Raw genomic sequence first — 144179 nt, forward strand, 5'->3', positions numbered from 1 at the left:
ATAGTCTTAGAAATATTGAGAAATGAGAAGTTGTATGCCAAGTTTTCAAAATCCGAGTTTTGGCTGAAAGAAGTACCGTTCTTAGGACATTTAGTAAGTAGTGAAGAAGTGTTAATCGAACCCGCGAAAATAGAGGCAGTGTCCAATTGGGAAAAACTGACTACCCCGACAGAGGTTAGAAGTTTTGTGGGCTTAGCAGGGTATCACCGAAGGTTTGTGCAAGATTTTTCTAAGATAGCTGGCCCATTGACTAGACTCACCCATAAAACTGAGAAATTTACGTGGATAGAAAAATGCGAAGAAAGTTTTCAAGAATTTAAAAAGAGGCTGGTGTCAGCACTAGTGTTCGCTTTCCCCGATGGGAAGAGAGAGTTTATGATTTACGATGATGCCTCACATAGGGGATTTGGGTATATGCTCATGCAGCACGGGAAGGTAATTATGTACGCCTCTCGAAAATTAAAGGAATATGAGATAAGGTACCCTACGCACGACCTCGAACTAGCGAAAATAGTCTTTTCCTTGAAACTTTGGAGGCACTATTTGTATGGATAAAAGTTTGAGATATACACAGACCTTAAGAGCCTTAATTATATTTTTACCCAGAAAGAGCCAAACATAAGACATAGGAGATGGCTTGATTAATCAAGGATTATGACTGCAAAATTCTGTACCCCCGAGTAAGGTTAATGTGGCGGCCGATGCCTTCAACAGGAAATAAAGGCTTAAAATGTTAACAACCTCTGAGAAGTTAGTTAAGGAATTCGAAATGATGAAGATTGAGATCAGAATAACCGATAAAGGATCTGAAAGATTATTTGAGATTAAGTTACTACCGGAATTGGCCGAAAAGATACGATTCTTTCAGGAAAAGAAGATGAACGAGGAACAAAAACCATTGACAGGAGAGGAGATCAAATGTGAGGCGAAAGGGATCATGAGATATGCATCCCGAAATGGATTCCAAATGTTCAAGAACTTAAAGACAAATTGTTACATGAAGGATATAACTCCAGATATTCAATTCACCAAGGGAGTACCAAGATGTATCGTGACCTAAAAGAATATTATTGGTGGCCTAACATGAAAAGAGATATAGCACAGTGGGTCAACAAGTGCTTGACCTGTCAGAGAGTGAAAGCTGAACATCAGCGATCGAGTTGACTATTTCATCCCCTAGAAATTCTAAAATGGAAATGGGAGCATAAATCCGTGGATTTTATGAAAGGCCTACCTAGTACTAAATCAAACCACGATGCCATTTGGGTCATTATAGATTGACTGACCAAGTCCGCACATTTTCTCCCGATCAACGAAAGGTACACAATGGAAAAACTAGTGGAAATTTATCTAGGAAATTGTGGCGAGACACGGAGTTCCCATTTCCATAGTGTCAGATAGAGATCCAAGGTTATTATTCCCTAAGAATACAACAAGAATTACAGAAGGGGGGTTGAATGTAATTCTGGCTACTTTTTCAAGATTTTAAAACAATTCTTACTTGATAATATTTAAGTGTATGATTTGCAGAGTATGGAATGAATGATTTATATGAATCAAAACACAACGTAATAAAAACACAAGCTTTTAAAACTTTCTGGTGGATTTTAAAAGTATCCACCAGATATATATATATATACATATATATATATCGAATGAGAACCCTGTGAAGCTTGAATAGCTCACAGTTGCTTACAAGTAGAACAACTAAACTTACAGAGAAATGTTACAGAATACAGCTTGAAAATGTTTATCTGAAAATGTGTGTGCTTAGTTCTTAATTGTTCTACTAGCTACACTTGGTTTATATATCACCAAGTTTACATGACAATAAGATAAAATAATAAAATAAAACATATCTTGTCTAACTCCATGCTGCTTCACTACTCTATTCCAGCATCTTTGAATATCTTCAAAATAGCATGGAAATGGTAATGCTTCTTCATTCTCAAATTCCTGCTTAACAGGCTGCCATATTCCTTTTGCAAACACCCAATGTATGTGACTGTGTTGTCACTGTCAACAGTTATTTGAATTTGATCATCCGTCGGGTACATGCTTGTCATCCGTCGGGTAGCTTTGTTGATCATCCGCCGGGTAGCTATTTGTCACTTAACTCCATTTCATTTATACAGAATTACAAGACATCTTATATTTACAGTTAATAAACTATTCTTCATATCCACTAGTAGTCAACATGACTCATATGCTCCTACAGATTCTACACAAAGTTGTTTACAGGAATGTGCTACAATACTTATTTCTTACATAAGCTACTCACCCGGTGGATGTCAAATCATCATCCGTCGGGACTATATTGAATCATCCATCGGGACTATATTTGATCATCCTTCGAGTGCTACAAAATTCACTAAGTTAAATCTACTAACATGTTTTGTTTAATTTATCATCAAGTTCACAACATATTCCTAAAAATCTCCCCCAATTTATATCTATTGGAATTATAGGCATAAATTAAGAGATACTTGATGATAATAAAACATCCAAAAGATACAGAATAAAAATAGTAGATAAAATTGATAAGTGCTACAATATTTACTGAAAATTGAACAAAGCAAAGTATACAAAGAAGTTGCTCACAATCATTATCAAGGTGCTCCTCTAGTCTGAGCATATAAGTCTATTTCCTTGATTTTCTGGATTTCTTCCCAAGCCTCCTATTGTTCTCTTCTATCTGATTTTGGAGTTGTCTGTGGAACTCAAGTTCATCAGCTTCTGAGAGATCTAGCATTTCTTGCATTTCCAGTAGAGTCTCATTGCTAGAGATACTCAACTGGTCCTCCAATCTGAAGAATCTTTTTACTCCCTTTTCATCCCTGAATTCCATTAGCCAATAGGGCCTCAAATGCACTATCTTTCCTATGAAGGGAATTGACAGAGTTTTTGGTAGTGCATCTTTAGCTCTATTACTCCTCAGCTCCTCAATCTTCTTTAGAACTAATCTCCTTGCAGTCACATTGAATCCAAAGTTCTTTTTGAAAGATGAGTAGATCTTTATTAGAACAGATTGGCTGTCTAGAAGAATCCTGTAAAGTGGCCATATTATCTCTTTTCCTCCCTTATATTTAAACACCAGCCTTTTAGGAAGATGTCTGTGAGTATGAATCCCTTTTACTTCTTCAAATTCATCTAAGTAGAGGTTTATGTCAAAGAACTCCTTGATGTCATAGATGTATAACAAATCTCCCTTGTTGACTATAGATTGAGTTTTGGTTAGGGTCTTGGATCTGAGAGTCACAAGCTTCACTTTCTTGCTTTCTCAAGTCTTTGTCTTCTTTGGTTGGTTGAAGATAGGAAAATTTAGCTCAGGAATTGGCAAACTATCCCAGTCTACTGGCTCATCCTTAGGAATAATGGGCTCACCATGAATGTTCCTAGTTGGATCCACCACCTTGAATTCTTCAAATACCACTGAGGGTTTTAATGTCTGAGTTTCTTAGCATCCAGAGCAGCTTGCTTCTTTTCTTGCCTGATTCTTTCCTTCTCTTCCTTTTTAGCTTCCACAAACATAGGGTGTCCACCCACCACACAAATATCCTTACCATTTCTGTAAATCTTGGCTAATTTTCTTTTGAGTGCTGAATCTGTTGGATCTTTGTAAAATGCAATTGACCTAACCAATAGCCTCTTCTCATCTGGCCTAGGTGTCTCATACACAATATCCATTAGGATTTTTTTCTGAGAACTTTGAGTAGTTCCTTTTAGGCTTCATGATCAGATTTGCCTTTGGAGATTTGATACAAGATGTTTGGCCTTTTTCCAGATAATTCATACTCATTTCATTCACAGAAATTTTGATAAATTGAGAGTGATGAATGAATGTTTTGTCTGGCTTCTGATGTAATATCCTATATTTTCAATTATTATTATTATTATTTGGAATTATTTATGTGATTTTATTTGAATTTTGGGTGAATTATCTGATAATTGGAATTGATGTTTGGGTGTTTATATGTGACATTATTGGAATATTTAAATTTTTATATGTCCAGAATAAAATATAGATAATTAAGGTATTTTTCTGGTAAATTTTAGAGTGTTATATGATTTTATAATAATTTATGAATTATTAATTATTTTATGAATAATTACAAAATTATTTTATAAAGCCGGGAATCGTCCAACTTCAACTATTTTTACGTTTTTACAACCCGAAACTCTTTCGAAAACACCTTCCTAACCTAATCTGGTAATTCCGGACATTTTCTGTATTTTAACTTTTTCGATCCGGATTACGGTTTGACCGGTGCGCGGCCCAGCGCAATATTTTCGGTACGATAACCATTTCGATAAATCAACAAAACCCGTATTCTTGAAAGACAGGATATTTTTATATTATTTTCTCATAGAGTATTGTATAAGAAGCCCGATTTTGGTAATTATCCAAATCTTGTATTAGATTGTATCGTTATATAGTTACTTAGCGGCTAAGTAATCTATTTTCGGATCCGATATATGCATGTGATTATCGAATTATAAAATGGATAAAATATGCGATGGTTCTGTCAGCTATATGTTGCTATATTATTAATTGTGTTTGATTGGTTGGGTGCGAAGATTAATTGCATAATTATTTATCGAGTTGTATGAATTTAATTTGCTTTTAAAGTGATTTTAATGAATATTTATTCTTACAAATGCTAAAATTATTTCTAAAATTATATTGGTTGCTTTATAATTTTATGTAGTATTTTTAGGAGTTTATACAATTTAGAAATCAACATTTTATCGATTATTTATCGTTAAATGATTTTAAAAATCAGTAATTAATTCTAGAATTCTTTAAAAATTTTGAAATTTATATTTTATTAAGTTTGGAATATTCCGAGAATTTTAAAATTATTTTGGCAATTTTTGGGATTTTACCCGCGCGTCGATTCGTTAAATTGATAGTGACGGGTATAAAGTCCGTTTTAGAGATTATTTTAAAACTTAAGAAATTTTTATTTGGTTAGTTTTATTTGATTCAAAAATTTTGAAGTCTAATTGAGAGTTATTTCAATTTATAAATAACCGTGTATAGTATCGTTAAAATTAATGTGTGGGTCGGATAATATTTTGTTGAGGGGTTTATAAACGAAAAAAAGGGGGGGTTTTTAATCGGGTATAACTCGTTTCACTTCTTCCCAGTCCAATCCCTAATTTCCCTCTCCTCTTCCCTGTTCTTCTTCGATTGCCACCTCTGATAAATTCGACGATCTCTCTCTTTTATATCTGCAGCTCTCTCTTTCTCTCTCTCCACCTCTCCTCTCTTTTAATCTCTTCTCTCCATTCTTTTTCTTTTCTGCTTCCCTGTTCCGCCACTGGTCTGCTTTCCGGCTGTTTGTTCAGGTTGCCGCCTCGGTCCTTTTTTTCCGGTTTGTTACCGGTTTTACCCCGACATGTCTTCCTGTTGTTTTTCATATGTATATATACATCGTGTATATATGTGTGTGTAGTGTGTGTGCTATGTGTGAGTGTGTGTGTGTGAAGCAGTGTGTGTGTGTGTGTGTTGGTTAGTGGTGGCGCATTGCGCGCGTGTGTGGTCGTGTTTTTGTGATTCTATGGCCTGCGATTGTGACTCTGTTATGGATGAAATTAATTTTTATTATTTTTCAGGTTTTATTTGATTAATATTCATGATATAAAAAAAATTGTTTCGTGCGAGGAAATTACTAATTTAATCGATAGAATCCGTAATGAAACCCGAAATTTATCGAGTACCGACGAATTTTACCGCCGTCGGCGGTGAGCCTCGGCGAGCCGACGGTGGATTATGATGATTCGATCTGAGTCCTACAATTTAAAATACAAAATACGAATAAAAATTGTAAAATATGGCTTAAAATATAAAAATACGGATGATAATGATTAATAATTGTATTAATTGGTATTGGTGAATTTGCGAGTTGACAGTGTTGACTGAAGTGGGTGATTGGATTTTTGGATTGTGATTGATTGCGATTGTGATTGATTTGATGTCGGGATGTTCGACGGGTAGGCCGATAAATAAAGGAGACGCTGCCCGATTTTCGGGAAATTAATTCTGAAAATACGGGAACGTAACCTATAATTATCGGAGAAGTCGAACGAGGATATATAATTAAATTTTTTTTTACCAAACCTATTATGTGTTGGGACAAGATATTTTTATAAATAAATCCTTCGTCCGTTTAATATAAAACGAACGCCTCTAGACTCAGAAAAATATTACACTTTCAATAAAAATACTTTCGAGACCCAAATTCTTTTATTTCGAAAGGTCGCTTGTTTTGCAAGTCATTTTAAGTCAATTTTTGAGTGATAAATCATATTTTTGACCCGATTTCAGTTTTAAAACGTACCGAGTAGAACCTTTTGGCAAACTAAGTCATATGTGATATGAATTATGTGATACGTGGCTTATATGATTATGTGTTATGTGAAATACATGTGTACATGGGTCAAGAGTCCTGTGTTTAACTGTTTTCTTTATGTGTGGGCTATCGTATGGGTAGACGATAGGGTTTTGACGCGTAAACCATCGAGTAATTATTTTTAGACGAATAAAGTTGTATCTTTTAATTATAGATGCGGATTGTTCGAGTTGATCGGGGCAAGACGTTGGATAAAGAGTGAAATGGAATAGTGTTGGCTATCTGGCTTCTAGCAATCGCAGGAGCAGCATAGCAGTGAAGTGTTGAAAAGAAGGAGAGTGATGTTTCGAGACCAAATGTCAGAATAGATGCATCATTGCGAGTGTGACTAACTGCTAAAACCCAAAGGCAAGTATCCCTATCATCACTTATTGTTCAAGTGATATTTATTTTAAATCTTATCATGCAAGTATTGCTCTCCCTATTCAGTTCGTACTAGATAAATGTTTTACATATCGCTGAATTAAATAATTCTGTTTATGCAAATATTATTCTGCTATTCTATGTTCAGAATAGTCAAGGGATTTTACTTATCCAATTATCGGATTTATAAATGTTTTGGATTTTGAGAAAAGTGATTTGGTTGCGAATATTCCTACCCAAGAATTGGGGGAATAAAATTATTACGGGTGTCGATTACTATGACCCCATTTCAATAAAATGTTTTAAGATTGGATCATAATTGCGTAAGTGACCGGGATGGACGGTCCAGCGGAGGGCTATTTCTAAGTGCCATAAGGAATATTATGACACAACTTTTGCCACAGGCAGGTATATTGCCTTTTTGTTTGAGTACTCGTGTTTTTGGGGTCACATTTCTATGAATCATGACCTTGTGTTATCACACGGGCTGATCAGCATGTGATAGTACGTCCATCAGAGGATGATCCCAGTCTAAATTATCATATCATTTTTGATATTCATAGAATAAATGGTTTATCAACTATTTCTGTTTTGGAATAATGGTAAAATGAAATTTTGATTCAGATTCTGATTTATGCTGATACTTATGTTATTGTTAAATATCAAAGGTGATATTAGTATAGATGATTGATTTTGACTTCAGTATGGAATATTGTGAGCATCAAAGTTCGTATTGATATCTAATTTGATATGACATCAAAACAAGTTTTAATTTCAAGAGTTCGGTTTTGAGTAAAGGTTATGACTCAATCCATAATCATTGGTTCATGTTATTGTGGTTTACGATATTTCCGTAAACATTGTTTTACTAGTTTTATTCTCGTCAAGATTCAAAGTATTGCTGAAGCATTTCGCTCAAAAATATCAAAAAGGATTTTGAATACTGAGGAGGAATCAATTCTGGGATTCCTTAACTAAAATTTTCTGTTTCAGCAATTATGATTTTAAAATGTTCTGCGCTATTGCAGATGTTGGTTTTATATCAAAACGACACTATATTCGCTATAATGATCTTGTTGAGCATTTCTTTCGCTCATACTTGCTTGTTTTTAAATTTAACCTCCAGTGAGGATTTGCTTGCTGTTTAGCCGCGTAATTCGAGGAAGCAAAGAAGAAGCTTTTGGAAGATGGTTGGTCCAGGGTTTGCGGACTAGTGTAAGTTTTATTGTATAAAGTTATTTATATTATATTATATTATATTATAGTTGTGTATTTTAATTGGGCCTAGTATACTTCTTTTCGAAGTTATACTAGCGGGTTAGTTTAAAATTGGCAATTTATTGAACATAGTTTCAAAAGAAAGTGAAAAATTTATTTGTGGAATTTGGATATCTTGTTTCTAGAACTATAACCTTAAAAGATCTTGGATTAGTTTGGGGTCATTTATGATAAATATCTTCCGCTGGCATTTGTTTATTAATTAAACAGGTTAATTTGGATTGAAGTTTTATAGTGACGACCAAATCCTCTGACCCCGGATTTGGGGGCGTTACAGGTTGGTATCAGAGCTGAGGTTATAGTAAACTAGAAACGAGAGTGTGTAGGAGTGTGTATAGCTATGTGAGGACGTTTGAGCTCATATTGAGTTCCTGTTGGACTATTGGATATAGTACCAACGAATAAGCTAAGATTGATGTATTCGTTTGAGATGGTTGTGTTGAGCCGGATAGAACTCCTGTCAGCTGCAAACTTCTATTGTGGAATATTCCGAGACTATGATTTGAAGACAATGAAGAGTATCGATATCCGCAAAACATGAAGAAGTGTGTAGAATTGGACGACGAGTCAACAGAAGAGATCAAATAGAAGATAAGTATTAAGACTTTGGCAATAACTTCTCTTTCTTTAACTTCTTTTGTCATCTCTCAAAAAGAGGTATCTTTTAGAGGATATATTCCCCAACAATCATTTTCAATCCTATCTGTGTTTTAAATGTGCCAGAGGCTGTCATGGAGCCTATTTTTCAGGTTTTGATAGCTCTATCAAGTTATGATAATTAATTCCACTTTTCTTATTTGGTAGATAGTTTCTTGGTGATGTGACACCATTTGTTCATTTGGTACCATAATTTTGTTCTCTGGATTTCATTTCCTTCAGAAATATCATCTTTGAAATCTTTTCAGTTTTGTTCATTTGATTTTGAATTCCTTTGATATTCTTATATGCTAACTGAGATGAACAACCCAAACTATAGGGGACACAAGGTATGCCTGTCTGTGTGATAGGAGTTGGATGGGACGCCATCACTTGTGTGTGTTGTGACTACAAGAAGGTTAACAACCTTTAGTAGTGTCTTAATTTGGACATGCAATACTAAGTTCATTTTATCATATTGATCTCTCAATTATTCTTTTATTTCAATAATACTTTCTCTCAAATTCAGATTTTGGTCCTGTTATGGCATCAAATTCTTTTCTTTTTGAAATTCCATGATTTTATCATTCCAAATATTCGAAGGTATGCCAATCAAGTTAATCTGAGTTATCCTGATCCAGTCGAAGCATGATTATGTGATGGGATTATCAAGAGCAACAGTGGACTGCGATGCGATTATAATATCAATGGCATATACCAAAATCAATCTGTTTCTTTATTTCTCTCTTTATCTCTCTTTCTTTTCTTCTCTCTATCTTTCTCTCTATTCTTCTTTCTCGCAATCGGTAAAAGAAATTCCATTGAAGAGTTGGTCAAAAGAGGTGGATGCAACAGTGGTGCACAGCGAAGCTCCTGTAAAAGTTTTATTATACAAGGAATACAAGATTTATTTGAGATTATGGAAAATTGAGTTTATTTGGAAATGGAAAGTTGGCCAGAAAACCCTTAGTGCTTTCTTCTGCTGATTTCGAGGACGGAATCCTTATAAGGGGGGTAGATTGTAATATCCCATATTTTCAAATATTATTATTATTATTATTTGGAATTATTTATGTGATTTTATGTGAATTTTGGGTGAATTACCTGATAATTGGAATTGATGTTTGGGTGTTTATATGTGACATTATTTGAATATTTGAATTTTTATATGTCCAGAATAAAATATAGATAATTAAGGTATTTTTCTAGTAATTTTTGGAGTGTTATATGATTTTATAACGATTTATGAATTATTAATTATTTTCTGAATAATTACAAAATTATTTTATAAACCCGAGAATCGTCCAACTTCAACTGTTTTTACATTTTTACAACCCGAAACTCTCTCGAAAACTCCTTCCTAACCTAATATGGTAATTCTGGACATTTTCCGTGTTTTAACTTTTTCGATCGGGATTACGGTTTGACCCGTGCGCGGCCCGGCGCAATATTTTCGGTACGATAACCATTTCAATAAATCAACAAAACCCGTATTCTTGAAAGATGGGATATTTTTATATTATTTTCTCATATAGTATTGTATAAGAAGCCCGATTTGGGTAATTATCCAAATCTAGTATTAGATTGTATCGTTATATAGTTACTTAGCGGCTAAGTAATCTATTTTCGGACCCGATATGTGCATGTGATCATCAAATTATTAAATGGATAAAATATGTGATGGTTCTGTTAGCTATATGTTGCTATATTATTAATTGTGTTTGATTTGTTGGGTGCGAAGATTAATTGTATAATTAATTATCGAGCTATATGAATTTAATTTGCTTTTAAAGTGATTTTAATGAATATTTATTCTTACAAATGCTAAAATTATTTCTAAAATTATTTTTGTTGCTTTATAATTTTATGTAGTAATTTTAGGAGTTTATACAATTTAGAAATCAATATTTTATTTATTATTTATCGTTAAATGATTTTCTGATTTTATTTAATTGTAAAATCAGTAATTAATTCTAGAATTCTTCAAAAATTTCGAAATTTATATTTTATTAAGTTTGGAATATTCCGAGAATTTTAAAATTATTTTGGCAATTTTTGGGATTAATTTCACCCGCGCGTCGATTCGTTAAATTGATAGTGACGGGTATAAAGTCCGTTTTAGAGATTATTTTAAAACTTAAGAAAATTTTATTTGGTTAGTTTTATTTGATTCGGAAATTTTGAAGTCTAATTGAGAGTTATTTCAATTTATATTTAACCGTGTATAGTATCGTTAAAATTAATGTGCGGGTCAGATAATATTTTGTTGCAGGGTTTATAAACGAAAAAAGGGGGGGTTTTTAATCGGGTATAACCCGTTTCACTTCTTCCCAGTCCAATCCCTAATTTCCCTCTCCTCTTCCCTGTTCTTCTTCGATTGCCACCTCTGATAAATTCGGCAATCTCTCTCTTTTATATCTGTAGCTCTCTCTCTCTCTCTCTCTCCGCCTCTCCTCTCTTTTAATCTCTTCTCTCCATTCTTTTTCTTTTCTACTTCCCTGTTCCGCCACCGGTCTGCTTTCCGGCTGTTTGTTCAGGTTGCCGCCTTGGTCCTTGTTTTCTGGTTTATTCCCGGTTTTACCCCGGCCTGTAATCCTGTTGTTTTTCGTATGTATATATATACACCGTGTGTATATATGTGTGTGTAGTGTGTGTGCTATGTGTGAGTGTGTGTGTGTGTGTGTGAAGTAGTGTGTGTGTGTGTGTTGGTTAGTGGTGGCGCGTTGCGTGCGTGTGTGGTTGTGTTTTTGTGATTCTATGTCCTGCGATTGTGACTCTGTTATGGCTGAAATTTATTTTTATTATTTTGCAGGTTTTATTTGATTAATATTCATGACATAAAAAAAATTGTTTCATGCGAGGAAATTACTATTATAATCGGTAGAATCCGTATGGAAACCCAAAATTTATCGGGTACCGACGAATTTTACCGCCGTCGGCTATGAGCCCCGGCGAGCCTACGGTGGACTATGATGATTCGATCTGAGTCCTACAATTTAAAATACAAAATACGAATACAAATTGTAAAATATGGCTTAAAATATAAAAATACGGATGATAACGATTAATAATTGTACTAAATGGTATTGGTGAATTTGCGAGTTGACAGTGTTGACTGAAGTGGGTGATTGGATTTTTGGATTGTGATTGATTGCAATTGTGATTGATTTGACGTCGGGATGTTCGACGGGTAGGCCGATAAACAAAGGAGACGTTGCCCGATTTTCGGGAAATTAATTCCGAAAATACGGGAACGTAACCTATAATTATCGGAGAAGTCGAACGAGAATATATATAATTAATTTTTTTTTACGAAACCTAATTACGTGTTGGGACAAGATATTTTTATAAATACACGTTCGTCCGTTAAATATGAAACGAACGCCTCCAGACTCAGAAAAATATTATGATTTCAATAAAAATACTTTCGAGATCCAAATTCTTTTGTTTCGAAAGGTCGCATGTTTTGCAAGTCATTCTGAGTCAATTTTTGAGCGATAAATCATATTTTGACCCGATTTCAGTTTTAAAACGTACCGAGTCGAACCTTTTGGCGAACTGAGTCATATGTGATATGAATTATGTGATACGTGGCTTATATGATTATGTGTTATGTGAAATACGTGTGTACATGGGTCAAGGGTCCTATGTTTAACTGTTTTCTTTATGTGTGGGCTATCGTATGGGTAGACAATAGGGTTTTGACGCGTAAACCGTCGAGTAATTATCGTTTAGACGATTAAAGTTATATCTTTTAATTATATATGTGGATTGTTCGAGTTGATCGGGTCAAGACGTTGGATAAAGAGTGAAATGGAATATTGTTGGCTATCTGGCTTCTAGCAATCGCAGGAGCAGCATAGCAGTGAAGTGTTGAAAAGAAGGACAGTGATGTTTTGAGACAGAATGTCAGAATAGATGCGTCATTGCGAGTGTGACTAACTGCTAAAATCCAAAGACAAGTATCCCTATCATCACTTATTGTTCAAGTGATATTTATTTTAAATCTTATCATGCAAGTATTGCTCTCCCTATTCAGTTCGTACTAGATAACTGTTTTACATATCGCTGAATTAAATAATTCTGTTTATGCAAATATTCTTCTGCTATTCTATGTTCAGAATAGTCAAGGGATTTTACTTATCCAATTATCAGATTTATAAATGTTTTGGCTTTTGAGAAAAGTAATTTGGTTGCGAATATTCCTACCCAAGAATTGGGTGAATAAAATTATTACAGGTGTTGATTATTATGACCCCATTTCATTAAAATGTTTTAAGATGGGATCATAATTACGTAAGTGACCGGGACGGACGGTCCAGCGGAGGGCTATTTCTAAGTGCCATATGGAATATTATGACACAACTTTTGCCACAGGCAGGTATATTGCCTTTTTGTTTGAGTACTCGTGTTTTTGGGATCACGTTTCTATGAATCATGACCTTATGCTATCACACGGGCTGATCAGCTTGTGATAGTACGTCCGTCGGGGGATGATCCCAGTCTAAATTATCATATCATTTTTGATATTCATAGAATAAATGATTTATCAACTGTTTCTATTTTGGAAAATGGTAAAATGCAGTTTTGATTCAGATTCTGATTTATGCTGATACTTACGTTGTTAAATATCAAATGTGGTATTAGTATAGATGATTGATGTTGACTTCAGTATGGAATGTTGTGAGCATCAAAGTTCTTATTGATATCTAATTTGATATGACAGCAAAATAAGTATTAATTTCAAGAGTTCGGTTTTAAGTAAAGTTTATGACTCAATCCATAATCATTGGTTCATGTTATTGTGGTTTACGATATTTCCGTAAACACTGTTTTACCAGTTTTATTCTCGTCAAGATTTAAAGTATTGCTGAAGCATTTCGCTCAAAAATATCAAAAAGGATTTTATATACTGAGGAGGAATCAATTCTGGGATTCCTTAACTAAAATTTTCTGTTTCAGCAATTATGATTTTAAAATGTTCTGCGCTATTGCAGATGTTGGTTTTATATCAAAACGACCCTATATTCGCTATAATGATCTTGCTGAGCATTTCTTTCACTCATACTTGCCTGTTTTTAAATTTAACCTCCAGTGAGGATTAGCTTGCTATTTAGCCGCGTAATTCGAGGAAGCAAAGAAGAAGCTTTTAGAAGATGGTTGGTCCAGAGTTTTCGGACTAGTGTAAGTTTTATTGTATAAAGTTATTTATATTATATTATATTATATTATATTATAGTTGTGTATTTTAATTGGGCCTAGTATACTTCTTTTCGAAGTTATACTAGCGGGTTAGTTTAAAATTGGCAATTTATTGAACATAGTTTCAAAAGAAAGTGAAAAATTTATTTGTGGAATTTGGATATCTTGTTTCTAGAACTATAACCTTAAAAGATCTTGGATTAGTTTGGGGTCATTTATGATAAATATCTTCCTCTAGCATTTGTTTATTAATTAAACAGGTTAATTTGGATTGAAGTTTTATAGTGAGGACCAAATCCTCTGACCCCGGATTTGGGGGCATTACATTTGAATTGGCCCAAACTTTTGTTGAATTTCTGCATCTATCTTTTTCCATTTATCATCTAGTTCCTTCTCCACAGCTGCAACATCAAGCATCTTAGGAATTGACTTTGACTCAAGTTTAGCAGCTGCTATGTGGATCAGATCAATGTTGTCCAATACTGGTGGCTTTGGCAGAGTAATTTCTGGAACAATTACTTGGCTAATTTGTACATTTACTGCTTTCTCCCCCTCATTAGATGGCTCTGCTTGACTGACTAGAGATAATGATTTCTCCCCCTTTTTGTTATCATCAAGTAGAGTGGAGAAAGAAGATTGTGCAGCCACCAGTTGTTGCAGCAGTTGAGTTTGATGTCCTTGATGTAGATGTATAGCTGTGAGAGAAGCTTCCATAGCAGTCATCCTTTTGTCCAGGGACTCCACCTTTGTGGCAAGATCAGAGTTCTTCCTTAGTTATCTCTTAATATAAATCATTGTTGCTTCTGGAAGTTTAGCATCCAATCTTGCAGAAATGTCCTTCTTCATTTGATCAACTTCATTTTGATAGAAGTGACATTCTGACTGTGTTGAAAGCCTTGGATTTGTTGTAACTGAAGAGAAGCAAGGTGTGCTTGTAGGAGCTTCTTGGTGCTGGCATTTATTGTTGATTTAAGAGCAGATTGTGTCTTACTGATGTGTTGAATGAGGGTGGTCTTGAAATAATGTTCATCATATTTCTTTGAAAATGCCCAAGTTGGCATACCAGATCTGGAACTAGGGCCTACTTCTCCCCTATGTCCAATGACTCCTCTTCACTATCATCATCCTCATTACCAAAGAATTCTTCTGACCCACCAGCCTCATAATCTATGTCATCACCAGCTATAGAAGGCATAGCTGTGATGGCATCCTTTGCTCTTTGCATGGATTGAGTGGTGTGCACCAAATTTAGCATCCTTTCTGCATTTTCATTGCCCTGTCTAGCCAAAGGTTGATATACTTGAACAAGATGAGTAATTGTCTCAGCATCCAAAGAGGTGGAATCTATAACAGCTTGATTATGCTGAGATAGTTCCTCTCTGTCTGCTTCATTGACATTCATTGACTCACTAACAATGATGTCCACCCTTATTTCTCTTGTACCTGCATTTCTCTCATGATCTCTCTGTTCTTACATCAAGGGCTCCCCTTGGCTTCCCACCCTCACACCCTCACCTTCACCGTCTAAGGTAGGACTCCTCTCACTCACTTTTTCCAGACTTGAAGAAATGGTCTGCATTTGATCACTCATTTTCTCTCCTTTTCCCTGGGAGCAACCCAGACTCTCACTCAATTCACTCCCTTCCCTCAGTCCTAAGAGTGATTGCACTACCACTAAGTCTTCTGCACTTGTAAGTATTGAAGAAATTTGAAGTTGTGCAGAGACACCCCACGGATGATGAATATTCATCGGGACAGTAGTATGGCTGTTCGACGGATGCCTGCTGTTAGGCTTATCCGTCGGGATACAATCACTACTCGACTGATGATGAATATCCATCAGGATACAAGAAATGAAAGAGTTTAGAGTGGAGACTATTGTAGACTCTGTGCAGATTGATGAAAATTTAGGCACAAATGTCTCAGCAGACTCAGAGAGAAATGGCAAGTGAGCCAACAAATTATCTAAAAGATGATGCTCACTTGCTTGGATTTTTGGCTTCTCCAAGAGAGTTAAAGATGGAGAATTTGGAAGTGATGTATTGATCATGTCAACATCTAGTGAGTGTGTGGGTGAATTTGGTGTTTCAGGTGCTTCAATAGTTAAATATTTTGGATATGACTCCACACATATTAGAGTCACATCAATATGATATTGAGAAGGTGCAGTAACTGGGTCTTTAGCACCAATTTGTACTGTGTGTGTTCCCTGTGCATCCCCAAGGGTTTTTGATCTTTTCTTTCTATCATAAGTTTGTTGTGAACTTGTGTCCCTACCCCTCTTGGTCTGTGCTCCTGGTTGGGAGCTTGTTTCAATAGTAACATCCTTTTGGGAGGATGAAACTAGAAATGAGCTTATTTCCTTATTAACAACCACAGTTTGTTGGGAAACTGTGGTGTGGCTAGGTTTGGGTACACTCATCTCACCAGCCTTATCCTTAGGGTTTCTTTGATTTTCACCCTGTCCCTCACCTTGCTTACTCACCTTCACACTCCCCTCTTTGTGTTTAGTGGATTTTGCAACTGATTTATTTTGAAAGAAATCAGAGGGGGCTTTCTTAGTTTTGGATTTAGAAGTTGTTGTTTTGGTAGCTTGGGTAGGCATCTGTTGGGTCAATGACACAGATGACATTGTTACACTTGAAGGCAAAGAAATATGTGAGGTTGGAAGAGTGGAAACAGTGGTGCTTACCTCACTTACTTGAGGTCCCTCCATGATTGGAAAATAATGGAGAGGCACCTCTTTGTGGTGATTTGTCCTATTGAGATCTGCAATAATCCTCCTTTCTTGAACCCAACAATTCAGTTTATTGGTTGGGTTCTCAATTTCAATGTTCTCAATGAGGTGGTTAGCAAGCATCATAAAAAATCTAGCATAGTAGACACTTTTACCTCTCTTATTCAGTTCTCCTAACTTATAGCCTAACTCAAACAAGACCAAGTCACTGAAATTAAAGTACTTATCAGTAACTAGCATGTAAAGCATGTTAAGCATATAAATGTTAACAGAATCAAAGTTACTAATCTTACCAGAAAATACCTTAGTTACCATATCACACAGAAAGCTCCATTCCTTTCTAAGACCTAGCCTCCTAATTTCACTTAACTTAAAAGTGGAAAGTGCATAGCCCATGGAATTTAGCATGTTAACTATATCTGTGTCTGTGTGTGGAACAATAACAGTATTATCAGGAATTCTAAAGCATGCTTTGACAATGTCACCATTAATGCAAAACTATTTACCTTTGAGAGTAAAAGTGATGGTCTTGTCAGTAGAGTTGTACACTGCAGTTGTCCATATCTCCTCTACAACCTCACAGTAGATTGTGGGAGATTCCAGCATCGCATAGTTGAGTTTACAGCTTTTCACAAAGTCCATCATTTTGTGAAACTCTCCGGACTTGTTAGGTCCCAATGTGTTTGTAGAAGGGGGTTGAATACAAACAATACCAAATAATCGAATAAATGCAGAATAAAAAATGTGAAACAAAATTCAAGATAAATAAGAATATTATTAAACTTGAAAGGTGTTACAACAACTGTATCGATTACAAGGAATTAATCTCAAATTAATTATAATAAATCTAGAATAAATTCGACATGAACTTTTTCTATTTTTGTAATAAAAAGATTCAAATGCTAAACGCAATTTGAGATTAAGTTCTAGGGATTTTGATTTGCTAGATAGTTACACAAGAACAAGATAAAGATTTCTAGTGGTTTGGATTTAACTTTACAAACTAGAAATTATGTCTTGAAATTAGCAGAGAAGATGAAATATTTGTTCTGCTTCTTTTTCTTCTTGTTCTCGGGTTCTGTTGTGTTGTGTCTTGTTGTTGAATGGCTGCTTCTTTCTTTTTAATCAATCAACAGAATGGAATGAACTGGAATGACAATCCTGAGCTCGGCAAGACAATCCCAACAGCTAGCAAGACTTTCGGTAGGACTATCAAATAAACTAGCAAGACTATCAGAATGAACTAGCAAGACTATCATCCTCCCAGTATAACTTTCGGCAAGACAATTATTTATACTAGCATGACTTTCGGTATGACTATCAATTGTCATACCGATTGTCATATTAGTACAATCAGATTGTCTGGTTGAATTTAAATAGATTTTAATCTAATTTAAATTCTGAAAATCCTTAATATTAATTAATTAATCAATTAATTCAATTAATCAATAAATTAATCTTTGCAGATATAATTTATTTTCTTAATTAAATTATATGACTGAATTAATTAATAGAGAATTAATACTAATCTTGAGCAGCAACCATTCTTCTGAAAATCTTCTGAAAATCACTGTCAATTATGAATCAATTCCACCACTTCAATGTTGACACTCGATGTACTGTCTGGTTAATGAGTGACTAACTTCCGTGACGTTTCTTCATGTCTTGACTTTGACAACTTGATTTTCTTCAGATTAAATCCTTGTAATTCTCTGATACCCTGGCGAGATCTCTGTCACTTGATTAAATCCACAATCTTGATTTGTATCACTGAGGCTTGATCAATTTCTTGAGCTTATTCCAGTGAATTAATTCCTCAAGTCTGTAGATGAACCTTGTTTCTGAATCCTTTGACATATGTTACTTTGCGAGATCTCTTTGACGGTAGATCCACTCTTTACTTATTACATTCTTATTTGAGTTGAGTTAAATCCTCGAATATACAAATAGACTATGACATATGCCTTACAATCTCCCCCTATTTGTTTGTTAGACAATAACACACAAATACCTAGAGGATAACTCAACTAACAAATAAGAAAAAGATATAAACAGAAATGCAAAGTAAATAGCAGAAAAGTTCTGGATAACATTTAACCTTTTCCAGATTCCAAGTAGATGTTCCTCTAGATTGAACATATCTTCAAGTAGTTTCATCTTCACTTGTACAACCACATTTCCTGTTGAGAAGCACATATCTCTCTTGCTTCTCCCCCTATGAGAATCAACTGATTAAAGAAGATCACCTTCGTTTACCACCTCTCCCGTACAATAGGATCCGCAGATAAAAATCAATTGTACTCCCCTTTTAGAAAACAGCTTCTTCCCTTACTAGAAAATCACCTTGTGTTTACCACCTCTCCCGTACAATAGGATCCGTAGTTACAAACAACAATGGTGTGGTGTAGTGTACATGTAGGATCTTTTTCTTCCTCTCTGCTATTTCTCCCCCTTAGTTGAGGAATCCTCCAAACTATTACTTAAGCTTTTATCTCCCCCTTAGTGAAGGAATGTATGCCGTCGTCTGAAGGAATTCTCATGTTTCACTTGGTTGGAAAAGAAATAACAAGTAGTTTCTCTTTCTTTCTCACTGTGAGTGTGTGATTCTGTTTAGTGTACCTCACATGTATTTCACTCTTCTCTCCACTCATGTTTACACTCATTCTCACAAGTGTATCACTCCACTCATAGCTCCAAAAATCAGCTGTACCTGCAAGGAAACTCACCTTAGCCATCCTTAAGGAGGTCACAGGTGGTGCAATGGGAGTTCGCAAATCCCCATCCTTGTTAAACTCGTCAGATGAATCTGAGTCATAATCTACAAGTTGCTAGTTTCCCTTTTAGGGTTCCAGATTAGAATTCTGGGAAGGTAAACAATGATCCAACGAATTTAGCATAAAGATCAAGGTTCCCTTCTAATGTCTGTGAAGACATTTCCTTGTGACTCATCAGGTTATATCTGAATCATTGTCAACAAGTTGTCGATCTGCACCTATGTCAGATCCACTATCCGCAGATGCATCCAGGGGATTTAAGCCTGGGGAGGTAGACACTGACCACTGACATATGGCTTTTGGATCAGTATCCTCTCCTAACACCTGTAAAGGCAATTGGTCTATTAACGAACCTTGAACAATCGAATTTGACCTTAAAATGGTCGAAACTCTTGTTTCCGTCAACTCATCCTTTGTGTGTGTAACCTCTCCTTGTGCATCAAGAATTATTTATGTTTGAAGTGGTGACACTACATCGGATGCCTTGGCCGACAGGCAAATTTCAATAGACGCACCCTGTTGAGAGAATGAATCTAGTAACTATTTTTGTGCCTTTTCAGCCATTACATCTTTTTGAGAAGATGTATGGGGGCTAGCAGTTGTCTCAGTTTATATACTACTCAACTATTTAGGAGACAGAGCTACCGGGTTGACTACAGAACCTTTCTTATGTGGTGCACTAAGGCACTATCTCCCTCACGCTCATTCATACTACATTTAGTGGTAAGAGAGTGTTGGTTGGTTCTGTTTCTGTGTTTGTCTTTACAGTCTGGGATAGACGTTGTGGGTTTTCAACCTCATGACTGTCAATGAAAGAAAGCCATTGGAGACTGAACCTGTATCACAGAACATAGGGCAATATAGAGAGATAATATGTACTTAAGATCTATAATGAATGAAAATTATACATTTAATCTTTTGAGAGTAATGATGTACAATAGTGATTTCAAAAGATTTTACATGAAATAAGAAATCACTAATGTAGAAAGAAGTTTGATTTACTCCTAAAACTTACTGCACATATAAAACAATATGATTGTGCCTAGTGATTAGAGAGTTATAAATATGACGATTGCTTGAGCAGTACACTAGTTCATACCAACCTGAAGTGAGATTGTGAAGAAGAGATTGCATAGTCCAATAGATCTGCAACTGCAAAGTCCATGAACCGAGGTGCATTGACTTCCTCTTTTGACTCACCAACCAGGAGTACACTTGTACACATCTTACTAGAGTCCAATTCCAAGTGTAATGTACATCAGGTGCCTGATATGTCGTAATATTCTCAAGTCTCGTCACTAGTGCTATATGTTAGATACTGCTTCCTGATAATAACCTAGCACAATATACAAAATTTCACTGATAACATATCCAGCTTGCAAACAGCCATATCCCTCAGATAAACCTTTGCTGTTATCTCCAAAGGTAATCAGGGGGCTAGCTTTCTCAACCACATTTGATAGCAGGGCTCTATCTCCGGTCATATGTCTTTGACGATCCACTGTCAAGAATCCACACTACTAGTTACACCTGTTTAATGCCCTGCACTACAAATGGATTAGACCTTCTTCGGAACCCAAACTTGATTGGGCCCGGCATACTTGTAGAATTTTCCTTTGTCAGGCAAAACAACATTTTTAACTTTAATGGTCTCAACTTTCTCAATGAGTGAACATTTGACCTTATAAACAGCCTTAACAAATTTCTGTTTAGGCTTAGGCACAAATGTGTCCTTTCTAGCCTTAGAAGGACTAGCAGTCTTAGACCTATCATTCTTCTTATTATTCACATGCTGACGAGGAGTAGTCTTATCATTAGAAACATGCTTACAATTAAAATAAGCATACATCAAATTGAAAGCACAAGACATACAATTAGCAACACCACATGCTTTATGAGAGTGATTAACATCAGGCAATTTATTCATGGTAGACATGGCATTTTTTGTAATAACCCCAATTTTTGAGAAATTTTGAAACCCTTATGAATAGTGTTTTTGCTGATCGAGAAAACTTTTCATGCCACACTATGTAGGGGTTCTGTTATGGATATTCTGAGATTTTATTAGTACTCTATATGGTATATAAGTGTATGTAAAGATCGTCAGAATCCAATTCCGAACACTTTGATTTTTCCCGAAAATCCACTAGATACGGAAAGAATTGAGTATAAGGTAACATGATTAAAAGGATTTAAATTCAAGGATTATAAGAGAGGATCATAAAAGGAATATAATGTATTGAGAAAGGTTAAGGGAACCCAAGTAATAAGATCCCGGGTATGATCCCTCAAACGATAAACGAGAACGAAAGTTAAGTGAACCATATAACAGATCAGCGGTCATTAGCCAAGTAATTAAGAGCTAATCAAAGAGGTTAGTGATGATGATGTCACCACACCAACAAGAAGATGACAAGTGTGGGAAGATGACATAGGAGGATGACATAAGCATGACCAAAGGGAAGGTATTGTTGGTTGATTTCAAGCCACACAAATTTTACCATGGTTAAAAGGTAATTAACAAAACAAAAGGATATCAACCAAGCTTTTTATGCACAAAGATCAAGAAAACAAAGCAAGCTTCTCTCTCCCCCCTTTTCATCTTCTTCATTTCGAATTTTTCACCAAAATGGTGAATTAGAAATTCAAAACACAAGCTATACTCCATGGAAAATTATAAGGTTTGTTTCTTTGGATCCTATATTTCATAACTAAGAAGAGCAAGTAGTTTGAGTGCTTGAATCAAAGGTTTTCTATCTCAAACAAATCATTTTAGTTTAGGGTGAATAGTAACTTTCAAGAACAAATTTGTGATTCTTGATTTTATTTGCAAGGTCAAGGTAGCTTAAGCATATATTAAGGCTTCCATGGACATTCCAAGGATCTTTCATGGATTAAAAGCTTCAAGGAAGGTATAATCTCTTAACCAAGATTTGTTATTGAATGTTAAGAGCATAATATGAGTAATATAGTTCATGAGAGGCTTGATGGTTGTGTATGTAGAGATTAGTTGGTTTTGGGTTGTTTTTGGAGTTGTAAATCTTGGTTGTTGATTAATGAACTTAAGTGTAGTTTAAATTCATGATAAAGAATAGTATAAATTGTTAATGTTGAGTTGTTGGGGCTGTTATGATAAAGTATGGATGGAGTTTTGATTGGGTTGTGAATTGGGATTGATTGGTGGTTGAATTGGTTGGTAAAATTTTGGGAAATCGCGTAAACATAGCCGTCGTAATGTCCGATTTTCTTTGGACTGTTTTTGTGCATAACATTAGGACCCGAGAACCCCCTTCTAGATTATGACCACTGCCATGTTTAGATAGCTCATGTTACGAGCTTCGTTTTGATATGTAGTTCGTTTGATTCCGATGTACGGTTTAGGAAAAACGACCGTTTTAAGTAACGGCGTTTCGTGAACGAAACATTTCCCCTCGCCTTACTTTGAAACCTTGGTTAAAGACCTTAAAGGACTAATTGGAGTATGAAACAATTATGTAAGGTGGATTAGGTAGTTGGTAAGGTACTCGCGAAAGAATCTCCATAAAACCCTTAATGGTTAATTTATTAAAAATGGTGGAGCCGAGAGTACTCGAGCGACTTAAGTAAACCGTTAAGCGCGAAAGCGAACATTAGGACTCTAAATGGTTAAAGTCTAGTTTCTTAAGCGACCGGGGTTTAATTCCGACTTATGTTGTTGTTCATAGGTTATCGGACCCACTCTAAGCGTAAGTCTATCCGGGAGCACTCAGGCAAGTTTTCTACCCGTTATACTGTTGTTGTGATGTATATATGTATATGCATTATCTTGCGATAGATGCATGATGTTTATATTAGCAAATGTTGCAATATATTGAAGCATGCTGCTATGGTATATATATGTATGCCTGTTTCATATTCTTTCAATATATATCTGTTGGTTCAGTTGATAATACCTATGCTAGAGGATAGCGGTAACTTGCATATACCCTTAGTATAGGGACCCAAAGGTGAAAATATTTTCAAAAACCGGGAGTCGAGGATCCCGAGTAGATTTTATATATATGGATATGGATATATATATATATATATATATATATATATATATATATATTTATATATTTATATATATATGGTTATAGTTTTCCAAACTATTAATCGAATAAGGTTTATTCGATAACTTTAAATTTTATTATTTATTGAATATTATTTGAATATTCATTCGAGGGCTTATGACTCTTTTATATTATTTATTGAATATTATTTGAATATTCATTTGAGGATGTATGACTCCTTTATTTTATTTAATGAATATTATTTATAATATTCATTCGAGGTATTATGACTCAGCTTATTTTATTTTATTTATTGAATATTATTTGAATATTCATTTGAGGATCTATGACTCCGATTATTTGCTGAGATATATTCTTTATTTTATTAAAGAATAAGGTGTAAATAATCAAACTTATTTTCGATTATTCAAATAAAGATAATACTTTCATATAAGTATATCTTTGGTTATTTAATACTCGTTTCAAGTATAAATTTTAATACTTCTACTTCAATTATTTTTATAAAGATTATTCTTTATGGGAATATTATTTAAATAATAATATTCAGTCATTTTCTAAATATTCTGGGGACTGATTTACTTCATTAAATCAGCCTTACTCCAAACACTCTTTAAAGTGTTTTCGAGTCTTCAAAATGATTTTTAAAAGTCAGAGCGGATCCCAAAACTCATTTTTATATTTAAGATCTTCCTTTTTAAAGGGGATTTAAATACTCGCTCAAAACCTGGGGAATCCGGCTCTGTGGTGTATTTTATATTCGCAACGAGGTTGCAGATTTGGTAAATGAATTGATTACTTGCCCAACGTTCGGGAAGTAAGCCCATCTCATTGAGTCGGCATAAGCGACAGGCCGGGGTACGGTCTATTATTGTGTAAGTGGCTGGGTGGCAGTCCATCAACGCGTGAGGGGCCGGGGTACGGTCTAGCACGAGGTCCTAATGCGGCCAGGGTGATGACCGGTGAGGAATTCATCCATCTACAGTAGAAAAGGTTACTTATTGGTATCTTTGCCTGATCAGCGAGATATCGGGTTTATGCCAAAATTCTTTTCCTTTCCAAAATTCATTGGATGTTTCAAACTCTGTTCATACTTTACATAACAGAGGTTCCAGGAAATGTTTAAGAGATATATATATGTGGATATATATATGTGGATATATATATATCGAGACTAAATAAAGTATCTCGTAACTTTATTTCATTCAATAATATTTCAAAGATTGAATCTATTCAAATCTTGTCTTGTAGTCTCATCTATGTGATGAACTTTTGAAACTAATTATAACTTGAACGGTGGTAGTTCAAGTAGTATTGGGAAAGATATAAGTATATTGGGGTATTTGGTAACCTCATCTTTTAAACTTATATCTAATTAATAATTGTCTTATGAATGACAAAGATTTTCAGAAAAACGTTGAGACAAGGTTAGATATATGAGATCACCTTGCAACGATATTTTTTATACAGTTATACACTGGGATTTTGTGTATATTATGCATGGAAGAGGACTTCCAATATTTTGAAAAGTATATATGTATATATACTGAATATTTTGCGACTTCATCGCATTAAGATATCAAACTTGGTTCATTTCTTTTGACCAAGACTTTCATGAGTACTATGAGAAGGCTCATATACTAGTAAGTATATACTAGTAATTATCTTACACACGATAAAAGATTCTAGTAAGTATCCATTTAGATACTTATATTATTGTTATCACTATATATTATCTTGCGAGCTGTAAGGCTCACTCTTGCTTTATTTCTTCATCACACAACAACAGTTAGGAAAGATGGCCAGACTCCAGCAGACCCAGCGCAAGCGCGTGGGAAGCGTCCCGCGTCTTCCCGATGATGTTGTGGCTGCTATAGCTGCAGAGGTAGATCTATTGGTAGATCAAGCATTCTATTTTTGAGAATCAATTATGTATAATTATAACTTGTGGCAGATAATGGCAATTAACTGTAAATTTATCAAGTAATCATTTTGGGTTGTAATAATTTTAAATTGTGGATTCAAAGACTTGTACTTATTTCAATTTCATCTCTGAGACTATAACGGGTTGTGGTGTGTGTTAGTGTGGGGTCACAGCATAAGGTTATTATTATTAATTAAGTGAAGTGATATTGTGGAAAGAAAGACCGTGACGACCCGGATCCCCGACCCCGGATCTGGGGGTGTTACAGAAATGGTATCAGAGCTAAGCGTTATAAACCTCAGAGATGATGGGACGTTAAGATAATAAGTTAACTAAGATAATAAGAACTCTTGCCAAGTTCATAGTCGGGCTACCTAACGTAGCACTGACAGTTAAAACCCTTATGGGAACCCTTATAAATATTGTGATAGAAGCGTAGTTCGTTATCGTAGATGGTAGCGGGACTCCGAACCCTGAGGTTGAGGAGCAACAGCGCGATGATGTTTTATTACTAACCGGAGATCAGATTGTGGATCCAATAGAGCGTCCTAATGCAGGACCGGATGATGCTGATATTGAAGATGTAGCGGTTGAGGAGGTTGTCCTAGAAGGGATAGTTGTTGAGGAGGATCCCAAGGAGGATCCTGACAAGATTGGATAAAGGACCACTGATGAATTGATGACCATGGTTAGGTCGACTACCAGAGGTAGGATTGGTCGGTCACTACCAGAGGTTCGTTCAAGTTTGTAAAGATAGTAGCCCCTTTAACGCGGCTTACTCGTAAGACTGAGAAGTTCGAATGGACAGAGAAATGCGAGAACAACTTTTAAGAACCGAAGCAAAGGTTGGTGAAGTTCCCTATGTTGGCGTAGCCGGATGGAAAATGAGATTTTGTGATTTGTAAGTGACGCTTCGCATAAGGAATTAGGGTGCTTCTTATATAGCACAACAAGATAATCGCGTCTGCGTCAAGACAATTAAGGGAATTAAAAATTCGATATCCCCACCCATGAGCTTGGGCTCGTGGCAATAGTTTTGCCCTAAAGATTTGAGGCACTACTTGTATGGAGAGAAGTGTGAGATTCACAAACCATAGGAGCTCTAGTACATTCTTACGTAGAAAGAGCTCAACATACGCCAGAGGAGGCGGTTAGAGCTAATCAAGAATTATGATTGGGAGATTCTTTATCATTCGGGGAAAGCCAATATGGTGGCTGATGCCATTAGTAAAAAGGAGAGACTCAAGATGATAATGTCTTTGGGAGAGTTGATAAGAGATTTTGAGAAAATGGAAATAGTAGTGAAGGTAACCGGAGCCGGTACCGAAAAGCTGTTTGAGATTGAAATAGAGACCGAATTATTGGAAAAGAGCATATTGTGCCAGAAAAAGGTGATGAATGAAGGCAGAGAGCCAACAAATAAATATGAGATTAATACTGAGAAAGATGATAAGGGAATAATGAGGTATTCCTATAGAATTTGGGTTCCAAATGTTTAAGAGTTTAAAGATGAAATCTTAGATGAAAGCTAGTTTGAGGAATAAGAGTTAGAGCAAACCCTGAATGTGATAGTCAGGGAGGACGCCATCAAGATAGAAGGAACCCATAACATAATGAAGTGGAAAATGAGGATTTTAACGTACAAGATAACCCCAAGTATGGGAGAAGGATGAAACAAACGGAAAGTCGAGTAAGGAAAGGAGACCCGAGACGGTACTCCTATACGGCAATTCATGGACCTGTCTAAAGAGAACTTAGACTATTATCCCCAACCACCACCCTGAGGAGACAGTGCGGTGAGAAATTCTTTCAGGACCTTTAAATCGCTAAGCTCTCAGAGTTCCAAGGAACAAGCTGACCCAGCCGAGGCAAGAGCCTGGCTAAAGGAAATATAGGAATCATTTGAGATTCTAAATGATTGACGAACCACAAAGGACTGTTTTTGTCACTTACCCTCCTAAGAGAGAGGCCACCCGCTGGTGAAAGACCAAGAAAGGTACGGAGCCAGAGGTTATGATAAACTGATTAAAGTTCAGCCAATTGTTTTCGGGAAAGTAATTCCCAAGGTTATGGAGAGAGTGTAAAAGCTTTAGAGCCAGAACAAAGGCAGACGAGTATGATGAATTGTGAATTTAAGTTGTAAAAGTTGTCAAGATTCGTTCTAAGGACACGAATCCGGAATGACGGGATGTTTGAAATCAATGCTTATGTTGTGTTGGTTCATGAAATAATGATAAGAGAAAGGGAAATAAAAAGGGACTGAAGTGGAAAGGGATATAAAGGCAAAAGAGTTTGAGGTATGATAAGGGAGTCGGGTATGAGGAAACCCTAAAGACTCATAGCAATAGAAATAGAAAAGTATGTAATCGTCAGGATGATGATGATCCACCATGAGTTAAAATTGATGGTTGAAGGCATAAGAGATACATATATTGTACCCCCTTTAAGTTGGGAGGATTCGAGGAAACCTTGAGATAATTCGAAGGATAAATAATGAGACGCGGATAGACTGAGGAGACAAGAAAGTAAGAAATCAGGAAAAAAAAAATTTGGATGAAAGAAGTGACCTTCAATAATGTGAAATGTAAGACCGGTGGCTCGATACCCAGAAAGGGAGACGCCAGGTATGAGAGATATCCCAACATTGAGATGACTGTGGAGATAAACAACAAAAGTAAATAAGGAATTATTAAGAAGAGGTTCACGTTGAACATGACCAATATCTTCCAGAACATCCATGTTATCATTACCAAATCAGGAAAGAAAAGCGGATGACCATTGTTATCTTTTGGAGGCCATATGGATTGACCTCAATTTGAATAAGGATGTTATTATGAAGTTAGGTATAGACTATCGAGGTGGGAATGATTGAATAGGACACCCTTATCAGGGATATATGACTTGGGTTATCCATAGAAGGATGCAGGTACCTTTTAAAGGTGGAATTAAGGATAGAACATTGGTAACTTAAAATGAATCCTAGGGGACTGCATAAAGGTTGGCATGTCACCCTTAATAGGGACAGTATGAGTTTTGACAGGATGAATTGGAAAGGATTAAGGTAATAACAACCTTTAAGAATCAGTGGAGAATTTTTTTTCAGAAGTATATAGACAATGGTTCTAGTAGTAGTAAATGGTATTTTGATATGCCCTGTATCTAAGGAATACATGAGGAACGATTCAAGGATAACCCTAGAGGTTTTATAAGGAAAAAGGTAATATTCAAAATTCTCAAGAATAGAAATGTTGATAAAGGAAATATGACGTAATTATATTGATGCCAAGTGAGGCACGTGTTAAACCACGAGAAAGTATGGATCGAACCAGTAATGGTCGAAATTGTTCAGGGCAATTAGGACTTAAGATAAAAGATGTTCTAATTATGATTGAGCGTCAGTCATGACAGTGATTAACCTCTAAAGACTGAGGCAATAACTTATGGAAAAATGGTGATTTTTTTTTTACTCATCAGATTTTAAGGAAAACATCTTCACATAAGCTGTGATTGAAATAAGGTAGAAAATATATTTGGAGGTGGTTAAAATGACATTGACTGTAAGGAAATTTTACTATCAGGAAAGGCTAAAGAGGTGGCCGACACTTTAAAGGTAAGAGAATAATTATAGGCGCTTGTGCCAAAAGAATACAGTGATGATGGTTAAAACTGTGAAGGTTATATTATGGTTTGGAAGATTGACATTCCTCCTGATGACTGTGCAATACCCAACCGTAATAGTAGTTGGTAAAGGTTTAATTCGTGTAATCGCCATGAACGGGCTATCTATCTTATAAGGTCCTATCTTGAGATAAGCCAGAACCATGTTTCAAAAAGGACTAGATGAACCCTTGAGTTAATTCTTCTATTTAGGGCGTATGATTAAGAATGTAATTAACCTGCTATCGTTGCTTCGATTGAAACTCTTCTGCACTTTTATATGCTTCATGTCATGAAAGTACGTCAGAGTTTGGGGTGTTCTTCATGAATTGTGATTGGTGGTTATGTTAACTCCTTAGGAGAATTAGATACGAGATGTATGGACTCCGTATGGTTAGCTATTAAGACTTCATGGAAAATGAATGACTACAGTAGGTCAGTGGTGGACCATAGTAAGGCAGCAATGATTCTGCGAGTAATGAGCTGGTTACAACCGTGAGAGTTGTATTGGAATGGGTGTTGAGATTGAGTACCACTAATCGGGTAGTGGTAGTGTATAAGTTATCATTGATAGACTAATTAAGTAGAGTATCTACCTATTGAATATTTATTCTTTCTTATCAATAGAGAGCCGTATTATTATACGAGGAAGGTTGCGATGCAAGCATAGAATTCTAGTAACGATGATGTCTAGAATGAGATCCCAGGTTCGATTTTCGATGTCGAGGGAGTTTCAAAGGTAATTGTGTATAAGCTCGAGGAAGGGCATGGGTCCATAGAATGATGGACGGGTTAGCGAAAATATTTAGGCACGTGAAATACGATGCTATAATACTTGATGCTGATATAAATACGTCTATGTTTTGTTCTCCTATGACAAACCTCTATAATTCAGAGGTAGGTTCCAAGCCAGATATTTTGTGGCAGTATATATATATATATATATTTTTTTTTATATATATATACAATTCTCTTCAGTTCGTTCTTTTCTCTTCTTTTCATTTCATGTAATCTGAGAAGAACAACCCTTCCAGAAGGGGAGGTATTGCCGAATGACTATCTATCTGTGTGATAGAAGCCTAGTAGGATACCATCTATTGTTTAATTGCTTGTCAAGTACTAAAGGCTGGCCACCTTCTGTACTAACTATGCGATATAACAAGTGTTCATGATCTTAGTGATCTCTCAACAAATTCCTTTACTTCTATTTGATTGATCAAATTTTGGAAAATAGAAACAACTGAAAAAGGAGTAATAAAGTGGTGGTAGTATGCAGAATGGGAACACATTCGTGATACTAAGGTTGTCGTGGTCATTAAAAGGTTATAGAACGCTAACGAGCAAAAGTATAACTAGTATAATATTAGGAACGGAAGGTTGTAGCGATTACGAACTAGAAAAGAATGGGTATTGAGAAGCAAAAGCTCTAATGCTAAACGCTATAATGAGAGTCTGTGCAATAGACTTGAAAGAATTTGGAATGATCACTTAACGCGGATTTAGTTATATCACGACAATAGATCATATGTCATTATCGAGATGTCGCCTTATGAGATCCTTGAGGGAAGACAATGTCGATCTCCCTTATGTTAGGATGAAGTTGTAGAGCGCAAGATGCTCGGACCCGCAGTAGTCCAAAGGACCAAGGATATGATAGATCTAATCAGAGGACGGCTGGTAGTAGCCCAAGATGGACATGATAAGTATGTTGATTTGACACGAAAGGATAAAGAGTATGAAATAGGGGACCTAGTAATGTTATAGGTATCCCTTGGAAAGGATTGATGAGGTTCGGAAAGAAAGGAAAGCTAAGTCAACAATTTGTTGGACCCTTGGATATATTAAGACGTTTGGGAAGTTAGCATATGAGCTAGCCCTAACCCCGAACATGTAGCAGGTCGTAACGTGTTTCACGTATCAATGTTAAGGAAGTGTAATTCAGATGCCAGATAAATAGAGGCATATGAGCGCATAGATATGCAACCCGACGTAACCAATATGGAGCACCAGGAAGGGTTATAGAGTGAAAAGGAACAAGTGCTTAGGAGAAGGATTATCAAACTAGGCAGAGTTTGGTGGTAGAATAACAATGTGGGAAAATTGACTCGAGAGTTAGAAAGTGTAATGCTAAGAAAGTATCCCCATTCGTTTTCTATCTGATTCCGGGACGGAATCCTTTTAAGGAGGGGAGACTGTAATAACCCCAATTTTTGAGAAATTTTGAAACCCTTATGAATAGTGTTTTTGCTGATCGAGAAAACTTTTCATGCCACACTATGTAGGGGTTCTGTTATGGATATTCTGAGATTTTATTAGTACTCTATATGGTATATAAGTGTATGTAAAGATCGTCAGAATCCAATTCCGAACACTTTGATTTTTCCCGAAAATCCACTAGATACGGAAAGAATTGAGTATAAGGTAACATGATTAAAAGGATTTAAATTCAAGGATTATAAGAGAGGATCATAAAAGGAATATAATGTATTGAGAAAGGTTAAGGGAACCCAAGTAATAAGATCCCGGGTATGATCCCTCAAACGATAAACGAGAACGAAAGTTAAGTGAACCGTATAACAGATCAGCGGTCATTAGCCAAGTAATTAAGAGCTAATCAAAGAGGTTAGTGATGATGATGTCACCACACCAACAAGAAGATGACAAGTGTGGGAAGATGACATAGGAGGATGACATAAGCATGACCAAAGGGAAGGTATTGTTGGTTGATTTCAAGCCACACAAATTTTACCATGGTTAAAAGGTAATTAACAAAACAAAAGGATATCAACCAAGCTTTTTATGCACAAAGATCAAGAAAACAAAGCAAGCTTCTCTCTCCCCCCTTTTCATCTTCTTCATTTCGAATTTTTCACCAAAATGGTGAATTAGAAATTCAAAACACAAGCTATACTCCATGGAAAATTATAAGGTTTGTTTCTTTGGATCCTATATTTCATAACTAAGAAGAGCAAGTAGTTTGAGTGCTTGAATCAAAGGTTTTCTATCTCAAACAAATCATTTTAGTTTAGGGTGAATAGTAACTTTCAAGAACAAATTTGTGATTCTTGATTTTATTTGCAAGGTCAAGGTAGCTTAAGCATATATTAAGGCTTCCATGGACATTCCAAGGATCTTTCATGGATTAAAAGCTTCAAGGAAGGTATAATCTCTTAACCAAGATTTGTTATTGAATTTTAAGAGCATAATATGAGTAATATAGTTCATGAGAGGCTTGATGGTTGTGTATGTAGAGATTAGTTGGTTTTGGGTTGTTTTTGGAGTTGTAAATCTTGGTTGTTGATTAATGAACTTAAGTGTAGTTTAAATTCATGATAAAGAATAGTATAAATTGTTAATGTTGAGTTGTTGGGGCTGTTATGATAAAGTATGGATGGAGTTTTGATTGGGTTGTGAATTGGGATTGATTGGTGGTTGAATTGGTTGGTAAAATTTTGGGAAATCGCGTAAACATAGCCGTCGTAATGTCCGATTTTCTTTGGACTGTTTTTGTGCATAACATTAGGACCCGAGAACCCCCTGCTAGATTATGACCACTGCCATGTTTAGATAGCTCATGTTACGAGCTTCGTTTTGATATGTAGTTCGTTTGATTCCGATGTACGGTTTAGGAAAAACGACCGTTTTAAGTAACGGCGTTTCGTGAACGAAACATTTCCCCTCGCCTTACTTTGAAACCTTGGTTAAAGACCTTAAAGGACTAATTGGAGTATGAAACAATTATGTAAGGTGGATTAGGTAGTTGGTAAGGTACTCGCGAAAGAATCTCCATAAAACCCTTAATGGTTAATTTATTAAAAATGGTGGAGCCGAGAGTACTCGAGCGACTTAAGTAAACCGTTAAGCGCGAAAGCGAACATTAGGACTCTAAATGGTTAAAGTCTAGTTTCTTAAGCGACCGGGGTTTAATTCCGACTTATGTTGTTGTTCATAGGTTATCGGACCCACTCTAAGCGTAAGTCTATCCGGGAGCACTCAGGCAAGTTTTCTACCCGTTATACTGTTGTTGTGATGTATATATGTATATGCATTATCTTGCGATAGATGCATGATGTTTATATTAGCAAATGTTGCAATATATTGAAGCATGCTGCTATGGTATATATATGCATGCCTGTTTCATATTCTTTCAATATATATCTGTTGGTTCAGTTGATAATACCTATGCTAGAGGATAGCGGTAACTTGCATATACCCTTAGTATAGGGACCCAAAGGTGAAAATATTTTCAAAAACCGGGAGTCGAGGATCCCGAGTAGATTTTATATATATGGATATGGATATATATATATATATATATATATTTATATATTTATATATATATGGTTATAGTTTTCCAAACTATTAATCGAATAAGGTTTATTCGATAACTTTAAATTTTATTATTTATTGAATATTATTTGAATATTCATTCGAGGGCTTATGACTCTTTTATATTATTTATTGAATATTATTTGAATATTCATTTGAGGATGTATGACTCCTTTATTTTATTTAATGAATATTATTTATAATATTCATTCGAGGTATTATGACTCAGCTTATTTTATTTTATTTATTGAATATTATTTGAATATTCATTTGAGGATCTATGACTCCGATTATTTGCTGAGATATATTCTTTATTTTATTAAAGAATAAGGTGTAAATAATCAAACTTATTTTCGATTATTCAAATAAAGATAATACTTTCATATAAGTATATCTTTGGTTATTTAATACTCGTTTCAAGTATAAATTTTAATACTTCTACTTCAATTATTTTTATAAAGATTATTCTTTATGGGAGTATTATTTAAATAATAATATTCAGTCATTTTCTAAATATTCTGGGGACTGATTTACTTCATTAAATCAGCCTTACTCCAAACACTCTTTAAAGTGTTTTCGAGTCTTCAAAATGATTTTTAAAAGTCAGAGCGGATCCCAAAACTCATTTTTATATTTAAGATCTTCCTTTTTAAAGGGGATTTAAATACTCGCTCAAAACCTGGGGAATCCGGCTCTGTGGTGTATTTTATATTCGCAACGAGGTTGCAGATTTGGTAAATGAATTGATTACTTGCCCAACGTTCGGGAAGTAAGCCCATCTCATTGAGTCGGCATAAGCGACAGGCCGGGGTACGGTCTATTATTGTGTAAGTGGCTGGGTGGCAGTCCATCAACGCGTGAGGGGCCGGGGTACGGTCTAGCGCGAGGTCCTAATGCGGCCAGGGTGATGACCGGTGAGGAATTCATCCATCTACAGTAGAAAAGGTTACTTATTGGTATCTTTGCCTGATCAGCGAGATATCGGGTTTATGCCAAAATTCTTTTCCTTTCCAAAATTCATTGGATGTTTCAAACTCTGTTCATACTTTACATAACAGAGGTTCCAGGAAATGTTTAAGAGATATATATATGTGGATATATATATGTGGATATATATATATCGAGACTAAATAAAGTATCTCGTAACTTTATTTCATTCAATAATATTTCAAAGATTGAATCTATTCAAATCTTGTCTTGTAGTCTCATCTATGTGATGAACTTTTGAAACTGATTATAACTTGAACGGTGGTAGTTCAAGTAGTATTGGGAAAGATATAAGTATATTGGGGTATTTGGTAACCTCATCTTTTAAACTTATATCTAATTAATAATTGTCTTATGAATGGCAAAGATTTTCAGAAAAACGTTGAGACAAGGTTAGATATATGAGATCACCTTGCAACGATATTTTTTATACAGTTATACACTGGGATTTTGTGTATATTATGCATGGAAGAGGACTTCCAATATTTTGAAAAGTATATATGTATATATACTGAATATTTTGCGACTTCATCGCATTAAGATATCAAACTTGGTTCATTTCTTTTGACCAAGACTTTCATGAGTACTATGAGAAGGCTCATATACTAGTAAGTATATACTAGTAATTATCTTACACATGATAAAAGATTCTAGTAAGTATCCATTTAGATACTTATATTATTGTTATCACTATATATTATCTTGCGAGCTGTAAGGCTCACTCTTGCTTTATTTCTTCATCACACAACAACAGTTAGGAAAGATGGCCAGACTCCAGCAGACCCAGCGCAAGCGCGTGGGAAGCGTCCCGCGTCTTCCCGATGATGTTGTGGCTGCTATAGCTGCAGAGGTAGATCTATTGGTAGATCAGGCATTCTATTTTTGAGAATCAATTATGTATAATTATAACTTGTGGCAGATAATGGCAATTAACTGTAAATTTATCAAGTAATCATTTTGGGTTGTAATAATTTTAAATTGTGGATTCAAAGACTTGTACTTATTTCAATTTCATCTCTGAGACTATAACGGGTTGTGGTGTGTGTTAGTGTGGGGTCACAGCATAAGGTTATTATTATTAATTAAGTGAAGTGATATTGTGGAAAGAAAGACCGTGACGACCCGGATCCCCGACCCCGGATCTGGGGGTGTTACATTTTTGTTATCCAACTCATGTGTGTCTGAGTTAGTCTCAGTTGCTTTCACAACTTTGACTGGAACTTTCGACACACTTGACTCAGAAACAACCTTCTCATTAGCATGATCTTCAGCATGTATTTCTTCTTGAATAACAGAAGAGGTCGCATCAAATGGTTCAGCAATTGATGCTTTATAGAGGGGTTCATCAACACCCTTAAGCACATGTGGTACTTCCCTACCTTTAGCACATACATGAGGAGGGGAGTTTATGCCTAATTCTCCAATAGCAGCATTGTAATCATAACCTATTCCAGATGTTTGATTAATAGCTTGCTTACTGTAGAATTCTTTAGCCTTTGAACAAGAATTGAAGTAGGCTCTAACCTTAGTCTCAAGACCGGTGATCTTGTCTTTGAGAATAGTTTTGAGTTTTTTATAACAGTCAACTCTATTCTCTAGAAAAGATACTTGTTCTTTTAACTTGTCTTGATTAATGTGCACAAGTCTTAATTCATTGACCTCTTTCTCAAGGTCTTTGATCTGCTGACTTAACAGTTCATTATCACGACGAGCACAATCTAAGGAACCTCCTAGATGATAAACTAATTCAGCATCAGTAAATTTTACCTCTTTTCTTGACGATGAAGCTTTTCCATCAATAGCCATAAGAGCAAGATTCTCATCTTCTTCATCTTCACTATCAGTATCATCCCAGCTTCTTCCCTTTGCCAGGTAAGCCCTTTCAGAGTTACTCTTCTGATATGAATCATAAGAGTTCTTCCTTACTTGCTTTGGCTTCCTGCATTCTGTGGCAAAGTGTCCCAACTCATTGCAGTTATAGCATCTAATGGTGCTCCAATCAACCATCCCTGTTTTGTATCCACCATTACTGGTGTTAGAGGATGAAGATCCACCTGTCTGGAATCTGTAGTAGTTGGACTTGTACTTGAACTTGGGATTTCTCTTGAATCTGACATTGGAGAATCTCTTGACAATTTGGGCCATTGACTCATCTTCCAATTGCTCCAGCTCTTCCAAGGAATAAAAATCATCACTGGATTGATTTGTAGTAGGAGGATCATATTCTGCTACTATCATATTTTCCTCAGCCTTAGAAAATTGTACCATTGTCTCCGACTGTTGAGATTGTTGTTGTTGTTGACCTTCAGCTACAAGAGCAGTAGATGTGCTGACCATTCTATCTTTCCCATAGACTTCCTTTTGCTGAATCCGCTCCAACTCATAGGTTTTCAACACACCATAGAGTATATCGAAAGAAATCTCACTCAGATCTCTAGCTTCTCTAATGGCAGTGATTCTATGTTCAAGATGAGTTGGCAGTGTTAAAAGGAACTTTTTGTTGACCTCCCTAATTGAATAATATTTCCCATTTATGTATAGGTTGTTGATCAACGCATTGTACCTCTCAAACACTTCGGTAATTCCTTCTCCTGGATTTGATTTAAAATGTTCATACTCAGAGGTTAGGATCTCCAACTTGTTCTCCCTAACTTCCTATGTACTCTCATTAATCACCTCAATAGTTTCCCAAATGTGTTTGGAATTTTTACAGTTCATCACATGTCTGTTCATCAAGGGATCGAGGGAATCAACTAAAATTAACTGAAGGCTGGCATCCAAGGAAGCTTCTTCTTTTTCAGTAGGAGAAAAATCCTCAGGCTCTTTTGGATAGGTTCTAGCTTTGGTAATCACAACATCATCTACTATCACCTCTGGTTCAATAACCATTGGAGTTGTTAGACCCTTCTTTAACAAGTTCAGATATTTGGGATTTGCAACTTGTAAAAATAATAGCATCTTCTTCTTCCACATGATATAATTTTATTTATCAAATAGTGGAATTTTAACGGTTCCAACTTTTTGTGAAGTCATTATGAATTTTTAAATAAATAAAAATTCAAGGAGTTGAAAAATCACAAAAGTCTAGGATCTTGATTTGTTCGTTAATCAGAAGGCTCTGATACCAATTGTTAGGTCCCAATGTGTTTGTAGAAGGGGGGTTGAATACAAACAATACCAAATAATCGAATAAATGCGGAATAAAAAATGTGAAACAAAATTCAAGTTAAATAAGAATATTATTAAACTTGAAAGGTGTTACAACAACTGTATCGATTACAAGGAATTAATCTCAAATTAATTATCACAAATCTAGAATAAATTCGACATGAACTTTTTCTATTTTTGTAATAAAAAGATTCAAATGCTAAACGCAATTTGAGATTAAGTTCTAGGGATTTTGATCTGCTAGATAGTTACACAAGAACAAGATAAAGATTTCTAGTGGTTTGGATTTAACTTTACAAACTAGAAATTATGTCTTGAAATTAGCAGAGAAGATGAAATATTTGTTCTGCTTCTTTTTCTTCTTGTTCTCGGGTTCTGTTGTGTTGTGTCTTGTTGTTGAATGGATGCTTCTTTCTTTTTAATCAATCAACAGAATGGAACGAACTGGAATGACAAAATCCTGAGCTCAGCAAGACAATCCCAACAGCTAGCAAGACTTTCGGTAGGACTATCAAATGAACTAGCAAGACTATCAGAATGAAGTGGCAAGACTATCCTCCTCCCAGTGTAACTTTCGGCAAGACAATTATTTGTACTAGCATGACTTTCGGTATGACTATCAATTGTCATACCGATTGTCATATTAGTACAATCAGATTGTCTGGTTGAATTTAAATAGATTTTAATCCAATTTAAATTCTGAAAATCCTTAATATTAATTCTGAATTAATTAATCAATTAATTCAATTAATCAATAAATTAATCTTTGCAGATATAATTTATTTTCTTAATTAAATTATATGACTTAATTAATTAATAGAGAATTAATACTAATCTTGAGCAGCAACCATTCTTCTGAAAATCTTCTGAAAATCACTATCAATTATGAATCAATTCCACCACTTCAATGTTGACACTCGATGTACTGTCTGGTTCATGAGTGACTAACTTCTGTGACGTTTCTTCATGTCTTGACTTTGACAACTTGATTTTCTTCAGATTAAATCTTTGTAATTCTCTGATACCCTGACGAGATCTCTGTCACTTGATTAAATCCACAATCTTGATTTGTATCACTGAGGCTTGATCAATTTCTTGAGCTTCTTCCAGTGAATTAATTCCTCAAGTCTGTAGATGAACCTTGTTTCTGAATCCTTTGACAGATGTTACTTTGCGAGAACTCTTTAACGGTAGATCCACTATTTACTTATTACATTCTTATTTGAGTTGAGTTAATTCCTCGAATATACAAATAGGCTATGACATATGCCTTACAAGACTGTTGAATCTCCTTGTTTACAAGAGCTGTGAAGTTGTTCTTCATAGATATATCCAGTTTGAGACATGATTTTGAAGACTGGTGCCATTGTTAGAGACTGAGTAATTTGCAGAGAAAATATTTGCTTCGGAGAAGAAAGGAAGTTAGAGCAATTGAATTGAGAATGATAAAAGAGTAGAATAAAAATGAATTCTGCTTTTATACTATCTCAGAAATAAATTGTCAAACATAATAAAGTGAAATAAAGTGACCAATCAAAATATCCCAAAATAGCCGTTTAAAAATAGATAAACAATAAAAATTCTGTCACTTATCCGTCATGTCATGCTTAAAAAACTGTAAGTATACTCGATGGATAATGAGCAGAGTTTTAACGACTAAGATTGAGACAATTCGACTGATGAGGATAAATCAGTTATCTGTCGGGTTATAAAATAATCTAGAAAAGTATTTGATTTTTGTTGACAAATAATATTCCGACGGATGACCAAACTCGATGGATAATGAGCATCCGTCGGGATGTAAATTTTGACTTAGCCAATATCTCATCCAAAGCTGAAGAATCAATTAATTTTCTGGTTGCATTAAAACTTGCAAAAATATCTGAAATAATTCAAGAATAATTGACCATACCTAACTTACTTACCAACCTTGAAAAGGTGGATTCATCAAGTGGCTTGGTAAATATATCTGCAAGCTGCTTTTCACTTGGAACAAAATGAAGTTCCACAGTACCATTCATCACATGCTCCCTAATGAAGTGGTACTTGATGTCTATGTGCTTTGTTCTTGAATGCTGCACTGAATTTTCAGTGATGGCAATTGCACATGTGTTATCACAGAAAATGGGGATTCTATCCACTTGTAGACCATAGTCCAACAATTGGTTTTTCAATCACAGAATCTGTGCAAAGCAACTACCAGCAGCAATATATTCAGCTTCAGCTGTAGAAGTAGAAACTGAATTTTTCTTTTTACTGAACCAGGACACAAGCTTGTTCCCTAGAAATTGACAGGTTCCTGTTGTACTTTTTCTATCTATTTTACAACCTACATAATCTGTATCTGAATAACAATTTAGATCAAAACCAGAATCTCTAGGGTACCAAATGCTAAGTTTTGGTGTTCCCTTGAGATATCTGAAAATTCTCTTAATAGCTACTAAGTGAGATTCTCTAGGATCAGCTTGAAATCTAGCACAAAGACAAGTAGAAAACATTATATTTGTCCTACTAGCTGTTAGGTACAGAAGTGAGCCAACCATGCCCCTGTAGCTTGAAATATCCACAGACTTTTCAGTAGTGTTTAATTCAAGCTTAGTTACAGTGGCCATAGGAGTTTTTGCAGATGTTCAATCCATTAGATCAAACTTCTTTAAAAGATCATAAATATATTTAGTTTGATATTCCATCACTAACTTGCTTAACTTGTAAACCAAGAAAGTAAGTTAGTTCTCCCATCATGCTCATTTCATACTTACTTTGCATCAATTTGGAAAACTTTTTGCAAAGTTTTTATCTATAGAGCCAAATATAATATCATCTACATAAATTTGAACAAGTATACTAGAGCCATTAACATTTCTAAAAAATAAAGTTTTATCAACAGTACCTCTTGTGAAATGATTTTCCAAAAGAACCTTTGATAAAGTGTCATACCAGGATCTAGGTGCTTGCTTCAGTCCATAAAGTGCATTCAAAAGATAGTAGACATAATCTGGAAAATTTGGATCTTCAAAACCAAGAGGTTGACTAACATAGACTTCCTCCTCCAAATCTCCATTAAGAAAAGCACTTTTGACATCCATTTGATAGACCTTGAAATTGGCATGGGCTGCATAGGCTAAGAAGATTCTGATGGCTTCAAGTCTTGCAACAGGAGCAAAGGTTTCATCAAAATCTATTCCTTCTTGTTGACAGTAGCCCTTAGCAACCAATATAGCTTTGTTCCTGACCACTATGCCATTTTCATCCATCTTGTTTCTAAATACCCACTTGGTGTCAATTGGATTCTTTCCTTTAGGTTTGGCTACCAGCTTCCATACCTTGTTCCTTTCAAATTTATTTAGCTCCTCCTGCATAGCTAAACTCCAATCAGGATCCAACAAAGCTTCTTCTACCTTCTTTGGTTCTTCCTTAGATAGAAAGCTGTTATATAGACATTCTTCTTGAGTTGCTCTACTTCTTTGAACTCTAGAAGATGCATCACCAATGATGAGCTCAAAAGGGTGATCTTTAGTCTATTTTCTTTGTTGAGGTAAATTAGCTTTAGATGAAGAGGCCTCATTGTTGTCTTGATGTGTGACTGAGTTTTGAGTATTAGAAATTCCCCCCGAGTTTGTGAATCCATGATTTGAGAAAGGGGAACTTTCTGTAGGTGATCTATTCTGACTTTTAGCTTCTCTTAATGTTCCGACGGATGATGCACTTGTTGGGAACCACGGACTTATGGTGTTACTACGTTTTACGATAAAGATTACGAAAAGAGGATTACCTTGTTAATGGTTGATTCCACGCTCTTCTATTGTATTCACAAATTCCCTTGAGCGAAGTGTGGCCTCCGTCTTCTCAAGTTATCCTCTCTTCTTGCTCCTTGGTGGCTACAATATGTTTTCACCCTATTCCAAGCAAGAAGAGAATAAGAATATATATAGGCTACAATAGGGACCATGGATAATTAGGTTGGGCCTTCTAATTACATCTTGAGCCTAGCCCAATATAATTAAATATTAATTCAATCCACTAAAGAATTAATATTTGCACTACCTTTCCTAATACCGTAATTTAATTAATTCTATTCCAATATTATTTGCTTATTAAATTCCACATGTTTAAAATATCATATGACCATTAATTAAATAAATTACTGATAATTTATTTAATTAATATCTTTTATCCTTGATCATCCACTCAACCTTTATTTAATTATGCCAAAATAAATTCCACCTGCAGGGTTTCATATAATTAAATCTTTTTGAGCTTTCGAGGGGATATCATTAACCCGAATATTATCAGGACATTGATTCCTTCAATAAATAATATCCGCCATGTATATAATTCCATCACCCAAAATATAATGATATAATTCAAAAGAATTATTTCATATATAAATCAAAGCATGTAAATAATATACATGTGCCAATTACTATTTCCGGATTAAGAACCTAAGCATTAATAATAACATAGAATCTTAGTTCTCCTTCTTAATCAGTATTAAGGGAACAATTCTAAATTTGATCATGTTCAATATATACAAAGTATACTAGCATTATTTATTAGTCAATATAAACTAATCTAAATAATACTACAGCCATACCAGTGGATTGTCCAACACCACCTGTGCTGTGAACCTTATTATATTATATAACCGTATTTAACAATCTAATATTCTGTATCCCATTTGATACTAGATTGTTCACAATATATAATATTAGACAACATGTAAACATTCAAATGATTCTCAAATAAACTGGCCATAAATAAATGTACATACTTCAAATAAATATTTTCAGTATACACTAACAATCTCCCACTTATACTCAAAATATTCTATGTGTACATCAGTGTTTATTTAATCCACTATTACATAAAAATCTATGTGTCCATCCATCTGACTCCTATCGCTTCCACATGTTTGTCAAAAACCTTGGTTGGCAAGCTCTTTGTGAAAGGATCTGCTCGGTTGTCTTCTGATGATATGTGAGCCACAACTATATCCCCTCGCTTTACGATTCCTCGTATGAGATGATACTTACATTCAATATGTTTAGCTGCATTGTAGTCTCGCGGTTCCTTTGAATTTTCCACAGCACCAGTGTTATCACAATACACCGTCAAGCTCCTAGGCAAATTAGGTACCACATCTAAGTCCAAAAGGAAGTTCCTGAACCATACAGCCTCCTTGGCAGCCTCAGAGGCCGCCACGTACTCGGCCTCCATGGTGGAGTCTGTAATGCATTTCTGCTTTACACTCCTCCATATAACGGCTCCACCTCCCAAAGTAAAAACATATCCCGAGGTTGATTTCCTCTTATTCCTATCTGAATGGAAATCTGAATCAGTATATCCCAAAGGAAATAGATCTGAGGCCTTGTAAATTAACATATACTCCTTAGTCCTTCTCAGGTACTTGAGTATAGTTTTTACTGCACTCCAATGTTCCTGACCTGGGTTCGACTGATATCTACTAACCATGCCTACAGCAAAGCAGATGTCAGGCCTCGTACATAACATAGCATACATTAAGCTTCCACATGCTGAAGCATAAGGAACTGCTTTCATGCTCTCTATATCCTTAGGTGTCGAAGGACACTGCTTCTTAGATAGAGCAACTCCATGCTTAAAAGGTAAAAAACCTTTCTTGGAGTTCTGCATGTTAAAACGAGCTAATACTTCATCAATATAGGGCTCTTGAGATAAAGCCAACATCCTTTTCTTGCGATCCCTTATAACTTTGATCCCAAGGATGTATGCCGCTTCACCTAAGTCCTTCATGTCAAATTGTTTGAACAACCATGCCTTTACTGATGACAACATCTCAACATTATTTTCAATGAGTAAAATATCATCTACATATAGTACTAGAAAAACCACTGCATTACCTTCACTTCTCTTATCCACGCACGATTCGCTTGGACTTTGATCAAATCCATATGACTGGACTGCCTGATCAAAATGAATATTCCAGTCTCTAGATGCTTGTTTAAGTCCATAAATAGACTTCTTAAGCTTACATACCAGATGCTCTTGGCCTTCCTTAATGAATCCTTTTGGTTGCTGCATATAGATGGTTTCTTCAAGACTTCCATTAAGAAAAGCTGTCTTGACATCCATTTGCCAAATCTCATAATCGAGATGAGCTGCTATAGATAAAAGAATACGGATTGACTTAAGCATGACTACCGGTGAAAAGGTTTCCTCATAATCGATACCTTCTTTCTGAGTATACCCTTTCGCAACAAGTCTTGCTTTCCAGGTTTTCACCTTTTTATCTAATCCCCTCTTTTTCTTGTAGATCCACTTACATCCAATAGGTTTTATACCTTTGGGTGGTTCCACGAGCTCCCAGACCTGATTAGAATACATTGATTCTATCTCAGATTCCATCGCCTTTTGCCAAAGATCTGCATCTTTGTCTTGTACTGCCTCTTCGTATGTACGGGGATCATCATCATGTTCACCAGGGACCAAGCCTGAAGACTCTCCCAAAAACATGAATCTATCAGGCTGTTGAACAACCCTCCCACTACGACGAGGCACTGATGCGGTATTAGTGACAGGTTGTACATTATGTTGTGGTTGTTCTACTTGTACTACAGCTTCATGGGTATTATTTGTCCCTCCCACTAGTTCCTCTAAAACGACACTACTCATGGGTTTGTGATTCATTATATAGTCCTCCTCCAAGAATCTTGCATTGGTGCTAACAATGACATCCCGATTCTTCGGACTATAAAATAAATATCCTTTCGTTCCCATGGGGTAGCCTACAAACAACCTTACTTCTGTACGAGATTCTAACTTAGTCGCGTTCTTGTTCAGCACATGTGCTGGACAACCCCATATTCGAATATGTCTTAGACTCGGTTTATCCCCGGTCCACAATTCTAAGGGGGTTTTAGGAACCGACTTAGAAGGTACTAAGTTCAGAAGATAAGCTGCTGTCTCTAAGGCATGTCCCCAAAACGACTTGGGTAAATCCGAATAACTCATCATCGATCTAACACTCTCTAAAAGAGTCTGGTTCCTTCTCTCTGCTACACCGTTCTGCTGGGGTGTGCCTGGTACAGTTAACTGGGATTCTATCCCATTTTCTGATAAATATTCCCTAAATTCTCCAAGCAAGTATTCGCCACCATGATCTGATCGTAGTGACTTGATACTTTTATTAAGTCGCTTCTCCGTTTTAGCTTTGTACTCTTTGAACTTATCAAAGCACTCAGACTTACGGTGCAACAAATAAACGTACCCATATCTAGAATAATCAGCAATGAAAGTGACGAAATATTCATAACCACCTCTTGCTTGTATATTCATGGGTCCACATAAATCAGAGTGAACCAATTCTAACAGTTGTTTGGCTTTATTCCCTTTTGCCTTGAAAGGCCTATTAGTCATTTTACCTTCCAAGCAGGATTCACAAACTGGAAATGGCTCCACTGCCAATGAGCTTAAAGGCCCGTCTACTACCAGTCTTTGAATCCTCCTCAAGTTAATATGACCTAATCTCAAGTGCCAAAGATATGTTTGGTTCAAATTAGAAGGTTCCTTTCTTTTAGTAGAGTTAGAATATGTGTTGTTCAATTCCCTAAATTGCAGTTGCAGTGCAGGTTGACTAGGATTAATTATATACAAATTGTCTTGCAATGTACCAGAACATATAATTCGTTTATTCATCATAATAAAAACATTACGATCCAAACAAACATTATAACCATCCAAAGCAAGTTTAGAAACCGAAATTAAATTCCTTCTAAAAGAAGGTACATAAAGACAATTGTTCAAAACCAAAATCCTATCAGAACCAAAAGATAAATGAATAACTCCTACTGCAACTACTGCTACTTTCGTAGCATCTCCCATGAACACGTATATCTCACCATCTCTAAGCATTCTGGATAGTTGGAACCCCTGCATAGAATTACAAACATGATCAGTGGCTCCTGTATCTACACACCAAGTGCTCGTAGATATAGCCGCTATAAATGTTTCTGTAACTAGAGAAAGAGACATACCAGTATTGTTTGTCTTCTTAGGAAGAGGACAATCCTGTTTCTAGTGACCTGACTGTTTGCATCTGAAGCACTTTCCCTTAGGCTTTTTCACACCACCCTGAACTCCCACTGCCTTCACAGCTTTCTGTGTCTGAGTCTTTTTCTTCTTTTTAATACCTTTCGGTTTAGAGGAAGAACCTTTCTCAGCCACATTCACTTGAACACTCTGCCGAAATAATCCTTCAGCTGCCTGAAGTTTTGTCAGCAGTTCCGCGAGACTATACTGCCTCTTGTTCATGTTGTAATTCAAGCGGAACTACTCAAAACTCTTGGACAAGCTCGTAAGGATAATGTCAATCTGGGTTTCCCCGTCAAGTTCAGCACCAAGGATCTCTATCTCATTCAGATGCGACATCATCTTGAGAACATGATCCCTTACAGGTGTGCCTTCAGCCATCTGAGTGTTCATTAAAGCCTTCGTGGCTACTTGCCTAGCAGCCCTATTCTGATCTCCAAAAATTTCCTTGAGATTAAAGAGCATATCCGAAGCAGTGGCCATAGACTGATGCTGATGCTGCAAAACACCCGACATTGCTGCCAGAATGTAACATCGCGACATCTCATCAGCCTTAATCCACCGTTTATAATACTCTTTCTCATCTTCAGGAGCATCAGCAGCAGGCTGTTCAGGCTTGGGTTCATAAGTGCAAAACTTGTACTCCTCAGCATTTAACACAATGTCCAAATTTCGTTTCCATTCAATATAGTTAGGTCCGGTAAGTTTGTTATCCTTAAGTATGGTGAATAGTGGATTAAAGCCCATTTTATCCTGAGAATCATGCATAAAAACATCACATAAATAAGGGTGCATTAATTATTAAGATCTATTGATTCCTCTAACAATTTTTAAAATTTAATGCACTAACATATAAACACCATAAGCTTCTAGTACGCCACGATGTGTGACATGTATACCACCTAATTTTGTTTAAATGTTACTTCGGTCCTATTACTAAACAATATGCCACGTTGGGGTGGACTATATTATTTTTCATAGCTAAGTGTATACCATCATCAAATCTTAAATTATTCAAAATCTATGGAACTTGGTACGCCACGATGGGTGGCGTGTATACCTTCCAATATTCGTAATTTTGCCTTGAATAGAATACTTCAATTCAATATTCATCAATGGTTTGATTTCCAGGTAGTGGAGGAGTCACATCGGTCTCGCTTAAAACCCACAGCCTTACAAGTTCGATGAACCCGTTTTTGACAAAATCGCCCCAAATCAGAAATAAAGAAAATCCGTATTTATTCCTTTCAAAATTTATTGATTTAAGAAGTTTGTTCTAGTAATTTCTATAACATTCTAGACACCATAAATTACATGCCACGATGGGTGACGTATATATAATTTATATTCATCTTTATGTTAAATTACCTAAAACCAATAATGGAGATCATGGGATTTAATTTCATATTAATTCCCTCTCCCACTTAGAATTTTTTTTTATTATTATTAAAATTGAGGAATTTTAAAATTAAATGGGGCCCTATGTTGTTATAATTATGTCTAATCATGCATTCAAAATACACACATAATTTTAGCAACATATAACATTTAATTAAAGCAATAAATAAAATTTATGTCCATGTCGTCCTAATTAAGTTAAACATGCAATTTTAAAAGAATTACACACATAATTAACGACACACAAAATTAATAAATTAAAGCAATAATTAAAATTTAATGGAAAAAATTAAAATAAATTTTCCACTATTATGGCCCTTGAAAAAAAAATTCAGCTCTCAAAAAAAAATCTGCCCCAAGCGCGCCCCGACGCCTCCAGCAGCCCCAGCAGCCCCAGCAGTCTCAGCTGCCGCAGCAGCCCCAGCAGCCCCAGCAGCCCCTTGTAATCGCACAGCGGAACAAAAAACTACCGGAATTGATTTCCGATCGCACATAACTATTACAAAATACCCGGAACAATTACAAAAAAAATAGATCTAATACAAAACTAATTTTGTAAAATCTATTCTAACACGATCAACCCTCGTGTAAATTACAACCACGATTAAACCACGTGGAACCCAAAACAAAAATTAACCACGACTAAACCACGTGGGATCCAAACACATAATTAAAATATACATGGCCATAATAGTGGATTAACAACCTGCATCAAAACCAATACAAGCAAAACACTATATACACGCATATATAATTACGACATGGACATTATATCATAAAACGTAGAACCCATTACCAGGCTCTTGATACCAATTGTTGGGAACCACAAACTTATGGTGTTACTACGTTTTACGATAAAGATTACGAAAAGAGGATTACCTTGTTAATGGTTGATTCCACGCTCTTCTATTATATTCCCAAATTCCCTTGAGCGAAGTGTGGCCTCCGTCTTCTCAAGTTATCCTCTCTTCTTGCTCCTTGGTGGCTACAATATGTTTTCACCCTATTCCAAGCAAGAAGAGAATAAGAATATATATAGGCTACAATAGGGACCATGGATAATTAGGTTGGGCCTTCTAATTACATCTTGAGCCTAACCCAATGTAATTAAATATTAATTCAATCCACTAAAGAATTAATATTTGCACTACCTTTCCTAATACCGTAATTTAATTAATTCGGTTCCAATATTATTTGCTTATTAAATTCCCCATGTTTAAAATATCATATGTCCATTAATTAAATAAATTACCAATAATTTATTTAATTAATATCTTTTATCCTTGATCATCCACTCAACCTTTATTTAATTATGCCAGAATAAATTCCACCCGCAGGGTTTCACATAATTAAATCTTTTTGAGCTTTCAAGGGGACATTATTAACCCGAATATTATCAGGACATGGATTCCTTCAATAAATAATATCCACCATGTATATAATTCCATCACCCAAAATATAATGATATAATTCAAAAGAATTATTTCATATATAAATCAAAGCATGTAAATAATATACACGTGTCAATTACTATTTCCGGATTAAGAACCTAAGCATTAATAATAACATAGAATCTTAGTTCTCCTTCTTAATCAGTATTAAGGGAACAATTCTAAATTTGATCCTGTTCAATATACACAAAGTATACTAGCATTATTTATTATTCAATATAAACTAATCTAAATAATACTACAGCCATACCAGTGGATTGTCCAACACCACCTGTGCTGTGAACCTTATTATATTATATAACCGTATTTAACAATCTAATATTTTGTATCCCATTTGATACTAGATTGTTCACAATATATAATATTAGACAACATATAAACATTCAAATGATTCTCAAATAAACTGGCCAGAAATAAATGTACATACTTCAAATAAATATTTTTAGTATACACTAACAGCACTTTGTGCCCCAACGGATGCAGCTGATTGTCTCCCGAAAGATAAGGCAGATTGTCTCCCGACGGATTAAGCATTTTGCAACTCGACAGATGTTGAATTATGTGCTTCATTAGTTGTAAATTTTTCTGCATTATCCTTATTCACTGTTTCTTGATCACTTTCATCATCACTAACCATCTCCACATTATCAAACTTGCGGCTTTCATGGAAATCTCCATCTTTGCATTCCTTCAATCTTTTTTGTCATAAAACACAACATGTATTGATTCCATAACAATATTGGTTCTTAGATTGAAGACCCTATATGCCTTTCCCACAATATATCCAACAAAAATTCCTTCATCTGCTTTAGCATAAAACTTCCCATGTTGATCAGTTTGATTCCTCAAGATATAACATTTGCAGCCAAAGACATGAAGAAAATTTAGAGTTGGCTTCTTATTCTTGAACAATTGGTAGGGTGTCATACACTTTGCTTGATTAACCAAAGAAATATTCTGAGTGTAGCAGGAAGTATTAACAGCTTCAGCCCACAAATATGTTGGTAACTTTGATTCTTCAAGCATTGTTCTTGCAGCTTCAATAAGAGATCTGTTCTTTCTTTCCACTACTCCATTTTGTTGTGGAGTACTTGCTGCAGAAAACTTATGAATAATTCCATTTTCTTCACAAATGATCTCATCACAGAATTCTTAAACTCAGTTCCATTGTCACTCCTGATTCTTCTTACTTTAAAATTAGGATGATTGTTGACTTGCCTTATGTGATTGATGATGATTTCATTAGCTTCATCTTTAGACTTTAGGAAATATGTCCAAGAGAACTCTGAGAAATCGTCCACAATTACTAGGAAAAATCTTTTCCTTGAGATGGACAATACATTGAGTGGTCCAAATAAATCCATGTGTAACAATTACAAAGGTTCTTCAATTGTTAAATCAAGCTTCTTTCTGAATGATGCTTTAATCTTCTTTCCTTTCTGGCAGGCAGCACCCAATCCGTCCTTAATAAACTCCACTTGAGGAATACCTCTAACTAGTTCTTTCTTGACAAGCTCATCCATGGTCTTGAAGTTTAGATGGGACAGCTTCTTGTGCCATAGCCAACTTTCATCTTGACTTGCTTAACTGAGAAGACAAGTGACAGCATCTGTATTAGATAAGTTGAATTTAGCTAAATACACATTTCCTTTTCTCACTCCAGTGAGAACCACTTTGTTGCTCTTTTTATTTGTCATAATACAGGCTTCTCAATTGAAGGTTACTGAATTGCCTTTATCACAAAGCTGGCTGATACTCAACAAATTGTGCTTGAGACCATCCACTAAGGCAACCTCTTCAATGATGACATTGTCTTTTGAAATCAAGCCATATCCCACAGTATAACCCTTTCTGTCATCTCCAAAAGTAATACTTGTGCCAGCTCTTTCCTTGAACTCTATGAGCAGGGTAGAATCTCCAGCCATGTGCCTTGAACAACCACTATCTAGATACCAAAGATTCTTTCTGTTTCCCAGCACACATCAAAACCAAATCAAGTTGATTTTGGTACCCAAGTTTCCTTGGGTCCTTCCTTGTTAGCTTTCTTCTTTGGTTTCTTAGGTTTAATTTCATTTGACTTGGGAATTTCTGATTCATCCTTAGTCATTTTGAGTTGGACCTTTGAAACAAGTCATTAAAATAGAATTATCATACACATTTTGATTAACAAGAAATGGCATGCTGTTTGCAAATATGTTATTCCAGTAAGGCATGCTAAATGGCATTTATGGCATACTAAATGCAACATGATAAGGATTAGGTACAAATGGCATATTAGCAAATTGTGCATTCATATTCTGAGTAGACATAGCATTCATAGGCATGGTAGGCATAGCAGTCATGTTGGGAAAAAAGGGAGGCACAGACATAGGATGGCAAGTTTGCAATTAACAGATAGGTGATTAACACTACCACACTTAACACAGATTTTCCATGGTGCATATTTATCAGGTGTGTAGTTGTTATGCTTGTTAATTCCTACTTTGCCATTTCTAATATTTTTCCTTTTAGTTTCTGTTTTAACCTCAATCTTTTCTAATCTGTCATTCAATTGCTTGATGGACAGATGACCAACATTAACTTTCCTATCCTTCTTCACTTGACTTGATTCTCCTGGAATAAAGTTTTTGGAAATTGATCCATATTTCTCATTCATCTTGGGAAGCTTAGCTTTGCTCACAGGTTTACTCACAGCCGACGGATGTGGCTCTTTGTCACTCGACGAATAATCCTTTTGATTATCCGACGGATGATTTTCATCATCCGTCGAGTCCACATCTGTCAACAATCCTTCAACCAAGTTGGATTCCAACTTCTCCTTAATCTTTTTCCAGGATGCATCACAAAAGGACTCAATACCTTGAACTTTAGTGATTAGAGCATGGACATCTCTCGATGATTTCCATGCTTTAATCACTTCCTGTTCTCGTTCAAGCTGCTTCTTTAAGATCTCTTCTTTCTTCAAGGTCTCAGTTAATTCATCCTTAGCAGTCTTACATTCAGTTCTCAATATTTCAAATTCAATAAACTGAGACTCTAGCACTTTATTCCTCTCACTTAAAAACAAATTGTTTTCTTTAATTTTAGCATTTTCCTTAGTAAGGGACTTAAGTGTAACACGCAAGTGATATAATTCTGTGGACATGTCATTTATGACATCATTACACTCAGCTTTAGATAAATGTGCTAGGTTAGTGGTGATTACCTGATTACTTGAAGAACTTGTTTCTGTTTCATCAGACTTGGCCATCAGGGCTATATTGACATAGTTTGTTTCTTCATCTTCATCCAAACCATCTGCAGCCCAGTCATTCTCCTGTGTGATGAAAGCCCTTTCCTTTTGTTTGAGCAACTCAAAGTATTTCTGTTTATAATCAACAGGCTCAAACTTCTTCTTGCTAGAATCAGACTTTCTATATTCACTTGCAAAATGCCTTGCCAAGACACATTTAAAACATTTGAATTTGGATTTATCAACCATGTTTCTACTTGACTTGGCTACTCCAAAATTCTTTTTGAATTTGAGCTTAGCAAATCTTTTGGATAGGAATGCTAGATGTTCAACAATATCATCCATGTCATCTTGGCTCAAATGATCTTCATTTTCAGCTACCAACCTTTTGCCCTTGCTTTCACATGCCTTTGATGTAGACTCAACAGCTTCTACCTTCATCTCTTTCTCCTTCTCTAACTCATCAACCAGTGCTATGGATCCTCCTTTCTTCCTTCCTTTCTCCATCCTCTCATCTTGCTCTATTTCAAGATCATAAGTTTTTAGGATGCCATACAGTCTCTCCAAGGTAAACTCCTTGCAATCTTGAGAATTTCTCAATGAAACTGTCATTGGCTTCCACTCTTTTGGAAGAGATCTAAGGAACTTGAGCTTAGAGTCTTTTGTTTGATAGACTCTTCCATGCAACTTCAGAGCATTTAGTAGCTTTTGAAATCTACTAAAAATGTCAGTGAGAGACTCACTTTCTTCACAGCGGAAGTGCTCATATTACTGAATTAGTAGCTGCATCTTATTCTCCCTTACTTGCTCAGTACCATCACAAATAATTTGGATTGTATCCCAACCCTCTTTGGATGTTTTGCAGTTAATGATGTTATCAAACATATCACCATCAACTCCATTGAACAATATATTCATGGGCTTTTTGTCTTTCCTGACTTGCTCAATATCAGGATCTGACCATTCATGCCTAGGCTTGGGAACAGATGGCTCATTGCCTGTTGCAGCTCTCATTGGTACATGAGGACCTCTTTCTATGCAATCCACATAGGCCTCATCTTGGGATAGAAGATGTAGGTGCATTTTCACCTTCCAGTGGTGATAATTATCTTTGTCGAGAAATGGAATTTTGACTCCAACATTCTTCTTGTTCATCTTGTTGTTTGTTGTGATCTTTACACTCTTTGTACTTCAAGAGCTTGCTCTGATACCAATTCTTATTCCCTAACATTACAACAAGAATTACAGGAGGGGTTTGAATGTAATTTTGGCTACTTTTTCAAGATTTTAAAACAGTTCTTACTTGATAATATATAAGTGTTCGATTTGCAGAGTGCGGAATGAATGATTTATATGAATCAAAACACAAAGTAATAAAAACACAAGCTTTTAAAACTTTCTGGTGGATTTGAAAGTATCCACCATATATATATATATATATATATATATATATATATATATATATATATATATATATATATATCGAATGAGAACTCTGTGAAGCTTGAATAACTCACAGCTGCTTACAAGTAGAACAACTAAACTTACAGAAAAATGCTACATAATACAGCTTGAAAATGTTTCTCTGAAAATGTGTGTGCTTAGTTCTTAATTGTTCTACTAGCTACACTTGGTTTATATATCACCAAGTTTACATGACAATAAGACAAGATAATAAAACAAAACATATCTAGTCTAACTCCATGCTGTTTCACTACTCTATTCCAGCATCTTTGAATATCTTCAAAATAGCATGGAAATGGTAATGCTTCTTTGTTCTCAAATTCTTGCTTAACAGGCTACCACATTCCTTTTGCAAACACCCAACGCATGTGAATGTATTGTCACTGTCAACAGATATTTGAAATTGATCATCCATCGGGTACATGCTTGTCATCCGTCGGGTAGCTTTGTTGATCATCCGTTGGGTAGCTATTTGTCACTTGACTCCATTTCATTTATACAGAATTACAAGACATCTTATATTTATAGTTAATCAACCTATTCTGCATATCCACTAGTAGTCAATATGACTCATATGCTCCTACAGATACTACACAAAGTTGTTTACAAGAATGTGCTACAATACTTATTTCTTACATAAGCTACTCACCCGGTGGATGTCAAATCATCATCCGTCGGGACTATATTTGATCATCTGTCGAGTGCTACAAACTTCACTAAGTTAAATCTACTAAGGTGTTTTGTTTAATTTATCATCAAGTTCACAACATATTCCTAACAAAGGTTTAACTCTATATTTTGGAGAAGTTTCCAAGAATGCGTGGGCACAAGACTGAACATGAGTACTGCTTATCGCCCTAAGACAGATGGACAAATTGAAAGGACCATCCATATTATAGAAGTCATGTTGAGAGTCTGTGCAATTAACTTTAAAGGAAGTTGGAATGACCACTTGCCTCTCATTGAGTTTTCCTACAACAATAGTTAACATGTAAGAATAAGAATGCCCCCGTATAAAGCTCTTTATGGAAGGAGGTGTCTCTCTTCCTTGTGTTGGGATGAGGTCGGCGAACATAAGATTTTAGGACCTGATTTGGTCCAGCAGATGTGGAAAATAATAGAGCTTATTCAGAGAAGTCTGTTAGCGGCTCAAGATAGACAAAAGAAGTACACTTATCAGACTAGGAAAGATAGAGAGGACGAAGTGGGAGATTCAGTGTTACTGAAGGTGTCTCCATGGAAAGTATTAATGAGCTTTGGAAAGAAAGGGAAGCTGAGCCCCAGATTTATTGGGCCATTTGAAATTTTAAAAAGAATTGGACCCCTAGCCTCCGAGCTCGTCTTGCCTCCTAACTTTCGGCAACTTCACATCGTATATCATGTGTTAATGTTGAGGAAATATCATGTCGATGTGGGACATGTGATAGAATATGAGCAGGTCGACATATAACCAGACTTGACCTACGTAGAATAACCAGTAAAGATAATGGATCAGAAGGAACAAGTTCTGAGGTATAAGACTGTCAAGCTGGTCAGAGTCTTGTGGAAAAACCAAAATGTTGAAGAATCAACCTGGGAGCTAGAAGACGCAATGAACTAAAAGTATCCCCACCTGTTTTTAAATTAATTCCGGGATGGAATCCTTTTAAAGGGGAAGAATGTAATAATCTGAAATTTTAGGAACTTTGTTAAATGACGAATGAATAGTAATCCTGACGATAAAGGAAATTTTTTGTGCCCACACTATATAAAGGTATTTAAATTAAATTTTTTAGTTGATATTATGATTATACGTACCAAATTAGTGTATGTAAAAATCGTTAGTTCTTGACCAATATTTCAAAATGACCCTATTTTACGAACTATCGAGGAATATGAGAATTGCACTACGATCAAGGATTTAAAATACTATTAGTAAAACCCAAGTTCAAGGATTATAAAATATAAGGATTCAAAATAAATGATTACCCCGCGAACCACTTACAAGGATTGATCACGATTACGAGGAAATGACTATGTAATTACGTAAGTGAATAAATAAACAAACAAACCAATGAAATTCCCATGCAAAAGCATGCAAACCAAATTAGTACAAAAGCAAATAAGATTGGTGATCAAATAGTAGCCTTATTAGGGAGCTTAGTTCCTTTAGTTAGGGGAATAGAAGGTAATGATGAAATGGTACAAGAGGTAACTTCTAGCCTTGGAAAACCTTGCTTGTTGATTTCTACAAGTTATCAAAATATCAAATATACCAAATTAAGTAGCCAAGGACCAAGAGAAGCAAGCAAGAAACTCCTCTCTCTCTCTCTCTCTTGAAGCTCCCATTCGGCTTTTACAAGGAAAAAGAGGAAGAAAAATCAAAATCTCAAGCATGGATCATGGATCAATTCTCAAATTAATTCCTAAGCTTTCATATTAAATAACTAAGATAAATGTAACACCCCCAAATCCGGGGTTGGGTATCCGGGTTATCACGAGTTCCATTTCCCTTAATAACACCCAATCTTAATGAACAATCAACTACTCCATACAGTGACCCCACAATAAACACACACACCACAAGTTATAGTCTCAGAGATGAATATCCAAAAATTACACGAGTCATTTTATTCCACAATTATATGCCATTACACCTTAAAAGGGTTTCTGAATAAATTTACATTTCTTTGCCATTATTACAATTCATAAAGATACATAAATCTGGTACATCAAAAGTTGAAAGCCTAGCCTATTGGTAGTTCTTACCTCAGCTACAACGACATCAACGCCTATAGGAAACTGCGGAACGTTTCCTATCCGCTCGCGAATTGGAAGTTTGGTCCTGTTCATCTTGTCTATCTGATATTGTGTGATGAGAGAAGAAAGCAAGGGTGAGCAACAAGCCCACCAAAATAATATGTATAATAATTTACAATATATGAGCATTCTCATAGTACTCAAGAAAGTCTTGGTTAAGAAGAAATGAACCAAGTTGATATCTTAACGCGACCAAGTCGCAAAATATTCAGTATATATATATACTTTTCACAATCTTTGAAATCCTCTGACATGTATAATATACATAGAGTTCCAGTTTATAAGTGTATAAAAATATCGTTGCAAGGTGATCTCATATATCTAACCTTATCTCAACGTTTTTCTGTAAATCTTTGACATGCATAAGATAATCATTTACTAGATATAAGTTGAAAAGATGAAGTTACAAGATACTCCAATATACTTATATCTTTTCCGAATACTACTTGAACTACCACCATTCAAGTTATAATTAGTTAATCCCATAGATGAAGCTACACGACAAAACTTGTATAGAATTAATCTTTGAAATATCATCAAAATGAAATGAAGTTACGAGATACTTCATTCGATGAAAACATCATTTCGAAAACTTGACCCTGCCAACACTTAACAATCGCCCAGCCGTAGCCTTTCTATCGAAGTGCTCTGGGTAGTGTTGCAGAAATATCCAATTGTATGATGAACTCAATACGGGAGTTTGCCGCGCCAGGAAGACCACTCACGATGATCAGTCACATTAGTGTAACCCCACCATTTTCTACATGTAGAGGAGAACAGTCGGATTTACTTGTCAACCGAACGCTGGACTCCTAAGGAATGGACCGTCTTAGCGGAACTTCCGGGCAATTTGGGCCAATAAATAGGGCTGGGCCAGCGCCACTCGACCACTTACGCCACTCCTAGTTCAGATGAAATCCATGACTCTGAAACGTAAAGTTCGTCCCCCCTTTCCTCAAGTAGCAACTTGTTGATACGGCTCCACCAAGGAGTCGTATCTAGTTGGAAAGGAAAACTCACCGATATTTCCCAGGAGATGCCTGTTAATGGATTAACTTATTCCAAGAATTTTACTTCCCGAGTGTTGGGTAAGTAATCAAAAACTCTTTTATCAAAACAGCAACCTTGTTGCGAGTATATAAAAATACATCACGAAGCCGGATCCCTCAGATTTTTGAGCGAGTATTTAAATCCCCTTCAGAAGGAAGATCTTAAATTTGAAAACGAGTTTTGGGATCCGCTCTAACCTTTAAAATCATTTTGAAGACTCGAAAACATTTTTAAGAATGTTTGGAGAAATGCTGATTTAATAAAATAAATCAGTCCCAATATATTAGAAAATATCTGAATATTATTGTTTAAATAATATTCCCATAAAGGATGATCTTTATAAAAAATAGTTGAAGTAGAAGTTTTAAAATTCATACTTGAAATGAATAATAATAATTAACCAAAGATATACTTATACGAAAGTACGATCTTTATTTGAATAATCGAAAATAAGTTTGATTATCGAAACACTATTCTTTAATAAAATAAAGAATATTATTTAATAAATAAGCGGAGTCATAAGTCCTCAAATGAATATTCAAAATAATATTCATTAAATAAAATAAACGGAGTCATAAGTCCTCGAATGAATATTCAAAATAATATTCATTAATAAAATAAAGTTATCGAATAAACCTTATTCGATTAATAGTTTTGAAAACTATTCATATATATATATATATATATATTATACTCGGGAACATCGACTCCCGGTTTAGAAAAATGTTCACCTTTGGTTCCCCTATACTAAGGGTATACGCAACTACTGCTTATCTCTAGCATATGTATTATGCAACTTATAAGCAATTGAATCAACAATTAGATATCAAGATTATGAAACAGACATGCATATATACCATATCAGCATGCTCCAATATATCACAAAATTTGCTAATAACAATCATGCACTTATCACAAGATAACGCATATACATATATTTACATCACAACAACAGTATAACGGGTAGAAAACTTGCCTGAGTGCTCCGGGGTAGACTTAAGCTTAGAGTGGGTCGGATAACCTATGAACAACAACATAAGTCAGAACTAAATCCCGATCGCTTAAGAATCTAGACTTTAACCAATTAGACTCTATCGCTCGCTTTTGCGCTTAATGATTCACCTAAGTCGCTCGAGTACTTTCGGCTCCACCATTTTTAATAAATTAACCGTTAAGAATTTTAAGGAGATTCTTTTGCGAGTACCCTACCAACTATCTAATCCACTTAACATAATTGTTTCATACCCCTATTAGTCATTTAAGGTCCTTAACCAAGGTTTCAAAGTAAGGCGAGGGGTAATGGTTCGGTCGCGAAGCGCCGTTCCTTAAAACGGTCGTTTCTCCTAAACCGTAGATCGGATTCAATCGAACCACATATCAAAACGAAGCTCGTAACATGAGCTATCTAATCATGGTAATGGTCAAAACCTAACAGTGAGTTCACGGGTCCTGATGTTAAGAACAAAAACAGTCTAAAGTAAATTGGGCATTACGACGGCTATGTTTACGCGATTACCAAATTTGTACAACTCCAAATCAATCCACAATCAACCACAAATCAACCCATAACCACCAATACAACCAAACTCCATCCATACTTCATTACAACAGTCCCAACATCTCAAGATTTACCAATTTATACTACCCCTAAACATGAACTAAAGTTATACTTAAGTTCATTAACCAATAATCAAGATTTACAACTCCAAACTCATTATAAATCCAACCCAACTCTAAATATATATGAATCATACTTTCCAAGAACAAAACCAAGCATAAAAACTCTAAATATACAAAAGTAGGGCTAGGGTATGAGATTATACCTTCCTTGGTGAGTAAAAGTAACCAAGGAGCTTGGAATCACCCTTGAAAGTCCTTACCAAAGCTTAATCTAATCAAAAACACAAGATTAAAATTTCAAGTTCTTGAAAAACACTATTCACTCTCTTCTTCCATGAATTTTAGGAAGAGATTGTGAAGGAATTTGAAGCTTAGACTTATAGGATATCTATATCTATGTACAAGGAACCTTAGATAATTACCTCACTAATTAACAAAGCTTGGAACTTGGATTTGAGTTTTTTCTTCCATTGAAATGGATAAAGGCTGAGAGCTTCTTGTTGGAAATGAAGGTCAACTTTGTGTTTTTGTGTTATGAATTGTTTTGTTGGTTGTTTTGCCTTTTGTTTTGCTAAATTACCTTTTAACCATGGTAAATTTTGTGTGGTTTATAATCAACCAACACTTCCTTCCCTTTGGTCATGCTTATGTCATTTTCCTATGTCATCTTCCCATACTTGTCCTCTTCTTGTTGGTGTGGTGACATCATCATCACTAACCTCTTTGATTAGCTACTAATTACTTGGCTAATGACCGCTGATCTGTTATACGGTTCGCTTAACTTTCGTTCTCGTTTATCGTTTGAGGGATCATACCCGGGATCTTATTACTCGGGTTACCTTAACCTTTCTCAATACATTATATTCCTTTTATGATCCTCTCTTATAATCCTTGAATTAAAATCCTTTTAATCATGTTACCTTATACTCAATTCTTTCTATATCTGGTGGATTTTCGGGAAAAATCAAAGTGTTCGAATTTGGATTCTGACGATCTTTACATACACTTATATACCATATAGAGTACTAATAAGATCTCAGAATATCAATAAAAGAACCTCTACAAAGTGTGGCATGAAAAGTTTTCTTATTCAGCATAATCAGCACAAACACTATTCATAAGGGTTTCAAAAATTGGGGTTATTACAGTCTCCCCTCCTTAAAAGGATTCCGTCCCGGAATCAGATAAAAATGAATAGGGATACTTTCTTAGCATTGCACTTTCTAACTCTCAAGTCAATTTTCCTACATTATGGTTCTACCACCAACTCTGGCTAGCTTGATAACCCTTCTCCTAAGCACTTGCCCCTTTTTGATCTATAACCCTTCCTGGTTGCTCCATATAGGTTACGTCTGGTTGCATGTCTATGCGCTCATATGCCCCTATTTTTCTGACATCCGAATTACACTTCCTTAACATTGATACGTGGAACACGTTATAAATTTGCTACATGTTCGGGGGTAGGGTTAGCTCATATGCTAACTTCCCAATACGTCTTAATATATCCAAGGGTCTAACAATTTGTGGGCTTAGCTTTCCTTGCTTTCCGAACCTCATCCATCCTTTCCAAAGGAATACCTATAACAGCACCAGCTCCCCTACTTCCTATTCTTTGTCCTTTCATGTCAAATCAACATACTTCTTATGTCCATCTTGGGCTACTACCAGCCGTCTTCTGATTAGATCAATTATATCCTTGATCCTTTGGACTACTGCGGGTCCGAGCATCTTGCACTCTACAATCTTCATCCTAACATAAGGGAGATCGACATTGTCTTCCCTCAAGGATCTCATAAGGCGATATCCCGATACTGACATACGATCTATTTTCGTAAGAAAACTCAATCTGTGCTAAGTGACTATTCCAAATTCTTTCAAGTCTATTGCACAGACTCTTATCATAGCTTCTAGCAATATAGCATTTGCTTCTCAATACCCATTCTTTTCCAGTTCGTAGTCGTTACTATCTTCCGTACATAATACTATACTGGTTACACTTTTGCTCGTTAGCGTTCTATAACCTTTTAATAACCACATCACCCTTAGTATCATGAACGTGTTTATATTCCGAATACCACCATAAATTTACTACTCCTTTTTCAGCTGTTTCTATTTTCCAAAGTTTGATCAATCATATAGAAGTAAAGGAATTTGTTGAGAGATCACTATGATCATGAACACTTGTTCTATTGCATAGTTAGTACAGAAGGTGGCCAGCCTTTAGTACTTGACAAGCAATTAAACAATATGTGGTATCCTACTAGGCTTCTATCACACAAATAGATTGTCATTCGGAAATACCTCCCCTTTCTCGAAGGGTTGTTCTTCTCAGCTTACATGAAATGAAAAGGAGAGAAAAGAACGAATTGAAGAGAATTGTAAAAAAATACTGCCACAAAATATCTGGCTTGGAACCTACCTCTGAACTATAGAGGTTTGTCATAGGAGAATAAACAATATACGTATATATATCAACATCAAGTATTATAGCATCGTATTTCACGTGTCTGAATATTTACTATTCCGTCCGTCATTCTATGGACCCATGCTCTTGCTCGAGCTTATAAACAATCACCTTTGAAACTTCCTCGACATCGAAAATTGAATCTGGGATTTCATTCTAGACGTCATCGTTATTAGAATTCTATGCTTGCATCGCAACCTTCCTCGTATAGTAATACGACTCTCTATTGATAAGAAGGAATAAGTATTCAATAGGTAGATAATCGACTTAATTAGCCTATCAATGATAACTTATACACCACCACGACCCGATTAGTGGTACTCACTCTCAACATCCATTCCAATACAACTCTCACGGTTGTAAGTAATCGGCTCATTACTCACAGAATCATTCCTGCATTACTATGGCCCACCGTTGACCTACTGTAGTCATTCATTTTCCATGAAGTTTTAATAGCTAACCATACGGAGTCCATTCATATCATATTGAATCCTTCTAAGGAGGTAACATAATCACCATTCATGATTCGTGAAGAACATTCCTGATCCTGACGTACATACATGACATGAAGCAGATAAAATTGCAGAAGAGTTTCAATCAAAGCAACGATAGCAGGCTAATACCATTATTAACCATATTTCTTTACTGGGAGACATGAAGCTCAAAGGTTCATTTAGTCCTTTCGTAACATGCTCCAGGCTTATCTCAAGATAGGACCTTCTAAGATAGAAAGCCCGCTCACGACGATTACATGAATTAAATCTTTACCAAACTACTATTACGGTTGAGTACCGCACAGTCATCAGAAGGAATGTCAATCTTTCAAACCATAATACAATATTCACGGCTTTAACCATTATCACTGTATTCCTCTGGCACGAGCGCCGATAATTGTCTTCTTACACTTAAAGTGTCGGCCACCTCTTTGGCCTTTCCTGATAGTAATATTTCCTTACAATCAATGTCATTTTAACCACCTTCGCTATATTTTCTACCTCATTTCAAATCAGTGCTTATGTGAAAATGCTTTTCTTAAGTCCTTGTGATAAAAAAAAATCACCATTTTTCCATAAGTCACTGCCTTAGTCTTTAAATGTAAACATTATCATGGCTGATTCTCGATCTTACTTAGGACGTCTTTTATCTTGGGCCCTTTTTGCTTTAACAATTCTGACCTTCATTGGTTCAATCTATACTTCTTATGGTTTAACACGTGCTCACCTGGCATTATTATAATTACGCCATTTTTTCTTTATCAAATTTCTATTCTTGAGAATTTCGAATATTACCTTCCTCCTTATAAAACCTCTAAGGTTATCCTTAAATCGTTCCTCCTGTATTCCCTAGATACAGGGCATATCAAAATACCATTTATTAATACTAGAACCATTGTCTATGTACTTCTGAAAAATTTCTCTATTGATCTTTAAAGGTTGTTGTTACCTTAATCCTTTCCAATTCATACTGTCAAAACTCATGTTGTCCCTATTAAGGGCGAAATGCCAACCTTTATGCATTCCCCTAGGTATCATCTCAAGTTATCGAGGTTCTATCCTTAATTCCACCTTTAAAAAGGTACATGCATCCTTCCATGGATAAATCAAGTCATATATTCTTCATAGATTATCTTATTCGATCATTCCCACCCAGATAGTCTATACCAATTTCACAATAGCATCTTTATTCAAACTAAGGTCAACCCATATGGCCTTTAAAAGATAACAATGGTTACCCGCTTTTCTTTCCTAGTTTGGTAATGACAACAGGGATGTCCTGGAAGATATTGGTCGTGTTCAACGTGAACTTCTTCTTAATAAATCCTTATTTACTTTTGTTGTTTATCTCAACAGTCATCTCAATGTTGGGATATCTTTCATACCTGGTGTCTCCCTTTCTGGGTATCATGCCCCCGGTCTTACACTTCACATTCTTGAAGGTCACTTCCTTCATCCAATTTTCCTAATTTCTTACTTTCTTGTCTCCTCAATTTATCCGCATCTCATTGTTTATCCTTCAAACTATCTCAAGGTTTCCTCGAATTCTCCCAACTTAAAGGGGGTACAATATATAAATCTCTTATGCCTTCAACCATCAACTTTAACTCATGGTGAATCACCCTTATCCTGATGATTACATACTTTTCTATTTCTATTGCTACGAGTCTTTAGGGTTTCCTCATACCCAACTCCCATATCATTCCTCAACTTTATTGTCTTTATTTTCCTTTCTACTTCAGTTTCTTTTATTTTCGTTTCTATTACAACTATTTCATGAACCAACACCACATAAGCATTGATTTCAACATCCCGTCATTCTGGATTCGTGTCCTTCAGACGAACCTTGACGACTTTCACAACCTAGATTCATGATTCATCATACTTGTCCGCCTTTGATCTGGCTCTAAAGCTTTTACACTATCTCTATAACCTTGGGAAGTACTTTCCCGAAAACAATTGACTAAACTTTAATCATTTTATTATAACCTCTGGCTCCGTGCCTTTCTTGGCCTTTCACCAGCGGGTGGTCTCTCTCTTAGGAGGGTAAGTGACAAAAATAGTCTTTTGTGATTCGTCAATCATTTAGAATCTCAAATGATTCCTCTATTTGCTTTAGCCAGGCTCTTGCCTCGACTGGGTCAGCTATTTCCTTGGAACCCTGAGAGCTTAGCGACTTAAAGGTCCTGAAAGAATTTCACACCACATTGTTTCCTCAAGGTGGTGGTTAGGGGTAAAATTATAAGTTTTGTTTAGGCAGGTCCATGGATTGCCCAATAGGAGTACCATCCTGGTTCTTCCTATCTTGCTCGACTTCTGTTTTCTCAGTCTAAATATTTCTTCCTACTCCCCATAATTGGGGTCATCTTTTAATTTAAAATCCTCATTTTCCACTTCATTATATTCTGGGTTCCTTATATCTTAATTGCGACCTCCCTGATTATCACATTTAAGGTTTTCCCCTAATCTTATTCCTCGTGGGGGCATAATACTTGGAAAAAATTTGAGAATCTCTGGATATTTGTCTTACTTACTTTGCTTAAGTCTTTCCCTCGTTCAATCCTTGAATGATTGCAAATTATGAATTCTCAAGTTCTATAAACTTCATGACACTCTCTTTAGTATTAATAGTGCAATTAACAATATGAACTTATCACAAATAAACTGATCTGAACTGAAATTAATGAATATATACATAACCATTTGTTCGAGGGTACAACAACTGAACACATTAAAGAGAATTACATCATTTGATCTGATCGCTTCTATCCCAAAAGTACTACCATAGATAATCATCTAGTCATTAAAACTAATCATCCATAACTTAGGCTAATCCTCCAAAAGCGGTGCTACATGAAACCCTTATCTGATTGCCCATACCCTGCACACTATTATGGATCAAGAAATGCGGGCACGCACGACATCCCTAACCTGCTCCATTAAGGCGGTGATGAGGTCTAAGATAGTCGCAAGTAGAGCTGGATCAATCTGACCCTCAAGATGGCCTCTAGCTGTAATTCGGGTGGTAGCCTCAATCCTTTCCATGCTATAAGCTAATCCTGCCGGAAGTACCCCGCCCTTAATTCTTGGTGCAGTAAATCGGTCCAACATATCACTTCTAACATTACGGGCCTCAGACAGGCCACCCAAAGTCATATGATAATTGGCGATAAGAGAAGCCTGAGTGGTAGCATCTAGCAGTCCATGGGGTGCAGGTGGTGCAGACCCAGGAGATCCAAATGGATAACCAAGCACGGTATCAGGTGACAATGGTGCAGGAGATAAAGGTGGCATTTCCTCAGTAAGTGCTGGGCTCTGTACAGGGGAGGGAACAGGAATTGGTGGAACCTCATGGATGTCTACAGGAACCTCTGGAAGAGGGTCTGATACTGGTATAATTGGTGTCGTGGAAGGCCCCACTCCTTCTGCCCTCATTAACCTTTGTGCCCTTGGTAACTCTTTATCCTCTAGTGCCACCCTCGCGGCCATTCTCGCTCTGGTAGTCGCCCTGACTACGGTCATCAATTCCTCAACGATCCTCTCTTCATTCTCGTCAGGATCCTCCACGAGATCCTCCTCAGCAACAATCCCTTCTGGGATAACATCCTCAACCGCAACATTCTCAATATGAATCTCATCCGGTCCCTCGTTAGGGTACTCTATTGGATTCACAATTTGATCTCCAACATGTAATAAAACATCCTCATGCTGATGCTCCTAAACCTCAGGGTTCGGTGCCCCGCTGCCCTATATGAGAATGAACTATGTTACTATCATGATATTTATAAGGGTTCCCATAAGGGTTTTAATTGTCAGTACCACGCTAGGTAGTCCGACTATGAACTTGGCAAGAGTTCTTATTATCTTAGTGAACTTATTATCTTAACGCCACATCATCTCTGAGGTTTATAACGCTTGGCTCTGATACCATTTCTGTAACACCCCCAAATCCGGGGTCGGGGATCCGGGTTGTCACGAGTTCCATTTCCCTTAATAACACCCAATCTTAATAAACAATCAACTACTCCATACTGTGACCCCACAATAAACACACACATCACAAGTTATAGTCTCAGAGATGAATATCCATAAATAACACGAGTCATTTTATTCCACAATTATATGCCATTACACCTTAAAAGGGTTTCTGAATAAATTTACATTTCTTTGGCATTATTACAATTCATAAAGATACATAAGTCCGGTACAGCAAAAGTTGAAAGCCTAGCCTATTGGTAGTTCCTACCTCAGCTACAACGACATCAACGCCTATAGGAAACTGCGGAACGTTTCCTATCCGCTCGCGAATTGGGTGCTTGGTCTTATTCATCTTGTCTATCTGATGTTGTGTGATGAGAGAAGAAAGCAAGGGTGAGCAACAAGCCCACCAAAATAATATGTATAATAATTTACAATATATGAGCATTCTCATAGTACTCAAGAAAGTCTTGGTTAAGAAGAAATGAACCAAGTTGATATCTTAACGCGACCAAGTCGCAAAATATTTAGTATATAAATATACTTTTCACAATCTTTGAAATCCTCTGACATGTATTATATACATAGAGTTCCAGTTTATAACTGTATAAAAATATCGTTGCAAGGTGATCTCATATATCTAACCTTGTCTCAAGGTTTTTCTGAAAATCTTTGACATGCATAAGATAATCATTTACTAGATATAAGTTGAAAAGATGAAGTTACAAGATACTCCAATATACTTATATCTTTTCCGAATACTACTTGAACTACCACCATTCAAGTTATAATTAGTTCATCCCATAGATGAAGCTACACGACAAAACTTGTATAGAATTAATCTTTGAAATATCATCAAAATGAAATGAAGTTACGAGATACTTCATTTGATGAAAACATCATTTTGAAAACTCGACCATGCCAACACTTAACAATCGCCCAGCCGTAGCCTTTCTATCGAAGTGCTCTGGATAGTGTTGCAGAAATATCCAATTGGATGATGAACTCATTACGGGAGTTTGCCGCGCCAGGAAGACCACTCACGATGATCAGTCGCAGTAGTGCAACCCCACCATTTTCTACATGTAGAGGAGAACAGTCGGATTTACTTGTCAACCGAACGCTGGACTCCTAAGGAATGGACCGTCTTAGCGGAACTTCCGGGCCATTTGGGCCAATAAATAGGGCTGGGCCGGCGCCACACGACCACTTACGCCACTCCTAGTTCAGATGAAATCCATGACTCTGAAACGTAAAGTTCGTCCCCCTTTCCCCAAGTAGCAACTTGTTGATACGGCTCCACCAAGAAGTCGTATCTAGTTGGAAAGGAAATCTCACCGATATTTCCCAGGCGATGCCTGTTAATGGATTAACTTATTCCAAGAATTTTACTTCCCGAGTGTTAGGTAAGTAAGCAAAAATTCTTTTATCAAAACAACAACCTTGTTGCGAGTATATAAAAGTACATCACGAAGCCGGATCCCTCAGATTTTTGAGCGAGTATTTAAATCCCCTTCAGAAGGAAGATCTTAAATTTGAAAATGAGTTTTGGGATCCGCTATAACCTTTAAAATCATTTTGAAGACTCGAAAACATTTTTAAGAATGTTTGGAGAAATTCTGATTTAATAAAATAAATCAGTCCCAGTATATTAGAAAATATCTGAATATTATTGTTTAAATAATATTCCCATAAAGGATGATCTTTATAAAAATAGTTGAAGTAGAAGTTTTAAAATTCATACTTGAAATGAATAATAATAATTAACCAAAGATATACTTATACAAAAGTACGATCTTTATTTGAATAATCGAAAATAAGTTTGATTATCGAAACACTATTCTTTAATAAAATAAAGAATATTATTTAATAAATAAGCGTAGTCATAAGTCCTCGAATGAATATTCAAAATAATATTCATTCATAAAATAAAGTTATCGAATAAACCTTATTCGATTAATAGTTTTGAAAACTATTCATATATATATAAATATATATATATTATACTCGGGAACATCGACTCCCTGTTTAGAAAAATGTTCACCTTTGGGTCCCCTATACTAAGAGTATACGCAACTACTGCTTATCTCTAGCATAGGTATTATGCAACTTATAAGCAATTGAATCAACAATTAGATATCAAGATTACGAAATAGACATGCATATATACCATATCAGCATGCTCCAATATATCGCAAAATTTGCTAATAACAATCATGCACTTATCACAAGATAATGCATATACATATATTTACATCACAACAACAGTATAACGGGTAGAAAACTTGCATGAGTGCTCCGGGGTAGACTTAAGCTTAGAGTGGGTCCAATAACCTATGAACAACAACATAAGTCGGAATTAAACCCCGGTCACTTAAGAATCTAGACTTTAACCAATTAGACTCTAACGCTCGCTTTTGCGCTTAATGATTCACCTAAGTCGCTTGAGTACCTTCGGCTCCACCATTTTTAATAGATTAACCATTAAGAATTTTAAGGTGATTCTTTCGCGAGTACCCTACCAACTATCTAATACACTTAACATAATTGTTTCATACCCCTATTAGTCATTTAAGGTCCTTAACCAAGGTTTCAAAGTAAGGCGAGGGGTAATGGTTCGGTCGCGAAGCGCCGTTACTTAAAATGGTCGTTTCTCCTAAACCGTACATCAGATTCAAACGAACCACATATCAAAACGAAGCTCGTAACATGATCATGGCAATGTTCAAAACATAACAGTGAGTTCATGGGTCCTGATGTTAAGAACAAAAACAGTCTAAAGTAAATCGGGCATTACGACGATTGTGTTTACGCGATTACCAAATTTGTACAACTCCAAATCAATCCACAATCAACCACAAATCAATCCATAACCACCAATACAACCAAACTCCATCCATACTTCATTACAACAGTCCCAACATCTCAAGATTTACCAATTTATACTACCCCTAAACATGAACTAAAGCTATACTTAAGTTCATTAACCATAAATCAAGATTTACAACTCCAAACTCATTATAAATCCAACCCAACTCTAAATATATATGAATCATACTTCCCAAGAACTAAACCAAGCATAAAAACTCTAAATATACAAAAGTAGGGCTAGGGTATGAGATTATACCTTCCTTGGTGAGTAAAAGTAACTAAGGAGCTTGGAATCACCCTTGAAAGTCCTTACCAAAGCTTAATCTAATAAAAAACACAAGATTAAAATTTCAAGTTCTTGAAAAACACTATTCACTCTCTTCTTCCATGAATTTTAGGAAGAGATTGTGAAGGAATTTGAAGCTTAGACTTATAGGATATCTATATCTATGTACAAGGAACTTTAGATAATTACCTCACTAATTAACAAAGCTTGGAACTTGGATTTGAGTTTTTTCTTCCTTTGAAATGGATAAAGACCGAGAGCTTCGTGTTGGAAATGAAGGTCAACTTTGTGTTTTTGTGTTATGAATTCTTTTGTTGGTTGTTTTGCCTTTTTTTTGCTAAATTACCTTTTAACCATGGTAAATTTTGTGTGGTTTATAATCAACCAACACTTCCTTCCCTTTGGTCATGCTTATGTCATTTTCCTATGTCATCTTCCCACACTTGTCCTCTTCTTGTTGGTGTGGTGACATCATCATCACTAACCTCTTTGATTAGCTCCTAATTACTTGGTTAATGACCGCTGATCTGTTATACGGTTCGCTTAACTTTCATTCTCGTTTATCGTTTGAGGGATCATACCCGGGAGCTTATTACTCGGGTTCCCTTAACCTTTCTCAATACATTATATTCCTTTTATGATCCTCTCTTATAATCCTTAAATTAAAATCCTTTTAATCATGTTACCTTATATTCAATTCTTTCCGTATTTGGTGGATTTTCGGGAAAAATCAAAGTGTTCAAATTTGGATTCTGACGATCTTTACATACACTTATATACCATATAGAGTACTAATAAGATCTCAGAATATCAATAAAAGAACCTCTACAAAGTGTGGCATGAAAAGTTTTCTTATTCAGCATAATCAACACAAACACTATTCATAAGGGTTTCAAAAATTCCAACAATTGGGGTTATTACAATAAATTAAATCTACCATCCTTTTTCTTTCAGTTTATCATTGGTAAATAAATTAATGAAAGTGGTGATGAATAGTGCATGAATAGTAACCCCTAGCTTGTTTTGATTGATTTCTTGGTGGATTAAAAATCTTTAAGCTCATAAAAGGACTTATCAAGCACCAAATATTCAAGAAGAACCTTACAAGAGCCCATGAAAGGTATAAAAACTTTCTTATAACTTTATTTTAGTAAGAACTTTTCAAGAAAGTTATAGATCTTGGATGTAGGTTAAGTTGTGATATTTATGTTGTTGGTTTGAATGATATGAGTAGATTATTTGGATAAGGATGATGTCAATGAACCAAAAACTTGAGTTCTTGAAGTAATTAAGTTGTTAAATGGTTGATTTTGGATGTTGAGTAGTTGATGATGTTGTTAGGCCTTTAAGTAAATTGTAGATACAGTTTTAAAAATTAAATCGAATTAACTACTCAACATTGAAGAACATTTTTTATATTAATGAATAAAAACTTATTACAAAACTCTCTCAAAGGATGAACAAATATCTTTGGGAGCTGCTAGGTTATGTGTATGATAAAATAAGGCTCGACGTATGTAATGTTAACCTAATCAGTGCTTATATACTACACAGTTACATAATACAGTTGATATGATATACATGAATAAGGAATCCTAATACATATCCAACTACTGATTGATACAAATAAGTAAAGTCCTACACTTACATATCTCTGCAAATTAAAGTCTTCTGGAGAGAATCAATTACTTCCTGGGAATTATTCTTGATAGATGCTGATAAACAAATGGTGATATTAAACTATGATCTGTCAAATACCGATACACTTGATAAACTCTGATATCTTCCAGTCAAAAAACTCTGATGTTAAATACTAATATCATCAATTACATCTAACGATCTCCCAAACTTATGCATTAAGTAATTACGCACAAGTTCCTAATTGATGATGTCAAAACTATCTAAATGCAGAAATATAAATATATGTACCATCTTACAATCAATGTATCAGACTTTATTTCCAGTTTTCTATTCTACTATATCGCGTAGCTTCATCAAAGAACTTTTTAAGTAGATATTTCTTAGCTACACCCAAATACATCTCCATCATCTATTTGATATCCTTTAACTCTTTAGTAGATTCATCATTTTGATAGATAGTTGCTCTAAGGTCATGCATATTGGATCTGTCAAGTGATAAATCATCTAGTTCCAGAAATCCAATCTTCATACCATATGGATTATAAGTGAGAACTTTTATTCCAATAAAAGTAGTTACATGAGCTCCTCCGATAGGCATATCACCAATCTGATCATTTTCATTTATATACTTTGGGATGTACTTGGATTTGTATGCCATTCCTCTTTGCTTTCTATAAACCAAACCTTTCAAGAATTCATACCATCTTGCTGTGACAATATTTTTGACTTTCAGCTAACAGACAACATACTCTAATTCTTGCCATGGTTTTTCAAGGATTTGATCTTCTGAAATTCTCAGCCTTTTGCCTGACTCAAGAAAGTAGACCATCTTTTCCTTTGGCTTATTTGTGTCAAACAAATTAAGCATAATTTGCACAGATATAATCTTTTGAAGATCTTCAAGCTTTATATTTTCTTAAATTCCTGTGAGATTTCCTGGCTCTTTGAGAAGTAAAGCATTTCCTGTATAAGTATCAGCATTTGGAAGACCCATACCACCTCTTCTGCCAGCCATTCTAGCGTGTGAGTTACCACTGAATATTTTATGAATGGCTTCAGATGAATCTCTTTTAGGTGCTGGTTTCTTGCTTCCCCATAGTAGTTTTTTCTTCTCATCTAGTGACAGGTTTGACTTATCAGCTTTTAAAGTCTCTGTATCAGAGTTTGAGTCTTCTTTAGGAATGGATTGACCAAATTTTAATTCTTAAGCAGTTTTATCTTTAACATGAGTGGTATCAGAGGTTGAGACTGGTTGAGCTTCGATATTTATTTCTTTAACTTGAGCAATGCTAGTGGTTAAAGTGGTTTTCAGTTTTTCATCAGCTTTTACTGGAATTTCTTCAACTTGAGCTTTGTCAGGGATTGAGACTTCTGAATCAGAGTTTATTTTTTTCCAGTTCAAGCTTTGAAGATTCACCAACTTTTTCTTTTCCCTTATACCTCATGTCAGCATTTAGAATTGCTTGAGACCTTCGAGTATGTCTTTCATCATCTGAAGTTTGGCTGACCTCCTTGATTATAATTCCTTTTGTTGGTCTTTCTATTTCTGGAAAATCATCAAATATTGGAACAACATCAGTGTTTACAGCATCATCTTTTAGTAATTTCAAATTTTCTTCCAATTGGCTGATCTGCCCAATATCAACATTTGGTGTAACACCCCCAAATCTAGGGTCAGGATTGTGGGTCGTCACACACTCATCCAATCATCTAAAACCTATATTACTTTAATAATTTGACAATTCACATTACAGACCCCCAATACCTCACGCACATACAAGTTATAATCTTAAAAATGATATACAAAGTGTAACTTCTTTTATTACAACTCAAATGTACTTTACAGAATCTCAAACTATTATTTGTAACCTCTACATGAAGTTAAAATAATCCTACAATTATCTGAAACCTATCTCAATGCTCTGGCCTTCTCGAGGCAAAGGTGCAAGGACTTCTCTCCCGCGATTGCAAGTGACTTAGTCCCCTCACCGGCATATTGGTTATCTGTTGTGTTGTGACATTTAAAAGAAAGCAAGAGTGAGCAATAATGCTCAGCCGTAATAATCGACAGTATGAAAAAACTGTTAAATAAATTATATTATTTCGTGTAAGGATGTATATATTTTTTTAAAATTAGTTTTCCTGGTGATACACACCTCTTTTTGAAATAATGTCTTTTATTGACTCATTGAATTCTGCGAATACCTTTATAGTAAACCGAACACCTAGGCTTGGGTTACAGTAGTGCATATCAATTCCAAGTGGAAAATTATTAGGATGTTTACCGGAGCCCCTACTATCCGATGATCATTCGTATAGCAGAATCTTATCTTTGTTCATTACATGTAGAAGGACGATTCCCTTTGTTATCAGTTATCACCCTGGCCGCATTCAGGCCTCTTATGTGTCCATCCCTCTCAGGTACACATTTCGTGTCCATCCCTCTCAGGAACACGTTATGCATCCATCCCTCTCAGGTACACATACTTCACATGTTCATCGGTATTTAAGGTACCTTCTCATGTGGTAATAATTAGTAATCTCCCCAGTTCACAAAGTACTGAAGTCTACCCTTCCTTGTCCTTTAAAAATCATATCACATATTTGGAACTTATATTGTTCCCAAGCATATTTCTTGTTGATAGGTATATATATACATACTTCCGAGAATTTTTGGAGCAAGTATTATGATAATGTGAGTTGATCGTTGTCAGCAGATAAATATTTAAGGTTGAGTTTCTTTTAACATCATCATCAAATTATTCAAAATAGATCGAAATAAAATTTTTCAAAGTTTGGAAGACACTGGAATGATTTTCTGAAATTCAGAAAATATTTTAAAATATGATTTATGATTTTTAACTCATATAAAATCATTTAATAAATATTTAATAATTAAATAATAGTTATTAAATAATTAAATCTCGAATAATTCTATTTTAAATGAATATTTAATATAATATTTCTCAACTAATTTATGTTTAAAATAATAAATTAGATCTTTAATAAATAATAAATGATTAAAGTAAATAATTAAATAATCGTCTATAAATACTTTCTCGTCTAAATAAATATTTGAAATAAAATTCATCGGTTAAATAACATAAAATTTGAAGGAATACGATATTTGGAAATCGTTTAATAAAAGTTCGAGGTATTAAATAAACTGCAAGGGCATCGGGTCCCTCGAGGTATTAACTTTAATAATAAAATAAATACGGATTTATAAATCCCAAACATCTCCGGAATACTTCCGGGTTTCCATTTACTTATACTGGCCGACTTTCCTCCTAAATATACATCTCATATATATACAATGCTACTTACTAGCGTTATCGATTGAAATCCAAAAATATACTTATAACAACATCATCAACATATCGTATGATATTATATATCACAATTTGTAAAATATCATAAATACAACATCATGTATGTATCGCGGTTATTGAAATATTGACAACACAACAATTTGTAAAGGTAGGGTTTGATAACTCTCCTAGGGGTTTCGAGGTGGAGGGTGCTCGCGAGTATGTTCAGTAATCTATAAACAAGAACATTTTCGTTCTGTTAGTTATTATTCGTACTTAGCATAGCTTGTTAAATACGTAACATTTTATAACCGTATAAGGCGACTAGTCCTACTATCATCATTTTATTAGAGCGCGAATAGTTATTAAACTCGATTTAGATTTTCAATCCTTATCATCCATTTTACTTATTCATTTTACAACTCTCCTGGGGGTTTCGAGGTGGAGGGTGCTCGCGAGTATGTTCAGTAATCTATAAACAAGAACATTATCGTTCTGTTAGTTATTATTCGTACTTAGCATAGCTTGTTAAATACGTAACATTTTATAACCGTATAAGGCGACTGGTCCTACTATCATCATTTTATTAGAGCGCGAATAGTTATTAAAATCGATTTAGATTTTCAATCCTTATCATCCATTTTACTTATTCATTTTACAAGTCGGTTCCTCTCGCAATTCCTATGAAATTCTACTCGCGCGACCTCGGCTCTGACATTTTTTATAAAATTGAAAAATTATTGTTGCACTTGAAATTTTTATGGGAGCTTATTTACTCCATATTTCAATCTCTGTTAAATTTTTATAATTTTTTAATAATATTAAGTCATTCATTTATACTCCCAAAGTTCATATTGTGTAGCCGTTTTTGTCGTGTAAATCGCGTATACTTAACGAACCTAACTTTTGAACATTAAATCGAAATCAAGCAATTCAAGCGTCTAAACGATCCTTACGACAAGCTCTATTATTTAAAAGTCTTATATTCAAGAAAAAACAGTTTACTAATTTTGTAACTCTGCCAAAATTTAAGTCGTCACGAATCAAACATTATAATGATGTAACGCTACGATCCATGTTTTTGTTTTAACACTACTACATTACCAATCACCCAACATTCAACAATCCATCATTTAAATACTTAATTATCTCAAGAACTCAAGTTTTAGTGTTTATCAGCATCATCTTTACCAAACAACTTCATCCACAACAATCAACTAACATATAACTACTACAATCTTAACCACCAATCAAGATCCATGGGGTGAAAGATTTATTTTACCTTAGTTTGATAATATGGAAGCTTAAGAATTAATTGTAGTATTTTCCATGGCTTGAACTTAAGATTTGAATTTTTTTTTCTTCCTTTTCTTAGAAGGGGCCGAAAAGGAGCTTCTTGGAGAGAGAGAGAGAATTGTGTAATGCTTTCTTGTTACTTGGTGTTTTGGTTGATATTATGATCATTTAAATAGATATGTTACTTGTAAAATCAAGAAGTATGATCTTAATTTCCAAGCCTACAAGCTAGGAATTACTACCGCCATCATTTCTACTATTCACTCCAACCATGTTACTAAGCTTTTTGGATGGGTTACTATTTGATCACCAATCCTTGGTTGTATTTTGTACTAATTGGTTTGCATGGGTTTATTTCGTTTATGCATTCACTTACGTACTTACTTGGTCATTTTTTCGTAATCGTGGTAAATCCTCGTAAGTGATTCACGGGATAATCCTTATATTTTTTAATCTTGTACTTGGATTTTATTCATAGGATTTTAAATCCTTAATCGTATTTTGATTCTCGTATTCCTCGATAGTTCGTAAATTTAGGTCATTTTATAATATTGGTTTTCTTCGAGAACTAACGACTTTTACAAACACTTATTTGGTACGTATAATCATAATATCTATTCCGAAACTCAATTTACATACTCCAATATAGTGTGGGCTCAAAAGAATTTCCTTGATCGTCAAGATTACTATTTATTAATCATTTTACAAAGTCTCAAAATTATGGGTTATTACAGTCTTCCCCCTTAAAAATATTCTATCCCGGAATCAGTTTGGAAATAGATGGGGATATGTTTCTTGCATGACAACCTCGAGTTCTCACATTGACTTTGCAGTATTTGATCTCTTCAAAAAAAAATTCATTCATCAGTCAAATATGTTTCAGAGTACTTGTTCCTATAGATCTATGATCTCTACATGTTGTTCAACATACACTAAGTCTGGATGCAAGTTTCTTTGCTCATTTTCAATCATATGTCTGTGTTGATGGTTAAATTTCCCAACATCAATTCATGGTAGTCATTAGAAACTTGTCGACTGTTCGGGGGTAGTGCTAATTCGTAAACCAAATTTATTAGTCCTTTAAAGGTTTCAAACGGTACAACAAATCTGGGCTCTACTTTTCTTTCCTTTCGAATCTCATCACTCCCTCCTAGGGAGACACTTTTAACAATACTTGGTCTCTTACTTCATACTCTCTGTCCTTACGGGTCTGGTCCACATATCTCTATTATTTGTCCTAGGCTACCACTAGTCGGGTTCTGATAAGGTATATGAAATTCTTTGGTCGGTTGACTCAACCGGGGTCCAAGTATCCTCCACTTACCAAATTCTCCCCAACCCAAGGGAGAACGATTTCTTCTTCCGTACAAGCCTTGTAGCCATTCCCATGCTTGCATGATAACTCATTATTATCGGTAATTTGATTGACGTCAACTGGTCACTTCGTCTTCCTATAAAATCTCTAACATGGACTATTAGTGCATCTTCTAGTGTTTGGAATGGTCCTTCAACTTATTCATTCCCCTCCATCACCCTTACTAGTGCCACAATTTTTTTCCTTAACATTTTCTCATTTCGGTGTATCATCTATGTCGATCATTTCATGTAAGAAGATCTCGTTATGTTTTTACACACTTGTCTCTTGTTACACGCTTAGCATCAGATTTAAGATTTCTTCCTGTAGTCATGTAAGTCACATCATGGTCATGTTGCCATCTCGAAGGAAGCATCATTTCATACTCAATTGATTGATACATTTTACAATCTTGGAATACTCATCTTCCGCTATTTTTCGGACTTCTTCAATCCCTTCCAGTATGATATTTCTAGTACTATGGTACCTTCAAAGTCATATTCATTACTCTCGCTAGTGCCTTATATGTATCCGCATTTATTGGAAGCTGCTATCAAGTGCCTTTAAATGGCGTGTATGATCTTCCTTGCCTTCTGCCAGCTCTAACAATGACATCCTTCGTCTTTCCACTTTGTCCTTCGTAAGGGATATCATCGACTATTTTCCGTATGGTTACATAGTATGCATAACTACACGAAATTTCTATCGATGATAGGCGATTCTCCCAACTGCCTTAATCTAGGGCATGATGCTTGATGTATCTTTAATTGTTTCGATAGTTATTTCGTTCTACTTGTTGATCTGTAAACTCTATGTAGTGCCTCTGCTATTTCTTTTTCAAAAATTACTTTGGGAAGTAATCCAGATATAAAATTAAGTCTTAGGTTGCCTGACACAATTGCCACAGGGTCTCTCTATCACGAATTATCTCTTCCGTGTTCGTAAAAATTTTTGTCTAGTGGAGATCTATTATTTGCATGATAAAATAAGCGGTCTTATTTAACTTGTAACTCATAATCCTCAAATAGCAAGATGGCTTACTTAATTCTTGATAATCAACCTTCAAAATTTATTATAATAACTCTTACTCTCATTTGGGTCATTATCTCCAAAATTTTAATCCTCGCCGTTCCACTTTCACTTTCAACCATGTCGAGTACTTACTTACCTATTCAATGACATCCCTTTTCATATTCGGTCATGACTAATATCCTCCTAAGTTTCTAGCCATCTTTAATTCTTCCCGTTACGTAGTAAAGGGTTCGTTTCATATTGTCTTAACTTTCAAAATTCATTCATGTGATCCTTCTTATCAGTTGTTCTGAAATTTGTCATCCTCAATCTAAATTTTCCTACTTAAATACCGGCCACCATATTGGCCTTTCCTTGATGATAATAGATTTCTTAATCATAACCCTTGATCAATTTGCCTATAACTTCCACCTCGTGTTTAGTGTAAGTATACACTTCATAAAATAATTATAATAAAAAAATTCAAATTTTCCTCAGAAGTTAAACTCTTTATCCCATTCAGTGTGAACATTATCACGATTATTTAGGTCATTATTAGGACACCTTATTTCACGGTCCCTAAGCCGCATAGACGTATCATTATACTTCACACAAAATTCTCTTTTAATCGTCGAGTATTGCGAACACTGGGTTGTTACTAATCTTACTTTCACTTTTTAAAAACCCTATTCTTAGAATTCATTCTCGCTTGGTCGTTCCAAAATCCATTAAGTATTCATTATGACATAAATTCGTAAGAGCATGATTTCACGAATTACATCAGTGCCTTTCATATTGTCCTTCTACAATCATATTAAAGATTCGTATGATATGTTCTAAACATGTAATTCCCACTTCAAAATAATTTACTCACCACGATGCTTTGATTGCACAATCATAGCACTAAGTTTTCAATCATAATTTAGAGAACGGTTCTCAATTGTCCCTTCCATTGTCCATAAGGTAATCAACATTGGAAAAATGATTTTTCAAGCTATCAATGTCATTTAGACCATTTTAATAAGATTCCAACATTGGATTTTGTAAAAATAAAGAGTTTTGAACACAAGGAGCCGCAATACTCAAACGATATATGAATAGACAGAGAGGATACTTTCTACCAATTCAGGGTTAAGTTTTATATTAAGAAAATTAACCACGAGGGTTTTGCTTACAACTTTGAATACAAAAGATTCAAAGCAACAAATACAAGAAGAATCAATATAAAAAACTATCGAATCTAGGATTCTTAATATCACTCTGAAAAGCAATATAACTTATCAAATAAGCTATCAAGTCAAAGTTATATAACTAATGAGTGTATCTTTGTAAAACTTTATGGTGAGATTAAAAAAAGGCAGCACTTCTCCTCATTTTTTTGGGTAAAATATTTGCATTAAAAAAGGAAAGAAATAAACAAGTGGGTAGAGTAAAATCTACATGAGATGGGACACACCCCCAACCTCACCACTGGAACAAAAACAACCTATGCAATTTCTCACAGCCTATCCAAACTAGTAAAGAGGCATCTTTCCTACTTTCAGCCTTAAACCAATTAGAAGACAATAATTTACACTTAATAATTTGAGTACAATAATCCAATAAACTATTTGCGCCTGTCACTAAATTTTGATGAAACCGGGTGTTTCTTTCCTTCCAAAGCGTATGACATACCACTTGGTTGACTCGAATCTGAATGGTGCCTTTAATATTATGAGTAGAGCTGATCATTCGGTCTGTTCGGTCCAAAACCAGACCGAACTGAAAGACCGAAAAACTGAATTATCATTTTTTCTTGGACCGAACCGGACCAAAATTATATCATGGACTGGACCGGACCAAACCGAAATAATTTGGCTCGGTCCGATTTTGGACTAAACGGACCAATTTTTTTTTAAAAAAAATAAAAATGTATTAAAATTTTAAACCAAAAATTATAAAATCTAAAATATAAATAAAGGTGATATGTAGAGTTCTAAGAGTGTATAAATATAATTAAAAATTAAAAATTATGAATATAATTTTTAAGATATATGTAAAATATATATAATATAAAATTATAATATTTATGATTTGGTCTGTTCGGTCTATTCGGTCTTGACCGATTTTTTTATAAGAACCGGACCGAACCAAATTTTATTAAGGTTTATTCGGTCCGGACCGAATAGACATAATTTCTGAAAAATCAGACCGAACCAAACCGAATTAGCACGGTTCAGTTCGGTTTTTTGGTTTTGGTTCGGTTTTGCTCAACCTTAATTATAAGATTGGAAGAAAAATTTATCATGTCACCAATCCTCCCAACTGCTAGGAATAAATATAGCCTTTGACTCCAGAACTAGCTTAAAAAGATGATGAGTGAAGGGACATTCGAGGAACAAATTCCTATGATCTTTTTGACCCATAATACATAAATAGCATGTTAGAGAATTAACAATTCCAAACTGTATCAGGCGGTTTAAATTTGATAATCGACCATCTATTATAAACCAGTGGATAAAAGTGAATCTCAGAACTGCTAATTTGTGCCAAATACATTTAGCCCAAGGAACCGATTGCGCATTGTGCCAGCTTACCTCCCAAAAGTCCGAGATACGAACATTTTTAATGGGTATGCCATTCCATAGAATCAAGATATTTTTCTCGTAATCGAACGCATCATTATAGTTGAAGTTTTTGCACCATAACAACATATCAAGGTAATTCGAAATTGGTAAATTCAAACTTGAATTAGAGATTATGTCCAATACCACAGTATTAGGGGTGATCACGGTGCGGGCGGTTCGGTTTTTTCCTCAAACCGCAAATCAAAACGCACATGCGGTTTGATCAAATTTCAAACTGCACCCGCACAGCGTAACCTCAAAAACCGCATAAACCACACCATAAAAATTCGGTGTGGTGTGGTGCGGTTGTGCGGTTTATTTATTTAAAAATATTAATATTTACATACAAATATAATGAAAATTTATCAAATAAGAAAGCTAAAAAATATATGTTTTTGATTAAAAACAAAAATATTTCAGTAATTTGTAATATGTAATCTAGTATTTAGAACACAAAACTAGATTAAACAAGATATGAATCTATAATATATATATATATAATTGCAGTGTGGTGCGGTTTGAACCATAATGTTAAAATGTCAAACCGCAAACCGCACCGCGCGGTTTGTCTAAAATTCAAACCGCAACCGCACCACATAAAATAAAAACCGTATTTTGCGGTACGGTGTGGGATGGTGCCGGTGTTTTGTCCAGTTTATGCGGTTTGATGATCACCTCATTGATGGGTAAACCTGAGTGTGCAATAATACTGTCCTCTTTACTACTACAAAAAGGAGAGATGTATTCCAGGGGTCAAGCCACAAAGATACATTCAGGCCATTACCAATAACATACTGAATGTGAGATTTTACAAGATCTCTCATGTCAAGCGCTGATTTAAGAATCCATGAACATTTTTTAGGCTTTTTATAACCCAAAAAGAAGAATGCCGAAGTACTATTTTTTTATCCAAGCATGCCAGAAGGATCCTGAGTGAGGATTGACAATAACAATCAAATGCTTGAGAATAAGAGCTTTGTTTGTTAGGTCACACAATACTATAGAGGGGGGTTGAATATAGTGTTTATATAATAAAATCGATTTTAGAACACAAGTATGTAACAGTAATCAAGTATATTTAATATAATAAACTCTGTTACAATAGAACAGTTGTTCTCTCTCAATGATGAACACTATCACTAAGAGCTGCTAGGTTACAATGTATAATCTTTCTCGTGAATAATAACACATATAGCGTAAACCCTAAGCTGTGATTATATAGTACACAGTTACAAGATATCTTCTAATTGATATGGAATATAATTTTGTCTCCTAAAATATATCAATCAGATATTATCTTCTACAAGTCTTCTAGTCTTCTAACTCTTCATGCATATCTTCTATTGTTTTAGTCACGATCCTTTCCTGTAAATCAGCTGCTTTCCTTATCTGAAGTACCCGCACTTAAGTCCTGATATAAATCCTGACGGCCTTAAGTTCTGATATAAGTTCTGAATTCAGTAAGTTCTGATTTCTAGTAAGTCCTGATATTAAGTTCTAAAACTAAACACAACAGATTAGACATGACGTCACAAATATATCTAACAATCTCCCCCAACTTGTAAATTATGAAAAATATACAAGTTAATAGATTTGATGATGTCAAAAACATTTAAGTACAAATGCAATAAGAGTTTTATTTAGACAATTAACTACAACTTACAGTCCTTGTAGCTTTAACCAATCTTACTGAGTCAATCTGAATCCAAAGTGATTCTTGACAAAGTTTGATATCAACTTCTCTTCTGCATCAGGACTTGAGCTACAGCCTTGACTTGCTTCATTTCTTCATCTTGACTTCCAATCTGATAGATTGCAGTCCTAAGTGCTTATATATGATTTCTTTCCAAACCATCACCAAGTCTGATTACCCTTGGATGAGATGAGTCTTCATTATAGCATAGACATTTCTCTTTCAGAATAACTTCAAGTTTAGCAGAATCCTTCTTCATTGGAATTTCACTTCCATCATCTTCAACTATATTTGGAATGAATTCTGTAACCCTTGATCCAAAAATTCTTGCTTTATCCCTTATCGTCTTCATTATGAAATTTGACTATCTTCTAATAATCTCAGACTTTATCTCTATAAGATAATGAAAGAATTGAAGTTCTTTCAGAGATTTGTTCAGCACTTCTGATTCTGACATTCTATATGTTCTTCCATCTTCAAGAAACAGAATCAACTTTTCTTTGACATTACTTTTATCATGAGCATCCAGTACCACTTGAACATATATTACCTTATCAAGGTGTTTCTGTGTAACTTCTTCAAGAGGTTTGTCAGTCAATAAAAATGGATCTCTAGTAAGTACTTCAACTCCTGTCTTGATCTTGGCTTCTTCAGAACCTAATCCAGCTCTGTCTCTTGCTTCTCTGGATTTCAATCCAACATTCATGAAATCAGATAACAGTTGACTTTTCTTAGGATCTGATGGATTAACATTCTTCCATATGAGTTTTCTCTTATCAGTAACTGTCAATTTGTTCAAATCAACTTGAGCACTGTCAGAGGTTGATGTCTTGATGACTTGATCAGAATTTGTTGTTTCTTTTGTAGCTTGCTGTTCTTCACTCTGAACAACTTGAGCTATGTCAGAGGTTGTCTTAGATTCTTCAGTTATCTTCCTTCTTTTCAAAGTTTCAACAGTTTCATCTTCAGCAGCTGTATCATCAAAAACTTGAACCATTTTGCATACTGGTTTCATCAGGATTTAAGGAATCTTCATCTCCCGTGTCTTTGTTGGTCCATCAATCTTTCTTTTCCCTTTATCCTTGGGATCAATTTCAACTTGTGATCTTGTCTTGGGCTTTGAAGTTTCAGAGCTTTCCTTGATCACAATGCCTTTTGCCTTAGGCCTTGGAGGTTTCTTAGCATTAGAAGCTTTAGACTTGAGATTTGTCTTTACAGCTACAAATCTAGCTTCCTCCTCCTTTAAAGTATCTAAATCGATTCCAAGATTATGCTTGAGAAATAATCTTCTAGCAATCTCTTCATCAAGTGTCTGAATCTTGGGATCTTTATAATAGACTGTAGTCTCCCTTCCCTTAAGCTTCAGAGTTTGCAAGAACTTCTGAGAGTCTTGACTTTCAGCTTGAATCAGAACATCAAAACTTGATATCAGATTTTGATCATCAGAACTTGCTTTCAGAGTTTGAGCATTTACAGCTTCAGAACTTGTCTTCTTCTGTGTAGAAGATTTGCTAGAGTCAGAAATTAGTTTCCTTAAAGAAACTTTGCTGCTTTGCCCTTGACCTTGACCCTTGCCCTTGCTAGGGTTTCCCTAGTCATCTTCTTTATCATCCTTCTTCTTCAGTACTTGACTAGTTGAGCATTTAGAACTAACTACCTTCTCCCCGTTTTTGGCATCATCTGGTAGTAGTAGAGAGAGAAGAAGTTCTACTGAAGATTGGATTTCATTCAGTTGAGCTTGTTGAGAGGCTTGATTCTGCAGGACCTCAGTCAGTTGGGCCTGTTGCTTTTTTTGAACCTTCTCAATAGCTTCTACTTTCTCATGAATAGGTCTGATAAACCTATTCTTGTCCAGCTTGATCATCAGGTCCAGCTTATCAGCATTTTCCTGTAGCTTATCAACCTTGGCATGAGTCATAGAGTGTTGACCTTGAAGGCTTTTAGCACTGAGAGCTGTGACTTTAAGTTGAGCTTTAAAGTCAGAATTTGTCATCAATTCATCAGCTTTAGCAATATGATCTGATAGAACTTTGGAGCTTGGAATGAAATCATATTCATTCTACTTCTTGGTCCATTCAACTCCTCTATGAGTTTCTTCCCATGGAACAGGAGCATCTTGTTCAACAAACTTTTTAATCAGTGCCTCCTTTCCAAGAGTTCGAGCTGGTGTGTTTACTGGAGCTGACTTTCCAGAACTTGTAAGAAACTCATCATCTTCTGACAACACAAGTGTGTGTGTGGCTGTTGGAGATTCTTGTACAACTTCATCTGTTTCCATATCCAGAATTGGAGTAGTTGGTATGTCAGCTTTTAGTGGAGAAACAGGTGGAGTTGTCACTTGTCCTTGTGATGCTTCCAAAAACAAGACAAATGGACTGATCAACCTTTGAAGGTCAATTTCAGGATTTAATCCCGAATCTTCAACTGGAACATTTTCTTTGATAGGAGAGACAGGAGGTGTGATCAATGTGTCTGGAACAATTTCTTTAGCTTGAGGTGGAGGTGGCAAGGCTTCAATCAATATTGGTCCTGTTGAGATCAGAGATTCCTGAACCCCTTCCTCAGCTTCTTGAGTATCCTCAGAGTGAGGTTGTACCATATGCCTTCCTGCTCTCATTTTCTTTGATCTTCTGGATGGTGGAGGACTTGCTTGAGCAGCATCAGAACTTGAGGTTCTTTTCCTCTTTAAAATACCAGAATCCTCAGCTTCAGTCTGTTTCTGAGGAATTGACTCTTTCTGAAAAATTTCCTTTTTAGCTTCTACTGTCACAGGTTCTGATGCATGAACCTGGACTTGCTCCTCTTCTTCATCAGACTCATCCCTTAGTATCATCGTTCTTCTCCTTGGTGGAGATTTAGGAATAGATTTTGCTATTGAAGGTTTGGGTCTTGATGTTGTAGCAGATGGGTGTGGTTGAGAAGATTGTGCAGGTTGGAAATAAGTTCTGATGGTAGGCTGTGGTTGAGGTTGAGAGGATTGAGCTAGTTGTGTATTGGTTGTAGGTGTTGATGGAGGTTGAGATGGTGCTACATCAGGATATATGGTACTGTATGTGAGAGGATTAGAATTTACTAAGAAATGTTAGACTGATTGAGGAATTTGGAGGGGTCTTATTATAGTCTTCTTGTTATCAGTCAATAATAAGTCAGTGAAAGCCCTTTTGTGTAGCTTAAAGGGTTCAATCAACTCACTAAAGGTGTGTGGTGTATCAGGACAACAGAAATTATAAATAAGTTGACAAAATCTAGCAAAATAGACTATATTGCTATCTTCTTTCATCCTATCACCAATAAACCCTAAAACATCACTTGCATAATCAAAATGTGTTTGATTCAAAAGGGAATACCCGATTTGCTGACTCATTATGGGTATAGCATCAAAGTTTGAGCAGTTGTTGGCAAAAGCTTTTGTAATACAGTCAAAGAAAAAACTCCACTCCCTCCTGATGTGGGGTCTCTTCAATTGTCCCAGCTTTGCCAAAGACTTTTCATAGCCTAGATTTACCATCATTTGTCGAAAAGTTAGCTCCTCAACTGATGAATTGAAGGTGCAATCTTCTGGAAAATGTAGTGCTTGTCAAATAGTTGACAAGGTCACCACATGCTCATCCTCCCCTATTGTAAAGATAGTACTTGGGGACCCAGCTTTTCCAACATCATCATAAACACCAGACCGCCAAAACTCCAGAATCTGCATGCCTGAGAGAGCCTGGGGTTGGGTCAATGCATAGCCTATTTCACTTCGAGCAAGAAAGTCTTGGATGAAATGAAGTTCTGAAGGAGCCTCGTCCTTAGAAAGAATAGCCATGTAGTTATTAGGAACAAACTTGGCTCCATCATAGATTAGATCTTTGGGTGCCATTTCTGTAAAGAAATAATTGAGAAAATGTGTGTTCACAAGATGTTTGTTAAAATGCCTGTAAGAAAATCCGTAAGAAAATAGAGAGTAAAAGAGAGAGAGTAAAAGAAATAAGAGATTAAGTAAGAGAGAAAGTAAAAGATTTGGGTAATCTTTTGTCCCTAATATTTATACTCTTTCCACTCAACGGCTCTTTTTGGAAGTAAAACAGACACTTTACACCTGTCATCCTGTAAATTGTCAAAACAGTAGTTAGTGGGCACAGGAATTAAGCAGTAATTATTGCTCACATGCTGTTACCAAAACAAACACGCAGCCCATAAACCAAATGATTATCATTATTTTTATCTCACTTAATTATTTTCTGACAAAATATAACCGTTACAGTAAATACTAAAAATAAGCCAAGTAATTAAATAATGCCATGTAAGCATCAGAGTTTCCATCAGGATTTGCATCAGAACTTGAGTATTATCAGAATTTAACGGTCATCAGAACATGGCTTCTGTACTCAAAAAGTGAATGAAAGTATCTGTGATTCTTCACACAAATACTGACTGGTTTCATCAGAGTTTAATAATCAGAACTTGTCCTCATAATTTATGCAAATAATACTTAACTGTTTGTCAAAAACAACTTAATCACCACAGTAATTTTCATCATTCATATGGAGTGAGAGTGTGTGTATTTGCAAATGATCAGATAATGATTAAAGTCTAATAAACTTCAGTATATCTTAGAAATAAGGCATAACTAAGAAAAGTGCTTAAAATCTGTCTTTAATTTTGAAGTCTAATATATAATAAGTTTATGTAAGAGTCCACCTCAACTGTTTGTGCTCATTTTATGCATCTTTTGACATTCTTTTTACAGTGGCTTCTTAGTGTAAATGAGTCACAACTGCTATTAGAATTTATGCTAAAATAAGAGTATTTCTCCAGTAATCAGAGAATGTGAAAAGTCGCCAAGAAAAATTTATTTGCTTTTCTAATGCATATAACTTAATACCAGTAATGCACTTGGGTCTTCCTTTCACATATTTACTCTAGATCTCAAAGGAGTAACTGACTTCAATTTTTCTTTTCTTTTATTTTCTTCAGATAAGTGAGGCTTATTAAGCATGTAGTTCATCCTTAAGATTTACTGACATCAGAATTTGACAGATGAGAAGCAATGATCTAGTTTGTGACTTAGTAATAAGATACACAAAGTAAATTTGACTAAGATCAAAATCAGAGTTTGCTTGCATTATGGATTTCCACATAAATAACTAATTCAAACATGGGATACACAGTTTGTTAAAGGCTACTAAGTCAGCATCTAACAAATAATCCTCATTGGATTGAATAGTCACATATCATTCAAAACACTATCAGAGTATATAGAATAACATCAGATAACAATCAGTATTTAATATGTTACAATTTAAGCACAGATTACATGGAGATAAGACAATCTGTAAACACTAATCATAAAGTCCGATGCATGAGAACAAAAACTAAACAGATTATGAGAAAGAACCTGAAACCATTCCAAGTTCATTTACCAGTCTTGTAAAAGTAGCTTCACATAGTGGTTTTGTGAAGATATCTGCTAGTTATTGATCTGTTGGAACAAAATGCAATTCCACTGTACCTTCCATCACATGTTCCCTTATGAAATGGTACCGAATGTTGATGTGCTTTGTCATTGAGTGTTGAACTGGATTACCTGTCATAGCAATAGCACTTTGATTATCACAGTAAATGGGTATTTTAGAAAATTCTAACCCATAGTCCAGTAGCTGATTCTTCATCCAAAGAATTTGAGCACAATAGGTTCCTGCAGCAATATATTCTACTTCTGTAGTTGATGTGGAAATTGATTTCTGTTCTTGTTAAACCAAGAAACCAATCTGCCTCCAAGAAATTGGCAGCTTCCACTGGTGCTTTTCATGTCTATTTTGCATCCTGCAAAATCTGCATCTGAGTAACCTATTAGCTTAAAATCTAACTCCCTAGGATACCACAATCCTAGATTAGTTGTACCCTTGAGGTACTTGAAAATTCTTTTCAAAGCTATTAGATGAGGTTCTCTTGGATCAGCCTGAAATCTTGCACAAAGACAGGTAGCATACATGATATCAGGTCTACTTGCAGTTAAATAGAGTAAAGAGCCAATCATACCTCTGTATTTAGTAATATCTACTGATGCTCCAGTATTTTTATCTAACTTGGTTGCAGTGGCCATGGGAGTTGTTGTAGTTGAACTGTCTTGCATTCCAAACTTCTTGAGTAAATTTCTGGTGTACTTGGATTGATTTATGAAAGTACCATCTTCAGTTTGCTTGACTTGAAGTCCCAGAAAATAGCTAAGTTCTCCCATCATACTCATTTGATATCTTGACTGGATTAACTTGGAAAATCTTTCACAATGCTTTGTATTTGTAGAGCCAAAGATGATATCATCAACATATATCTGTACCAAAAGTAAGTTCTTTCCATGGTTGAGGTAGAACAGAGTTTTATCAATTGTGCCTCTGGTAAATCCAGTTTCCAGAAGAAATTGAGCTAAAGTCTCATACCATGCTCTTGGAGCTTGCTTAAGGCCATAAAGTGCTTTATCAAGTCTATAGACATGATTAGGAAATTTTGGATCTACAAATCCTGGAGGTTGTTCAACATATACCTCTTCTTCTAATTCTCCATTAAGAAAAGCACTTTTCACATCCATTTGAAAGACTTTAAACTTCTTGTGAGCAGCATAAGGAAAAAAGATCCTTATGGCTTCCAATCTAGCAACTGGAGCAAATGTTTCATCATAGTCAATACCCTCCTGTTGAGAGTAACCTTTAGCAACCAGCCTTGCTTTGTTCCTTGTAATTATGCCATCACTGTCAGTTTTATTTCTGAACACCCATTTTGTGCCAACAATTGATCTGTTCTTTGGTCTTGGCACTAGGATCCAGACTTTATTTCTTTCAAATTCATTTAACTCTTCCTGCATTGCTTGCACCCAACCAGCATCTTGAAGAGCTTCATCCACTTTCTTTGGTTCAGTCTGAGATAGAAAGGAATGATTGAGACATTTATTTGATGTTGATGTTCTAGTTCTGCACCTGCTTCAGGATCTCCAATTATCAAGTCAGGTGTGTGTGATTTAGTCCACTTCCTTGCAGATGGCAGTTGATCTCTAGAACTGGATCCTCCCCCGAGATCCATGTTGTCTCCATCAGCATTGTCTGATGCTCCCCCTGAAGTTATGCTCTCTGAAATTTTAGAATTTGAGTTGGATTCTTCAGGAATTGAAGAATTAGAGTTTCCAGAATTATCAGAGTTTGGCTCATCAGAACTTGATTAATCAGAACTTGAAGAACCAGTGACAGGTTCTGATGCTTCTTGAGAGTCTTGAGATGTGGTAGGTTTATCAGCTTGCTCCCCCTGAACAGGTGCATTTTCCTTTGGAGTAATTACCATAGTTTCAATGACATCAGAACTTAACCCATCAGAACTTACAGGATCAGGATTTAAGTCATCAGAATTTACAGAATCAGAATTTAAATCTTTATTTTCAAATCTCAGCTGATCATGATCATTGAAATCTTCATGTCTAGTAATCTTTTTATCATCAAAAGATACATTGATAGATTCCATGACAACCCCTGTTCTTAAATTGTAGAATCTGAAAGATTTTGTGGAAAGTGCATATCCAATAAAAATTCCTTCATCAGCTTTTAGATCAAATTTTGACAGCTGTTCAGGATGAGTCTTAAGAACAAAACACTTGCAACCAAATACATGAAAGTATTTCAGGTTTGGATTCTTTTTCTTCACCATCTCATATGGTGTTTTTCCATGCTTGTTTATGAGTGTAGCATTCTGTGTAAAACAAGCAGTCTGCACAGCTTCAGCCTAAAAGTAGGTTGGTAGCTTTGCTTCATCAAGAATAATTCGTGCAGCTTCAATTAGACTCTTGTTCTTTCTTTCTACAACTCCATTCTGCTGTGGAGTTCCAGGTGCAGAAAATTCCTGCTTAATTCCATGCTCTTTGCAGAACTCTTCCATGATTGAATTCTTGAACTCAGTGCCATTATCACTTCTTATTAATTTTAACGGAATCTTTGACCAACTTATCCAGCTGTCTGAAATGATCAGTTGGAGTAGATGCAGTGTTATTCTGCTTGTGCAAGAAATACACCCAAGTTTATCTTGTGAATTCATCCACTATAACCATAGCATATTTCTTTTTTGCAATGGACATGACATTGACTGGACCAAATAGATCAACATGCAGTAAGTGATAAGGCTCAAGAATTGAGGATTCAGTTTTGCTCTTGAATGAATATTTTCTTTGTTTTACTTTTTGACATGAGTCACAAAGACCATCAGGAGCAAATACTTATTTTGGCAGTCCTCTCACAAGATCTTTCTTTACTAGCTCATTTATGTTGTTGAAATTTAAATGAGAGAGTCTCTTGTTCTAATTCCAGCTTTCTTCAATTGATGCTCTACTCAACAGACAGATTGCAGAACCATCAGAGTTTGTTGAAAGTCTGGCTTCATATATGTTACCATGTTTGTAACCTTTCAAAAACACTTTGCCTGTAAAATTACTTACACTTCACAGTGTTCTTCAAAGAAATCCACATGATAACCTCTGTCACAGATTTGACTCACACTTAGCAGATTGTGTTTAAGTCTTGAGACAAGAGCTAGTGATTTAATAATGACATTCCTAAGATTGATATTGCCATATCCCAGAGTCTTTCCCATGTTGCCATCTCCATAAGAAACTCATGGGCCAGCTTTCTCCACAAATTCTGATAGCAGGGCTTTATTTCCAGTCATATGTCCTGAACATCCACTGTCCAGAACTAGGATGTTTTTCCTGTTGCCCTGCAATCACAAAGACCACTATTGGTTACTTTTAAGGACCCAGACTTGCTTGGATCCTTTGGCCTTTTTAAGTTTGTTAGCATTTACAGCGGATTTAATTTCAGAGTTTATGCTAACATGCTTCTTATCAGACTTTGCATTAGAATTTACACTAGAAGGAATTACACTAACATTCTTCAAAGAAGGTTTTATTTGATAATAACCATAGTACAAACTATGATATTCCTTACAAGTATAAATAGAATTCCATAAACTACCACAATGAGAACACGGATTTTGTGGTTTAAACCTAACCGACTGACTCTTAACTCCTGATCTAGGAGGTAAATAATTTATATCTTTATTTTTCCTGCAAAAAGAAGCAAGATGGTTAGACTTTCCACAGTTATAGCATTTCTTTCTAGGAGCATTAGGAACAGGCATATAATTATTTCTTTTATTCACACCTTCCTTTCTATTCCTATTTTTCCTAGCTTCCTTTACCTTGTTCACATTTCTAATCTCTTTCAGCTTATGCTTAAGCTGCTTCTTTGTCATTAAACCTATGTTTACTGAAGCTGGTTTGACCTGTTTTAATTTGTCAGAAGTTGACTTTTCTTTGACTTCTGTTTTAGAATCATTCATCTTTTCAGACTTTGACACATCAGTTTTTGCTACAAATTTAATAGGATTAACTTAAGGCTTTTCAGCTTTCTTGGTAAAGTTTGGTTTAGATGACACAGTTTCTTTTTCTTCCTTATCATCTAGGTAACCTAGATCTTCTTTCCAATTTCCATTTTCTAAGATTTTCCGAATTGTTCTTCCAGAGTTAGTCCAAGTTTTGATTATCTCCTTTTCCTTTTCTAATTCAGATTTAAGAGATTTATTCAATTTTAGCACTTCATCTCTAACATACAAAGCCTCATCTCTTTCTTTCTGAGTTTGATGGAACATAACTAACTCTTTTTCTAAATAGTCATTTCTGTTTCTAAGAGCAAGACTTTCAAATGTTAATCTTTCATTTGTTAAAGTCTGATCTCTAAAACTAATGAACATGGTTTTCAGATATAATCTTAGCTCAGAAATATCATCAGTATGAAAAGCAAGAGTTGATTGAGATACCTTTAATTCAGTAGCATCAGTACTGCTATCAGCATTTGCCATCAAGGCATAATTCACCTCATCTTCAGAATCTGAAGTGTTTGCCCAGTTTTTCTTCTTTGTGATAAGTGTATGTCCTTTATCACCTTTTCCTTTCTTGCAGTCAGGAGAGATGTGGCCTCTTTCACCACAATTGTAGCATTTGACATTTGAGTTGTCTCCTCTGTCAGACTTTCCTCCTTTGCATTCAGACTTTCTGAACCCTTTATTTTCAGAACTTCCACCTTTCCTGGAAAACTTCTTGCCCTTTATGAATTTCTTGTAGGCAATCTTTGTGATACCCTTCACCAAAAGAGCACACAGTTGCATCATCTCTGCATCAACATCAACTTCAGATAAATTTTCAGATTCTGAATCATCATCATCAGAATATGATGACTTTGAATCAGACTGCATGATGAGAGCCTTTCCTTTGCCCCTCTTCGAGATAACCACTTTAGGATTTTCCTCCTCAGCTTTAAGAGAAACTGTCTTTGACTTTCTTCCATGTCTTTTGCTCCTTTGATCCATCTCAAGTTCATGAGTCTTGAGCATACCATAAATTTCATCAAGAGTAATTTCAGCAAGGTCATAGTTGTCTCTTATGGTAGTATACTTCAAATCCCAATTTTCAGGAAGAGCTAAAAGGAATTTTAGATTTGAATCTTCAAGATCATATTTCTTGTCCACCAGTGACAGATCATTCAAGAGTTTGGCAAACCTGTCATATAAATCAGTTAATGACTCATCAGCTTTGGAGTCAAAGTGCTCATACTCCTGTGTGAGTATAGTCTTCCTATTCTTTTTAATTGTATCTGTTCCCTGGTATCTTGTCTACAAAGCATCCCATATCTCCTTTGCATTCTTGCATCTAATTACCCTGTTTGACATGACATTGTCAATTGTACTACGAAGAAGATGCCTTACCCTTGCATCCTTGACAATAGATGAGATGTCTTCAATTGTGTACTCACTTTTCTCCTTTGGTATCATCTTTGCTGGTTGATCAGCAACTGTAACAGAAAGCTTGGTAGGCTTATATGGTACATCATTAATTCTATCAAGGTATTCTGGATCTGTGGCTTCCAAAAACATAGCCATCTTTACCTTCCATACAGGATACTCAAATGCTCTCAGTATGGGAACCCTAATACTCTCATATCGACTATGAGTTTGATTGTTTTGAGTATCTTGATTTTGGTGGGATTAGGTGGGGTTTGTGTTTCTTCAGACATGATTGTAAAATGGATCTTACTGTTTGTAAATCAATAGAGAGGCTCTGATACCACTTGTTAGGTCACACAACACTATAGAAGGGGGTTGAATATAGTGTTTATACAATCAAATCGATTTTAGAAGACAAGTATGTAACAGTAATCAAGTATATTCAATATAATAAACTCTGTTACAATAGAATAGTTGTTCTCTCTCAGTGATGAACAATATCACTAAGAGCTGCTAGGTTACAATGTATAATCTTTCTCGTGAATAATAACACATATAGTGTAAACCCTAAGCTGTGTTTATATAGTACACAGTTACAAGATATCTTCTAATTGATATGGAATATAATTCTGTCTCCTAAAATATATCAATCAGATATTATCTTCTACAAGTCTTCTAGTCTTCTAACTCTTCATGCATATCTTCTATTTTTTTAGTCACGATCATTTCCTGTAAATCAACTGTTTTCCTTATCTGAAGTACCCGCACTTAAGTCCTGATATAAATCCTGACGGCCTTAAGTTCTGATATAAGTTATGACTTCAGTAAGTTCTGATTTCCAGTAAGTTCTGATATTAAGTTCTGAAACTAAACACAACAGATTAGACATGACATCAGAAATATATGTAACATTGTTCCACTTTTAAATCCTTGATACCCAGCCCTCCCAATTTGGGGGGTGATAGTATGCCAAGCAACCCTTGCTGGTTTACCACATGCGGTTGAGTCATTTTATAAGAAGCGGGAAATTAAGTTATACATACATTTAAGGACCATACCCAGGAGAATGAAGTGGTAGCACAAAAAGCTTGCATAACATGAATAACAGGATTTTATGAGTTGTATTCTACCCACTAGAGACAAGAATTTTAACGTCCAAGTATCTATTCTATGCATGATTTTCATAATAAGAGGTTGACAATCTGTTATACTCAATTTCTTTGTTATTAAATGAACCCCCCAAAAGTGAGTTGGAAGAGTACGTTCATTATAACCAAAGATGATATGAATCCAATGAAGAACTACTGGATTCTCATTTGCTGAAAAAATGAACTTTTTCCAGGTTTACTTTATGACTAGAAAAATCTTGAAAAATGCCAATCGTAAGCAGCACAGGAGCAACATAATTTATCCCCCCTGTAGAACAGAAGCAAGTCATTTGCGAAACAAATGTGATTCAGCCCTACAAACTTAGCCTATGATGCAGCTGAGAATTTATTTCTATAGAGCTTCACTGTGTTTGCTTAAGAAGTGATAATAAGAGAAATGTTGATTGATTGATTAAATAGACTGTTGATCTGATACTAGCTTGGACAATGGTAAATGGTGATGTGGTACTCTTTAGTCCACTCAAATTCAATTTTCCATTAGCTAATAAGATTCACGTGTTGACACATGTTCTTCCTTGCTCATTTCAGATGTTGACCAAAGCTAGCCAATAAGATCTAGATGTCAACATGACAAGCCTTAGAAATCCTAGACATCGACAAGAATATTAACAAGGCCTAGAAATTGACTAGGTTACTTTCTATGGCCTAGATGTCGACCAGATTAGCGCAAGGGGCTACATGTCGGCCATATTGTTCATTCATGTCGTCATGTGTTGTTTTAATTAGGAAAATTTCAATCCTTTAAGCTACAGGTCAACAGTGAACCCCTGAGAGAAGTCATGAGGTGATGCGAACTAAAAACCATGGCGACTAGACATTTAAACTTGCATTCCTTGAGATCTTGATGGCGACCAAGGTGTAAACATCTTTAATCAAGAGTTTACTTTAAATTTTAGGTCTTGGAGTCAACAAGTTCTAGCATAAATGGTATCGGAGCCACAGGTGCAGCCATAAGGCAACAGGAAACAAAAATTATTGTGACAAGACATTTTGACTGAGGTATAAACATCTATAAGAAAGAGTTTACTTGTCATATTAAGTCTTGGAGCCAACAAGAATCAAAATAAATGTTCATGTGATTGTGATCCACTGAAGCCTTTTTGTCCTCGAACCCTTAACCTTGATCTTCTAGTCTTCTAAGTCGTTCCTCTTCCAATTTTCAGACCTTCGAGTCTTCATAGTATTCATATAACATTATGCTTTAATATGAATCCTCAATTAACAATATTTTTTGAGATAATACTCAGTTTCCTTTCATGAATCGATGACGCCTAACGCAATGGTCTGGTTCACAGGCAATTAGTTCTGCTCTCACGACTTCGTATTATAATCTTTGCATTGCATTGTTTAGTCTTATATAATCTTTAATCAACTTCACTTGAACCCTTGAGATCTTCACACCAATCCTAAGAACTGCTTCAAATATATTCATCCTTATTACTCTGATGTATAAACATATTAAGAGCATCTTCAAAAAGAGGTTTCCAAAATAATTGGCAACCTTTCCAAATCATCATATATATTAGTATTTTATTTTCACTCAGTTTTATATCAACTTAGAAATATTCTACTCCAATGATTAGCAACCTTCAAAAGTTGCCTATATGGTCTCTGAATTAAATTACAATTACCACATAGACTAAAAGAAGTATTATTGATATCCAATTTTTGCACTTTTATATGTAGTTTAACCATTATGGAAAGTTTCCAAGTTTTGGCAACCTTGGTAGGCAACGTCTTGTAAACCACACATCTTCAATAGTTTGGAAACCAAGGTTGCCATGCCGCATAAGATTTGGAAACCCCTTGGAAACCTCTATTGGAGATGCTCTAATGAACTTCATCTAAATTTCTATTGACGACTTCTTCACTGCAATTCTTAGAACCATGTGTGTATATACCAAATCTACTTTTTGTACTGATTCAAGTGAAACATAGATAATTTTCAAGTCCTCGTTTTATGTTGAGTTATCCAAACTAGCATTGTTGAGTTATATATACAGTTTTAATCTTGCTCAACATCATGTATTTTAGAGAATTATGTGTTTTTAGAAATTTATAACTTCCATATATAAAGAAAAATGTTTTGCCATGACATGGACAACTACCCATTCACATAATTAACAAAAAAATAAACCATTCAAAAAAATTGATGCAAGTCTTGTTAATCAAGTTCGTAGTTGGTTCCGATTATTGAATATTATTATTCTTTTCAATATATTTTGATTCATATATCGCCTGTCAAATTTCTATTTGTTAGAAGAAATTGATGATATCGGTATTTAAACTATCATATTTTAATGATCAGCATTTGATATCAGTATTTGCTAGTGATGATGTCTTCAGCATTTACCATCAGTATTTGCTGATCAGCTTTTGTCACTAGGACTTATTAATATCAGTATCTGTTGAGCTGGAAACTAGGAGATATCAAAGGAAGAAATATTTGCAGAATATATGTTAGTGTAGGACTTTACTTATTGTAGCAATCAATAGATGGATATGTTATAGGATTCTTTACTGTATTGTAATAGGAATCCTTATTGATAATATAACTGTGCAGTATATGAGCACAAATTAGGTTTACATTGTATGTGTTATAAATTGTCATATCATTTATATAACCTATCAACTCTCAAAGATAATTGTTTATTCTTTGAGAGAGTATTATAAATTGTTTTTATACATCAATAATAAAAGTTGTTAATTCAATTGTGTCTGTTATATTGATTTGATTGTTGAAATGTATTCACCCCCTCTATAGTTCATTAAAGGCCTAACAATTAGTATCAGAGCTTGTTGTTATTACACAAACAATTTAAGATCCATAGAATAATCACTGATGTCAGACAAAGAAGGACAACAGGTTCCCCCACCTCCACCAACCACAAATCCAATCAGCCACAACATGAGTAGGTATGAGGCTATCAAGGTTCCAATTCTGAAAATACATGAATATACAATCTAGAAAGTGAAGATGGCCATGTTCCTAGAAGCAACAGATCTTGAATACCTGAACATGATTTATGATGGTCCTCACAGGCCAATGAAACTAGTTGTCGTTGTTGCTGGCCAAGAAAAAAGATGGTTGATAAAGATAAAATGGATTATTCTCATGAGGATCTTTTATCTATTATGAAAGATGCAAAAGTTAGACATGTCTTGCACAACACTCTTGACAGTGTCATGTCCAATAGAGTTATTGGAAGCAAAACTGCCAAAGAAATTTGGGACACTTTGGAAGTAAAGTGTCAAGAAACCACTACTATCAAGAAGAACAGAAGAACTATACTCACTCGGGAGTATGAACACTTTGACTCAAAAGCTGATGAGTCCTTGATTGAAATCTATGACAGGTTTCAAAAGCTGATGAATTACTTGTCACTAGTTGATAAAGAATATGATCTGGAAGATTCTAACTTGAAGTTTCTTCTTGCACTCCCTAAAAAGTGGGACTTAAAAGTTACATCAATAAATGATAATTATGATCTTCATGATACATCACTAGATAAGATCTATGGCATGCTGAAGACTCATGAACTGGAGATGGAGCAAAGAAATAAGAGGAAAGTACCAAAAGCAAGACAGGTTACACTTAAAGTTGAAGAGAAACCAATGGAGAAATCTAGGAGAGAGAGTCTCTCTAAAGGCAAGGTTATGATTGTAAAGTCTGATACTGAGTCATCAAACACTGATGATGACTCAAATTCTAAAAGTGAATCAGACACTGAAAGTGATCATGATAAAAATGAAGATATTGAGCAAATGGATGCTCTTTTGGTTAAAAGCTTCAAAAGGATGGTCTACAAGGACTTCAAGAAGGGAAAAAAGTTTTCCAGGATTGGCTCCAGTTCCTCAAAAATAGATAAAAGGAATTACAGAAGAAACTCTGATGACGAGTCAAGGTCTGGAAAATATGACAAGTCAAAAGAAAAGTGCTACAATTATGATGGATTAGGACATTTTGCAGCAGACTACAAGAAGCCAATGGCTGAGAAGAAACAAGCCTTGATCACCAAGAAAAAGAAATGGGATGATACATCAGTATCAGATGATGATGTTAACTATGCTCTTATGGCAAATGCTGATATTGAAGCTGACCCTGCTGAATTAAAGGTACCTCTAACCATACATGCTTTTGATATTGATGATATTTGTGAACTAAGGCTATTTCTTAAATCTCTGCATGTTAGTTATAGGGATCAAACGCTTGAAAATGCTAGAATTAAAACTGAAAATTTTGATCTTAAGAAAATGAATGATCACCTAGAATATGAGTTGATTTTCATGCTAGAAACTCAAAAGGAAAGAGATGATGCTTTGTGTATTAAAGAAAAACTGTTAGAAAAGTATGCTTTCCTAGAAAATGAACTAGCTAAGGAAAGGGAAGTAATTAAGCTTTGGACTAGTTTAGGAAAAATAACTCAGGGTTTAATATAAAATAGTTATTGGGGATCAGGATTAGGATATGCTGATAAAACTGATTTTGTAAGTGTAATGAAAAGAAAACTGAGAAAGTTAAAATAGTAAATACTGATAAGAAGGTAAAACTGAACAAGTCTCAATTAAGACCTATTAAGTTTAACCTAAGTGCTGATGTTGTTAAGTCAGTTAATGTAAAAAGGTCAACATCAGCATCTAAGTCGAATTTAAAAACTGATAAGTATGAACAAGTTCATACCAAGTCAGTAAATGTTGGTTTAATGACTCAGAAACAGCTTAAGCAAAGGCTGAAGGAAGTTAAAATAAAAAACAAGGAAAAATAGCCGAGAAAGAATAGAAATGGAAAAAGTGTCAGTAAGAACAAGTATAAACCCATTCCTAATGCACCTAGAAAGGCTTGTTTTAACTGTTCTAGTGCTAATCATCTTGTTGTTGATTGCAGGAAGAATAAAGGAATAAACACTGTTCCTCCGAAATTAGAGTTTAGGAATAGAACAGTTAAATATAAACCACAGAATCCATGTTTTCATTGTGGTAGTGTTTGGCATTTAATTTACACATGTAAAGAGTATCACAGTTTGTACAATGATTATTATGAACTGAAACCCTCTTTAAATAAATCAAAAGTTGTTTTTATATGTGCAAACTCTGATGTTAAGAATGTTAGCATAAACTTTGATTTAAAGTCTTCTGCTGTAAATGTTAACAAACTTAAAAGGCCAAAGGATCCAAGCAAGTCCGGGTCATTTAAAATACTAATTAATTGTTAAATCTGATTGTAGGGTAACGGGAAAAATTCTTTTGTCTTGGATAGTGGATGTTCATGATATATGACTGAAAATAAATCCCTGCTATCAGAGTTTAAGGAGGAGGCTGGCCCAACTGTTTCTTATGGAGATGGAAACTTAGGAAAGACTTTGGGATATGGCAAGATCAAGCTTGGAAATGTCATCAATGAAAATGTATCTCTAGTTGCAGAACTCAAGCATTATCTGATCAGTGTGAGTCAAATCTGTGACAGAGGTTATCATGTGACTTTTTATGAAGAACATCGTGCAATTATCAGTAAATCAGATGGAAAGATTGCAATGACTGGTTACACAGATGGTAACTTATATGAAGCCAGGGTCTCCAAAAATACCGATAACTCAGAAATATGTCTACTTAGTAGAGCATATGTGGAAGAAAGTTGAAACTGGAATAAAAGACTTTCTCATCTCAATTTCAACAACAATAATGAACTTGTGAAGAAAGATCTTGTGAGAGGATTGCCAAATGCAGTATTTACTACTGATGACCTATGTGACTCATGCTAGAAAGCCAAATTAAGAAAATCATCTTTCAAGAGTAAAACTGAATCCTCAATTGTTGAACCATATCACTTCATATTGATCTCTTTGGTCCAGTCAATGTAATGTTTATTGCAAAGAAGAGGTATGCACTTGCTATTGTTGATGAGTATACAAGGTACATATGAGTGTATTTTCTGCACACCAAGGATGAGAAAACATCTATTCTTCTTAATTATGTAAGAGAACTGGGAAAAGGATCAACTTACAAAGTAAAGATCATTAGAAGTGACAATGGAACTGAATTCAAGAACAGCACTATGGAAGAATTCTTCAAATACAAGGGGATCAAACACAAATTCTCTGCCCCTGGAACTCCACAACAAAATGGAGTTGTGCAAATAAAGAATAGAACTCTCATAGAAGATGCAAGGACCATGCTTGAAGAAGCAAAATTGCTAACCTACTTCTAGGCTAAAACTGTGCAAACTGCATGCTTCACACAAACTGCAACATTGATAAACAAGCATGGCAAAACACCATTTGAGATGGTGAAAGAAAAGAAGCCAAATTTGAAATATTTTCATATATTTGGTTGTAAGTGTTTTGTTCTCAAAAATCATCTTGAAAAGCTCATTAAATTTGATCTAAAAGCCGATGAAGGCATTTTTGTTGGATACCCATTGTCAACAAAAGTTTTCAGAGTTTCTAATCTTAGAACAAGGGTAGTCATGGAATCTATTCATGTATCTTTTGATTACATGAAGATTACAGGTCTAGAAGATGTAGATGACTATGAAGAGTTGAGATTTGAAAATGAAGTACCATATGTTGAACAGTTAAATCCTAATGATTTGACGAATTCTGATACTGCAAATCCTGAAGTCACTCTAAACTCTAATGAGCCACATGTTAATGGAAACCTTGCAAATTCTGAAGCACATGTTGAGGGGGAGCAATATAATTCACATCAAGAGTCAAGTGATTGAAATCAAGGAACATCAGTAGATCCTTCATCAGACTCTTATCCCTCTAATATTGATGAAGCAAATACTGATAGCACTGGAAATACTGATTCAGGGGGAGCTTTGGGAAATAATGGTGGTACAAGGCAAAAATAAAAATAGAGACTTCATGGATCAAGGGGAGGTTCTACTTCAAGAAGTCAACTTCCTTTTGCAGGAAAATGGACTAAGTCACACACACCTGACTTAATCATTGGAAATCATGATAGTGGTGTAAAGACCAGAAAAGCCACTCAAAATGAATATCTTTACCATTATTTTATATCTCAAACTCAACCCAAGAAAGTGGAAAAAACTCTGCAAGATGCTGACTGGATCACAGCAATGCAAGAGAAATTGAATAAATTTGAAAGGAACAAAGTATGGACAATGGTACCAAGGCCAAAGAATAGATCAGTAGTTGGTACAAAATGGATGTTCAGAAATAAGACTAACAGTGAGGGCATTATTACAAGAAATAAAGCAAGGTTGGTTGCAAAGGGTTATTCACAATAAGAAGGCATTGATTATGATGAGACTTTTGCCCCAGTTGCAAGGCTTGGATCAATCAAAATTTTTCTATCCTATGCTGCTCACATGAAATTTAAGGTGTTCCAAATGGATGTGAAGAGTGCATTTCTAAATGGTGAACTTGAAGAGGAAGTTGATGTTAAACAGCCTCCGAGTTTTATTGATCCAAAGTATCCAGATCATGTTTATAAGCTGGATAAAGCACTCTATGGACTAAAGCAAGCTCTAAGGGAATGGTATGAAATACTTGCTCAATTATTATTGGAAAGTGGTTTAAAAAGTGGTATAATTGATAAAACTCTATTTTATAAGAACAATAGTAAGGACTTGTTGTTAGTACAGATATATGTTGATGATATCATTTTTGGTTCTACTAATGATAAACTGTGTGAGAGATTTGCAAAGCTAATGCAGTCAAGATATCAGATGAGTATGATGGGAGAATTGAGTTATTTTATGGGATTACAAGTCAAACAAACTGAAGAAGGTATCTTTATAAATCAAGGAAAATATACCAGGAATTTGCTCAAAAGGTTTAGAATGCAAGACATTTCATCTGCAATAACTCCTATGGCCCACTGCAACTAAGTTATATTTAAATATTGGTTCATCAGTAGATCTAACTAACTATAGAGCTATGATTGGTTCACTCCTATATTTGACTTCCAGTAGACCTGATATCATGTATGCTACCTTTCTTTATGCAAGGTTTCAAGATAATCCAAGGGAACCACATCTATTAGCTGTGATTATTTTTTTAAATATCTCAAAGGCACCATGAATTTTGGATTATTGTTAGGGCTGAAACACACACTAATATTCTCGCAAGTATACGCATTCGCAAGTAATATAGAATAAATTCTAGTTCGTTCCCACAGGGATTGGTTTAGGTTAATTTCAATCAATGTATTTATACAACAATGGTATGGTTATTATCCGATGCTAAGACGAATAATAAATTGAGGTTGTTTATAACTAAGATTAACTAAGGGATTATACTAAAGAATATTAACTAAGAGAGTAAAGAGAGTTGAATACTATATGACACAAATATGGGATTCTAACTTCATTAAATACTTCATTCAATAGCCTTTTCGTTCTTAACCTTAGCATGTTATGGTGATGATACTAATCAGATAATACGAAACCGATAAACGCCAACTTTTGTTGTACGAGTACCATACTACCAGACATCCACAAAAGAGATAAAAGCTGAATAGACACCAATTATATTGAGACCCTATATGTCTATAGAATTTGCAATATAACGGTTTAATGCACAAGTTATCTATCATGATTAGAAAGGGCAAGTAAGATGGTTAAAATTACCTACGAATCATGCATACAAATACATGAACCTATGCTAGCATGGCAAGTTTTAATCCCTTAAATTCACTTTCACTTCATTAAAGATTAACACACTATCTTATAAGTTTGCGAAGCTCATAAGATGAATAAGCACAACCAATTCTAGGTTATCATACAATCACCACACACTAAGGCATCGAAATAAATTAACTAAAGAAATCCATAAATAAATCCGTTAGAACCCCACGATAACTATTAGCCCATAATCGGACTCATCATCAACGTGGGTTCTGATGAAAACATGGTATAATAAGCATAGTCTTTATACTGAATAAATAATAAACCAAGTACGAAATAAGAGTATAGGTTCACGAATAAGAAAACTAGCATCCAAAGTTACAACTTAAAACAAAGAATCACAAGTATAAACTAGATCTTCTTCACCTTGGTTGAATTGTGCTCTACAGTCTTCTTACGCCTTCTCCTTAAGCTCTGGTACGTCTTGTTATGAAAAAAGAACATAAGTATGTATATATAGCAGCCCATACAGAGTAGAAGTCCAACGGATCAAAATTCCAGAAGAAACAGGATTTAATTTTCCCGACCTAGCGCGGCTGCGCGCTTCACTAGTGCGGCCGCGCTAACATTCTGCTCTTTGGGTACGGCCGCGCGCTACTACAGCGTGGGCGCACCGTCTCTCTGGAGAAATTTCTGACTTCTTCTTTTCTTGTTGGTTTGAGCTTGTCTTTTCACGAGCAATCTTCCTGACGCATTCCTAGCACTATATTAGCATCAAAACAATGCCAATTCAGCTGGATTCCTGAAAAAGCCTGAAATGCAAAACACTACAAAAACACGTTAAAAACACTAACAAATTGAGTACAAATCATCAATTTAAAGTTTTACGGAGCATTATAAAGTGTCATAAATGCCACTCAACATACCCTCAAACTTGAATCGATGCTTGTCCTCAAGCATAAATAGACTTAAAGAACAAGAAATAAAAATGCATGAATGCAACTATATGAATGCAGCGATCCCCATAGAATAACTAAACCAACCAACAAGCAACATCTCAACAAATGCAGTTATTCACACAAAGATCAATGAAGGCCCACAAATCAACTTACAAGCCAAAAATATGTGTGTGTGCAAATACTTACAGATATACTATCACAACTAGATCAATAATTATGACTCACTACTCATCAAAGCAATCGCAAGATTATAAATAGAATATAAGCTAAACTCAAAATAACTTATAACACTAAAATTCTTATATCGGAGATTTACATGGATTCATGCTTTTATTCACAACACATAAACAACACAAATATGCTTATTTGACCGTGCAATGAGTGAGCTCCATAAAAGACTTATATAATAATACCCATGTAGCGAGCCTTAGGTTAGTAGATCTCAGACCATAAAAAGCCTTAGGTCACTAGGCACAAAGTCCCCTAAGAACTTAATAACTCGAGTATTAAAGAGCCCACTTGTGATCAATTATGCATAAATACATTTTTTTCTTTTTCTTCATTTTTTTTTATTTTTATTGTTTTTCTTTTTCCACAAATTTCTGAACGAGTGTGTTTCGCTCCATCTCGTTCAACCCTAGATGTAACGCCCCCAAATCCGGGGTCAGAGGATTTGGTCGTCACCATAAAACTTCAATCCAAATTAACCTATTTAATCAATAAATAAATGCCAGCGGGAGATATTTATCATTTATGACCCCAAACTAATCCAAGATCTTTTAAGGTTACAGTTCTAGAAACAAGATATCCAAATTCCACAAATAAATTTTCACTTTCTTTTAAAACTCTTTTCAACAAATTCCACCTCAAAACTAAACCCACTAGTATAACTTCGAAATGAAGTATACAAGGCCCAAATAAAATAACACAAATATAATATTATATAATATAAACAGCTTTACACAATAGATTTTACACTAGTTCGCAAACCCTGGACCAACCACCTTCCAAAAGCTTCTTCTTTGCTTCCTTAAATTACGCAGCTAAACAGCGCAAGCTAATCCTCACTGGAGGTTAAATTTGAAAACAGGCAAGTATGAGCGAAAGAAATGCACATCACGATCATTATGACATATATAGGGTCTTTTGATATAAAACCGACATCAGCAATAGCGCAGAACATTTACAATCATAATTGCTGAATCATAAAATTTTAGTTGAGGAACCCCAGAATTGATTCCTTAATTGTATTCAAAACCATTTTGATATTTTTGAGCGACATGCTTCAGCAATACTTTGAATCTTGACGAGAATAAAACTCATAAAACTGTGTTTACGGAAATATCGTAAACAACAATATCATGAAATAATGATTATGGATTGAATCATAAACTTTACTCAAAACCGAACTTATGAAATTAATACTTATTTTACTGTCATATCAAATTAGATATCAATACGAACTTTGATGCTCACAAAACCACTACTGAAGTCAACATCAATCATCTATACTAATACCACCTTTGATATTTAACAACAACGTAAGTATCAGCATAAATCAGAATCTGAATCAAAACTGCATTTCACCATTATTCCAAAACAGAAACAGTTGGTAAATCATTTATTCTATGATTATCAAAATAATAAAGAAATTTAGATATCAATTAGATTGGAACCAATAACATTTCATGTTGTTCCCGATGATCAGTCGCGAAACAATACCGGTATCCCGCAGCCATACCGTAAATATAAGTACTACCCATATCCCGAAGATATACGGTACCTATAGAGCGCCAGAAAAGGCATAACTAGCCTTGAAAGATATTACAGCTGGACCGATATCTTGATCACCTACGCTGTAACCAGTAACCATTCCAATCTTAAAACCTTTTTATTGAAAAAGGAGCCGAATCATTCGACATCCCAAATAATTTTACTCCCCCATTTACTTGGGTCGGAATACTCGCAACAAAATCATCTTTCTCAAAATCCAAAATATTTATAAATCCGGTAATTTGATAGTAAAATCACTTAGCTATTTTGAACCTAGAATAGCAGATGAAAACTTGCATAAACAGAATTATTTAATTCAGCGATATATAAAACATTTATCTATCTTGAACTGAATAGGGAAAGCAATACTTGCATGATAAGATTCAAAATAAATATCAATTCAACAATAAGTGATGATAGGAATACTTGCCTTTGGGTTTTTAGCAGTTAGTCACACTCGCAAAGATGCATCTATTCTGACATTCTGTCTCAAAACATCACCGTCTTTCTTTTCAGCACTTCACTGATATGCTGCTCCTGCGATTGCTAGAAGCCAGATATCCAATGCCATTCCATCTCATTCTTTATCCAACGTCTTGTCCTGATCAACTCGAATGATCCGCATCTATAATTAAAAGATCATACTTTAATCGCCTAAACGATAATCACTCAACGAACTGCGTCAAAAGCCTATCATCTACCCATACAATAGCCCACACATAAATATAACAGACAAACACAGGACCCTTGATCCACATACACACACAATTCACATAGAATATAAGCACATAACTCATATATCACATAATTCGTATCACATATGACTCGGTTCGTCAAAAGGTTCGACTCGGTATGTTTAAAACTGAAATCGAGTCAAAAATATAATTTATCGATCAAAAATTGACTCGGAATGATTCGTTAAATAAGAGACCCTTAGAAAAAAAGGATTTAGCTCTCGAAAGTATTTTTATTGAAAGCGGAATATTTTTCTGAGTCTAGAGGCGTTCGTTTCGTATTAAACGGACGAACGGTTGATTTATTATGAATTTTTGAACATTTTTCAGAATTAAAACGGTCTCCGAATCATTTTATAACTAAATAATAGTGCTTGAACACCGGAAAATAATTTTATAAGAATTATTGAGCCTGGAAAATAATTTAAAATAATATTTTAAAGCTCGAACTATTTTTCGGAATTTTTAAATCATAAGAAATAATTAACTCGAATTAAATAATCAATTAAAATTCATTAACTAAATAATTTGGATTTATTTTGGAATAATAATAATAAAAATAATAATCTTCGAAACTAAAAATAATATTTTCTTGGAAATCGGAGAGCACCTCCTCTATTTCTCAGACTGCTAGTCGATATCATATCGACACAACCATAAAAACAATCAATACAATAATTTATATTTACGTGTATAAACACTCCAGAAATGAAAAACACGGCCACCTGAACCAAAACTCGGACCAAAAGTGACTTCTCCAACAATTTCTAAAAATTATGAAATAAATATATAAACACTAACATGCTTTAATATACACAAGTACGAAGGCGGAATTTCGGAATCATTACCCAAAATAAATTTTGATCACACCGAAGAGAATATCTGATGTCCGGAAAATATCTCCAGAAAAATCCGAAATTAATAGCCATAGACATATACACGCTGAGATGCCATGTGGAGTAATCACCGCCTCCAAACTCTTTTTCTACGCCCCGAAAATAAATTAAAACGGAAAATATGCTCCGCAAATTTTCTTCTCAAAACCTCGTAATATATATACCTATGCGTAGGTATCGAAGCGCTGATCGTTTATATATATAATAATTGAAATTTGGACGGACGGTTGAGAAGATATGATTTTTTTGAAAATTAAAATTATATATAAACACGCACAGAGGAGACACAGGGAGTTGGGGGCGGTGGAACAGGAGGGGGCAAGGAATATATGATAAGGGGGTACGTGGGTAGTTTGTAGGATTTTTGTTTTTTTTTTGTTTTTTTTTTCTTTTCCTTTTAACTAAAATCAATTCAAATCAATTAGCCCAAAATTAATATTTAGCGGGGAATAATATTTAATCAAATAAATATGAAATTTATACCAAAATTTCCTAAAAATTATGAATATTTCAAAAATATAAAAATATAATATATTTGAAAATCCCACGATTTTATAAAAATAAAATTCTAATTTTTGTGGGGTTTGATGTCCCGATAAGGGCTCGGTCCGATAATTTTTATGAAACTGAAATATTGATAAAATTCTCGGAATATTTAAAAAAACTAATAAAATAAAATATTCATAATTTTTAAAGCATTTTTGACTCGCTCCCTATACCCGCATTACATGATTTAACGAACCGAGCTGCACTTGAAACAAAATGAGACAATCACGAAAATAGTCTTAAAATGTTACAAATATCCCGAAGTTTATAAAAACATAAATTTCGTAATTTTAAAACAATTTTTGAAACGCAATTTATACCCGCTTTTAGCAATTAAAAGATTTAACTCGCGGGTAAAATTAATCCTAAAAATTCCCAAAATAATTTTAAAATTCTCAGAATATTCCAAACTTAAATAAATATAAGTTTCGTAATATTTGAAGAATTTTAGAATTAAATACGGATTTTACAAATAAATGAAATCAGAAAATCATATAGGGCTAAATAATTGATGAAATATTGATTTCTAAATTTTATAAAATCCCAAAAATATTTATTGTAATTATAAAGTCATAAAAATAATTTTAAGATAATTTAAATATTTATGAAATTAAATTTTTAATAAAATCACTTTTAAAGACAAAAACAAAACGATACGACTCAGTAATTAATAATACAAATAATCCTCAATCACAACTGAGTCCCACACAATTAATATTACATACAACACATAGCAGACATAATATCCATCCAATCCCTACTAATATTACTAAACGAACTCAATTTACCGATATCAATAAAATGATCGGTTTTCAAATAAACTTTTGAAAATAATACATTTAAGGAAATATTTTCAGATATTAATAAGGATCGATATAACACTCAACTATTAGCACATTACCATTTAATAACAAAAACTCGTCAAATAGGAATAAAATATCCACCATTTTATTCTTTAAATCACATAAACATATTCAAATATTAATAATAATAATTCTGAAAATACGGGATATCACACTAGACTACTCATATAAAATGAGCTGACTACTAGCCATTTGACACCTAGCCACAACAACTAGCAATGAAATCCAATTTTCTCCAATTTTTTAAATATCCATGTTATTTTATCATTAAGAGAATATCCTAAATTCTAAATATAAAAAACTGATTAAACTTCGACAAATAAATAAACCATGACCAAGATCTAGCCCTCAAGCAACCTATAAGACTTAGTAAATTACAATTGTCTCTAGCATGCAAATCAACTCGACAAGACTTAACATCAATAAATATGACATCACTATACTAGCCTCCATATCACAAACTAATCGAAAAAATTATCTAAGGGATCATGTTATTATGCAACTGCATGAAACTATATGAACAAACTATCATAAAAACTAAAAAAAACACTATATGACAAATATGCAACTATATGAACTAAACTAGCATGAATATGCAAACTATATGCGACTCACACAAAATACATAATCCTTAACTACTACCCCCAAACTTAAAATATTCACTGTCCTCAGTGAAGGTAAGAGCAGAATCAGGCATACCTAATCTGAATCAGAGTCATCACCCCCAAGGGGTGGAGTGTCAGGAGTTTCTGGAGGTGGTTACACAGAGTCCTCACTGAATATTGGCCACTGGATGTGAACTCCTGTGGCTCTGAATACAGTCCCCAACGCCTGGGTGAGGTCATGTGTAAACCTTCTATGGACGTAATGCATCGCATCCATCCTCCTAGTTAAATGCCTATACTGCGTCGTACTCAAACCAACACTGCCCTATGCTTCCTCCTGTTGCTGCTGCGACCCCGAAGGACCAGTCTCTCCCAACTCTGCTCTCCATGCTACCTTGCTCACCTGTGCCGTACCACCAGCATATGCCTGAGGAGCTGGCCTTCCACCTGGCATATGGTCATAAGAATATTCAGGCCCTTTAGGATCGGGCTTTCCACCATAGTAATCCGTCATATTCAACAGCGTTGAACTATCAATCGGGGAACTTGGGAGCTATAGCTGCTCATGTGCGGACCAATGAACGCTAACCTCCACACACAACTTCGTCACAATGGATGCATAGGGGTATAGAACCCGTAGTACTCCCTCGCAAGAACCTCAAAATACCCTGATGAATAACCATCCCAAGATCCACATAGTCTCCCTGAAGAATGCTCCACAACAAATGCGCACGCTCCACAGTAACATCATGCACATGAGAAAATGGCATGATGTTAGCACAAATAAAAGAATTCCATGCACGTGCAAACATGTTCATGCACGAAGCAGGGAATGTGGAATACTCATTTGTGCCCTTCTTGAACTTCCAATGAGTCTCAGGCACACACAGTGTAGCAACAATCGAATCCAAGTTAAACTCCTTCAGAGTCTTCTCGTTCTAGTTGTCCTAATCAGGCCTCCTCTCAGGCTGCTCAATCGCCTTACGAATAGCCTCAACACTGTACTCCACCGTCATCCCCTAACCACCGTGAAACCATTTTTTTCGCCTTAGCATTAGCATAAAACTCACGCACCACACTCATGGGCACAGCAGCGGGTGTCTCGCAAAAAGCAACACATCCCATCTCCAAGATCATCTCCAACAACTTACTATCTTTCCCCTATGGAAGAAAACCACGCTCCTTGGCTATAGGCTTCGAAAGCAGCCTCACATACTCCGCCTCAGCCTCGGGAGTTGAAAGTCTAGGCCTCACACCACCTGCACTCGAAGAATCAGTGGTGCTGTTTCTTACTTGAGTTCTTTGTCTTTTGGGTGCCATTGAGATTGAATAAGAGAGAATAAGAGATAAGTGTTTGAGAGAGATTTGTGTATAAGAATTTGAGAAGTGATGGAGAAGTTTGTGTATAAGTGTATGTATATATATAGGAGAATTAGAGAGAATTAGTTATGAAAAAGGAGTGGGAATTGATTATGGGAATAATGGGAATAATTTGGAGTGGGAAAATTGGGATGTGGAAGAGTAAAATTCGGGTGGGAATTGATTTTGTATTAAAATTCCCGAATTTGAACTCATTCTGTCTTATAGTTTTTTCGAACACAGGGACCCAGCGCGGCCGCAAGCTACATTGGCACGGGCGTGCCGTGCTACTGACATTTCAGTGCGGCCGCCCAGCCAGGCAGCGCGGGCGCGCACAGTTTCTGGAATTTCAGCGCGGCCGCCTCGCTCTACAGTGCGGGCACGCTGTGCTACTGTAGTTGGCCCTGATTTTTTCTATTTTTCTGATTTTTTTTTGTGTTTTTCTCTTTTCTTTGTGCTTCCTCTACCTACTAATGTATAATAAACTTGGGTTGCCTCCCAAGAAGTGCTTGGTTTACGTCGTTAGCTTGATGTAGAATCTCGAGATCAAGTAGACAATAAAACGGCACTAACCACCTCACGGTTTGCCATATCCCCATAGTAGTGCTTCAATCTCTGACCATTTACTTTGAATGCTTGGCCTAGATCATTCTCAAAAATCTCCACAGCTCCATGCGGGAACATAGTGATGTGCATCCTTAAACAATGTAGGCCAGAAGAATCCCGCTTGAAGGACATGAGATATTGTCTTCTCTCCACCATAGTGGCCTCTATAAACAGTCGAATGATAGTCTCGCAAGATCCCCCCCCCCCCGTTTCGCTGTACGGAATACATCTCCTGATGATTTGGTCAGCACCTTGCCTAAACAGATATGGTTCATCCCACATGTACCACTTCACCTTATGAAGAAACTTCTTCCTTTGAGCGTACGATAAGTCTGGAGGCATGATATTACTCAAAAGGTAGTTCACAATGTCTGTAAACCACGGTTCTTCCTCTTGCACTCCAAACAGCTGCTCATCGAGAAAAGACTCATTTATCAATGTCTTATCATGTGAAGTTGCACTTGGATCTTCCAAATGAGAGAGATGATCAACGACTTAATTCTCAGTACCCTTTATGTCTGAAAGGCATATGTCATAGCCTATTTGTTTATTCGAGGATTTAACTCAACTCAAATAAGAATGTAACAAGTAAATAGTGGATCTACCGTCAAAGAGATCTCACAAAGTAACATCTGTCAAAGGATTCAGAAACAAGGTTCATCTACAGACTTGAGGAATTACTTCACTGGAAGAAGTTCAAGAAATTGATCAAGCCTCGGTGATATAAATCAAGATTGTAAATTTAATCAAGTGACAGAGATCTTGTCAGGGTATCAGATAATTACAGGGATTTAATCTGAAGAAAATCAAGTTATCAAAGTCAAGACATGAAGAAACGTCACGAAAGTTAGTCACTCATGAACCAGACAGTACATCGAGTGTTAACATTGAAGTGGTGGAAATGATTCATAATTGACAGTGATTTTCAGAAGATTTTCAGAAAAATGGTTGTTGTTGAAGAGTCGTATTAATTCTCTATTAATTAATTAAGTCATATAGTTTAATTAAGAAAATAAATTATATCTGCAAAGATTAATTTATTGATTAATAGAATTAATTAATTAATTAATTCTGAATTATTATTATGAATTTTCAGAATTGATTTTGAATTTATATTCAATATTAATTCAGCATGACAATCAATTGAACTGGTATGACAATCTGAATTGTCATACCGAAAGTCATACTAGTTCAACATGTATCATACCGAAAGTCATACTAGTTCAACATATTGTCATACCGAAAGTTCTACAAGCTATGGGATTGTCTTGCTAGTTCAACAGATTGTCATGCCGATTGTCTTGCTAGTTCAGCTGATTGTCTCACCGATTGTCATGCTAGTTCAAAAGATTGTCTCACCAAAAGTTATGCCAATTCTCAGATAGTCATGCCAGTTCATTTGATTTCTGTTGATTGATTAAAAGACATCTGCAGCAGACTTTCTTTTTCAACACACAACATTACAACAGAAGTCAACCATTTTCAAGAACAAAAGAAAAGCAGAGCTGCAAATATTTCATCTTTCATCTGCTGAATTCAGATCATCATTTCTAGTTATTTAAGTTAAATCCAAACCACTAGATATCATTCTCTTGTTCTTGTGTAACTATCTAGCGGATCAAAATCCCTAGAACTTAATCTCAAATTGCGTTTAGCATTTGATTCTTTTTATTGCAAAAATAGAAAAATTTCATGTTGAATTTATTCTAGATTTGTGATAATTAATTTGAGATTAATCCCTTGTAATCGATACCGTTGTTGTAACACCTTTCAAGTTTAATAATATTTTTATTTAACTTGAATTTTGTTTCAATTTTTATTCCGCACTAAATTCGATTAAACGGTATAGTTTGTATTCAACCCCCCTTCTACAAACACATTAGGACCTAACAATTGGTATCAGAGCCTTCTGATTAACGAATAAATCAATATCCTAGACTTTTGTGATTTTTCAACTCCTTGAATTTTTATTTATTCAAAAATTCATAATGACTTCACAAAAAGTTGGAACCGTTAAAATTCCACTATTTGATAAAGAAAATTAAATTATGTGGAAGAAGAAAATGCTTTTGTTTTTACAAGTGGCAAATCCCAAATATCTGAACTTGTTAAAGAAGAGTCCAAAAATTCCGATGGTTATTGAACCAGAGGTCATAGAAGATGATGTTGTAATTACCAAAGCTAGAACCTATGCAAAAGAGCCTGAGGATTTTACTTCTGCTGAAAAGGAAGAAGCCTCCTTGGATGCCAGCCTTCAATTAATTTTAGTTGATTCCCTTGATTCCTTGATGAACAGACATGTGATAAACTGTAAAAATTCCAAACACATCTGGGAAACTATTGAGGTGATTAATGAAGGTACAGAGGAAGTTAGGGAGAACAAGTTAGAGATCCTAACCTCTGAGTATGAACATTTTAAATCCAATCCAGGAGAAGGAATTACTGAAGTGTTCGAGAGGTACAATGCATTGGTCAACAACCTGAACATAAATGGAAAATATTATTTAATTAGGGAGATCAACAAAAAGTTCCTTTTAACACTGCCAACTCATCTTGAACATAGAATCACTGTCATAAGAGAAGCTAGAGATCTGAGTGAGATTTCTTTGGATAGACTCTATGGTGTGTTAAAAACCTATGAGTTGGAGCAGATTCAGCAGAAGGAAGTCTATGGGAAAGATAGAATGGTCAGCACATCTACTGCTCTAATAGCTGAAGGTCAACAACAACAACAACAATCTCAACACTCAGAGAGACTGGTACAGTATTCCAAGGCTGAGGAAAATGTGTTAGTAGCAGAATATGATCCTCCTACTAAAAATCAATCCAGTGATGATTTTTACTCATTGGAAGAGCTGGAGCAATTGGAAGATGATTCAATGGCCCAGATTGTCAAGAGATTCTCCAATGTCAAATTCAAGAGAAATCCCAAGTTCAAGTACAAGTCCAACTACAACAGATTCCAGAAAGGTGGATCTTCATCCTCTAACACCAGCAGTGGTGGATACAAAACAGGGATGGTTGATCGGAGCACCATTAGATGCTAGACTGTAATGAGTTGGGACACTTTGCCACAGAATGTAGGAAGCCAAAGCAAGTAAGGAAGAACTCTTATGATTCAAATCAGAAGAGTAACTCTGAAAGGGCTTATCTGGCAAAGGGAAGAAGTCGGGATGATACTGATAGTGAAGATGAAGAAGAAAGGAATCTTGCTCTTATGGCTATTGATGGAAATACTTCATCGTCAAGAAAAGAGGTAAAATTTACTGATGTTGAATCAGTTTATCATCTAGGAGGTTCCTTAGATTGTGCTCGTCGCGATAATGAACTGTTAAGTCAGCAGATCAAAGACCTTGAGAAAGAGGTCAATGAATTAAGAGTTGTGCACATTAATCAAGACAAATTAAAAGAACAAGTATCTTTTCTAGAGAATAGAGTTAACAGTTATAGACAACTCGAAACTATTCTCAAAGACAAGATCACCGGTCTTGAGACTAGGTTAAAGCTTACTTTAATTCTTGTTCGAAGGCTAAAGAGTTCTACAGTAAGCAAGCTATTAATCAAACATCTGGAATAAGTTTTGATTACAATGCTGCTATTGGAGAATTAGGCATAAAATCCCCTCCTCATGTCTATGCTAAAGGTAGGGAAGTACCACATGTGCTTAATGGTGTTGATAAACCCCTCTATAAAGGATCAATTGCTGAACCATTTAATGAGACCTTCTTTATTATTCAAGAAGAAATATGTGCTGAAGATCGTGCTAATGAGAAGGTTGTTTCCAAGCCAAGTGTGTCGAAAGTTCCAGTCAAAGTTGTGAAAGTGACTGAGACTAACTTAGACACACATGAGTTGGATAACAAAAATGCCATGTCTACCATGCATAATTTTCCTGTTGTTAATCCCTCTCATAAAGTATGTGGTGTTCCTAATTATATGTCTTGTGCTTTTAATTTGATGTATGCTTATTTTAATGGTAAGCATGTTTCTAGTGATAAGACTACTCCTCGTCAGCATGTGAATAATAGGAAGCATGATAGGTCTAAGACTGCTAGTCTTTCTAAGGCTAGAAAGGAGACATTTATGCCTAAGCCTAAACAGAAATTTGTTAAGGCTGTTTACAAGGTCAAATGTCCAGTCATTGAGAAAGTTGAGAACATGAAAATTAAGAATGTTATTTTTCCTGACAAGGCCAATTCTACAAGTATGCCGGACCCAACCAAGCTTGGGTTCCGAAGAAGGTTTAATCCATTTGTAGTGCAGGGCAGTAAACAGGTGGAACTGGTAGTGTGGATTCTTAACAATGGATCGTCAAGACATATGACCAGAGATTGAGCCCTGCTATCAAATGTGGTTGAGAAAGCTGGCCCAGTGGTTACCTTTGGAGATGACAACAAAGGTTTAACTGAGGGATATGGCTGTTTGCAAGCTGGTAATGTTATCATTGAACTCAAACTTCTTTCAACATTAGTGATTTCTTATTTCAGTTAAAATCTTTTGAAATCACTATTGTACACCATTTCTCTCAAAAGATTAAATATATAATTTTCATTCATTATAGATCTTAAGTACATTTTATCTCTATATTGCCATATGTTCTGTGATACAGGTTCAGTCTCCAATGGCTTTCTTTCATTGATAGTCATGAGGTTGAAAACCCACAACTTATATCCCAGATTGTAAAGACAAACACAGAAACAGAACCAACCAACAATCTCTTACCACTAAGATGAATTATGAATGAGCGTGAGGGAGATAGTGCCTTAGTGCACCACATAAGGAAGGTTCTGAAGTCAACCCAACAGCCCTGTCTCCTACATAGATGAGTAGTATTTAAACTGAGACAACTGCTAGCCCCCGTATATCTTCTCAAAAAGATGTAATGGCTGAAAAGGCACAAAACAGTTACTAGATTCATTCTCTCAACAGGGTGCATCTATTGAAATTTGTCTGTCGGCCAAGGCATCCGATGTAGTGTCACCACCTCAAACATAAATAATTCTTGATGCACAACGAGAGGTTACACACACAAAGGATGAGTTGAAGGAAACAAGAGTTTCGACCATTTTAAGGCCAGATTCGATTGTTCAAGGTTCTTTAATGGACTAATTGCCTTTACAGGTGTTAGGAGAGGATACTGATCCAAAAGCCATATGTCAGTGGTCAGTGTCTACCTCCCCAGGCTTAAATCCCCTGGATGCATCTGCGGATAGTGGATCTGACATAGGCGCAGATCGGAAACTTGTTGACAATGATTCAGATATTACCTGATGAGTCACAAGGAAATGTCTTCACAGACATTAGAAGGGAACTTTGATCTTTATGCTAAATTCGTTGGATCATTGTTTACCTTCCCAGAATTCAAATCTGGAACCCTAAAAGGGAAACTAGAAACTTATAGATTATGACTCAGATTCATCTGACGAGTTTAACAAGGAAGGGGATTTGCGAACTCCCATTGCACCACCTGTGACCTCCTTAAGGATGGCTAAGGTGATTTTCCTTGCAGGTACAGCTGAATTTTGGAGCTATGAGAGGAGTGATACACTTGTGAGAATGAGTGTAAACACGAGTGGAGAGAAGAGTGAAACACATGTGAGGTACACTAAAACAGAATCACACACTCACAGTGAGGAAGAAAGAGAAACTACTTGTTATTTCTTTTCCAACCAAGTGAAACATGAGAACTCCTTCAGACAACGGCATACATTCCTTCTCTAAGGGGGAGATAAAAGCTTAAGTAATAGTTTGGAGGATTCCTCAACTAGGGGGAGAAATAGCAGGGAGAAAGAAAAAGGTAAAGCACATGTACACTACACTACACCATTGTTGTTTGTAACTACGGATCCTATTGTACGGGAGAGGTGGTAAACACGAGGTGATTTCCTAGTAAGGGAAGAAGCTGTTTTCCAAAAGGGGAGTACCATTGGTTTTTATCTTCAGATCCTATTGTATGGGAGATGTGGTAAACGAAGGTGATCTCCTTTAAGCAGTTGATTCTCATAGGGGGGAAGCAAGAGAGATATGCGCTTCTCAACAGGAAATGTGGTTGTACAAAAGAAGATGAAACTACTTGAAGATATGTTCAGTCTAGAGGAACATCTATTTGGAATTTGGAAAATGTTAAATATTATCCAGAACTTTTCTGCTATTTACTTTGCATTTCTGTTTACATCATTTTCTTATTTGTTAGTTGAGTTATCCTCTAGGTATTTGTTGTTATTGTCTAACAAACAAATAGGGGGAGATTGAAAGGCATATGTCATAGCCTATTTATTTATTCGAGGATTTAACTCAACTCAAATAAGAATGTAACAAGTAAATAGTGGATCTACCGTCAAAGAGATCTCACAAAGTAACATCTATCAAAGGATTCAGAAACAAGGTTCATCTACAGACTTGAGGAATTACTTTACTGGAAGAAGTTCAAGAAATTGATCAAGCCTCAGTGATATAAATCAAGATTTTGGATTTAATCAAGTGACAGAGATCATGTCAGGGTATCAGATAATTACAGGGATTTAATCTGAAGAAAATAAAGTTATCAAAGGCAAGACATGAAGAAACGTCATGAAAATTAGTCACTCATGAACCAGACAGTACATTGAGTGTCAACATTGAAGTGGTGACATTGATTCATAATTGACAGTGGTTTTCAGAAGATTTTCAGAAGAATGGTTGATGTTGAAGAGTAATATTAATTCTCTATTAATTAATTAAGTCATATAGTTTAATTAAGAAAATAAATTATATCTGCAAAGATTAATTTATTGATTAATTAAATTAATTGATTAATTAATTCTGAATTAATATTATGAATTTTCAGAATTGATTTTGAATTTATATTCAATATTAATTCAGCATGACAATCAATTGAACTGGTATGACAATCTGAATTATCATACCGAAAGTCATACTAGTTCAACATATTGTCATACCGAAAGTTCTACCATCTATGGGATTGTCTTGCTAGTTCAACAGATTGTCATGCCGATTGTCTGGCTAGTTCAGCTGATTGTCTCACCGATTGTCATGCTAGTTCAAAAGATTATCTCACCGAAAGTCATGTCAATTCTCATATAGTCATGCCAGTTCATTTGATTTCTGTTGATTGATTAAAAGACATTTGCAGCAGACTTTCTTTTTCAACACACAACATTACAACAGAAGTCAACCATTTTCAAGAACAAAAGAAAAGCAGAGCTGCAAATATTTCATCTTTCATCTGCTGAATTCAGATCATCATTTCTAGTTATTTAAGTTAAATCCAAACCACTAGAAATCATTCTCTTGTTCTTTTGTAACTATCTAGCGGATCAAAATCCCTAGAACTTAATCTCAAATTGCGTTTAGCATTTGATTCTTTTTATTGCAAAAATAGAAAAAGTTCATGTCGAATTTATTCTAGATTTGTGATAATTAATTTGAGATTAATCCCTTATAATCGATACCATTGTTGTAACACCTTTCAAGTTTAATAATATTTTTATTTAACTTGAATTTTGTTTCAATTTTTATTCCGCACTAAATTCGATTAAACGGTATAGTTTGTATTCAACCCCCCCTTCTACAAACACATTAGGACCTAACAATGTCCTTGATCTCTAATTTCAAACTCCTGAAGCAAAAGAACCCATCTAATCAATCTAGGCTTCGAGTCCTTCTTCGAGATGAGGTATCAAATTACAGTATGATCAGTGCAAACTGTCACCTTCGTCCCAAGCAAATAAGATCGAAACTTCTCAAAATTGTAAACAATGGCCAAAAGTTCTTTCTTAGTACTAGTATAATTCAGTTGAGCACCATTTAGGGTCTTACTAGCATAGTAGACCACATGAAATATGTTGTTCTTTCTCTGCCCAAGAACTGCTCCAACTGCATAGTCACTTGCATCGCACATCATCTCAAAAGGTTCTTTCCAATCAGCTGCAATAATGACAGGTGCCGTGATCAAAATCTTCTTCAAAAACCCAAAAGCATCTAGGCACTCGTCATCAAACTTGAACATGACATCCTTCTCTAGAATATTGCACAAAGGTTTAGAGATTTTTGAGAAGTCCTTGATGAACCGCCTATAGGCACCCGCATGACCAAGAAAGCTGCGAACTCCCTTAACAGAAATTGGTGGAGGAAGATTTTCAATGATCCCCACCTTGGCTTTGTCCACCTCCATACCCTTACTAGAGACCTTATGACCAAGAATAATGCCCCGTCGCACCATAAAGTGACATTTCTCCCAGTTGAGAACCAGATTGGTCTCAACACACCTGTTAAGAACGTCGCCAAGATTATGCAAGCACTCATCAAATGAGTCTCCAAACACAGAGAAGTCATCCATAAATACCTCCAGATTCTGACCAATCATATTAGAGAAGATGGTCATCATGTATCTCTGAAATATGGCAGGTGCACCACACAGACCAAAAGAAACTCTTTTAAATGCGAAAGTACCAAATGGACAAGTGAAAGTAGTCTTTTCTTAATCTTCCGGAGCAATGCAAATCTGATTATAACCCGAATAGCCATCCAGAAGACAGTAGTACTCATGCCCAGCCAACCTGTCAAACATCTGATCAAAAAGGCAAAGGGAAGTGATCATTTCTCGTGGCCTTGTTCAGCTTCCTGTAGTCCATGCAAACTCTCCACCCCGTGATTGTTCAAGTAGAAATGAGCTCATTCTTCTCATTAGCTACAACCGTGATACCTCCTTTCTTCGGCACACACTGAACTGGACTCACCCAAGAATTGTCAGAAATTGGATATATGATCCCTACATCTAGCCACTTGAGAATTTTCTTCTTCACAACTTCTTTCATGATTGGATTAAGCCTTCTTTGTTGCTCAACAGTAGGCTTGCTACCTTCTTCTAACATAATTTTATGAATGCAATAAGAACGGCTGATTCCTTTAATATCTGCTATAGTCCATCCAATTGTCGATTTGAACTCTCTCAGAATTATTAAGAGTTTTTCCTCATCACTACCTGAAAGGTCAGATGCAATAATCACAGGCAAAGTAGATGCATCACCTAAAAAAGCATGCCTTAAGTGATCAGGTAATGGTTTAAACTCAAGTGTAGGAGCTTCCTCAATAGATGGCTTGAGGCGCTTTGGAGATTTGTTCAGCTCCTCCATTCCAAGAGATTCAAAAGGCATATCCATCTTCTGCTTCCAGGGAGAAGCATTTAGATATTGCAATTGCTCATTACCTTCATCATATTCACTATCAGAATTCCCTAACAAAGCCTTTTCTAAGGCATTAGACCTTAGCAATTGATAAAGTTCTGAAATAACCACAAAATCGACCAACTCTACCTTTAAGAACTCCTCATTTTCCGTAGGGAATTTCATAACATTGAACACATTAAAAGTTATATCCTGATCCAGCACTCGCATGGTGAGCTCACCCTTCTGCACATCTATCAAAGTTTGGCCAATAGCCAAAAACGGTCTTCCCAAGATTATGGGAATCTTCTTATCCTCCTCGAAATCAAGAATTACAAAATCAGCCGGAAAGATGAGTTTATCCATCTTGACCAAAACATCCTAAACAATGCCTCGTGGATATGTAATAGAACGATCAGCCAACTGTAAGGTCATATAAGTCGGCTTTGGATCAGCTAAGTCCAATTTCTTGAAGATTGACAAAGGCATCAGATTGATGCTGGCTCCCAAGTCACATAAAAATTTGTCAAATGACATTGTTCCAATGGTGCAAGGAATAGTGAAGCTTCCAAGATCTTTAAGCTTCAGAGGCAACTTTTGTTGCAGCACATCACTGCATTCCTCCGTGAGAGCAACGGTCTCTAAGTCATCAATATTCACTTTTCGAGAAAGTATACCTTTCATAAACTTCGTATAACTAGGTAACTGTTCAAGAGCTTCAGTGAAAGGTATGTTGATATGAAGTTTCTTGAACACCTCCAGAACTTCTCAAACTGCTTATCCAGCTTTTTCTTCTACAGCCTCTTAGGAAATGGAGGTGGATGATAGATCTGTTTCTCCCCTGTATTACCCTCATGAGGAGTGTGTTCAACAGTAGTCTTCCTTGGTTCCACTTCTGCTTCCTTCTGCACTTCTTCTTCAGCCATAGCTTCTTCATCCGAAACTTGAGAGTGTTCGGGATTTGCAACCTTCCCATACCTTAATATAATTGCCTTTACCTGCTCCTTAACTTCCCTCTTTCCTGGCACTTCAGTGTCAATAGGGAGTGTACCAGGCTGATGATTTAGCAAGGCATTGGCAATTTGTCCAATTTGATTTTTCAAGGTCTTGATAGAAATCGCTTAGCTCTTGCACATGAGCCTCAACTCCTCCAATTCAGATTTTTCATTAGATTGTTGCAGCTGGAGTTGTTGTCTTGGTGCATATTATGGTTGCTGAAAACCAGGAGGGTTGTACAGCTTTGCTGGATATTGCTAATAAGGCTGCTAAACCGCATTTTGAGTATTGCTCCAGCTAAAGTTAGGATGATTGCGGTTGTTAGGATGATAGGTGGCTGGCACAGGTTGCTGTGACCTCTGAAAGTTGCTCACAAACTGAGCTGATTCACTAGAAATAGCACACAACTCCGTCTCATGGGCACCAGCACAAAGCTCACAGACACTAGTGATCTGATTAACTCCATAATTAGCCAAAGAATCCACCTTCGCCGTCAAAGTCTTAAGCTGAGCAGCTATAACAGTAGCTGTATCTAACTCTCGAATTCCTGCTACCTTGCCCTGAGATAGTCTCTGAATAGGATTCTGGTATTCATTAGAAGCCATCAGTTCAATCAATTCATAAGCTTCATCATAGCTTTTAGCTCACAAGGCTCCTTCTGATGCTACATCAAGCATGGGTCTAGAAGTAGCACCCAATCCATTATAGAAATAGTTAATGATCATCCAGTCAGGAATCCCTTGATGAGGGCACTTTTTAAGCATCTGCTTATAATGATCCCAAGCCTCACATAAAGATTCTCCAGATTGCTGAGCAAATTGAGCGAGTGCATTTCTGATTGCAACAGTCTTCGCCATAGGAAAGAATTTAGTTAAGAACTTTTGAGCAAGATCCTCCCATTTGGTGATAGACCCTGGTGGTAGAGAATGTAACCAGCACTTTGCTTTATCCCGCAGAGAGAATGGGAAAAGCCTCAATTTAATAGCATCTTCAAAAACTCCATTGAACTTGAAAATATCGCAGATCTCGATGAAATCTCTGATATGCATATTGGGGTCTTCTGTCAGAGAACCCCCAAACTGAATTGAGTTCTATATCATCTGAATCGTGCTCAACTTGATCTCAAAGGTATTAGCCGAGATGGCTGGTCGAACAATGTTAGAGTGAATATCATCGATCTTCGGTTGAGAGTAGTTCATCAAAGCCTTTGGATTTGCTTCTGGTTCTCCCATTGCAATAAGAACCTCTTCTTCTTTCTCAACTAAGATCTCTTCTTCGACTTTCTCCTCGACTACAACTTCTTCCTCGGCTTAATCCAGTGTTCTCTTACGAGACCGAGAACGCGTATGCATACACACTCGCTAGAGTACCTGAAACACGACAAAAAATTTAGTAAGTAACAATGTCCGAGTCACTGAACTTTAACGACCAATGATGACAAACACATAAACTAAAAATTAACACCGATATCCCCGGAAGCGGCGCCAAAAACTTGTTAGGGCTGAAAAACACGCTAATATTCACGCAAGTATACGCGTTCGCAAGTAATATAGAATAAATTCTAGTTCGTTCCCACAGGGATTGGTTTAGGTTAATTTAATCAATGTATTTATGCAATAATGGTATGGTTATTATCCAATGCTAAGACGAATAGTAAATTGAGGTTGTTTATAACTAAGATTAACTAAGGGATTATACTAAAGAACATTAACTAAGATAGTAAAGAGAGTTGAATACTATATGACACAAATATGGGATTCTAACTTCATTAAATACTTCATTCAATAGCCTTTTCATTCTTAACCTTAGCATGTAATGGTGATGACACTAATCAGATAACACGAAATTGATAAATACCAACTTTCATTGTACGAGTACCATACTACCAGACATCCACAAAAGAGATAGAAGCTGAATAGACACCAATTATATTGAGACACTATATATCTATAGAATTTGACAACATAACGGTTTAATGCACAAGTTATCTATCGTGATTACATAGGGCAAGTAAGATGGTTAAAATTACCTACGAATCATACATACAAATACATGAACCTATGCTAGCATGACAAGTTCTAAATCTTTAAATTCACTTTTGCTTCATTAAAGATTAACACACTATCTTATAAGTTTGTGACGCTCATAAGAAGAATAAGCACAACCAATACTAGGTTATCATACAATCATCACACACTAAGGCATCAAAACAAATTAACTAAAGGAATCCATATATAAATATGTTAGAACCCCACGATAACGATTAGCCCATAATTGGACTCATCATCAATGTGGGTTCCGATGAAAGCATGGTATAATAAGCGTAGTCTTTATACTGAATAAATAATAAACCAAGTACGAAACAAGAGTATAGGTTCACGAATAAGAAAACTAGCATCCAAAGTTACAACTTAAAATAAAGAATCACAAGTATAAACTAGATCTTCTTCACCTTGGTTGAATTGTGCTCTATGGTCTTCTTAAGCCTTCTCCTTAAGCTCTGGTACGTCTTGTTATGAAAAACGAACATAAGTTATGTATATATAACAGCCCATGCAGAGTAGAAGTCCAACGGATCAAAATTCCAGAAGAAACAGGATTTATTTTTCCCGACCTAGCGCAGCCGCGCGCTTCACCAGTGCGGGCGCGCTGACATTCTGCTCTCTGGGCACGGGCGCGCGCTACGACAGCACGGGCGCGCCATCACTCTGGAGAAATTTTTATTTCATCTTTTCTTGTTGGTTTGAGCTTGTCTTTTCACGAGCAATCTTCCTGACGCATTCCTAGCACCATGTTAGATATGAATACAACAAAGAGGGGGGTGAATGTGTTTTGGATTAAATGTTTACTTTTTGATCGAGTTTGGGTTTAGCAGTTGGTTGTTGTCAATGATTTTGTAGAATAGACGTTAAACATAAATAACAATGCAAATATGTAAAACAAAGATCTTCAAAACTCACTTAATTTTATATTAAAAATTAAGCAGTGTTTTGCTACAAAATCTCTAAGTTCTTGGTTTAGAACTTAGCTTCTTTCTTGAGAGAGAATACAATTTCTAATATGAATTGTTTCAACTGACTAAGGACCATTGTTAACTTTATAACTCAGTTAACTGCTGGTTTACACAGTGGATAATAAACATGATATTAGCTTTTCTAAACTGTCACTTGTCATTTCTATTTATAGAAAAGCAAATCTTCCATTTCTGGCTTAGCATATCTTTAGCATCCCGTGTTTACTTTAATCTTCCTCTGTCAGTTAATCTTTACCATTAATCTTGCACATCTCTCAAGCTGCTTTTTGTAGACTTGTCAATCCAGCTGTGTGAATTGTTTGTTGTGACGCCCTCCAAACCCGGGTCAGATGTTTGGGGTCCACACATACACCTTATTTATAACCTGCTTATAACAATAATAAAGATAATAATAATATATGCAGTGACCCTACTTACCAACCACCACGGACCGCAATAGGTTAAAGTATGCACACAAGCCAAACACACTAATATATTACAAATCGTTCAGATCCCAACTATTTCAAACTCAAACTCAGTATTAAACATTATTACAAACTTTTACAAACTTAAATTATTCCAAAAGAAGCCTACTAGCTCAGCTTTCTCAACCTGAACCCCTAGCTCTCGCACTGGACTAGGGATCCTCTTTACCAACTGGTTCCTTTTTAACTGGAAAGAATATAAACAACATCGCACGAATGAGCTAACTAGCTCAGCAAGTCACAATGACAAAACTGAGAATAATGATCATCAGGTGAATATGTTTATGATATCAAGTGAACAATGGATTATGATTTAGAATTGGATATTATACTTTTAATTTAAAAACCAAGGTTAGGCTGCTGATCAGTCACGCACTAACCCCGAGCAAGGCACACAGCATTGCTCTAACTACTGGATCCAAGGCACACATTGGCCTAACTTGACCATTATATGGTCTGACCACGAATCTGGTCCACAATTTTATAAAAACAATCCAATTCTAACATAATAACAGAATATGCAATAGCAAATAATAACCGAAATCATTAACAACAATAAATGTTTAACAATGAAAGGGTTTCAATCCTTGTAAGGATCAATAAGGCAATTTAAAAGCTTGGATGCTGGGTAATGAAAGAATTGGATAACAAAGAAATCAACGTTTCAAGGTTTCAAGGATTCGATCTTTCAAAGTATAAGATACCATGGGTTGAGTATATAATAGTTCATTTCAGTGTTTGGTATTTAGTTTGTATGTATTTGTGGAGTAGTATCGTAGATTTGTGGTTCCTGTTTGGGTATACAATAATCAATGGCTTAGAAAGAATATGGTTCATGGCTCAAGAACAATAACTTAAATCAGGATTTAGGTTTCCGTGCTTCAAAGCACTTGCAATATCACAGGATTATCAAGTACTACAATATCTCGAGAAAGTTCAGAACACTTGCCTGGTATTAGCTTACTACACTGCACTCGCTTCCAATCACAACCGTTTTACTCCTCAACTACCTGTTTCTCTTTCCTACGTCTTGCCTCTTCTTCTCACATATCACAAGCATCTATCAATAATTTACTCATGGAATTCTATTCAACACATACTTCTATCTACCCTTCGTTTTACCCAAATCCGATTAACGGATTGAAAGTTATGCAATAATCAAGTAAACACCGAATATATAGACCGATAGTCAATTAACAAGTCACATGTAGCACATAATACATCACGTAATCAATGATATATTATTTATAAAGAAGTCTCGGGTCATAAATATGCTTTCGGGTATTTAAAATGATTTTTAAAACATTTTTCGGAATTAAAACGGGTCGTTGGATCAATTTCGGGTTAATAAACAGGGTTCGGTTGGCCCATTCTGGCTCCGAAATAATTTTAGAATAATTATCGAGCCTTGGAAATAATTTAGAATAATATTTTAAAGCTCGAAACTATTTTTCAGAATTTTTAAATCATTATTAAATAATTAAATCTAATTAAATAACTAATTAAAATCAATTAATAATTAATTAAATCAATTAATCAATTAATTTTTGAATTAATTGACCAATTAATCAATTATAAATTAACTGAAATTAATTAACTAATTAATTTAGATTTATATGTGAATTAAAAATAATTTTCAGAATTAAAATAATAATTTTTAGAATTTTCAAAAATTAAAAACGAATTTTTATAATAAAAATAAATAGGAAATATGATTTTTAAACATTTTATAAACAGGAATCCTAAATTTGCAAAGTCTGGAAACTTCAGGGACCTAACTGTATCGTCCCCAAAAGTCCAGGGACCAAACTGCAATTTTACACCCCGTCGCCGGAAAACAGTCGGGTTCGCCGGAGAACACGATTCCGACCTCCTCACCTTACCACAAGCTCCAGATCACATCTACAAATTACCAGGAATACAATCATGCAATCAAAACAACCTAACAATCCCTGAGTTGGCCGGAATTTGGCCGTGAAGTTTTCCAGTTTCCGGCGAACATCGGAAAACTTCAAAACACAACTCCCTTCTCTACAGACCTCGTTGGTTCATGAAACTTATACGACTAGATTGCAAATTTCACAGAGAACACAACCCACTATAACACAACATCAATCTATCACAGAATAAGAAACCCCCAAATTTCAATTAAGAACATTCATACGGGTTATAAACCCTAATTTTGAAATTCAAAAATCAAACTCAAATTTGAACATGTTATTGAACTCCAAATCAGACGTATGACATATGAAAATCATCAGGAAAACAAGCTCTACAACATGCAATCATCAAATCATACAAACAATCATCCGAACAAAAATTCATATTTTTAATAAAATAAATTCGAAAATAAATAAATTTTTAGAAAAATAACCTTGATTTCTGCAGTGAAACAAAGCTCGGAATCTGATAGAACACCTCAAATCCTTCGTTTTGGTTACTCAAGCTTTGAAAACAGAGATCGGTAACGCCTTCGTTTTGCTGTTTGATTCTTAGAACAGTTTTAAGAAATTAGGGCTTTTCTCTGAAAATTATATAATTAACTATCTGCAAATGATTTTGATACGAAATAAAATACGGTAAAAGGCTATTTATAATTACGGAAAATTAGTATCCCGTTGGATCATTCCCGATATAAAATGGTACGTTTATTTGTAAAAACTGATCCAAACGGTATCGGTTTTCGGGATAATTATCCAAATCAGTACAATTTGTACTACGGTCTTGGTCTCAGCGCCTGGTTACACGTATTACGAAGTGATAATTGGGATAGTTTAATAAAAAGCTCTCGTTTATCGAAAATACGGGTTTTATTGATTTACCCAAACGAATATTGTATCGAAAATGTTGCGTCGGGACCCGCGTAGGACAAACCGTAAGCCGGATCGAAAAAGTCGAAACATGGAATATGCTCGGAATATTACAATTGGGTTAGGAAGGAGTTCTCGAAAGAGTTTCGGGTTCCAAAAACGTAACAACGGTTGACGTCGGTTGGTTCCCGTTTTTATAAAATAGATTTTAATTACCCGGAAAAAGATTTTAGAAATTTCATATGATTCTTATAAATCCATAAACCAACATAAAAATAATTAGAAAGATATGACAATTATCTATATTTTATTTTGGACATATAAAAATTAAAATACTTAATTAATATTATTTTTGAATATTCAAGTACAGATAACACTTAACAATTAACTCATAGAATAGATACTGAACACACATAATAATTATATAATAGCAAAAATAATTACACGATATATCCCGAATATTACATTTGTTGATTTGCAACCTTGGATATTTAACTGTTCTGCAATTCTGTACTTAGAGAAATTTCTTCACTTCGAGATCTCCAATTAAGCTGTACAGAACTCGACTTCTCGATAGGCATGTTGGCTTGTCGATATCTCTGAAACTTCATTGTTGACTTGACTTATCGACAACTCTGAGTTCTCTAGTGAATTTTGGTTTATCGATAACTGAGAGTTCTCTAATGGACTTTGGCTTATCGATAACTCAGAGTTTTCTAATGAATGTATACTTGTCGATATCTCTGAGTTCTCGAATGGGTATCTGACTTATCGATATCTCCAATAACATTTCTTGAGTTCTCGATAGACAGTTCCTGAGTTCTCGATAGGTCTTTCTGAGTTCTCAAATGACTTCTCTATAACACTAATTCTATGACTTGTAGAGATCTTGACTTAACATGTTTTTCACCAAACAAAATTATTCAACTCCATGCTTCTTCATAATTCTTCTGAGGCATGACCTTCTTGATCTTCTTCCAGATAGAATTCTTAGGCTTGACACTGTTTAGGGAAAAATGCTCCAGTCTGCTCCATTTATATTTTACAGACATTAAGTGTTACAAGTATAAATTACAGATTAAGGTTACAATACAACTAATCTTAGGGTTGGTCCCAAGCTTAACTGATTGCTAATGACATTGTCAACATCAGTAAGCTTTGACATCATCTATTATATAACTAATTGCTAATGACATTGTCAGCATCAGTAATCTTTGACATCATCCATTATATATTACAATCTCCCCCAACTTGTTCATTATGAAATTATGCACAAGTTCTGGTTGATGATGTCAAAACTTTATCTAAATGCAGAACCCAAGAACCCAATTTTCCTATCTGATCTTCTTTTGTGAGTTGCATTTAGATTTATTCTTCCTTCTCCCCCTATCAAGAAAAGAATATTATTATCTGGAAACATCCATTAGCTGTTTTGGCATTTAGATATATTCTCCCCCTTTTTGACATTATCTTCAAGAAGAAAGATCCAGCTAGATGCACATTGTTCAAGCTGCTGTCATTGTCCATTTGGAACACTGTCTGCAGCTTCAAGCTTCAGTGAGATTTATGGTGATGTGTTTATCAAATGGAATAGAAATTTCACTTAGATCTGCAGAAAAAGTCTGTCAGTGATAAAAGTCCTAAGTTCTCTGTTCTTTTGAATAAGTAGTATCACTACTTCTCACTGCACTAGTCTCATGACTTTTGAGAGTCAGAGTTCCCTCACAAGGATTACTAAATCCATACACTCATCTGCCTCTCATTTTGCCAGGAAGGATCCTGCCTCTCTTATTCTCTGTTTTTCTCTCAATCTTTTCTCTTATTCTCACATGAAAGACTCAAATGTTGTTTGACCTACAGAAATAAAAGGTGGCTGAGAAGAGTTTATCTGTGATCATATGATTAGAGGAAGACCATATAGGGCTAATCATACTCATTTCACCAGAAAAATGAGTGCATAAGCATCTATGACTGGGGTCAAAGTTTGACTCACACATTGCTCTGTGGTTGTGATAGTGTGTTATCATCCACTTGCAGTGGGAACCGCCAATTGAATTGGAGGGGATTTGATTGGGTTACTGCCATGTGCACCAGCCTCAAACCCTTGTGTGTCTTGCAACACACTAGCACTTGAATGTGCTAAGATTGCCTTTCTTATGACATTGTCATAGGAAATTGTTCTTCTAGCTTTGACTGCTAAGACAGCTTCTACTAGAGTTATGAGGGGAGTTGTTCCTTCTTGAGGAACCTCCAATTGAATTGGAGAGGATTTAGATAGCTCCCCCTCAGGAGTACTACCCTCAAACCTATCAGTCTGTTAAAACAGTTTTGCACATGAAGGTGCATAAGGAATACTCATGAAATATTCAGTAAACTGATAAATTTTCATGTTTGGTGGATTCTTTTCTCAAATAACAGAATAATCTGAAGAACATCATGAAATTGTTGTCCTTTTATAAAACAGGTGGCTTTTAAGAGTCACCTGAGTGGGATTGTGTTTGAGTTTGTGTTTGTGTTGCTGCATTTGGGAGTACTACAGCTTGGTTTAGAGATGTTTTAGCTGCATTTTAACACAAATACCTGTTGATTGAAACTTTGAGTCTCCTGTTATTGTCTGAGTGGATTGTGTTGAACCTGTAATGCATTGAACATATTTATCTGTTTTGATTAGGCATAACCATTGAGATATACAGTTGCAAGCATTATGACAGGAAAACTAATAATCAAGTAATTTGTAAACACAAGGCAATCATGACATAAACAATCAAGCAACAAAAACAAATTGATAAAGAAGAAGATAATTTCATTAATATTAAACACAGAGTACATTAAAATTCAGATATATCAAGTAAATCCTAATCCTAAATACTCTAATTTAGACTCCTTCTTCTCGGCCTCCAACCTCCTTGCCCTGCGCTGGTAAGCTCTAGACATGGAGTGTGCAAAAGAGATGATCCTCTCCTGCAACTCCAAAGCAGCAAGGCGTTGCTGCTCAGCCACCCATGCACGTCTCTCCATCTCCAGAGAGACTTCCTCTTCAAAGAAAAGAATGATGATTTGATCATTCCACGAGAGTTCGTAAAAGACCTCAAGTGGAATATCAAAGGGGCTGTAAACAACCCCCTTGAGACGGACACGAAGTCCGATAGGATCAAAAAAACTAGGTCATCATCCAAATGATGGACCGGTTGGTAAACTCCATGAATAAGTCTATAAAAGACTTGGGCATCCATTTGAGTGAGAGAGAGAGAAAGAGATGAACAGGAGGTGAGTTTGAAAGTATATGTTTATTGAGAATAGGAGAGTGATGAATGATAAAGAGTGAAGTGTTTTAATTTATAGAGGGAGTAAAGATAGAAACCAATAGACTCTTGAGTTGCCTGGATAATAAGAGTAATAATCACATAAGCATATTTGACATATAGAAATGACTAGTTACTATTCCCCATGCAAGTACTCAAGAATATTAGTTCACTATTTAGAATAGCTGTTCCCCATGCAAATAAACAAGTACTCCCTACATAAAAGTGACTACTCATATCAGCATATAGTCAAATAATTTAACCACTATCAGCATGCTCAAAACAACACAAATAATGTACTAGTCTACTAACATTGGACTAACCTATTTTCACATAAACAAGAAATTATAGAAGCATGTAAATGTGTCAATAACTCAGAGAAATTAGAGACAAAGTATGTCAAAAGTATTTTTATGAACAGAATTTAAGAATTAAATTTGTTCAGTTTTTCATACTTTTTGCTTCTTTTGATCTGTTATTTATTAAGTTCATATACTGAAGATATGAAGTAATAAATATTCAGTTTACTTAGAATTTTGAAAAATTCCAAGTTCAAATTAATCAAGAAGTCTGGGTATTAATAGAGAAAGTAAAATACTTATCGAGATGTCAAATAAACGTTTGATATTAAACTTATTGATAAGTAATTTTGAATTTGAAAAAGGTACATTCGATAAGTCATTTTATTAATTCTTTTCTAGAACTAAGAAATGATTTATCGAGAACTCTGATAAATGCCCAGTTTGTCCGAAAATGGACTAAAAATGATTCTAATTTATTTGAATTGAATCAAATTGAAATCAGAATAAATTTTCCAAAAATATTTGTCTAAAATAATTCATTGAATTAAATTATTTTAGTTCTGAGTTATTGATAAGTCTCAAAATATCTTTGTCGAGAACTATGTGAATTAACACTATTAGAGAACTCTACATGGCCTTATCGATAAGTCATAATAGAGCTTATCGAGAAGTCATTCGAGACGTCTGTAAATTGACTTATCGAGGACTCACTCGAGAACTCTGAAATGACTTGTCGATAAGTCATTTTGAATTATCGAGAACTTAGTTCTCTATACCATTGAGTACTGTTATTCTGCCTTGTGTTAATTTTACACATTTAAGATGTAAATTAACAACTAAGCAGTTTACTTAGAATTTGAAATATTCTAAGTTAATTTTTGAGTTTAAAAAAAATAAATATACAGAGATTTTGAAATATTTATAATTCATATTTCAGTTAATTTCCAATTAAATCAAACTAGGTTGATTTATTAGAAATTAATCTGCTGCAACACATTAGCTGAGTTCTTGCCTTAGGATGAAGAATTGAGCATTCCAATTTCACTCACAAGTCTAGTGAAGGTTGCTTCATCCAAAGGTTTAGTAAAAATGTCATCTAATTGTTTCTCTGTTGGAACAAAAATGAGCTCAATGGTACCATTTGCAGCATGTTCCTTGATAAAATGGTACCTAACATCAATGTGCTTTATTCTAGAATGATTAAATGGATTAGCTACTATAGATATGGCACTAGTATTATCACACATAATAGGAATTTGGTGTAACACTAGACCATAGTCCATTAGCTGATTTCTAATCCAAAGCACCTGAGCACAACAACTTCCAGCAGCTATATATCCAGCCTCAGTTGTGGAAGTTGACACATATTGTTGTTTCTTACTATACCAGGATACAAGTCTTTGACCAAGAAATTGACAGCTTCCACTAGTACTTTTCCTATCAACCATGCATCCAGCAAAATCTGCATCTCTGTATCCAACAGCTTCAAAACCAGTTCCCTTAGGATACCACAATCCCAAGTTTGGAGTTCCCTTTAAGTATCTGAAAATCCTTTTCACAACCATCAAATGTGATTCATTTGGATTGGCTTGAAACCTAGCACATAGACAAGTAGCAAACATGATGTCTAGTCTACTAGCAGTCAAATAAAGCAATGATCCAATCATCCCTCTGTAGCTTGAAATATCCATACTCTTGTCTTTCTTGTCTTCATCCAACTTGGTTGTAGTAGACATTGGTGTAGATGCAGGTGAGCTATCCACCATACCAAATTTCTTCAATAAGTCATTCACATATTTGGTTTGGCTGATGAAAATACCATCACTTCTTTGACTAACTTGAAGGCCAAGGAAGTAACTCAATTCTCCCATCATGCTTATTTCATACTCACTCTGCATTATCCTAGAGAATCTTTGACAAAGCTTTTCATTTGTAGATCCAAAGATGATATCATCCACATAGATTGGAACTAGGATCATATCTTCACCATGCTTCTTGTAGAAGAGAGTCTTATCAATAGTACCTCTGGTAAAACCATGTTTGAGTAGAAATTCTGATAGTGTGTTATACCAGGCTCTAGGTGCCTATTTCAATCCATATAGAGCCTTGAGTAATTTGTAAACAAAGTTAGGAAATTCTGGATCTTCAAAGTCAGGTGGATGTTGCACATAAACTTCTTCTTCTAGTTCACCATTAAGAAAAGCACTCTTGACATCCATTTGATACACCTTGAAATTTGAGTGTGCAGCAAATGCCAGAAAAATTCTTATTGCTTCTAGTCTTGCAACAGGAGCAAAAGTCTCATCATAGTCAATTCCCTCTTCTTGTGAGTAGCCTTTAGCAACCAGCCTTGCTTTGTTTCTAGTAACAATTCCATTTTCATCCATTTTGTTCCTGTACACCCACTTAGTTCCAATTATGCTTCTGTTCTTTGGTGCAGGGACTAATTTCCAAACTTTGTTTCTCTCAAACTGATTCAGCTCCTCCTGCATAGCACATATCTAATCAGGATCCAATAGGGTTTCTCCAGTTTTCTTGGGCTCTACTTGAGATAGAAAACATGCATGTAGGCATTTATTAGCAGTTGCACTTCTAGTTCTCACACCAGCTGAGGGATCACCAATAATAGCTTCTACTGTATGACTCTTATCCCACTTTCTAGTGTGTGTCTGTTGACTAGTGCCTTCATCATTTTCTTCAGTATTACCATGACAGTCATTTCCATTCTCTCCTTCTCCCCCTGAGGTTGTGCCATCAAATTCAGGTGTCTGAAGAGAGCTTTCATGATTTTGTTTAGAGGTCTCTTCATTTGTCATTTGTTGTGCCATAACTTCATCTTCCTCATCAGAATCACTATCAATGGTTAGATTCTCAAATGCAAGGGCTTCAGCATCATTTACATCAAAGCATTCCAAGCCTGGACACTTGTCATCATCAAAAGTCACATATGTGCTTTCCATAATTTTCTTTTGATCAATCACATAAACTTTGTAGGCTGTTCTTTCCAATTAATATCCCAGAAAAATTGCTTCAAAAACTTTAGAGTCAAATTTTCCCACATATTCAGAGTTGTCTTTTAGAATATAACACTTGCTTCCAAACACATGTAGATGCTTCACTGTAGGCTTCCTGTTAGACATGATTGAGTAAGGTGATTTGCCATGAGCTTTGTTGATGAGATATCTGTTTTGAGTGTAGCATGCAGTATTGACAGCCTCTTCCCAAAAACTAGTTGGCAACTGAGCATCTTGTAGCAAGGTTCTAGCAGCTTCAACCAATGTTCTATTTTTCCTCTCAACTACTCCATTCTGTTGAGGTGTTCTAGCTGCTGAAAATTCTTGAACAATGCCTTTGCTTTTGCAGAATTCACTTAATGTTGAGTTTCTGAATTCTGTTCCATTATCACTCCTCAATCTTTTCACACTAACTTTTCCTTCAACTTGCTTCTCAATTTTCTTGATGTGTTCAATTATAATGTTTGGAGTTTCATCTTTGGAGTACATGAACTCAACCCAAGTGTATCTTGAAAAATCATCAACCATGACAAGGGCATATTTGTTCCTTGAAATGGACAAGACATTTACTGGCCCAAACAAGTCCATGTGAATAAGTTGCAGAGGTGCAATTATAGAATTCACAGATTTTAACTTGTGACTTGATCTTTTCATTTTTCCTTTCTGACAAGCTTCACAAACTTCCAGTTGAGCAAATTCCATACTAGGCATGTCTCTCACAAGCTCCTTCTTGACTAAGGTGTTGATTGCTTTGAAATTCAAGTGAGATAGCTTCTTATGCCGCAATTTTCTTTGCTCTTCTGATGCCTTGGTGTAGAAACAACATACTCCATCCTTATTTGTTGAGTCTAATTCTGCAACAAACAAGCTTCCCTTTCTTACTCCTTTAAGAGCAATTTCACCAGTCTTTTTGCTAATAAAAGCACAATCTTCTTTGTTGAAAACAACTTGAAAACCTCTGTCTGCAAATTGACTAACACTTAGAAGATTTACTTCTAATCCAGCAACTAGTGCTACATCTTCAATGACAACATTTCCAGAAACAATCTTGCCATATCCCATTGTGAATCATTTGCTGTTGTCTCCAAAGGTCACCAAAGCGCCAGCCATCTCCTCAAATTGTGATAGTAGGGCCTTATCACCTGTCATATGTCTGGAACATCCACTATCAATAATCTATATGACCTTCTTTCCTTTGCCCTGCACACAATGAGGATTAAGTGTGTTTAGCTACCCAAGCTGTGTTGGGCACTTTCTTCTTGTTAACTGATTTTGCAGAAGTAGAATGAGAATTTTCAGATAAAATGGAATTCATAGACTGTTGAACATTTTCCCTTTCAGATATAGAACCAACTTTTGATTCTATGAGATCAATTCTCAATTTGTGGCAACTCTTCATCACTTTCATGTTGCAGGGAATGCAGTCAAACTTGTCACATAATGAATAGGGATCATTAGCCTTAGCTTCATTGTACTTGCAGACTCCTTCAGGTGGATTGCTAACAATCTTTTTATAAAGGTGAGTTAGGTGATTCATTGATCCACAATTCTCACACCTCTTTCTAGGAGCATCTGCAACATAAGAAAAATTATTGCTTTTGTTTATCCCAATCTTTCCATTTCTATTCTTCTTTTTCTTTTTGACCTCTTCAGCTTTAATCTCCTTCACAGGCTCCTTAGTTTTTTGATTGGCTTTTAGTGTTTCAACAGAGAAGGAAGACTGAGTTGTCTCATCATTTTTCTTTTCCTTGTCCTCATCAGCTATCTCCTGTTTGATGATTAACTCTTCTTCACTGAAGTTCACCTCACATGCCTTGAACAAAGGTGATTCAACTTTCTTCAAAATAATTGGAACATTCTCAGTTTCAGTTGATTTTCCTTTGTCACTGACAGACTTCTTTTTGTTGTTCAAACCCTCATAATCAAGACCAATGGCAATGTTTGCACATGGCTTGTTCTTTTCATGATATTGGTCAATCAACTCAGAAGCATTTTTGAAGGATTTCAGCTTCACTTCATTCTTCTCCAGCCTTTCTCTCAGTACTGCTTCAATTTCACTTGCACACTTTAATTTGTTCTTTAAGTATGTATTTTCTTGCTTAGCAGCATCAAGATCAACAAGCAACAAATCAGTCTCTTATTTTTCACTCTCAAGTTTTTCATTGATCTTTTTCAATCTGCTAACTTCCTTATTTGCAGCAACCATGCTTGTATGAATGTGGAACATTTATGTGCTCATCTTTTCAACAGTTTCCTTATATTGACTCATATTTAAATCAATTGTGGTAAGAGTTGGTACATGTGATTTAGATGATGAAGAATCTCCTTGCTCCAAGGCCATGAGTGCATAATTTCCAACTTCTTCATCTTCATCATTATCTGAATCATCCCAGCTTTTGCCCTCAGCAATATAAGATTTCCCTTGTTACTTCTTTAGAAGAGCATCATACTTTGCTTCCAATTCAAGATAGACTTTATCTTTCTTTGCCTTCTTGGGTTTCCTACATTCTGTAGCAAAATGGCCCAACTCATCACAGTTAAAGCACCTTATGTTTGATCTATCAACAGATCCAGTTTTGTAGCCAGTTTTTCTATCAGGAGTGTACTTCCCTTTTCCTTTCCAGCTGATGCCTTTGTTGAAGGACTGTCCTTTGCTCTTGAAAAATCTTGGTTTCTTCATTCAAATATTAGAGAATTTTCTAGCCAAGTAAGCCATTGATTTGTCTAGCTCATCAAGCTCATCAAGAGTGTATAACTCATCTTCTTCATCCAATTCCAGTATAACTTGCTCTTTAGTGTCATTGACTCTTTTCTCACTTGTAGAAATTTCTGGAGTTTGGGATCTTTGCTCATCATTAGAGGTCTGGCCATCATTCACAATCAGTGCACTTGAGCTATCCATTACATATCCTTGACCAGCCCTTAATGATTTTTTTTGAATCATTTCAAGTTCATAATTTTCAGAACCCCGTAGAGCACTTCCAGTGTGATTCTACTCAAATCCCGTCCTTCTCTGATTGCAGAGATCTTTTGTTCCAAATGATCAGGGAGAGTGAGCAAGAACTTCAAATTCACTTCTTCAACATCATAAAATTTATCATGAAGCTGCAAGTCATTTATCAGCTTATTAAACCTTTCAAACACATCAGTAATACCTTCCTTTGGTTTAGCCATAAAACCCTCATATTGAGAAATCAATATCCTTCTCTGATTTGACCTAACCTCCTCAGTTCCTTCACAGAGTATCTCAATCTTTTCCCAGATCTGTTTAGCAGTGTCACAGTTGACAATGTTATTATACATTACATTGTCAAGTGACTCAATTAGTATCAGTTACAAAGCACTGTCTAGGGAAACTTTCTCTCTTTCTATATCAGTATACTCAGAGGCATCTTTGGGAGCAAAATGAGCTGGAATAACCATGTCCCCATCTGTGGTTTCCTCAACTCTAACCATAGGAGTGAAGGGCCCATTCCTGAGGATCTGAATGTAAAGGTGATTGGCCATTCTTATAAACAACAACATTTTCTTTTTCCATAAAGTGTAGTTGGCCTTATAAAAGGGAGGAATCTTGATACTACAGATTTTCTGTGTATTCATTTTTCCCAGATCTATTCTGTTTACTTTCAGATTTTGCTCTGATACCACTTGTTAGATATGAATACAACACAGAGGGGGGTGAATGTGTTTTGACTTAAATGTTTAATTTTTGATCGACTTTGGGTTTAACAGTTGGTTGTTGTCAATGATTTTGTAGAATAGATGTTAAACATAAATAACAATGCAAATATGTAAAACAAAGATCTTCAAAACTCACTTAATTTTATATTAAAAATCAAGCAGTATTTTGCTACAAAATCTCTAAGCTCTTGGTTTAGAACTTAGCTTCTTTCTTGAGAGAGAATACAATTTCTAATCTGAATTGTTTCAACTGACTAAGGACCAGTGTTAACTTTATAACTCAGTTAACTGCTGGTTTACACAGTGGATAATAAACATGCTATTAGCTTTTCTAAACTGTCACCTGTCATTTCTATTTATAGAAAAGCAAATCTTCCATTTCTGGCTTAGCATATCTTTAGCATCCCGTATTTACTTTAATCTTCCTCTGTCAGTTAATCTTTACCATTAATCTTGCACATCTCTCAAGCTGCTTTTTGTAGACTTGTCAATCCAGCTGTGTGAATTGTTTGTTGATTTGCAACCTTGGATATTTAACTGTTCTGCAATTCTATACTTAGAGAAATTTCTTCACTTCGAGATCTCCAATTAAGCTGTAGAGAACTCGACTTCTCGATAGGCATGTTAGCTTATCGATATCTCTGAAACTTCATTATTTACTTGACTTATCGACAACCTTGAGTTCTCTAGTGAATTTTGGTTTATCGATAACTCAGAGTTCTCTAATGGACTTTGGCTTATCGATAACTCAGAGTTCTCTAATGAATGTATAATTGTCGATATCACTGAGTTCTCGAATGGGTATCTGACTTATCGATATCTCTAATAGCATTTCTTGAGTTCTCGATAGACAGTTCCTGAGTTCTCGATAGGTCTTTCTGAGTTCTCAAATGACTTCTCTATAACACTAATTATGTGACTTGTAAAGATCTTGACTTAGAATGTTTTTCACCAAACAGAATTATTCAACTCCAAGCTTCTTCATAATTCTTCTGAGGCATGACCTTCTTAATCTTCTTCCAGATAGAATTCTTAGGCTTGACACTATTTAGGGAAAAATGCTCCAGTCTGCTCCATTTACATTTTACAGACATTAAGTGTTACAAGTATAAATTACAGATTAAGGTTACAATACAACTAATCTTACGGTTGGCCCCAAGCTTAACTGATTGCTAATGACATTGTCAGCATCAGTAATCTTTGACATCATCTATTATATAACTGATTGCTAATGACATTGTCAACATCAGTAATCTTTGACATCATCCATTATATATTACACACCATATTAGCATCAAAATAATGTCTATTCACCTGGATTTCTGATAAATGCCTAAAATGCAAAACACTACAAAAACACGTTAAAAACAATAACAACTTGAGTACAAATCATCAATTCAAAGCTTTACGGAGTGTTATAAAGTGTCATAAATGCCACTCAACAATTATGGTATCCTAGAGATTCAGATTTTAAGCTAATTGGATTTTCAGATGTTGATTTTGCAGGATGCAAAATAGACAGGATAAGCACCTCAGGAAGCTGCCAATTTCTTGGTGGTAGATTGATTTCTTAGTTTAGCAAGAAATAAAAGTCAATTTCCACTTCAACTGCAGAAGCTGAGTATATTGCTGCAAGAAGTTGTTGTGCTCAAATTTTATTGATGAAGAATCAGTTACTGGATTATAAGTTAGAATATTCTAAAATTCCTATATATTGTGTTAATCAAAGTGTTATTGCAATGACAGGAAATCCAGTACAACATTCAATGACTAAACACATCAGCATAAGGTACCATTTCATAAGGGAACATGTAATGGAAGGAACAATGAAATTTCATTTTGTAGCTATAGATCAGCAGTTAGCAGATATCTTCACCAAACCACTTTGTGAAGCCACTTTTACAAGACTGGTGAATGAATTGGGAATGATTTCAAGATAATTCTCAAATACTGATGGATAAGCTGTAATCTATAACAGGGATACATTATCAGAGTGTGGTATCTTTTTCTAAGAATTAGTACTTACTAAATTTCGTACTTATGTTAAACACTGATGTCATGTATTCATGCTAATTGTTATTGAAAATTTAAATTGAGTTTAAATCCTGATAGTTAAAGTCTGACAGTAGTTGCATGATAAACTCTGAGTGTATAGCTAAATACTAATATTGGTCAAACTTGTATTGACTGATAAGTCCAGACAGTAGTTAATTAAATACTGATAATGGTCAAATTCTAATTGACTGTTAAACTCTGATGTCTTTTTGAATTTATTAAAAAAATTCTTAAATCAATATTTTAATTTAAAATAATAATGTAGAATAGTTGGCAAATTTATGTAATGGATTACAGGTGTAAAGTTGATGGTGTGAGGTGAGGAAAAATGATTGAGCTTTTGTAAATAATATATTGTGTAACTGTTCACGTAATTACTGCACATTAATACACGCACCATAATTGTTTTCCTGATCAGGAATATCTTGCCACATGTCGCACCAAGTTGAATTGTCTGCGTGAGTTAGAGTGCAGCCTTGAACAAAATCAATATTTTATTTAAAATTATCACTTTATCAAATTTTTATCACTCTTTTACTCTCTAACTCTCATCTTCTCTCTAAGATATACAGTGATACCCACATCAGTTTTTAAGCTTTTTACACAGATTAAACATGACTTCATCTTCTACATATTTGCAACACTACTTGTTATATTTATGTATTGACTGAGATGTGGTTTGCATTTTTGCTGACTATAGAGAGAGTTTGTGAGAACTGTGAGAGGAACATATAACTTGATCAATCTATAATGTACATTCTGCTTATGTCAAATAAATGTGCATGTGCCTCTTTTGTATAATCAATATAGGGTTGATTTAATATTAGAATTCAAAATTAATAACTTGTATTTATAGTATTTGAGCTAAGTAAAAATGATCTTAAATATATATATATATATATGTATGTGTGTGCGTGTGTTTACTTGAGTCAGATTAATGCATCAATCTTGAATTTGAACTTTTTTTTCTAACTTTGTTGACGTCTTAATCATATTTTAGAGAAAAAATGATTTGTAAAAGATTGTTAAGTGTTAATCTTGAGATTTATGCCTTGCTTATGAGTAACTAAATGATCTTTAAATTTTGGAAAAGTTATAGTATGCTTCGGTGTTATATATGTCAAATTATATAAACAAATTAGTTTGCAAGTCTTAGTAATTAAAATTCTAAAACTCTATTTGTTTTTTTACCACTAAAAACAAAGGAAGTTAACAAATTGGATTAGTTTCTTCTTCGGTTGAGTTCTAGTATTTAGTTATAACTAGCAAAATAACCCGTGCAAGTCATGAGCCATTTTCTAGTAATGTTTCAGAATCCAGCATATGTAATTTTGAAATTTCAGCTTGCACATGTTTTGTTAGAAATAAAGTGCATGGCCCCGAATAATTTACTTAAAGCGTGCGAAAAATACCACTGGAAACAGTTTATACTCAATGATCATTTAGACTGTTGAGTGATGGTATATCGTGTCATATTTACATTTTTTTGCAGACTTCTATGATTCAGGCGACTGAAAATATTTTGTTGTACATGATCTCTGAGTAAAAGATATGATATTTATTGTAATTTGTGTAGAACTGATATCTATGGTTGTAAGGTGATTGAACCTTGTTGTACATGAAATCGACAATATCTCGGTCTAACTTTAGCGTTCTCGTGTTAAATGTCAGTACAATGTTGTTAAATTCACTGTGATGACGTGTAGTTAACAAATTCATTGTGTATATGACATCATGTGTTGCTGTGTACTGTGAGAACTTGTAGTAGTCAGGCTTCTAAAACCTTTCTTTTGTTAATTCATATAATATTTCTCAATATTAGTTTTTTATGAGAAAATGGCCTAGGTAGCACAAAAATATGTAAAAAAGCCAAAATAATGGCCATTTACAATACTCTAAAATGATAGATCGTGTTACATTTTTAGTTCACGAGATAAAGAAAATAATTGTACACGGGTTAACATGCAATCACAGTATCGTGCCACATGGTTGACATGCAATTAGAGTGTTGTGCCATAAAATTTTAAATACTAAATAATAATTTATTAATAGAAAGGTGTTATGAGCGCATGAGATTATGTATAATAGCACGTGAGTTGACCCCCCACATATATATGTATATATATATGTAATAATTGTACACGGGTTAACATGCAATCAGAGTACAGTGCCACAAGGTTGACATGCAATTAAAGTGTTGCCATAAACTTTTAAATACTAAAATAATAATTAATTAATTGAAAGGTGTTATGAGCACATGGGATTATATATAATAGCACGTGAGTGGACCCCCCCCCCAAACACACACACACATACATATATATATATATATATTATGGGGGTCATTAATCAACGTAATATAAACTTATGTGTGTATGAAAATGGTTTTTTGGTACGTATTTCTTGTATAGTACAGACATATAATTTATGTACATGTTAATTAAACATATATTTGAATGTTTTTTAAATCAAAAATTTACAAGGAGAAGACTCGTCGCACGCTATTACATTTCTCAAAACATCTCTTTAAGTTGCGTTTATTTTTTTAATATATGTTGTTTGAGACCTTATTTAATAAAATTATGTCAGGATGTGCCAACACCCTTATTTCACTTAATTGTTTGTTTTGGAATGCTATCATCTCAACAGCTAGGAAATTAACTCTAAAGTTATTTTTTGCTTAAAAGTTACTTTAAACTCTCTCTGTCCCTATCATTTCAAGGACTTACTTTTGGTGCAAATATATGTTGATGATATCATTTTTGGTTCTACAAATGATAGACTTTGCAAGAAGTTTGCCAAACTGATGCAGTCAAGATAACAAATGAGTATGATGGGGGAACTTAGCTATTTTCTGAGCCTTCAAGTCAAGCAGAATAAAGAAGACACTTTTATTTGTCAATCCAAGTACACCAAAAATTTGCTGAAGAAATTTGGAATGCAAGATTGTTCAAGTGCATCCACTCCCATGGCCACTGCAACAAAATTGGATAAGGATACTGGTACATCAGTAGATATTACTGATTACAGAGGTATGATTAGCTCTCTACTCTATCTTACTGCAAGTAGACCTGATATCATGTATGCTACCTGTCTTTGTGCAAGATTTCAAGCAGATCCAAGAGAACCTCACTTAACAGCTGTGAAAATAATTTTCAAATACCTTAAGGGTACAGCTGATCTGGGATTGTGGTATCCTAGAGAATCATACTTTAAGCTAATAGGTTACTCAGATGCAGATTTTGGAGGATGCAAAATTGACAGGAAAAGCACAAGTGGAAGCTGCCAATTTCTTGGAGGCAGGTTAGTTTCTTGGTTTAGCAAGAAATAAAAGTCAATTTCCACATCAACTGCAGAAGTAGAGTACATTGCTACAGGAAACTATTGTGCACAGATTCTTTGGATGAAGAATCAGTTACTGGATTATGGGTTAACATATTTTAAAATCCCTATTTACTGTGATAATCAAAGTGTTATTGCTATGACAGGTAATCCAGTTCAACACTCAATTACAAAGCACGTCAGCATTAGGTACCACTTCATAAGGGAACATGTGGATGAAGGTACAGTGGAATTGCATTTTGTTCCAACAGATCAACAACTAGCAGATATCTTCACAAAACCACTGTGTGAAGCTACTTTTACAAGATTGGTAAATGGACTTGGAATGGTTTCAGGTTCTTTCTCTAAATCTGCTTAGTTTATGTTATGTTACATCAGACTTTATGATCAGTATTTACAGATATTACTATCTTTGTGTATTCTGTGCTTAATATGAAAGTGCTGATTGTTGTATGATGTGAATTTCTAAACTCTGATAGTGATATGCATGTTTCTGTGACTATTCACTCCAATGAGGATAACTGTGCTAGATGCTGACCTAGTAATCTCTAATATACTAAAGGTCCCATGTTTGAAGTAATTGTTTATGTGAAAATCTTTTAACATAAGCAAATTCTGATATTGAGCTTAGGTAAGTTTACTTTGTCCATCTTATTACTAAGTCAAACACTAGAATAATGCTTTTTATCTGTTAAGTTCTGATGTTAGTAAATCTGGTGAATGTACTAAGTGCTGATAAGCCTCACTTATAAAAAAAAGAAAATAAAAGAAAATAAAAATCAGGTACTCCTTTGAGATTTAGAGTAAAAATGTGGAAGGAAAGACCCAAGTGCATTGCTGGTATTAAGTAATATGCATCAGAAAAGCAAAATAAAATTTTCTTGGTGACTTTTCACACTCTATGATTACTGGAGAAATACTCTGATAATAGCATAAATTCTGATAAGCAGTCGTGACTCACTTACACTGAGAAGTCACTGTAAAAAAGAATTTCAAAAGATGCATAAAATGAGCACAAAACAGTTGAGATGGACTCATGCATGAACTCATTCTATAGTAGACTTCAGAATAATGACAGATTTTGAGCAAAGTTCTTAGTTATGCCTTATTTCTAAGATGTACTGAAGTAAATCAGACTTTAATCTTTATCTGATATTTAGCTTATTGCACACATATACACTCCATGTGAATGATAAAAATTACTGTGGTGATAAATGTTATTTTAGATGAACAGTTTAAGTGTCAGATGCATAAATTCTGAGGACAAGTTCTGATGGAAGTTCTGATGATTACATTCTGCTGAAACCATATCGGTAATTGTGCGAAGAATTACAGGAATAAAACATTCACTTTTCGAGTTAAGGAGTCATGTTTTGATGACTGTTAAGTTCTGATATAAGTCTAAGTTCTGATATTAAATCTTCTTTACTTGACTTATTTGTGGTGAAATCTGAAACAGTCATATTTAAAATCAGAATATGTTTGGGTGAGTTATAAACAGTCAACATA

At 35.2% G+C, this 144179-nt stretch overlaps 1 non-coding gene across 1 annotated transcript; it reads left to right on the forward strand.

Moving 5' to 3' along the window:
- The first annotated feature begins 121401 nt into the window (after positions 1–121401).
- LOC141681301 (small nucleolar RNA R71) lies at positions 121402–121508 on the forward strand. The gene has a single exon (XR_012558741.1). It is a non-coding gene; the product is annotated as a small nucleolar RNA R71 (small nucleolar RNA).
- Positions 121509–144179: the final 22671 nt, after the last annotated feature.

This window comes from Apium graveolens, chromosome 8, assembly GCF_009905375.1.
Source record: "Apium graveolens cultivar Ventura chromosome 8, ASM990537v1, whole genome shotgun sequence".
NCBI classification, from domain to species: domain Eukaryota; kingdom Viridiplantae; phylum Streptophyta; class Magnoliopsida; order Apiales; family Apiaceae; genus Apium; species Apium graveolens.